General features: G+C 46.3%; 2 protein-coding genes across 2 annotated transcripts; both read right to left on the bottom strand.

The window, feature by feature from the left end:
- Positions 1-33,405: 33,405 nt before the first annotated feature.
- TEDC1 (tubulin epsilon and delta complex 1) lies at positions 33,406-100,542 on the bottom strand. The gene is made up of 8 exons (XM_057372816.1): positions 100,336-100,542; positions 99,381-99,459; positions 93,921-94,123; positions 82,166-82,336; positions 76,518-76,616; positions 56,990-57,076; positions 53,783-53,995; positions 33,406-34,219 (listed from the first exon to the last, which is right to left on the bottom strand). Exons 1-8 carry the CDS (start codon positions 100,540-100,542, stop codon positions 33,863-33,865), a joined length of 1,416 nt encoding a protein of 471 aa, XP_057228799.1. The 3' UTR covers positions 33,406-33,862.
- A 7,526-nt stretch (positions 100,543-108,068) lies between these two features.
- Positions 108,069-111,907, bottom strand: CRIP1 (cysteine rich protein 1). The gene is made up of 5 exons (XM_057372814.1): positions 111,804-111,907; positions 109,073-109,167; positions 108,904-108,961; positions 108,732-108,779; positions 108,069-108,414 (listed from the first exon to the last, which is right to left on the bottom strand). The coding sequence occupies exons 1-4, from the start codon at positions 111,841-111,843 to the stop codon at positions 108,739-108,741; spliced, it is 234 nt and encodes a 77-aa protein (XP_057228797.1). The 5' UTR covers positions 111,844-111,907; the 3' UTR covers positions 108,069-108,414; positions 108,732-108,738.
- Between the last annotated feature and the right edge of the window lie 6 nt (positions 111,908-111,913).

The raw sequence follows: 111,913 nt of genomic DNA, 5'->3' as shown, positions 1-111,913 counted from the left end.
AACAAACCCAGCTGAGCCTGGTTTTGGGGCTGCCATGGGTCTGGAGGGTGTTTTTGGAGCAAAGTTTTCCTTCCAGGTCCAGTTGGAGCAGTCCCACACTCTGCAGGTACCTGACTGGATCCCCAGCATGAAGAAGGGGCTGATGCAGCCCCATGCTACAATCTCCTSTAAAACGCCACCTTCTCTCCCTATGTTTCATGCATAATTCAGAGGTTCCTCTAAAAATAAAGTTCCTCAGGCAGCTTTTGAAGCCTGAGTAATTTGCCTGSCTGCTCACGGGAGAGGTGAAGAGCTCTGCTCTCCCTCGGGGCCRCTCATGGAGGTCTGGCCGAGGTCCCAGCCGCGCTCGCTGCGGGTGCAGCTCTGGGAGCACAAACCTGCCTTGCACAGGGTGAGATCAAAGCCTCTGCCCTGTSAGGGCATCACTGGCCTCTGCCTTTCTCTTCCTGCAGGGACAGCTCACAAAAARCATCCACTGGTCTTGGTTTATTTTTTATTTTCTCCCTGGTTGTGCTGTGTCASTGGTGACCTGCGGTGACAGCAGCGCCGTGGGGCTTTCAGGGGACCGTGTCACGCAGAGCAGGAACAGCAGAGGTTGTTTGTTAACAAGACAGCAGCCACGAGGTGACTGCACTGGGCTGTCACCTGTTGGCTCACACACACACACAGAGGACTGTGCAAGGCAGGATGCAGGACATGTGCCCATGGGAATGTGTTTTCACTATGCTACATCACCCCCAACATGAGGTTTAATAGCCCGAGATCAGATTTGATAAAAAAGGAAAATCTTGGCCTTCCTCCAGTGCYTCTGCCTCCTCTGAGATATGCTGATGTTGTTCTGCTTGACTGAACCCAGGTATGCACCTAGATCCTGCTGTGCAAACTGTGCTCATCTTTATTCATATTTAGAGACCCTCAGTACAACATTTAAAAGACTACAAAGGGCAGAGCTGGAAGACTCTTCCTTCTTCTTTTGTTTTTTTAGTTTGCTGGCAACCCACAGGTTATTGCTGGAAACTCTTTTCTGATCAATGGACTGATTAAGACCTTCCTTATGCTGTCAATTATGCCAATTAGGTTTCCCTCTGCCTAGGAAAGGATCCCTGCCAGTTTTCCTGCAAATCTGCAGCGAGGGCGGGCGTTTCCGTGGGTGGGAGTGGCAGGCGGGCAGCAGAGTGGATCCCAGCTCTTCCTGTGCTTAATGGCCTTGGTAGCAAATCCCAGGAAAAGCAGAGCATGATCAAAGCAGCCCAAAAACTCTGCTGTTCAGCCCTGGCTCTTTGCWGGGCTCTCTGARGCTCACTYGYGCTCCCTGAGCAGCCAAGAATRGRTGGATCACTCAGGAATAAGAAAATGATGGGCAGCAGGCAAGAAGCCCTTTGCATTTTCTGCTGGTCTGTTAGAGTAATTTCCTGATTTCCCAAAATAGCAAGCAAAAGAAACAATCCTTTTTCCCTGGTATGACAATAATAAACGGGTCTGGAGTGTCTCTGTGCTCTGCTTGGGTAGAGTTGCAATCCTGAGAACCTCTGAATAAAACACTGCTTGTGCCACCATGGTGCCAGGGGCCAGCCCGGGAGTCTGTGCTGGTGAGGGAGCTAAGACCAGGACAAATCCCTGCATTTTGGACCTTTTTATTCCTTTCCACTTGGTGGGCACTGAAGCAGTGAGCCYCAGCATCACAGGGGTGATGATAAGTGAGTGAGTGATAAGTTAGTGATATCTGAGTGATAAGTGAGTGACAATCAAGTGATAAATAAGTGATAAGCATCCCCCTGTCTTTGAAAAGTTCCCAAGCAGCTGGGGACTGGCTCTTAATTTAAAATATTATTTCCAGACTGTGGCTGTTTGTGCAGGACTTCTCCTTTTGATACTTTTGAAGCTGACCTCATCTGGTTTTTCCTGTTTTGCTCTGATCTAAGCTCCCTGGGAGCCAGCAGGGTGAGCCTGGGTCTCGCTGGAGGTCAGGGGTCTCCTTGCTCAGCCYGAGCAGCCCCACAGCTGTGATTTCAGGGAACCTGGGAAGCGCCTGAGATCCATCTCACTGGACAGGAAATCAATATCTTGTTTTAAGATACTTTTCTATTGCTGTTGATTGCTTTATATTATATTAAGAGCCCTTCAGGGCTCTTTCTTGGAACCAGTGCTCTTTAATTTCTTTATCAATGACAGAGGCAGTGAGGCGAGGGCACCTCAGTGAGTTTGCAGATGACACGAAGCCAAGCAGCACATGACTCGACAAAAGGAAGGGATSCCACCCAGGGGGACCTGGACAAGCTGGACAGGAGGGACAMGAGGCACTGAGGGGTGGGAGAGGGTTCAGCAATGGGTGACAGAGCTGGGGAAGGGTCTGGAGCACAAATCTGAGGAGGAGAGACTCAGGAATTGTTTAGCTTGGAGAAAAAAGACTTGGGGAGACCTTATCACTCTCTACAAATTCCTGAAGGGAGGTTGTAGTCAGGTGAGGGTAGGGCTCTCCTCCCAGGTGATAAATGACAGGACAAAAGGAAATGGCCTCTAAGTTGYACAAGAGGAAATTTAGACTGGATACCACCAAAACTTTCTCCACTGAAAGCATTGTCAWGCATTGGAAACAAGCTGCCTAGGGAAACAGGAATTCTCCCTCATCCCCCCAACTTTCTCTGCTAACAAAAATGATGCTTCTTGCTCTGCAGCTATTGGTTCCAGCATGGAAAACATGTGTAATTGAATTGGAGACAGCTGCTTGGGATTAGCAGAGAGCCCAAAGAGTTACTGCGAGATAGCCACAGCTGTGTGCACTTGACTGTGCTCCTAATCACGGGAAGGCAGCACCTTCATCACTGTCAYTGGCTCGGCCACGGAAGGAAAGATCAGATAGCAGAGCTCTAACACAGGAAAAGGAAGGAGGTAGAGGGTGGAGATGTGCCAATTCAGCTGGGCCATCTGGCAGATGAAGATATTGAAGAAATATCCCCAGGTCCTTGGATGGTGCCAGGGTGGCCAGCGCTCCGAGTTTCTCCTTTCCTGGTGGTAGAAAGCACAAACCTTGTTGTGTTCCAGCATGGATTGAAGGGGCTAAAAAGCAGAGAAGTTCCCAGCCTTTCCCAGGCCAGATAAGGAGGCAAACCCCTTGGCTGTAGAGTAAAGAGCCAAAAGCTGCTGTGCTTGGAGTGCTGGGACATGAGGCAGATGGGTTTTTTTTTCCTTTTTAATCTAAGCCGAGCAGGCACCTGAAGGGGAAGGCAGAGCTCCAGTGCCTTGTTCAGATACCGAGGGCTGTGCAGGCAGGAAGGCTGTGGGACCCTTGAGGACWCTTTTATCTCAGGAACAGCAGGATTTACCTTTTGCTGCATCTTTCCCTGTAATTACTGAGCGCTGCTGGTTCTGTGAGAGTCCCTCCCCAGGCAGCAGGGAGGGCAGAGCTCCCTGAACGGATGGGCAGAGAGGGTTAAATGTGAGAGGGAAAAGAGCCAGGGCAGGCTCAGATCTCCACAGCCCATCAGCCCCCCACAGCCAGGGGCAAAAGGCAAATTGTGGCTCTCACCAGCTCGGGGYTGAATCTCTGCTCTCCTCTGGTGAGGCACAGCATGGGCCAGCCCAGCGCCTGACACTGGTTCATGTTTTGTTTCCTGTGAAAGAGGCCAGCTGAGAATCACACTGTGGAATAGGTGTAGAACAGAGAATTTTGGGGTCCCTGACAGCTCCTCCCGTGCCTGTGAGAGGGGCTGAGTGAGAAGAAAATTTGTGCAAGCCCAGCTCCCTGCAGAACGTTTCCGGCAGGGCTGACGAGGAGCTCTCCCTTTGGCTCGGAGGCTCCTCGGGGCCCCTTTGGAGATGCAGACAAAGACATTCCCTGTCTCTGAGAGCATCTCCCTGCTCCAGTGGGAACGTGCAGAGCATCAGAAGAGCCTGTCCCTGCTGTCACACACCTCTGCTGTGCTGTCCCTGCAGGAGCCAGGACGTTCTCCCCATCCCTGTGCCCCTCAGCCCTGGACTGTGCACTGACCCGGGGCTGGGCTGGCCATGTCCCACTGTGTCACACCCAGCTGGCTGGCAACTAAACAGGAATATTTGGCCACTGTTCCTCTGGGAACAGGATCTTCCTCGCCAGGGCACTTGTTGCCTGCACAGGAATTTGTGTTTGAGCTGGCACGGCTGTCAGGGACGGAGAGGCTCCGGATGCTGCGGCATTCCCGCGTCTGTCCCTTTGCAGCACTCCATAAATTCAGGCTGGGAATATTTGTTGTAACAGCGTGACCCATTTAGYACGGGGGAATGTCTCCTGCTGAAGTGACAGGTTTAACATTTCCCTTTAACCGGTACAGATTGTGCCACYCCTGGGTAATGTGTGAACAAATCACGTTGTTAGCGCTGCGCCATAAACCACTTTTATCTCGGGCCGGGAGAAGCCACAGAGACCTTGCTGACACCACCACGGCTTTGAAATCTTGGGGGCAGACCTGAAACCTGCTGATATTGGCTGCCCAGCACTGTGCTGTAGAAGCCTTGAGCTRTGGTRGYTCCAGTTCCTGCTGGAAGACCCCCTGGATAAAGCTGTGTGCTCTGCACCAAGGCAGTGTCTGGATCATTTTTAACCATTTACATCCCTGYACAGCTGGCCACTGGCTGTGACCCAAATCAGGCAGGTTGGTGACCCAGGTGACTCTGTCCCTGCCAGGGCCCACCACGGGCATTCTGTGAGCCCTGTCCCTGCAGAGCCTGGAGCTCCTTGRTTTGGCTCTGCTCTGGGATGCTCAGGGCTGTTYTCATCCCRGGAAGGATTTAGCTGGTGTCTCTGCCTARAAGTACAGACGCTGCTTCCAGSTCTGCTGCCTGCATGATTTTTTCCCTCATTGAGTAAAAGAGAGGAGGGACTGGGTGCACAGTAATGATTTTCCTCTCCTCACATTTGGCTGCTCATGGGTACTGGCTCAAATGCAAGGAAGCACATCAATAAGGAGCAGCAGTGGCAGACAGGCTCCCAGGAAAGCCTTTCATCTCCAAACCAGGCCTGGCTGCAAGGCTGCAAGGCTCAGACAAAGACAAAACCCCAGGAAAAGGAGCAGCCTGAGAAAGCTGGAATACACTGGAGTGAGCCCAGTGGAAGGCTTTGAGGTGGGCTGAGCACAGGTGAGGAGAGGCCAAAAGCACCAGCAGGTTTGGGGGATGTAACTGCTGGCTCAAGATACAAAATGGGAGGGTTCTTGAGGGAACAGATGAATACAGCACGAAGAAATTGAGAGCAAAGCTTCCCAAGGAGCAGACCCAAAGGAAACGCAGAGCTTTCCATCATCCCCACATGTCTGTGCTCCCTTCCTCCCGCCCCTCCTGTGCTGGCAGAGCACCTCACAGGTGGTGTTGYTTCTACGCCTCCGTTCCTTTTCTCCTGGTGCAATCTCTCCCTCTTTAAAGAGCACTCCCAGCAGCCACCAGGTGGGTTGGTGAGTTATGGCTGCCTTGTGGAGCTGCCAGCTGGAGTCACGATGAACTTTACTTGTGCCATAAATCTCATGCCCGACCCCTCTCTCAACCACGGCTTGGCTACAACTCCTCTATCGCAAAAAAAAAAGTTGAAGGGTAGAGGCAGCACTTTGTCCTGCTCAGGAACAAGAAGCTCCCAGCTGGTTCTTGGGTGACCACTGGTTAGCCCTGACCCCCTCTTAGATGCTTATCCCTCTAAAAATATCCCACTCATGATTCAGCAGGGCATTGATCACGCAGACTTTTATTAATGATTGAGGACTGTGCTGATCAGCCAGGTAGCAAATACAGTGTAATTCTTCTAAAGTGCTGTGCAGTTGTGGATGAAGACACTGTCAGGGCGCAGAGGAATTATGAGTGCTCGTGAGGAGTTTAATGCTGTGCACAAATGGACTGGTGAGATCCTTGGATGAATAAAGAGGGAAAGGCTAACGAGAGATATGGGCTGGTGCTGGCACTTACTGATTTGCCTACACGTCTAAAAGCGCATGGAGGAGAACTGGGAGAGCTCGAGGAAGGGTCATCTCTAAAAGCCACTTTAAGAGAGAAACGTAATGGTTGCAGCTCATTTAGTTTGTCCAGAAGATTGAGATGGTTTGAAGACAGTTTTGTAAAAATCCGTGTGAGGAGATTATACTTCCAAGTCTATTTATTTAAAGGCTTGTTTACACACAGGGCTTTTAAAGCAGGCTAAGCCATAAAAAAGATTAAGGACAGGATGCCCTAATGTTTTTTTTATGCAGGGAGTGTAATTGACCCTCAGATGTTCCACCACAACTCCAATCAAGCTGTTTCATCGTGTGGCATTTCAAAGACAGATTTTGATGACTCTTCAAAGAGCCRGGGTGTAGCTGGAACAAACTGTCCRGAACAAGCAAATGATGCTCTGGGATGGTCAGAGCAGTGTCCCCTGTTGGGGTAGCTGCCTTTCCATGGAAGGGGATGGATGGGAATTGTCCCCACAGCCGGCCAAGGAGGGTGTTCATTGCACAGCAATGTTCAATTGTTCATTGAACACAGGGTGTTCATTGCACAGCAGCCTCCAGTGAGTGTTGGGGGCGAGGGCAGGCGGTGTCTGGTGGCACAGGAGAGGCACAAATGCAGGACACCCGCCCTGTCACCTGCACGCTGAGCCCTCCAAGGACACTGGGCAGAGCACAGGCTCTGCTCCTCTCYCCCATCTCCTCCCGTTCCCTTTATTTTTCCCTGCCTTGTTGCCRGGTAACTCTGTTTGCCCAGCATGGAAGGACTCTGTTTTCAGAAGAGTTTCAAAACCAAAGCCTTTCTTCTTCAAACATAAGAAATGATTAATCAGAAACTTTGCTTGGTTTTTAGGTTTAGGGTTTTTTTATGCAACTASAGGCAGCAGGAAAGAAAAACAAAACCGAAGAAGGAGTAAGCTTAAAAACTTTTAAGTACAAACATGAACAGATCTGTTTGATACTTTTGGCTAAGCTCATCCTTAAACTGAATCTGACTTTGAGGTTTCAAGGCTGTCATAGGTGTGGTAGCACTTGAGACAAGCAGAGAGTGAGCACTTGATGTGGCTTAAAAGGGGAGAGTCCTTCCCCTGACTCAGCGGGGCTCTTTGCCCCTTTTTCAGATCGTGGTCTTATTTTTCAGACCATGGGCTCGTTTTTCAGACCATGGTCTGGTTTTTCCCTCAAGCACAGCACTCTCCTGCTGCTCCTCCTGCATCATTTGCAAACTCCCAGAGGTTTCTCTGTGTTAAGAATCAAGTCCTCCACAAAGCCAGGGGAAGCTTCAATTTCTCTTTTCTTTCACGGCACAGAGGCGGTTCGTGGCTCTCTCTGCAGGCTTTAAAACAGCTTGAAAAATGTCCATCAGACCGCCCAGTGCTTTCTGAGAGAACAGGTCACCAGTCTGCAGGGATGGATTTGGGGTTCTCAGCCTCGCACTCCAGGGACCGGGCTTCCCCTGGCAGATTTCTCTTTCCCCAGCGCGGATCAGATTAAACTGTTATCTCCATCTAAAATGCAATGGATTTCTCTTCTGCCTGCCACAGCCCACGTCAGAAGCAGATATTATATCACAGCGCAGYCTGTGAAACGCTAATCAGACACCTAACGGGAAATGTTTAGAATAATGAGCTGAAAAAAACTGTGAAACGCATTCCCTGTGGCAAAGGGGAAGCTGCGGGGAAGATGTTTTGCTGTGGTCCAGGAAAGTGTTCTGCATTTCTCAAAAAGAGAGATGTGAAGCAGCCCTAAGCCTGCCTTCTGAATATAACTAAATCAGGTAAAATGGGCACGACAGGATTTTTCAGAAGGCAATGGGTCAGTGCCCAGCTTTTATTGGGGTGCATAAATGAGAGCTTTAGCGAAGAGTTCATCAATAACAGCGAAGAATTCAGAAGCTGCAGGGACGCAGCTCTGCACCTTAACCCAGAGAAGCATCTCAGTGTCCAAGTGGCCGCCCCGAGCTTTGGGGCACATCCTCCTCCTCTTCCTCCTCTTYTGCCTCTGCTCGTTCCGCCTTGGAGCAGGAGCTGCCGCGGTGCCGGGATGCAGAGCACGTCAAAGAGGGATGCAGCCGCCTTGATCTGGTGCAAACTGGTGAGAAATGCATAATGCATGGCTTTAGGCACCGCTGCCTTTTYCCCAGGACATTTTCAAACCTCTCTCCTGCTGTCTGGGACCTTGGCTCGGCTCAGGCATGGCTGGATGTGCCGGHTCCCAGCAGCTGCGGGTGTTTTCCTTGATGTTCGGAGGAGTCCTTGCTTTTTCCCACCCACATGCTGCTCGGGCTTCGTCTGCTGCCTCCAAGGCCGAGCAGAGCAGGATTGCGCTCAGAAAATGTGTGTGATTTATTGCACCTCCCCGCAGGGAGGGAAGCGCCAGCGGGGAGCGTGATTGACATCAGCGTACACAACTCACAAAATCCTTTCATCTTGGTGCTGGCAYCAGCAGCTCTCTGGTCCCAAATTCTTCTCTCCATGGGATGACTTCTCCTGWGTATGAAGTCCATGCCTGGAGTGCAACCGGCTCCACCAAATAAATGGCTAAAACTTGAGTAAAATGAGAGGCAACCTTTTTTTGTCAATGCTTAACACTTCAGAGTGCTGGGTTTGATCCCTGCCGGTGGGAGAACAACAGGGGTCAGGTGAGCATTCCCCCTCCATCCTCCATCCCCTCCTGGTCAGACAGGGGTTTAAATGTCTCCTTCCCTTGGGATTTGCTCCTTTGAGCCTCTGCCCTGGCTTTTTGCTGCTGCACAGCCACGCTTATTAGTTCCTGGAAATACAGAGCATTATTTCCATTGCAATTCATTAGAGTCACTGAGACGCAAACTCAGGAGGAAGGGAACAAGAGGATGCTGCAGGTAAAGGTTTTCAGCAGGCAGAGGAGAAAAGGAAAGAAAATCAAACCCTTGCCATCTAATAGCACAGAAAAGCCTATTGTAAGGTAGYGCTGTTGAGGAGCCACGCCAGCCTGAAGAGCCATTTTCAAGGACACTGCTGGGAGGCAATCCYGGAGCAAAGAAATTGCGTGGAGGAGCAGGAGAGAGGGGCAGGACAAGCAGGGCACAGCAGTGGGTGCCAGGAGGACAAGAGCTAATTGGGTTTAGCCACCACTCTCRTGGGATGTGCTGCCCTTTGCACCCCCTTGGAGAGGGGTAGAGAGGGAATATCGAAAATCTGAATATAAAAAAATCAATGTCTCTGCTGGTATTTGGAGAATTACTGCCAGCACTGCGGGACAAAATGGAGCAAAATATGGCAAGAGGTGAAGGTCGCTGTGGCAGCCTCAGGGTGYCCACCTGGGACCCAGGAGCAGCATCCCACCTCAGCAGCATCRTTTTTATCATTGCATGGATGCCTGCTGGAGCAGCAGGAGCAGTCCTTGTGCGGGAGGAGGAGGCACTTCACTGGCACTCCGTTAAAATCAAACCGAAACCAGCCTGTGGGTGGCTGCTTGAATGCTTGCCAGCAGGAAAGAAGGTGGAAAAAATAAAATTATTGCTTTGCAAATGACCTTTTTCTCTAGGGTTTATCCAGGCTCTTAGTGTTATTCTTGATGAGCCAAAAAAAAAAAAAGAAAATGAAAGGAAAAATTCTTTAATTTAAACATGATTGGAAAAAAAAATATAACGGCAGTGTAAATGTCCAACACAATTAATTTTGCAAAGGCAGAAGGCAAATGGTCCCTCTGCAGTCCCTGTAAAAACTCCAAAAATGGAGAGACACCTGAATGAGGGAATCCCAGGAACAGATTGAGCCTATTTTGGCGTGCTTTGCCAGTGAGTCATGTCTGTGAGAGAGAGAAAAGCTGCTTGGGACATCATGGGAGCCTTGTAGCTGTGCATTTCCAGCAGACACAGGCTGTGCCATGCTGCCCATCCCACTGGGGGCCAGAGGAGCATTTCCATGCTCCAAATTCATATTTTCCACGGGGTCCAGCCAGGCAGGACAAGGGCTGAAGTGTGCTGATTGCTTTGTGCCAACAGATTTATGCAGCAAGAAAACACGGGGGGTTTGCTCAATAACGAGCAAAAAAAAAAAAAAAAAAAAAAAAAAAAAAAAAAAAAAAAAAAAAAAAAAAAAAAAAAAAGCTATGAATTTAAAATAATTCATGATTGAAGCACTGAGGTCCTTGTGCCAGGCTGGGTGTTCAGGCAGGTACAGCTGTGACAGGCAGGCTCCCCTGCTACCTGAGCAGCAGCACAGGCCAGGGATGAGGAGTGTCCTGAGGGAGGGATGTGTTTGTGTGCTGAAGAGTCACAGATAATGGATGGAGGAGAGTGGGATGGGAGCGTGGAAACTGCTSCAGCCACCAAGAATACCTCTGCAGAGCTGTGGCCAGGTCCTGGAAGGGTTGGGTTAGAGGATGGGGATGCAAATGCTGAGGTTTTCATGGAGCTGCGTGGCAACCAAGCAGCTTGAGGGATGTGCAAGCAGAACAAGTTCTCATCCTTCCCTTGCCAAGGAGAGCCGTGGGGAGAAATGACCATGGGTGCAGAGCCAGGGAGAAGGGAGAGGGAAGGAGCCAGCAAGTGTCACCAATATTCCCCAAAATCTACAGCTGGGCTCAGTAGGAAGGTGTGACTGTAACTGGAAGTGGAGCAGGAAATGTGGTGAGGATGGAGATGGCAATGGAGTAAGGTCCCATGCACAGGTGGCTGTCAGCGTGTGTCAGTGACATAATCTTCAGTGTCTCTGTGGTCTGAGCACCCCTGGGTTCCAGGAGCCTGGACAGGAGGCTCATACCCAAGGAAAAGCAGGTGGGGTGAGCTCTGTGTGCCTGTGCCACAAAGCACATCAGGGTCAGGGCTGCGAGGCAGCGATCGCCAGTGCCTGCAGCATCCCGGGCTTGGGGCTCCTGATGGAGGCAGCAATCCTGGACACATCTCCTGGAAGGGCGAGGGGAGCGGGAATGGCAGCCAGAGCCTGCCATGGCAACGGGGCCGCTGCTGCGGAGTGATGAATGAACCCGAGCCCCGCGGGAGGAGCTGCTCTGCCTCGGAGAGGATGAGCCTTGCACGGGGCTSTGACGGGCCAGACCCAGCACCAGAGAGAGAAATGGCAGCAGAGAGGGTCCTGCCCGTGTCAGCACCTCACCCAGAGACCCTGCCAAAGGCAGCAGGGCTGAGAGGATTGGAAAGCCCTGGGGGCTATGCAGCCCGGGCTCACAGGGCTGCCAGGGAGGGTGGGCAAGCCCAGGCTGTGGGCAGGGTGATGGTTGGCACAGCCTGCACACCCAAAATTCCCCAGGATGATGCTTCCCCGGGTTTTGTGTTTGGCAGGACAGATGGCCCCACAAACACAGCCAAAACYCATTTATCCTGAGAGCTGAGCTCAGACCCTCTGCAGACAGCCCAGCCTGCAGATAACATCTCCAGCCCTGTGAAGGGCCAAGGCTGATTTACACGCTTCCTTATAAATTTAGCAACTCAGAGTCAACAAGAGCAACCAGGCTCAAACCATGAACACAGACATGAGGATGACAGGTCTCTCCTCCCTCCACAGAAGCAGAAGCCTCTTGTGGCTGCAATGTTGCCTGAAATGAGATTTTTTTCTGCCGTTGAAGGGATTTGCATTTGGGTTCCCACATGGGGAACCAGCTCAGGGCTCCCCAGTGCTGCCCCTCGGGGAGCTGGCAGGGAGGGGTTTCCAACACGAGCAGCACCCGGAGGATGCCCTATGAGGGCTCAGAGGTGCTCTCTGCCAAATACCAGGGCCCTGGAGTTAAGAACACACCAAATAATTCATAGGGAGGAMTGAATTATTAAACAGCTTCTCATTATTGCCATCCTAATTACAGACCSTTAATTCCATACCTAGAAGGTGCTGTGGAATTCTTGCTGAATCATATCTTGCTGGTCCCAGATTCGAGGGTTTCAACGTGTCTGTGGAGCTGCAAGGTAAAAGCAAAGCTGGGTGAGCCAGSGCAGGAACCTCAGGGGCAATTTCACCATCCCCTCTGCAGCAAAATAAATAATTTAGAAAATCCCTTTCCCCCAAACCCCGGACAATTTTCAGCATCTCGAACCACCTCGCTGCATGCAATGGCAATAAATTGTAACAGAATGAGGAATTTGGATACCAGAGGACACGGATCTGTTTGTGGGAAGCCGAACTTTGTCCAAAGTGCCTTGTGGTGCCCGGGTGATCCCGGGAGGAGCCAGGCTGCCCGCGATGCTTCACCCGCCGCGGGCAGCTGCGTGTTCCAGGGGTGCCCACACTCCGGGACCTCTCCCGTGGTCAACTCTGCACTTTGGCAGCTTCCCCAGCATCTCCCAGGAGCGCTGATGGGCTCCACGTGGGTCCGAGAGGAGAAAGGATCATTCGGGGGAAATGGCACTTTTGCCTGATTTGTGCGACTTTCCCCTCGCTTTTACGGCAGCCCATAAAATGGATGGTCCGTGTGAAAGGACGCGGGCAGGTGATCGCAGCTCGGCTGAGCTCAGCCCCGCGTYCCGGAGCTGCCTGGGGAGGCTCCAGCCATCGGCTCCATCTGGGCCGTGTCACCGCTGCGTTTTTCACCAGCAATCCTGAGCTATCTGGGGACTTTCCGGGAAAAGTGCCTGGGCGGGGGGGAAACGCTCCTTTCTCCTCGGGAGCGCAGGAGACAGCCACAACTCTATTTTCAGGCGAGGTTTCCAAGGCACTTGTTTACCAGCACTGCCAAGGGAAGCTGTTATCACACTGGCACGGCTGACAGCTCTGTCTGCAGCTGACTTTCCAGGGGAAGAACCTCACAAGCGCCGGAGGCAGCGTGGGAGGGACGCGGCAGCTGCATGCACTCGAAACCCCGAATCAATCAGTTCCTGAGCCAAGGGACAGTGCCCCCTGAAAGGAATGGGGGAGATGTCTTTGCTAACAAGCTGTGGGGTCTGCTGGGAGATAAGGCCAGATACCGATAGGTGAGARGAGCAATGGGAGGAAACATAAATTMCAGAGGAATTCCACCCATTCACACAGATTGTTACTCACCCGAGGCAGTGCTAAATCGCTGGACTGAGAGAAAAAGAACGGAGACACGAAGAATAAGAAGGGGTCGGGATGCACATTAGATGGGGGTCTGTATTTGGGGAGTATGTACCTCTCAAATACCTCAGTCAATAGGGGAAGAGAGAGGCAAATGTGGCCGGGAAATTGGGATAAAAAGGAAGCTGCAACCTCTATCAATTCGGGAGACCCCCACAGAAATGTCCCATGGCCACTCCCTTTATTCGAATAAGGTTACAGGACTCCTCTGTCTCCTTTTTGCACATAAACCTCTGCTGTTTGTGGATTAATTTTGCTAACACCTCCTTGTCCCTGCTGGGGTGAAACCTGTCCCTGCTGGCTGATGCCAGAGGGTCGGGGGGTCCCTTTGGGGTGCTGCCTGCTCTGGGAGCTGGCTCATCCCCAGACATCAGCAGGGACAGTGTCGGGGGGTGGCAGTGCCATGATGATCCCTGCCGAGCATCCCCCTCCGAGCCTGTCACATCAGCTGGGTCCAAACCTGATGTCCTGGCCGTGCTGTGATGTGCAGGGTCTCTGGAGCAGCTCTCCTGGAGGCTGTGCCGCTCTCTCTGCTGTGTTTCTCTCAGCCAGTCATTAGCTAATTACCTGGGAAGCCAATTGGGCTTGCCCGGATCCATTTATTCACTGCACAGCCATGCTGTGCTGGTTTCTCCCGGGCCCACAAGCTGTGCAGAGCTTCTCCAGGCACTGATAACAAGGGCTCAGGATCTGTGTCAGGAAGCACTGAGCTGCCCTGGTGGAGCAGGAAGCAGCACCCACCCTCCTTGTGCCCTTTTTGCAGGGTGGAATCTGTGCAGGGGTCTCATCCTGCCCCAGCTGCTGCTGTTTCTGCCAGGACCCCCATCCTGCACACCCTGAATGCTGCTGCCACATCAATTCACGCTCGGGAGCTGGCATGGGGCACCCATCCCTCTTCTGGCCGGGCTCTCCATCCTGCAGAGTGACCACGGASAGCCAGGGGAGCGAGGGGACACTGCTCCTGCAGACAGGGACACGCACTGCGGGGACACGAGGGACCCCAGTGCACATCTGGGGTGTGAAATCCTACTCAGCCCCGTTTCAGCCTGGTGCAGGAGGCACCCCAGGGAGCACGCTGTGAAGATTCCAGCCTTACGTCAGTCCCCCATCAATTTCCCGGGGTAATGAAGAGGTAATTAAATTTTGCAGTGGAAGGGAAGCTTCTCCAATGGCAGGAGCACATTGTAGCTGCCGAGCTCATCAGGGGAAACGCCGGGCTCCAAATTAAATGCGTTTACTGTTTCATGTACCCTCACTTGCGATCGGTGTAATGAATCTGGAAATTAATTGTTTGCCCATTTAAAACAAGTCCCCTCTTGCACCGCGCCGCGCTCCCCTCCTCCCAGCCGCCCGTAATTTGATATTTCAGWTAGAAAACAAATTGACATTCATTGGAAAATCAATCTTTTCATTGTTTAACTCTCATTTCTCTGGGGAACGTGTGGGAATGGAATTACATCCTCTGCCAGGAGCCCTTCCCGAATGCCTAACGCAGGCTGGGGAGCAGGGAGGTTCCCCCCACCCCGGGAAACACCGGGACCCGCGTCCGTGGCGCTGCCCAAGCAGGAACGCCAGCCAGTWGCCTCGGTAATGAGCCCAATAATGGATTCTGTCATTTATTAGCCGGGATGAAACGGGAAGTGCTTGTTGTGGCGGGGGAGACGGCGACAAAGAGCGTGAAGAGCAGCCTGAAGACGCTCCGCCTTGTATTTATCCGGGCTGGGGAGGGGAAGGGCGAACAAAACGGGTCATTTTGAGTCAGTTCGCGAAAAGATCGGCTCCTTGTCCTCACACACCGCTGCTCCTGCCACCAGGGTCCCCAGGGTGCTTTTGCCTGTCCAGCTGTCCCCTTTGCAGGACAGAGCAGTGCCCATCCATGGCTTCTCTTTTTCCCTCTAAGTGGACGTTCTAAGCATGCCGTGCAGCTGGCCTGGCAGTGATCCCTTTGCTTCCCACGGAGACTCTCGCTGCTGGAATAAACTGCTGTTTTTATGGGTAACATTGGTTGTCTTTTACGCTTACTGCAGGAAAATGAATAGCCACTTTTATGCAAAAAGGTTTTACTGCGATATCAGAAAGTGCTAATGAATACACAGAACCAAATTATATGGGACCCCATGAGTCAAAAGGCCCGGACAGAGATTTACAGCAAAAACCAGTGGCAGGCAAAGATAAAAGCCTGCAACCGAAGCAGGTCATATAATTAATATTGGGGACAATAAATTTGGGAAAAATTGAGCTGTCAGTTCCTTCCACCCGGACTCCCAGCTCCATTTCAAAGCTAAATAACTTGTAATCCCAAGGAGTTAAAGCAGCAGATAGAGCACCAGGGCAAAAGCAGCACCTGCATTTGCAGGGGATGAGGTTTCCTCTCCCAGGGCACTCCAGCAAAGGGGCTTCTGACCACCCAGCAGAGGTGCAGGGTSTCARGGRCACCTGCAGGGAAGCCAAARARGGACTGTCCATCAGGATCTGTTGTTACAGGATGAGGAGGAACGGGTTCAAACTGAACCAGGGGAAATTTAGGTCAAACATATGGAAAAAATTCTTGACTGTGGTGGTGTGAGGAACTGGAAAAGGTTCTCCTGAGAAGCTTTGGGTGTCCCATCCCTGGAAGTGTCCAAGGCCAGGTTGGATGGGGCTCACAGCAGCCTGGCCTAGTGAGAGGTGTCCCTGCYCATGGCAGAGGTGTGGAATGAGATGATTTTTAAGGCCCCTTCCAACYCAAACCATTCTGTGATTCTATTTGGAGGAACTGCCTGGGAGCCACCAGAGCACCCACTGGTATCTCTGGGGAGAACCAGCCCATATTCAGTTCCTCTAACAACCCTGGCAGGCCGGGAGGGAAGATTAAACTCCCTAAAGTGAGATGTTTAAGGTGCAATCCTGCTGCTGTTCCCCACGCCCAGCCTGTCCCTCTCCCCCTTCAGCCCTTTGGCACAGGGAGCAGTGGCAGTGGCGCTGTGACAGACAGCGTGTCACTCTCTGCAGCCCCATAATCACATTGCCTCCCTTCTCTCACATTCTCACTTAGCAACACCATACCAGCATCTTTGTCAGCTGCATATTAGGAACCATTCGTCATAAAAAATTAAGGGCTATGAAAATAAAGTGACCTCTCCGAGGGCTTCAATTACACTGCAAGGTAATTGTGTCTTCCCCGGGCCTCCATCAGGGTGTTTGGGAGTCTTCAGGAACAATTTATGTATTTATTACAGTTTAAGTACCCTTAGCCCTCAGCTCTTTCCAGTAATGAAAATATATAGCGCAAAGCCCAGCAAATACAGACTGAGCCATGTGTGAAATATGATGGCAATGGTTCTCAGCCATCACAGCGTGGAGAGGAGTGRCTGAAACCCCCACCACCCCCACGGGCCTCACAGCTGCCCCCACAACACCTGCACAGGGCACAAAGGGGTGGCAGGACAAGGGGAATCACAGAAATGGGTCAGGGGCTTAAAACCACCAAGCCTGGGAATGGTACCAGGGCAAGGTGAAAAACCTTTCCCAGAAAAAAAAAAAAACAGATTCATTATTGTTCTTGGCACTAGGAATTGGCACAGAAAGGCAGAGCAGGCTTTATTTTATTGCATGTTGTTTGGGGTTTTTCCTGCAAAGCCGTTTTTGTGCACAAACCCCTTTGCAGGGAAGGGCTGCAGAGGCAGGTTCAGCTCCTTGCACACCAAAAGCGGGGCTGGGGCTGGGGCTCTTTCTGCCTGGGGGTTTATCCAAAGCAGAGTCAGGACACAGAGGCTTCACCTCAGCTCTGAGATGGGGTGCAGGTGACCCCTGCTGCAGCCATGCCCTGATGCTGATGTGTCCCCACGTGAGCTGGCGGGTCTGGCCACCACAGCTCCCTCCCTGCCTGGGACACACTCCATGAAAGGAGAAAAGATGCTGTGAAAAACACGGTAATTTAGATCCTCCCCTGCCAATTCCCAGCCTTGAGGCAGGGAAAAGTCATCTGAAGGGACCAGGATTCCTTCTTCCCTCAGCTCTAAGGATCAGGTCTCCCTGGACTGCTCAGCACAGCCAAAATCTGAGCTGGAGGTGCAACAGATAAAAAAAGAGCCTTGTAAGATGCCACTGGAAAAAGAAAGACAATTTTTTTTTTCTTGTCAGAAAGACACAGAGTCCTACACCTCGGGTGAGAAAGAGACGATTTAACAAGAAAAAGATGTCACTAAATCCCCGGGCTATAAATCATTCTTCTTACAGTCTTGCAGCAAAAACATTTAACAGCCGTTCTGTGCAATCCGAGTGCAGGAGCCCGGGTGGGGGATTGCACCTGATCCAGGATAAACGGGCAAAACGGGCCCAGCCACTTGTTTTATAGCTGTAGGAGAATTATACAGCACCTGGGAAATATTTCCTGCTGCTGCTGAGTTGCAGGCTAACGTCATGAAGACGATGCAGCCGGCAGTAGATGTGTCTGGAAGATTCAAGGACTGTGTGCTGGGGGCACCCTGGGAGGAGATGTTTCAATAAAAAGCTTCTGGTCATCCATGCAGGTGCCTTCATCAGGCAATTTACAATTTATTTAATTTTTTTGTGCAAATAAAAAGAAAGAAGAAAAAAATCTGCTGCATTAAAATAGAAAATTTTGCCAACTAATTTGTGCTAACAGCATCCCACCCACAGGGTCTGGATTGTGATGTCGTGGGGAAACCTCCACTTGGGATTTGTGTGAGCAGGGTGAGTGTCAGGGGAATTTCCAAAGGGTTCAGATGGACGTATCCAGATGCAGAAATCATTAAGCCAGATGCAGGAGGATGGTCCATTGCTGCATGGATTTAATTGCTAAAGAAGAGGTAATTGCTTGGGGAGCAGTGCCTGTGATCCGATTACTGTCGGCAGGAGCAGAGGGCAGCCCCAGCCAGCAATAGARCCTCTCGCTGCCTCAAAAACGCTGAGATAAACCTGGGGAAATTACCTGCAAAACCGACTGGGTGGAAAAAAACAATAACTTAATGGCTGTGGATGGAAAGTGAAAGAACTCTTTAAGAAGTGTTGTAGAAACAGTGAAGGGAACAATTTAGCCAGAAGTTTAGCCTGACAGCTGTTAGAAATCAGAAAACAATAGCTGGGAAACAAGAAAGGGAAAGGTGTCTGAAGGAGATGCTCTGAGAAGCGTAGGAAATTGGGGTGAGAAGCAAAGTAATAATAAAATGTTCAGTGTTGGTATAGATGCCAGCGTTCCAAGGAGGAGAATTTAAACAGAGTGAGAAAAGAGACAGYGGATCCTCCTGTGGGCAGGGAAGGCTGGCAGTTTGGAAAAGGCAGGCAGGTGTGATTGAAAGAAGGAGGGCATGCATTTGTACCAGCTGAAGGTGATGGATGCTCYCTCTTCTATTTTCACCAAAGAGGCGCATTTAAAATTGGCTGACCTACCTAGCAGCCTCTCTGGAGCCTGCATCACTGCCCAGGTCACTCCTACCACATCTTCAGGGATGAGCCCATGGAAACAGACACTGAGGGGCTGGGGACACCACCAGGGGTGGATGGCAGGGAGTATTGTGCCCAAGCCATGGTGATGCCACCCTCCCCCTGGCCCTGCTCCCCAGGGCTGATCTCCCATGGTGGTGGGAGAGGCACCGTGTGCCCACCAGTGTCTGTGGACTGGGAGAGGGGGCCAAAAGCAGCTGGGAGCTGCTGGTTCTAATCTTTCCATGAGTTAATAGGTGGGTGTMTTTTGTTTTCCTGAGCTCTGAATGTGCCACAGCAGCGAAGGTGTCATCACTGAGAGSTGGATGTTAACCTCCACACGAGCCTGCTCTCACTGTTTTCATTCCTTCGGTTTTATCGATCCTCTTTCCTTAACTTCTTCTTGCTTCCTCTTTCTTTAAAGACTTAGAAATTAATGGGCAGCTCAAAGGAAGCGCTGCTGGCTGTAATGAAAAAATACAGCAGTTCAGTGCTTTGACTTTCTGGCTGTTCTCCGGGGCCCTGGTTACGTTTGTTTCCATCCGAACACCATTTCCGTGCAGCGGCTCCAAACAATATCGTATTAGCCTTAATTCTGACCCCGCTGCAATTTCTACCAGAAAATTGTTTCGGCTCGGAAATGGGCAGATTTGCTCTTCAGGCCAATGAAAACAAGTCTGCAAGGTTGAAAGGGAGATGTCAAAAGCAGGCACTAAAGATCACTTAAAATGATAACAGTCGCACTCGAAGCAAAAATAATATACAAAGCCTCCATCTAGCAATTTTCATCCCCAGACAGCAAAGTGCTTTACAGCAGAGGTCACTGGCAGCAGCCCTGTTTATAAAGGTGAGCAGAAATATGGTTTTTGCTGTCTTTGCTGTGTTTCTGTGTCCCAAACCAGCTCGTTAACCAGAGCCAAAGGCTTTTTTGCTCCCCTAGGACATGTTAGTGCCCACCTGGCTGAGCAAAGATCTTCCCAGTGACTGCACCACACGGTCTGGCACCGGGGCCAGGCAGAGGTTTGTCCTTCCCYGATGAGCTGAATCCTCCTTTTTTCCTTTTGTCTTCCACTGAACAAAGAGAGTTGGCTTTCATCTGAGAGTGGGCAGTGCAGCTGCTTGGCTTCTTCACCCTGTTGGCTCATCCTCGGGCTGCAGAGGTAGCTGGAGCCTCCAAAACACGTCCTGCATCCCCAGGTCCCCAGCTCTGTGGCCACCAGGCGTTTTCCCCGTGTTTCCGAGCTGCTCCCATTTCAGTGGAGAGGGTTTCCTCGGYGCTGCTGGAGGTGGGTGGATTTCTGCCCGATGACACCCCTGACACCCACCCACTGCCTYTCCTCGTACCTGCTTCCTTCTGCTGCGCCACAAACGCTGCTGAAATAGCTGCAGAGGGGGTTTTATTTAACTCTGAGAGCTGGGCRAGAGGCTGCACCTTTGGCTGGGCTCATGCTGGGCTTCCCCTTTGCCCCTCCTGACCGCTGTGGAAACGCTGGCACCGCGGAGCTCGCTGCTCGGCACGGAAACCATTCCTGCAGGAAGTTTAATTGCAGCCATTAAGGCTCTAATCTAACGGTGGTGCGCCTCTCTAAATGGCGATGCCATCCCTGAAATACAAGCACACAGCCACGCTCCTGCTCACCGCCCCCTCGGCGTGGTGCTCGCAGCTATTTTTAGTGGCCCSGGAGCAGGTAGCTCCACACTCGCTTGGCCAGAAAATAAATTGTTAAGAAAATAAATAAAACACGCACGAGCAAACCTACTTATCCTTGGAAAATATCCTCCCCCAGCTCTCAGTTCTGGTTGGTGAGCGCTGTTTGCAGGAGGATTCTGCTGCTGAGGGCTGAGCCCAACCTGGGGCACAGAGCCCCCACCCCACAGGCTCAGCCCCCTCCCTGTCACCCCACAAAGCACAGGGGATGAGCAGGGCACAGGGAAGAGCCCAGAGGGTCTCTGCTGTCCCTCATCACTGCTGTGTTGTGTCCCCACCCTCCCGCAGCTGTCCTATCACTGTCCCTGTGGTCCCACCAACACGCTCATGGATGCTCCCATCAGTCCTGGAGCTCAGGAGGAGCAAAGGCTCCAAACCTTAACATGAAAATGATTGCAAGGGAGTTAAAAATGACCGGTGTGAGTCACCTGGGGGGCTGGGGAAGGGATGGTGGTGACAGCACAGGCTTATGCACCAGGGGATGCTGATGGTGTAACTGCCCTGCAAGCCCTTCCTCTGCCTCCCTGAACTCCTCATCCAGAAGGAAAAGCCCAGGGGATCCCGGCAGAGCCCTTTGGAGATGTGTGACAGGAATACAGCATTCCCAGCGAGAGGAGAGGCTGTTTCAGACACCCCAACTCCCCAGCCCACCTCAGGACTCCCATCTGGAAAACAGACAGAGCTCTGATTTCTGTCCAGCCACATCTCAACGAGCTGACCTGGGAGAAAACAGATTATTAAAATTTCTAGACAAACACGGACAAAGTGGGATGCCCCCCAAAAGGCTGCTTTAAATAGAGATTCCATTTCATCTGGATGTCTTATTGCAGTAAAATCTTATCTGTAAGTTTCAGGGCTGCCTGGGAAATCTTGCTGCCTCGCCGGGGAAAAGGATATTTAAAAAGGATTAAATCTGACAGTCTTATACTAAAAGTGGATTTTTAAGACATAAGCAAAGACTGGAGATGGAAAGGTTAGTGGGCTGTTGAAAATGCATCTGCATTTAAGCTAATAAAACTTAATTTCTGGTTAGTTATTAACAGACTGAATGTGATGAGCCGTGCTGGGCTCAGGTGCTGTGGCAGGGATGGGGACAGAGGGGAGCCAGAACTCCCTTTTCAGCAGAGTTCCCTCCCACCCCTCAAGCAGGCAGAAAATTCATTATGGGGCAGCAACAGCCGGCTTGTGGGAGCAGGCATTGAGGAAATGCTGGCTGCTGTATTGCAAGGAAAGTTTTGACACAAGTTTTGAGCATGTTTGACACCAAAGAGGCCACATCTCCTTCCAGATGGGCAGTCTCATCACCCCTCCCCTCATCCCACGGGAAAACCCCTCATGGATGAGTGCTTGGCTCACCCTACAGCTATGAAGTAATTCAAATCAATCAAACACATCGTCTCCTTGGCCATTAAGGCTTGCTCCAATTAGCTGCAGCTTTAAAACAGGGCAAGCAGCATATAAATTCTGTTTCACAAAGCTCCCACCCGTATTTCTCCCCAAATGTTGAAATGACATTTCTGCCCACTGAAAATAGGACCTGGGGAAAGGCTCTCTGGATAGTTCATTTGCTGGGAAATAGAACTGGCAGCCCAATCAATCTAACAGCCCGTGACTTTTAAACCTGTCAGGGTAGGCGCTCTGGGATGGGGAAGGCTGGATAAATCCCACAAGTGCTGCTGTCCCGGAGATAGCCAGCCTCCCCCAGTGCCTGGCACTGTGCCCACTGTGCCCCACAACCCCAATTAGCACCAAACCTGCCTGGCACAGGGCAGCCACAGCGAGCTGAGCTGTGCCACAGAGGCACCAATTCTGTCCCACACAGGGCACCCACAGCCAGCACACACAGAGCCCCAAAAAGGCAACACTTTGCTTCCCACTGTCCTTTCCAGCTAAAGATYCCACTGAGCTCCTCGTCCCTCTGCAAATATCAGCACCCCTGGTGAATACCTGRGCATGTGATTGTGGAAGGGCATCCMTGTGGCTCAGCCTCATCCAACGAGCCCACCAAGCCCTGGCCATGGCAGCTCCAGCTCCCCCAAACAAGGGCTCTGTGTCCCAGCTGACACCACGGTGCCTGGCATCACCTAAGGGSTGTGGGCAGAGGAGGGCAGTGATGGCTTTGCAGGCAGCTGGATGTGGCTGTGACCTTACTGGGAACAAGCCATCCCTTCAACTCCCACACAGAAATTACAGGATCAGCCTTGTGGTCTGTTTGGAGCATCAAGTACCTAGTTCCTTGTGTTGTTTTTGTTATTATTATTACTATTTAATATCATCATCATCATCATCTTCTCTACAGGCACAGAAACACCTCAGGTTCTGTTGTGGCAACAGCTCAAATCCTCTCTGACTCCTGCATGGAATCCTTGCCATAAAAAGGGAAACGACCGAGCACCACTCTCCTCAGCTCCCTCTCTGTGCGCCAGACAAATGGCAGCACTTTCCTGCTGCTTTGTTCTCGCTGCCATCTCCTGATYTGCAGATTGAACACACCACACTGCCTCCTCCCAGCCTTGATCCCAAGGCAGGATCAATGGGATTAAACCCCWKCTTTCCTCACAGCTTTTCTTCCGARAGCTGACTCRAATAACACGCRGTGATGTCCCTCAGCATCCCRCCCCAGCAGCCACAAGTGTCCCCTGGCAGCAGCTTCCAGGCTGGAAGTTGTCACAGGAGGACAGGATGGTCCAAACCCCGATGACACAAATGMCATGACAAGTGCCACTGAGAGCCTGGGCAATTCCCTGGGCATTCCTAAATCTGCCAGGAAAGGGAGCAGCTCATTCTGGTGCAGACTGAAAATTCCCATTGCAGCCCACACCACGAACGAGTGAGCCCTCTGTGCTGCCCCTAAGGTTCAGGAAAATTGCATTTCAACCCTGCACTAATGAAGAGCAGCCRTGCATCGCTCACCAGTACTGAGTTCCTTTATAAAAACCTGGTTTTTCTCCTCTCTGATTGCTCCAAACGAAGCAGCTGCAGTCACTTGGGTGCTGTCCTAGCACTTAGGGAAAAGAGCAGAAAAAATGTCCTTACAGAGCTGGCATACTAAAATATGATCCAGGTTAGGCCATAACTCACCTGACCTTGCATTTCCCATCACTTCCAATGACATTTGTCATTAACAAACAGCCTGTCACTTCCCTCTGCTCCCGGGCTGCTGCTGCAGAGCACKGGGTGTCCCTCCTTCAAGCATTCACCCCCGGGAGATGTTCCCTCTGCCATCCTTTTCCCATTCAGCAGCCAGCAAGGGACAAAGGACCAAAGGGACTGGAACCCTTCTGCTTTGAGGTGACCCTGCTGGAAATTTCTGGGCTGTGGCTCAGGGTTGGTGGTTCCCCTGCTCTCCCCATGCCCCAGCTCCCTTGCACACACACACACACACACACACACACACACTCACTCACACCCCTGTCTGCCTCAGGAATCTGCCCATTGCCATGGAAACAGTGGCGACATCAGGCACTGCTAGCGTTATTCCAATGACTAATTGCTCTAGGAACGGTGAGCCAAATTACTGAAACAATTTCCAGGCCCCAGAGAACTGTATTTAACACGGAGGCAGATGCCAAAAAGCCTCCTCACCTGCAGGGAGGCCGGGCAGGGCTGCAGGAGGGCAGCTGGRGACCCTTGCCCAGGCTGGGATGTGTGGCACAGAGGGGCTGTTAGGCCTCCAGCACACTTTCACACTGAATCCTAATTTTCTGTGCTTCTTGAGAGCTGTTTTGTACCTGTCTAAGCTGCCAGGGTGGTGCCTGGGCTCGAGTTCATGGGGCACTCCAGTTTTTCCATCTCACAGGGTTCTGTAGTATCTGCTGTTGCTGACAGCCTGATCCCTGATCAACTCCCAGGATCTCTGCCCAGCCTGCCTGGGCCTTTTTTCTCTCCTATTTTGTTTTTCTSCTTGTGGGACCTCCACAAGTTCTCTGGGCAGCMTGTTCCAGYGCCTCTCCATCACCACAGTGAACAATTTCTACCCAACATCTAATCTAACTGTTCTCTCTTTCAATCTGAAGCCATTCCCTGTCTTTTTTATAATCCCCTTTCAGGCACTGGGAAGCTGCTGTAAGGCTGAACAACCTCTAGTGAAGGGAGATATCCTAAAGCACAGCAGTGTCTGGGYTGGGGGATGCTGTCTATCCCATCAGTGCATCCCTTCAGAGAATCCATCACACTTCAGAACAAAGCCAAACTCCGGGAAAAAGGTGCTTTTCCTCAAGAGCTCAGGGGCTCGGCTGTTCAATTATTTTGCTATGAAATAAAGAACATAAAAAGTAAGAGAGACAACTCCCAGGACAGGGCAATGAAGCTCCTGCTCTGAGCAGACAGCTGTGGGTGCAGGCTGATGGCCTGTGGGCTGCTTTTTTTCTAAAGCTGATGGATCCTTGAGCCATCTGATGAAAAAAAAATAAAAAACCACCAAAAAACCAACAGGCCAGCTCTACATGTTGATTAATTTAAATATTTTAAATCCCTTCCTTAAGGATATGTGATAGCTTATTGCATCAGCAATTTATAACTCCCGGCTCCCTGCAGCATCCCAACTGTTTATGGCTCTGCGTTATTTACTGCCTGACTCTGAAATAAGAAAAACATTATGAAAATTCGGAAAGGAGTTATTCGGCCGCCCCAGACGTGTGATGCTCCGTGCCCGGGCTCTGTCTCTGCCTGCRGCTGCATCCCCCTCCAGCCCTCCGGGATGCCGGAGCAGGCGCTGGCAGAGCATCCTCCCCACAGTCAGTGCCAGGCACCGATTTCAGCCCTCGGGAGCGTTAATTAATCACATCGGGGGCAGCGCCAGGGCTGAGCCGTTTGTCCCCGTGCTGAGCCCCCGGCGACATCGGGGACAGGGCAGGTGCCGCCACCGCGCTCGGCAATCATCGCAGCCCGTCCTCGCAGGGCTCCAGGGCCACATTTAGCACGGCAGCCCCGCTCAGAGATCCCCATCCATCACGAAATGTCAGGCCCTCCTACGGTGATAAGTTGAGAACAGACCGGCTTTTTTTTTTTTTTTTTCACCGACAGACAAAAAATAGTGGTTCTTTTTTTTTGCCTATTTTTTTTTTTCCCTTCTAGGCACAAACGCGCACTTTTCCGCGCTGGACAGACCCCGTGGGCTTTCCAGCTTTCCCCGTGGGCTTTCCAGCTTTCCCCGTGGGCTCCGGGCGGCCACGGCATCAGCTCTTGTCCGCTAATAGTCTCATTTAGGGCCGTACCCCGCAGCGCCCATTAACACACATGAGAGACTGCCCGGAGGTGAGAGCTTCACTAATCAAATGTGCTATTAAGATCCTAATCCATTCCATTAGCCCATTTCATTTGACACTCAGTGAGGCTCGGAGATGCTCTGTGGAACGGGGCTGAAGGCGCGCGGCCTGTCCTGTGGAAAAATAATCCTTTTTATTGGACCCATAATTCCCTTTTATCTCGTATTAGTTTGTTTCTCACGCTGAAGGGCGCCAGGGATGTGCAGCTCCGGCAGAGATGCCAGGGATTTTCCCTTCATGTGTGAACGAACCACACCGAATGTAAGGCTGGGAGGGAGCAGGGCAGCAGCWATATCCAAAAATAAAAGAGGTAAAAAAACCCTGAAAACCAGGCTACCTGATGATTTAATTACATATTACCAGACTGTATTTTGGAGATGTTATCTGGATGACCCTCTATGGAATATTTTGGAGATTGAAGTGATTAAAAAGTTCAGGTGCATCTGAAATAATTTCATACGGATTGTTCAGGATCTGCACAGATCCCACATTGTGTGACTCCGCCYGGGAGCTCCACCCCACCCCGGGGATTCTATGAGAGTTATCAGATAAAGCAGGGCTACGTTATCAAATAATTCCTAAAGAGAGGTACTTCCCACACAGAAACGCGCTTGGAAGTGMATTAAAACTTCATACAATTAAAGAAATATTTTATGAAATAATAACTCAGTGAATACAATATTCATCTAGAGGAGAAGGCTGCGGCAGTTCTTCAGAAAATGCCTACATCTCACTGAAATGTTCCCATCGAGCAAAACCAAAATGTTCCAACTGCAGAATGAACAAACTCCTACCTGAACGCAGCCCTCTGCCTGGGCTTCCAAGGGTTTTTTGGGAGCAGCCCCATATGCCAGCAAGCCTTCCAAAGCCATGCACTGCCACCAAAACCTCCCTGAGCTTGCCCCAGATTGCTCCCTGGCAGGAGAGAGGGATGCAGGTGCCATCCAGGCTGGGTGGCAGCTTCTCCTGGATGGCCCGGGCTGGCAGGGCATGAAGCAGGTAAATGCAGCCCTGGAGCACCCTGAAACAGGGACAGGGCTGTCCCCACAGCCAGAGGTGSCAGTGGAAGGGATGAGTGGCAGTCGGAGCATCTCTTACAGCAGGACTCTGAGAGGGACWCAGGTCCTTTTGATAAATTATTAGCATACAGAGTCCCTGCAGCCAAAACAGCAAAATCCCCGTTCCTTGCTCTRTTCTAACCCACTTCTTTCAAGACAATTTCTGAGCAATTGGTGGGGGGAAAAAGTACTTAAAAAAGCATCTTTACTCTTAGAAATTCAATGCCRTCTGCTCCCTCGGCATTGCCCGGGGCATTCACCTCCCCCTGCGCAGCCAGAGGATGGCAGGGATTTGGCTCCCACCTGTGCCCACCCCCGGGCTGCCACAGGCACTGCCGTGCTCTGCAGGGTCCCTGGCAGAAAAACAGAGCTCCAAGCCTGCTGTCACATTCCTGAGCTTGGGAAAATGGTGTTGAGAGAGAGGGAAAATGCTCAGCACTGCTGGTGCTGCCAGGGGCTCCGGTGCTGCTGTTGGCAGTGGAGCCAGGGCCAAGTGCAGGTCTGGTCAGGGCTGTGAGAGCGCAGGATGTAGGCAGCAATGCTGAGCTGCAGCTGGAACACGGGATAAGGGCCCTACAAGATCCTCACTGCATGTTCAGCMCTGCCTGCATTCAACACTCACAGCTGGACTCTGCCAGGGCAGCACCGGCAAACTCCTGCCCCCAGTTCCCTCTTGAAGTGGATGGGACAGAGTTGGTTTTTTTAAAAAGCACCATCATCTCCAAGCAAAATGAAAGCCAGGAGAGTGAGAAATGCCTGCTGAGCAGCGAAACCATAAATTGCTCCCACCCCATCCACCACGGCACGAGTTCRTGTTCGTCCTGTGCCATCCCCGTGCTCAGCCCTGGAGGTGCAGACCCCGAGCGTGTCAATGAAAAGCTCTCCCTGACTTAGCAATATGAATTACAGCATGATATAAAGGCCTATTAGAGGCTGATTTCTAGAACAAATGCTACCCCCGTGGCTAATCAGCAGAATATTTCCTTCATTGAGAGACAAAATTAATATTGCTGTTTGGCAGATGCAATGATGCCGAGCAAATAACATGCAATTGAGCTTCGTTGTTATGACACCTTTGGTTGCTGGCCTTGGCCTCGAGAGGGTAGCAGTGGAAATGGGAGAATACAAATGGAAATCTGTAAGAGACAGAAATAAATGCATGCCCTGAAACTGCAGGGAAGCAGGGATTAATGGGGGACATCAGCACRCATGGCACGGGCTGGGCACGCTGCCCTGTCCCCTGTGGTGGCACCCAGCAGGCGAGGGGGCAGGCACTAAGCCTTGGCCAGGACATCTGTCCCAGCCCTCAGGCAGCTTGGACCCCTGACTGTGGGCTTTAGAGCATATTTTCATTTTTAAAAGGTATTTGTGAAGAGAGAAGACGTTGYGTCAACACCATGAAAGCCAGCATTAATCAAGGGCGATAGAGCGGTCTCCTTGCCAGTAGTTAGCATTAAAAAACACATATTAGCATTTTTAATATTAATCAGTATAAACAAGAAAGATACCTCCATAAAAATTAATTAGAAAGCTCCTTTACTTAGAGGACACTAATGAATTAATATCACAGATCAGGGCTGTGAAGTATCCGTACAAAGCAAACCTCCTGAGGCTGGGGATTCRCCCACACCTCACAGCACAAGCCAAGGCTCAAAGCAGGGGCTCATCCTGCTCCAGGGGTCACAGAGAACCTTGTGCCAGCCACAGGATGAACTGTGCTTCAGAGCTCATCACCAGCCTGAGGATTCTTCCCTGCTGAGCCCTGGCAGGAGGGGTTTTTTTATGGCATTAATGGTGTAACCTGGATAAGCCAGGTCATTCCAGGGCCTGGTGCTGTCGACGGATGGGGCTGAGCCAGGGCAAGGGGCAGTGATTCCTGTGCTTACAGCAGACACACAGGCTCTTACCTGCCTCTCATCCCTCCCTKCCCAGGAGGCCACAGCAGCAGGAGATCAGGGCTCYGGGGGACACACCAGCTCCCACACTGTGTCCTACAGCCAGTCTGGTTCAATGGATTCATGGAACAAATACTCCAAGAAAACCTCTGCCCCCTTTGCCTTTCCACAGCCAAACTCCTGCCCTGTGTCCTCCTTGGACCCAGCTATCAGCACAGCCCTGTCACTCACAGCCCRGGAAAGCTGCAAGTTCCATGTGCAAGACAAGAAGCTGGTAGGATTAAGCAAAATCCTCTACTTGCCCCCCACCAAGTGCTGGAGATTTTGCCAGCTGAGCAGCTGGACTGGCAGAAAATACCAGCTTTTTCCCTTGGATTTGTATTTGTAACACAAAGGGTGTTTGGGGGCTCCTGCAAGACGAGCCCCAGGGCCGGCACAGCCCTGCTCATCCCCTACACCCCACTCCCTGCTGGCACTCCCTCCTGCTCCACTGAGCCTTTCCTCAGCATCCTCAGCTCTCCTCCCTCCAGAGCAGCTGTGGGCTTCTGCCAGGCAAAGGAGGCATCTTGTGAAACAACCAGGCTGATTTAATAAGGTCAGATGGGAGAAGAAGAGCATTAGCAGGGGCTGAGAGCCTGCTTTGACTCTACCCCAGCAAATCCCTCGTTTGCTTGTCTCTGATGCAGGCAGCCACGCTCCAATATTTCTTAGCTGTATTTCATGCTAAATTAAAGCCAAAGCCACCGAGAGAGCTCAGATCCTTCCCGACCCCACTGCCCCCCAGGCTGGCTGGTGGAGGGGCCTGCCTGTCCCCCTCTTCATGCTGACCCTCTCAGTGCCCAGGGGACCACAGGGGTGGCTTTSCCCAGCTGCTTGCATTCCCTTTGTTCAGGTTCAGTGTCTAGGTGCACCTCCATGATGGGTGTTTCTGGGTGGGTAAAAGGCTCTCCAGCCCTTCAGAAGGAAACAAACCAGCAGCCCTGGATGCAGACCCTAAGACTCACGCTGGGAAATAAGGTGGCACAGTTGAACTGAAGGCACCTGCCAGTGACAGCTCCTTGGCTTAGTGGGACACAGCCCCCTCATGGCTGGGGGTGATGGTGTGGCTGGCAGAGCCTTTTGTGYRCACAATCCCATAGAGACAGAAGCTRGGGCTGGGACAGACACCCCCAGCCCRGGCCAGGAGCTGGCATGTGAGACTGGAAGATCACACAAGGCTGCACCTTTGTCTTCCATGCCTCCCATTGCAGAGAAGAGGAACAAAACACTTCAGGGACAGGAACAGGGATCTGGCCATGGCCTGACAGATGGGACATAGGGTGGGTGTGGACGGGCTGGAGGACAAGACTCCTCCCAGCCTGGAGGTGAGACACTGGCCACGAGGGCTTGGGCTGTGAGCTGAGGAGGAAAAGTATTGTCAGACTGCTCCATGTGAGCCGCTGGCTCCAGGAGGTGAAGCAGGAGGGTGAAAGAGCAAAGGCTTTCACTGGGAGAGGCTGAGGGTCAGAGGAGAGAGAGCTGAACCATCAGGCATGTGCTAACTCCCACACACTCACACCAACTGCTAGCAGCTCATCCTCCAGCAGGAGCTGGTGGAGGAATCCCCCAGGGATCCCCAAACACTCCASGCTGGAAATCACTACTCGCAGCAGCTCTTATTTTTAAACATAGGTTGCAGCCCTTATTTACCAGCAGGCGCAATGCTGTCGGGAGCGGGGACTGCGGATGCCACRCTTGCCTTTCGCAGAGTGAACCTCCTGTTTTGACTGCAAGCTAAACGATGCTCAGTTATTTGGGGAGGAGTATTTCCAGCTACACAGTGTGAGCCAGAGTTACCAGCCAATTAAGTATTTATGGCCAACTCCATTTTCCTAGCAAGATGCTGGGAAAGCCAGCACCAGTTACATCAGAGCCATGGGTTAAACCGTGCTCTTCCACCTGCACCTCCTCGCTGGCCTGMCAGAGCCTGCACACACTCAAGTCCTGTAAAAGCTTCTTTTAGGGTTGTGCTTGAAAACAATCCATCAGCAGACAGTGTGGTTTAAACAGTGCAGCAGTAACTCAGCCTGCCTTCAGTGAAGCGTCAGCAGAGCATGAAGCAAAAGGCCAGGTGCTCCCAGCCTGACAAGGAGGGTTAGCTGTGATGGCAGCTCCATGTGGACAGGCTGTGCTGTCAGCTGTCACCAGGTGAAATCTGGGACAGCTCTTCCCTGCCTGGCCCTCACCAGGTGTGTCTGACAACCACAGGCACAACTGTGACAAGTACTGATTCAACCCTGCTTTCTTGCTTTTCCAGCGTGGGCCTGGAATATGTTCCTCTCTTTCCTAACTTCACTTAGATCCAAACCCAAACTACACCCTTCACGATGTACCAAGGAAAACTGCTTCAAAGAAAAAAAGCAGCAATGAAACCAAACCCTGCTGTCTACCCCAGATGTTTGGCAGAATCACCACCRGCCTTCCCTCACCCCTTGAGTTTAACCACAATGTGAGACTCACTGAGTTTCCCCAGCTGATACCCACCCGCTCTTCTCTGGTCAACTCCATCAACAGTTTCAGGGCAGATTCCTGCTCTCACAAGGAAATGTACAACCAGCATGGTGGTATGGAAACGAACAACCCCCTTAGCAGCTTGTGCCTTTGCTTTCAGCCTGTAGTAGGTTGTTTACAACACTCTCCAATTCCTGTGAAGTAATGCTTAACATTTACCGAGCATGCAGGAGCCTGTGGATGGCATGAACCGCTTGAGTCACCCTCCTCCTGTCACAGCATCTGCCACAGARCAACAGTCACTTGGATGCTTGGTCACACATCTCCCAGGGCAGCCATTCCCCCTTCTGCAGCATCCTGGGCTGCTGACACAGGGCCAGGTCCTGGTGACTGAGGGTCACTGCAGCCTTGAAAACTGCTGGGCTCTGACGAGGGTGAGAGAAGTCAGCCAAAGCAAGGAAAGGAAAATATTTTAAATGCCATGGTAACAGTGTGAGGTGACAAACGTCTATTTGCTCCTAGGTTATGTCACATGAAGTGTGACTGTGGTCACTCAGGGCACTTTCCTGCCCTGCAGCTGGTGTTAATCCAGGGATATTTTCTTAGGCTTTTAAGTGGTGTTTATCATTCATCATCTCCCAGCAGTGATGGAGAGACAGCTGATGGCTCGCCAAGCTCACGAGGACTGTAAAGCTGTATTCCAGATGCATTGATATGCCTCAGAAGTTGTGACAGCTCAGCCCCTCTGTGTCCAGCTGCTGGGGAAGAACTGTGATTTTTAAAAGCTCCAAAATTCAGTGTGGGAGAGCACCAAGAGCATCTTCTGCTTTGTGCACTCCATGTTGGTGCTGAGAAGAGCGGCAAAGGAAAGAGGAGGCTGCAAGTACTGTTTGTAAAACCACTGCCAGCTCAGAACACACCGCTGACCTTCAGCAGGGACCACAGAGTAGCTGCTCTGGTTTAAGCTAATTGATCCCTGAAACAAAAAGCAGTGCAAAATCAGTGCCAGAAAATCCAAAATGTGCTCTTAGCACAAGGTGTCTGCAGCGTGTGGTGCCAGCACAGTCACAGGTGGGAAGGTGAACTTCTCAGCTGCCTCAGCTGCCCCTGTCGATGGACATTCCAGGACAAGCAGCTCCAGCTCCATGTCCAGCCCACCGGCTCTCCTGACAGCTCCCGTGTGGCCACTGCGGCACAGTGGCTTGTGCCGTGCAGTTGTCTGCGAGTCACTTGTGTACATCACACACATGACACAGAGGCACCGAGCACTGCCACTCTTGACATCCCACCAGAGAAAAAAAACACTTCTGCAGGGTCAAGCAGGGGCAAGGTGCTGCCAGTGGCAGTCTCTGCTGAAGGGGCCCTTGGCTGAGCTCTGGAGCACYGGGCACTAAGTGCGTGTGGTGACAAAGGGCTGATCCCAGGAAATAACTCATCCCCTAAGTGACTCCTGTCAGTTTAAGTGCACAGCAGGACAACACATCCTGGCATCCTGCATTAAGCCAGCCCTGACAAGCCACAGCAAGGCATAAGCTAGACCTGCACTTGACCCCAAGAGCTCTCGTCATGCGCAGGAATATTTGCCCACTCTTCTCTGCTGAATATCCCAGGAGAAGAAAAGATCTTTTGAGGGCAGTATTTTAAACCTATATGTGATGCAGAATGAAAATTTCCTTGTATAAAAGCTAAAGGAGGATATAAAATGCTCAAAGAGAGAGAGACTGGTGCTGCCACTTTGTTAGTTCTGGGATATATTGCTTGGCTCCCATTCATGAATAATTTTCTGTGAAACCTGTGTCTGAGTAAGTCCCCTTGTGCTTTAAATGTCAGCAGCTCTGGAGCCAACACCTGGCTTGAAACAGGTACCCCGCACCTACAAGATGGTTTGGAAAGCAGAGCAGTGTGGATTGGCTTTTGAAAGCCATGGAGATTCTTCCAGGAGCAGCAGCCTGGGGCCACCTGCCCCAGACATGGATCTCACCAGTCCACAGGGGTTTTCTGTTCCAGGAATGMGTGTCACTCCCAGTGCCAGCTGCCAGCAGGCACTCTGAGTGTGACTGACAGCCTTGGACAACACACACAAACACTCTGCTCCCAGGGGCTCTCCCCAAGATGGAGGAAATCCCACTGCTCCCAGCAATTCACAAATGAAAAGCAGACCGGTTTCTTCAAATATTATTTATTCCTGAAAGTGTACAGCCAGAATATAAAAATATTCCTTGGTGAAAACAAACCAGAAAAGGGTAGGAAATGAAGGTCAAAGGAAAAGCATTTCAATGTTCCAAGGGAAGAAGCCTCCTGAGACAGAGCTTGGAGACTCCTCAAGTTTGGAAGTTAAGGTCAGATTTCTGTATCACAGAACCTTCCTAGAGCAGGTCCAAAAGTTCACTCTCTCATTGTGACTCATAACCTGATGGAATGGGTTTCTAGTTTGCTCTCTTTGAGAACCCAATTACTTCAAGTGCATCACACCAGTAAATGAAATCAGTGCAGTGCTTTATTTATTATTAGGCATTTGTTTTTCTTTATTGTGACTACATTATAGCTGCCACAAATACTCCAWGCAGCTGAATTAAAACAACACACTTTCTTGAATATTTCCAATCTCTCTAAGCCTTGGCATTTTTCATGTTCTCCAATACTTGGATTTTTCTGACTAATGAACTCTTCCAATTGCTGGAAAATATTGAATGCAATTAGTACTTCAATGCACAGCCTCAATGTACGCCGTGCCTAGCAGCTGAGCACTGTAAAAGAGCCCAGTGCTTGGCAGAAGAACTAGAAATCCAGAAGATAAAAGGGAGATTTATGCACACTCCCACCAAGGCCTAATGCAGAATTTAATTGGCAAGGTTAGCAATAAAGGGGCTGCAGAGAGAGYCACCGAGGTTATGGCCCCAGCATAACTCACAAAGCAGGGACAAGTTATGATTGCCAGGCTAAAAAATGAGAAATTCATTTGGTTCCTCACCTCACACTCCCCCAGCTAGGCTGCACAATGTGATCAAGCCACTCTTTTCCTTTGCTCCTCTCAGTGCAGTTTTATCTYTTCAAGGGGAGATACAAATCACTCCCTCCAAGCCTTGTGCAATTTCATCCAGCCTCTGGCRGCACTCCTCCCGCAGCTGCTCCAGCTCTCTCTGCAGGCTGGCCTCTCTCATCTGCAGCTCTCTGATCACCTCRGTAGCACTGACAGCTGAAACAGCCTCCTTGGATCCACACTGACCAAAGCCCATTTTGGTGGCGGGATGTTTGTTTCTCAGCACCAACCTGCACGAACCGTGCATTGCATTTTTCTTTGGAGCATGAAAGCATGTCAGATCTCGCAGTTTTTGTTCAACACTTTCCTGTATCTTTCTAGCAGTGGCAGAGAACCCCTCTTTCTGTAGTTCTTCTCTTGCTGTCACCTGTGGAGAAAAAGAACAGGAGGGGAGGAGTGGAGTACATTTCTGTGAGACAAATCCTCCCCCCAGGAAACAACAAACACAAAACGTCATGTTTGGACTAGGACGTACCAAAGAGAAGAGCCAACTGTGAGTGTAAACTAAAGCGTGTGGCAGTGAAAACTGAATGAAGCTAACATGTGCCTTCTGTCAGGCTGCAGCCTCAGGAACCAGAAAGCTGCCTGGAGCTTCAGTCAGCCCCTCCAGTGATGACTTACACACAARGCATGCTTCTCTCTTACTGGGGAGGGGGTGCTTTGGCTTCAGAGACCCAGCAGAGCGACCTTCATCCCTGCCGTGCTTTAAGCCCCCYGGTTGTCATAACAGATTAATTGCCTCCTGAATAAGAGCATTATTTCAGTTTGCAAATGCTTTCTGCACTTGGCAATGCCAAAAAGTATGGGTGACAACTGTAAGCCAGCAATGCCTTAATTCTCAATATGGGGTAACAATTAGGGAAAGGAAAATCATGGAGCAGAGACAAAGAAGTGGAGGCCAAGACYGAAATGAGTACCAGGCAGCACACTTTCACTGAAGAGAGACCCCAATAAAATAAAAGCTTTTCTTGTGACAGCATCACAGTCTGGATGATAAAAGCAATTGTATATACTGGGATTTCTCCAAAGCATTTGATTTAATGTTCTCTAACAATTTGATTTGAAGAACTTGCAAGATGGTAATTGCCTTGCCAGTTTTACTAGTGGATTAAATATGGATTCAGTGACTCATCTCAAAATGCACTTGTCAGTGGGGAAACATCTGTAAAAGAGGCACCCTGCTAAGGCCTTCAGGGAAATGGTTTTTTGGCCCAATGGGATTTTCTGTTCTGCTATGGCAAAAAGCTGCCAAATCAACTCAGTCAAAAAAGCAGCAAAGTTTCCAACAAGCAGTGCTGCCCCTGCAACCTGCACAAATCYCAGAGCTCTCCTGAGACTTGTGAGCAGTTCTGGAGTTCATGCCTCAGAAAAACACAGGGAAACAGACAGTAGGATTCACAGGCAGGTCACCCAGTGACCCACAGCCCAGAAAACAAACCTCAGAATATGAAATATGGAGAGCTTAAAATACTTCATGAAGATAGATAATTTGTTTTAGTTCCTAAAAGGAAGTGAAAAAAAAAAGTGGTAAAGATCAGACTTTGCTGACAAAGCCATAAGAAGATCAAATGGATGAAAATTYGAGCTAAGATATTCAGCTTCAGAGTAAGACATTGTTTCCTACTGTGAGGATAATGAACCATGAAATGCTTCACTGCAGCTCCAGGGATGAATCCTTTGGCCAAAGCTCAGCTCAGGTCAAGCGCAGTGCTAATGATACCCCTTCCAGCCTTGAAATTGCTCAGCAACCCCTCCCTTTCCTGCCCGTGGGTGAAGCTGAACAACTCCTCGGGGCTTTAAATCTGCAGATCTGCATTAAGATATCGGTACCTCACACATCAGAGCTTTGACAAGTTCCCTGTAAAGTCAGGGATATTTTGGCAGCTCTCTGAAGCACCAGAGATCAGGCAGAGCTCAAAGCAGCACCAGCTGCAAGGACAAGAGTCCTGAGGTAGCAAAGCACCTGCAGCATTTCCCACTGTCAAGCTACAGCTGCTCAGGGTCACACCAGCTGCTGTCTGTGAGACAAAAGGATTTTTCCCCCTGGATTAGTGGGGAAGGTTTTATTAGTGAAACAAGTTCAGAAGGATATAATATACAGGGGATCAGTCTACATTCCCTCACAGTGAAACGCTGCAGGTGCAAGGGCTGCAGTCACAGCTAAATTTTCCCACTGACACCAATTTCACCAGGGCTTCACTCACTCATCCCACATCTTCCTTCAGAATATCTTCATGAGTTTTGCAGCCAAGTAATTAATCCTCTCCATAGTCTTCTGATGAGTTATTCTCACCCCTCAGCCTCCGCTTAAAGAAGATTAAGAAAATCAATCAAATCAGAAAAGGAGTAAATTTCTCTGAATTTTTACTAACACATTAAAGGCTTTATCAATGCAGAACCATCTGTTAAAGGAGACCTCTGTTGATTAAGGCATTTGAACAGAGAATTGAAGCTGAGAGAAGTCTGTCTTTGTCCTTGTCCAAGAACCAGGGGTCCCTCTTTATCATAATCCCCAAGGAATCCCAGGGACATSTCTTGCTGTTGGCTGCAAGAATAACTGAGGTGCAATTCTCTAACACCACTTTAGAAAGAACAAAACTGGAAAAAATAAATTCAATGTTATCTGGTTTCCCCACAGCCAATGAATAAATGGAAAATGATGTTTGCACAAAGTGGATTTAACACTGGAATCCAGGATGGGAAAAATTTCCCGTTAGTTACAAACAACAACATCACTCAGCAAACAGAGCCCACAAAATGTTATTTATTTTTCACATTAAACTCGAGCAGAAACATAGTAGGGCTGTATAAAAGCATTCTTAATGAAACATAGGTTTTCATACTCTCCACCAGTCAAAACTGGAGAATTTTATTATCCATTAAGCAAGGCACATGATGGAGGAGCAGCATGCTCCTCTCAGCACTAAGTGCATTGAGCTCTAACTCACAGCAGTAGTAGGGACAGGAATTACTATAGGGAAGCAGGAGCAGCTGTAAGGACAACAGCCTTACAGTCAGGAAAACAGAAGAGTAACAAACCTAAATTAAAGTACCACAAGGGTATTGCTGTCTTCTATAAGAGGACCAGCATTTCCTGGGATAACATTTAATAAACYTAAGAGGGGAAATGAAAAAAAATAWCAATATTAAATAAGAGAACAAGTTCAGCAAAGGACTTTTTATCTCCTTTTATCAGYACAATCTGGAACTGGAAAGCTGACTCCAGTTCTGTTCTTGGAAGGCTCTGCAAACGTATGTATGGCCACAAATAGTCTTGTTGCAGTTTATAGATTTCAACTGCTAAAAATCTCCAAGGGTTACCTTCAAGCAATATCCTTTACTCTTCACATCCTGAATGCTTGTGAAAATACTCAATAATCTCCTCCTGTATGGTTAATTGATGCTCTTTAACAGCTTGCTGTCTCCCATTAGTCAGCACACAACGATTATTCTACTCTGCAAAACAATCTCAATAGACCACTTTGTATTAAACAAACATATTGCAAAAGATTAGGAGCTTCAGCATTTTGTGCCTGCCCGTTTCTATCCCACAGCTCTGCCTTTCAGCCTCAATCTACCAGCTGGAATTTGAATTCCCAATTAGGTGTGTAGSGCTGTCTGAAAACTGCTGCACATCCTCTCCAAATAAATACAACAGCATGATAATAATCTTTTCCACTTGTTCAGAACCATCCTCATCCCAAAGGGACCTGATGCACTTTGGGAAAATCCACTCCAAACACAGAGGGAATCAGCTGATGAAGAATCAGCATCTTCAAACTGACAAGTATCCTGCCCTGCAGTGGGTTGGGGTCTCCCTTCCTGCTCTTTATCTCACCACGTCACCGACTGTTCTTTGGGACAGGACTGTGGCCAAACAGACCTGAGTGCACCCAAATGTTTTCTTTAGATAGTTTCAGCTTCAAAAGGTATTAGGAACTAAAAGCTAATGGGAAAACCGTAGTAACTTTCATGTTCTAAGAAGAAGCCAATAAAACAGTGGAGTTGGAGGGAGCAGTACTGCACCTCGGATCAGACTGAAAAGGGACCAAAGTGGCAGCCAGCCTGCACTGCCCTCCCCAAACCTGGCACGGTGCAGAGTGGGCACGGATACTGCTGGAATATCCACAGGCAGGAATATGCAAAGRAATAAGCACTACAATAAAACAGATCTCTTCAACATTGGCTGGAGGATGGGCAGAGACAGGTGGCCTCYAGTCCCTGGCATGGTGGAATCAAGCCAGCAGGACATTCGTGGAAAGGATTTACCCTCTCCCTGGACATCACTGGGATGCTGTGTTTATAAAACCATTCAGGCTGGCATCTGATTGAGGAAAATGGCCAAGCCAAAACAAAAAAAACGGATGGGCTCAGTGCAGAGTTGGAAAGGGGAACATCCAAAGGGAAGCACATCCAAAAACCAGGCTGAGCAGGCAGCTTGGCTAATCCACTGTGGTGGATTAACTTCTGCACCAACACACAGAAGAGGCTTCAAGCCTGCAAASACCTGCACACACCATTAACTTCCCCAGCACCTCCTCAGCCCAGCCTCCTCTGAAATGTCTTCAACCAAAGACAGCTGTCCGAATGAAAAGGGCAGCCAGGATTATCCCAGCTATTTTCAGCCCTGGGAATCCTCTGACTTTGAGTAAATTTCATAACAATGAGTTCAGTGGCAAATCATGGCAAAGGTAAGTGTTGCATAGTTTGAGTAAGCTGCCTTCCAGTTTCTTTGCACGTTCCCCAGTTTTGAGGGCAGAACAGCATTACCCAGATTCACCTCCCCTGGATGTGTGACAATTTGCCATGTGGACAGACCCAGTCTTTCCCATCTTGTGAWGCTCTGCTTCCACCACCTGCTTAGATGCCTTACACATTCAGCTCACCTGATCCCTCCTCAAAGAAGAGACCTTCCAGCCCCTCAGCTCCCTCACATTTGCCTGCACCTTTCTGGTAATGAGCTTCCCTGAGCTCTGTGTTTCATTCCATAGGGCTTGGAAATATGTCAGAGAGGCTGGTCTTGCATTTTTAATAACTCAATAATAAAAAGTGCAGTAAAAAWTATGCACAAATTGGTTCTTCTTCTGCTATAAAGCAAGCTGAATGTAAACTTATCCTGAGAGAATGTTACCAACACGCAAGACATCCCAAAGAGATGCTAAGAGATCYAGATAACCGCATCATGTTACTTAAATCATTTCCAGTAATGGCCTAGCAAAAGTGACAATCTCCCAAATGCTGGAAGTCAACATTTCAGCTTGTTAAAACTTCACATGGCAACCTGAAAGCCTCAGAGAGCAAATGAATGCTCTGCCTTGCAGTTGCATCCTTGAAGGAAGCCGCTAACTAGAGATGGAGGTTTAAAAAGCAGCAGCAAGGAAAGGTCCAAACACTTATTCCCAGGAAGAGGAGGGGGAATCATAGGAGCATTTCCATTTTATGATTGCATTGTTGCCAGCTTCCAAGAAGGAACAGCAAACCAAATGGTTGGAGTTTCTTTTGATGTGGATGATAAAGACCAGAATTGTGTCATTGCTTTTAAATCAAAATCTCTTCGTATTATTCTAGGAGCTTTGCAGAAACAAATGGAACAGTACTGTTCAGAAAAACACACTACCCAAACCTAGAAATGGCACATTTTCTGTCCCCAGTCCTATCTGTCCATTCCTCTCCTCATATTTCTCTTTTGAACAGRGAGAGATCCCATATGCATAGAGGGTGAAATACAAATTATCCTTGCCAAGCTGTACAGATACTACAAACTGTGATGACTGCCTTTGCCAGAAACACAATGAGCCTGGGAGCCTCCTTTGTGCTCCCAGACACAAGGAACAAACAGAAAAAAAATCTCAGATCTTGTCTTTTGGGGCTGGGGAGTGAAAGGAAATTAGGAAATATAAACAGACACAATATCCAAGCCACCAAGTCATGCTCCTTTGCCATCAGGGCATCATAACCCAACCCATTTCATAAACTCTGAAAACACCCAACAGCATTTGACTTGCAGAATTTTGTACTCCTAAAGGGTGCTCATTTCCGACTTTTATTTTAAAGCTGTCACCCCTAAGAAAGCCCCTGTACCTGGGGAGTTGAAAAGGATGAAGTGAAATATTACATGCTTGGAAATACAGGATTAATGCAAGGTCAGACTGCAGGAATAGAAGAGACCTGCCAGGCCAGTCAGTGCACTCACCACCTTGGCTCCAAAGAGCTCTCCAGCACATCACAACATTTCAACCATGGGTTCACCAGCCTGGAGGAGCTGCCCAGAGCTCTCCATGTAAACTGAGCAGACCMTGATTCAACAGACAAGCATCAATTTTAGATAAAGATTTAGAAGAAAAAAATAAAAGCGGGATAAGCACAGAGATATTGGCACCACTCAGAGGCTTTGGGCATGGATGCTGTGCAGAAATCCTGACAGCTGGGCACYGGAAACCAGGAATGGCAAATTAACACTGGTTTAGAGCTTTCAGTTTCCAGAGTGGAATCCAAATCAGTCCAGGGGCTGAACCTTGCAAGCACTTGTCCTTCATCAGTACAAACACTTTATAAAGGATCATTATTTATACCTTGTATTCCTTACAGTTTAGTGGTTTTTCCACCACCACCCCCAAGAAATGCCTTGCAGAGCTGCAATCCCACCTGACAGTCTATCTGGGATACAGAAAACAGGATAAAGAAGGATTTGCAGTCTACCTTTAACAAAGTCCTCCTTTTCGGCACCAGAAAAAGAGCACCAAGTACAAAAGAAAAGAGTAAAAGSAAATAATGAGCAAGACTATCAATAAYATAGTGGAGGAGGAGCAGAAGAGAGAAGAGAAGAAATACCTGTAAATATTACAAAAAAGSAGAATACAACCAATACAGTCACAGGGATCCCACATACCCACCTACAACCCCTTTGTGTTCCTATRGAAGGATTTCCTCACTGTACAACCTGCATTCTGTACCTTGCTGCACACAGAGCAGCRCTGAAAAACAGCACACAAGAAGATGCCCAAGCAGAGTTTGTCTCAAACATGRTCAGAGATAGCAGGAACTGAACATGCAAGCACTGTTTCTCCTTGTACAGAAGAGAAATCAATAACCCAAGAGGTCTGTGTGACCCCAAAGACATTACCAAAAAAAAAAAAGCATTTTTTTTCACACATAAGTAGGGTGAGGGCTTTACCCTTCTTTACCAATAAACAATAATTTGGCTGGGGCACCAGTTTCTTATAACAGAAATGTTTGCCCTTTTTTTTTTTTAAACAGTGATGGTTAAGGGTATGACAAATGCTTTCCTCCCCTGGCTGTAGACAGTGACCCATTCAGCCTCAGAGGAGCAGAGAAAGGCACTATTTCAAGGGATGCTGTGAATGCATAATTGATAGAGAATTCAATCCTGCAGCTCCTACTGATGGGAAAAATTATAGAGCAGGGGGGTCAGGACCCTGCAGAGCCCATGAAGTTCAAACATTTGCCGAGAAGGAAAATCAGGCCCCCAACCTTCAGAAAACAATCTAAAGGCATTTGCTGCTTATATACAAAAGCCCACAAGTTAAAGCAAAAGCAATATCTGAAATCAGCTGTTCTGGAAACACTACAGCACTGAGTAAGCAGGTGTTTTACTCTAAAAAATACCTTCCCCTAATTTCAAATTCATGYCTTATAGTAACTTGTCCAAATGTAATTTCAAGCCTCTAAGAAAGTTACAGAGTTAGTACTGCAGCTCTATAAACCTTGTCTCATTGAATCAAGCTTCTCTGCTGCCAGCTTTCAAGGGTTTTAATTTTCTGCTGCAATTTCTACGCATTCAAGACTAACCAGTTTAAAACGCTAGAAACCATCACKTTCTATTTTAATAGCTGAAGACTTCCCACACTGTCCTGCCTAAATGAGGTTCCTTTTTTCTCGTGAGATCCTTGATTGTACACAAAAAGACTTGAAACAGCCCATTTAATGCCAGTGCTCATGCATTTGTGGATTAAAGTCATATAAACTGTTTGAATAGTCTAATCTATCACAAAGCACAGGCTACAGTCTCTCACCTGGTAATTTCTGCAATGTTCTGCTACATTTCAGTAAACTACAGGGTCTCTTCTAGAAACATGTAGTTTTGGGTTTCTAAACACAGTCTCCAGCAGATCAAAATACTACCCTATCACTGCACTACCTCAGCAGTGAAATACAGTCATGGTTAAAAACACACCCCTGTTCAGCAAGTTCCACCTCAGCCMCTGGGTCTGCTTTTACCACCTTTCACCTAAAGCCTAATACACTCAAAATCCCACTTCTGCCAAGGAATTTGCAGAACATGGTCCAGCTATGAGCTTTGCCTTAGTTAAATTACAATTTTCTCACTTCTCCAAAAGCCAGACCAAATGAATTCCTTTATTACGCTTCCCTTAACCCTTTCCAACCTTTCAACCCCTTCCCAGCTGTAATGGTAGTGTAAGTGGTTCCAACACATTTCATTAAACTCTGAATTGTGATGTATATGTTATCTGTCATTCAATGGCCAGTGGCAGATAGCAACACTTAGTTGCTAATAACCCTACACCTTTTCCATGACCCATTACCCTCTACTTCCTAAGGCCATAAAATGGAAAGGTTTGCATATATCCAAAAAACCTAACTGACTTGAGGTACATGAATTAGTACTTCTTATTAAACCCACCCCCCAGAAACAGTAAGAAATTTAAATAATTTCTTTTGGTTTAACAGTGACTGCAGCAGCTAAAGCAAAATTTCACCTTAACATAGTGTCTTATTTGGAACACTCATTATTAGTTCAGAATGAGGAAAAATCTGAGGACTTTGGAAATGGTGGTGAACAAATGAAAGGGGTGATCCCAAAGTAATATTAATGGGGGCATCATTTGTACCATAAACTATGAAGATATTTTAGAAGGGCTGTAAAGCTGAGMTACAGCAACTGACAGAAGATGTAATTATACAAGCAGCTGCATTCCAAATTTTGCCGGGATCTGCAATTTCCTGCAATTAGAGAGGAATGTATGCATCTCCAATCTTATGCATTTTAAAGYAAGACATCCACTTTCAGAATGCTGGCTCCTGGTGCACCTATTGTCATTCCAAAACAACCTGAYAGGGAAGCCAGGGAGAAGCTGGTTACCTATCTTATCTAGGAATAGCTCTTATAACTAAAAATATAGTTTTAATACTCAGACACCCATCTGAGAAGAGCTGCCACAGCCTGGCAGGGCACTGCTGCTCCCTGCTTCAATTAAACATCAGATACCACAAAGCACTTCCCAAACCTTCAGCTCAACACCCACAGTGTTCTCCCATGGAAAGATGGTGAGGAAGTACAGGAATGGAAAGTCAGATGCTAATTAAACCATTTGACTCAGATAATTTCATAACAAGCAGTGACCTGATCTTGTTGGGATGGATAATGTATTTCTGCTGGGTTTGTTTGGTTTGTTTTGGGAGCTTTTGGCTTTGGTTTTTCTTTAAGATAATCCAATGGGTCTGTACTTAAGACTTATGTCTCTACATTTGTTGATGGGAGTCAGAAAAGTCAATTTAGCTTAAGATAAAGGAAAAGAATATAGGATTAAGAAGAGAGGAGAGAACAACGTTAATATTTTACAGTGTCTTTACCAGAAAAATACWAATACCCCTCCAACTATCAGTACAAAAGCACATAACTGATAAAAGCATTGCCTGTGTGCTGAGCCTACAAATAACTGTGACACAAGCAACGGGAAATGAATCCTCAGACCTGAGAGCAGCTGAACTCTGTGAGAGCAGCACAGGGAGCAGCCCATGTGCCAGAGCTGCTCAGGGTCAGGGATGCACCCAGCTCTCCTCCAACCATGGAGCTGCCCTGGATCCACCCCTGAAGAAATGCAAAGAGGCAGCTCCTCCAAGGATAGCTTGGATGGATCCCTAAARGACACACCTGGCTGTGTGTTCAGTCTAAGCTGAAAGCCTCATGAGATACATCACTCCTCTAGAGAGTTAGAAAAAGTATCCTGGCTCAGGGGAGACCTAATCCTCTCTACAACCACCTGAAAGAAAGTTGTAGCCAGGTGGGGATCAGCCTCTTCTCCCAGGTAACAAGCAATAAGATAAGAGGAAACAGCCCCAAGCTGTGCCAAGGGAGGTCTAGGTTGGATATMAGGAAAAATGTCTTCATAGAAGGGGTTGTCAAACACTGGAACAGGTGCTCAGGGAAGTGGCTGAGTCACCATGCCCAAGGGATTTAAAAGACAGGTCGATGTGGCACTAAGTGACATCGTTTAATGGTGGATGTGGCAATGTGACTCAATGATCTTAGCAAGTTTGTCCAATCTAAGTGATTCTATGATTCCATGATCCCGCTCTGTAATATTTTCTGTACTCTCTGTTTCTGATCTTATGGCCTATGTAATTTGCTTCCCAGTGGTTAACTTTGAGGAGAACAACTGAACTCAAAGAAAAAAACAAATAGGAATCAAAAATGTAATTATACCCCTGCAGCAACTCTGCAGATCTGGACAAGGMCAGATCTTAAAATAATAAATGGCCTTCAAATAAATTTCTGCATCACCTCTGTTCACCTGAAGAAGATGCCAGCACAAAAAGAGCAGACATGAAACTTCAGCAAGAGCATCCAAGCTGGCCAGAATCCCTGTGCTCTGGAGCCAGGAGCTCATCTAAACCTCTTCAGCTCCTTCCCAAGAAAATATGCAAGCCTGCCACTCGGGACARTCTCTGCTCTGAGGAAGCAGGACAGCTCCAAGCAGGATCATCAAACTTGAGGACTCTTTATCAGCAACTGCAAGGAGACACAGTCCAGACTTGTGAAAGCCCCMTATGCCACACAATCCTGAATGCACACCACGGGAAATAAGAGAAAATCCCCTATTTTCTTCTCCAAATTAGAAATGTTCAGCATTTTACAGTAATTAAAAATGTTCCATTCTACCATTCCAGCCTTTTATAATGCATTTCTTTTTAACTACAGTTTTATCTCCAGACTTTCCCAAATCCTTGAATTCAATTAGAAGATCACACAATTTAAAGTAGGAATAGGCACATACTGAAACTATATGATAGGAAAACCAGAATGTGTCASTGTAAGTAATTTAGACACTTGCAAAAAGGCTGTGGTGCTACTCTGAAAAAGACCCTGACAACTACAAATTGCAAAGGAAGGCAACAGACAAGTATTGCTTTGGATAATAAATTGCTCACTTACTTTTCAATTTGTTCTACCAAACTTTTATCTTGGGCAGTGGAGACAAACACTGATGATAGATCATCTCAGATCTAAGTGGCCTGCAGAGGCTTGGAGGGTCCCACTTTGTTTTTAGAAGGCTTTTATCACTGYGAAACATGAAAGTAGCCACTTGAGAAAAGAGTGCTGCTTGTGCCTCGCACTTCCCTATATTATCCTGCTTCAATAAAATGGGACATGAAATTGAAATTCAAGCAATGGGGTCCTTGTACAGACAGCCAACAAAAGGAATGTTGATACAAACTACTCCTAAAATACAGAAATGAGAGGCAGGTCTTACTACCTAGTCATACAAAATTTTCAGAAAAGGGTTTTTCTAATCCAAGAATTACAAATAAAAACAAAACAAAACAAAACAAAACAAAAAAAAAGCAACCCATGACTTTCAGGGAGTTTCTTCACCCCGAACTTTTTGGTTTTCAGTTAGAAAATACTCTCTTGTCCCTTCCAGGGGCTTCGCATGATCACTGCAGAACGTTCCTCAGTACCCAGCCCTGCAGCTCTTCTCCCTGCTTTTGTGGAAGTCAGGAGCAGCACATCCAGAGCAGTAAAGGTCATTCCAGCAACACAGCCTATCCACAACTATGGCACGAAGAAAATTAACTTTTAACTCCCAGGTGGAGGTTTTCTACAGAAAACATTTTCAGAGTTTCAGTGCAGGCATTTTCTAAAGCCACTACTCTTCAAATGCATTTAGTGGGTCTATTATCTCACAATCTGAGAGTRAGTAGCTGCTGTGGGTGGATGTGAAGCTGCTTGAATGATCCCTGTGACTCTAACAACTGTTAAAGGCCAGGCCCTACAGCCAGCCTGCAAAGGGGGACAATCAAACAGCTCTTAAGGCTCAGAAAGAGCCAGTAAAAYGAAGAAAAATTGTGAGTTCCGAGCTCAGAAAGGTACTAAGGCTTTATTTAGATGCATTTCTGGCTGGAGAGAAGATATGTGACAACACTAAATTACAGATTTACTTTTATGTCATCTCTTCTACAAGCACAAGGGACAAAGACAGAAACAAGGTGGATACTTTTTTCTCTTATGATCAAGCACCCTTKATTTCAGGCAGACAACTCAGAGAGAACAAGGCCAAGGTCTCAAGAAAAAAGGAAACAAAGCTTAAGCTTTGAATGCATGAATGCAAAGAGTGCTTTTAAAAGCACCTCTGTCACAAAAAAAAAAAATACCCAAGCACTGCTGCAAAGCATTCAGCGACCCCACCTCCTGCTGGCAGACGGGGAACCCATCCCCACAGTCTGCCCAGAGCTGCAAACCAAGCCAGGTACCTCCTGGAAGTTATTGCCCCCAAAACCCACTGTGAAAGGTTCAGTAAAACACACTAATAGAATTTCAGGTAGAGCTATCTAAAGCACAGCCTCTGGCTGTGGTGTTTAACAAGGCTTCTGTCAGCCAGAATTAGCTCTGACCCCAAGGTGCTGCCCTTGTGGAGGACAGCRGTGTTGGAGTGGCTCACCACTTGCAGGACAGCCTCAAAATCCAGCAATCTCGTGGTTGCTGATACCTCAAATCCCACCCATCAGCCTCCAGGCTTTGCAAAAGAGAAAGGTGATGCTGGGACCTGTGCTTCCATATCTTGTGCATCTGAGCCCTGCAGACATTCCCAGTCCTCATCCTTGTTTTATTGTGTGCTTTAACTGTGAGAACCTAAGTGCTACACTTATTTCTTAAAAATGCACTAAAACATTTACAGTGGCTACAAAACACATTCTCTCATTGCAATGGGGTTTTTTTACACTTCATCGTTAAATAAAGCTCATCTAAAATTTATTGGAGTATAATTCTCCAGCTGCATTTATTACATGTTTCATTGCCTTGGTCAGTATCCAACATTTTCATAAATAATGCAAGTAAAATATTAACACTGGTTATTTATTATACTTCAACTGATCCTGTCACCTGAGCAAACATTCTTCATTTTGGCAAAGGAAGGGAAAGCAGCCTCTTCTGGGAAATAAGAAAAACTTTAACCCACGCTTACTTCAATCCCCAGAGTTCTGCACACAAAACAGGAGACAGCACTCAAGTTTTTAATGCTCCTCTCCTCCCTGAGGAGCTGCAGTCTTTCAGCATACATAAGCCCCATGAAAAATGTCAGGCTAGGTAATTTATTTTCAGTTGCAGTCTTTGTGTGTGTTTGAAATCAGTTTGCTGATTTAGCCACTGGTACACAGAGTGCCTCTGTGTCTCACACAGCTCGGCACTCATTCAGCAATCTGCACAGCAAGTTGCATCTGCAAACGAAGAATAAATACTTATCTTTCCAACCCTTTGTATGCTGCAAGCTTCACACTGACTATTCAAGTCTGGCCAGCCTACACAGAGTTCTCAGAAGCAAGCAAGGGTCTTTCAAAAAAATTTCCCAACTCTGCTTATGTGCAGTAACTTTGCACATGCAGGCCAGCCCCAAACCAGGGTAACTGGGGACTTCAGGTCTAAACCAGATTTTAGATCTTGCTGTCAAAAGGAGAACTAGATGCATAGGCATGATTCCTTTTCTCCTTCCATCACAAGAGAGCACACTGCCTTCCATGAACAATCACTTGGATCTCTGCAGGCACTTAGCAGAAACAAGCAGCCTCGGATCTCCTGCTAGGAATATTGATGAGTGACAAATAAACCAGTGCAAGAAAATACAAGAGCAAAGWGTGAATATAAAGATCAGGACTTACTTCCTACCATTTACAGCAGATTCATGTTTTCTAATAGCCTAAATCTGCTAGAGCCATGGCAATTCCACCAGCAGCAAATTTAATCCTACATTKAACTAAATAATAACTGCACATAAGAGCCAGTAGACTTGTCCCTCCTTGCCATCATCCTGTCCATGTCCTCCACTGCTCCCTTTGATGGATGTTTTGGTTGATCTCTGTGGGTTTCCTCCTCCTACCCAGGCATCTGGGCCCAGCCAACCATGCACTTCCAAAAGCTGCTCTTGTGGTCTTGCTAGTTCTTCAATTTCTTTTCGCATGAGGAGCTCCACTGACAGCTGCTCAGYGCTCCAGATGGAGGTTTGCAAATACAAAGTGGAACACAGAAGCGTTCTGGGACCAGGAAAGGGAATATGCTGACTGAGGAAATACACCAGCACTGAACCATTCCCTACMACTCCTCCACTTCCTCCACCCCAGACAGCATGGGTAATTAACTGCTCGCTACACTAACATCTTCATATTAGCAAAAAGCCCAGAGAACTAGAATAAACAGCAGCAACAGCAAAGAAGAAATGGGAACAGTGTGCTCACAAAAAAAAAAAACAAAAACAAACCAACAAAGAAAAAAGCTGGTTTTGACAGTCTCACAGAGTTCTTCAGTGAGAGCTCAGCTGTCTCTCTGCCACAAATCCCTGGTTTAAGGCAGCAGAAACACAACCCAGCCCTGCACCGGTGCAGGGAGGTTCTCAGCCCACCAGGAACCAGTCCAGCCCCACCAGTGCTCCTCACCATTCCCATGGTGCAGAAAGCAACAAGACTTTCTATTTCTCTAGCAGTGGCTACTAGTGACCCACAGCTCCTCAGCCCCTTTCCAATCATGATGAGGCATACAGAAAAACTTTGGAAGTGCATTTATCTAAGTAAGTAGGTAAAATTCAACTGAATCTTTGTAAGAAAAACAAAAAAACCCCAACCCYATCCCCAAGGATGGAGGACTACATCCCAACATCTGCATCTGGAACTGCTTCCCTATTCCAAATATTGAAGCCTTAAATCAAAATAAATCAAAAACCATCTAGTCTCTTATAAATGTAAGAACCTTAGAAGAAAGGTGTCTTTTAAAACTCTACAAGGTCTCTACCATTGTGCTGTGATGAGCTGGCAGTGGCAAAATGTTTAAGTGAACCACAGAACTCCTGGGAAGGAGTGAAACAGTCTCTGTGTCTCAGTCCCCACCATCTACACCTGATTGGGTGCCCAAGGCCATTCCTGCCACCTCTGCACCCTCTCCTGTGTCCAGAAAGAGAAAACAAAACAACCCTGTCCCATACAGCCCCTCCCCAACACACTGAATTCAAAGGGCATCTTTTCTGATATGGGGACTGCATCCAGCATCCTCCCATCCCTATCCACGAGAAAGGGCAAGGGTTTGGTAAGGTTAGGGATTACTGAATGGAGGGAAGGAGATGGATTAGGAGAAAAATACAGAAACAGAGACAAAAYGTAGGTTACAGTGCTCTTCCACTGTGATTAAGGAGGTCTGGTAAGGGTCAGGGATTACAGTCTCRCCTGGGTACTCAGACACACCACCAGTCAAGCACGCAAGCACAGCCACCAGTATTTCTGGGGAAAATTCCAGGAGAGAGCATGTTGTGGCTCAGAGTAATGGCTCTAAGCCTTTCTGGTCTGTGCCTCAGAGATGTATGCATGAGCAAGCTCCATCCCATCCTATTGCCATTTCAAAGGAGTCTGCCTTGCTTTGAAATGCAGGAGAACACAGAGGGTCCCAGGATACAATATCCCAAGTTTCAACAAAAGCTCCGAATGGTACAAGCATTTACACGATGGAAAGTGAAACAATTACCATTTGGAGTCAAATATTCTGCATGCCAGCCTGTGGATGCCAAATGTTTTAACATAGACTAAAAACAGATCCTCCCCCCTAGCAGAGGAGCAGGTAACAAAATATTCAGAAAGGAAAAAGCAAACAAACAAGTTCTCTTCTGGGATTAGGGGATTTCATCTTTTACAGTTAAGTTTGCTTCTGAGAGGAGAAATGTTCTTAAAGCTTAACCATTTCCCTCCCCTTTTTGATCATTTACACATCCCCAAAATGTCACCAAAGCAATGATTATTTGCCCAGTACTGCACAGAAAAGAGCAAAGCAAACAGAAAGCAAGCCCCATATTCAGATCACACCTCTGTCATGTGCCTTTTCTCCTCCAAGACACTRCTACCTGGAGATGGGTATAGTTCAAATGTCCTATTAATCAGGGTTTCACAAATCACCCAAATCCCATGGCAACATTCAAATGTCTTCTAGCGAATATCCCTGAAAGGTGAAATGATTTCAGGGTCATTCCAAGCACATAACCAGAACAGCTGGGGGTAGGCAGAAACAAACAAAAGAAAATAAGGAAATGAAATATGAAACAAAAGAAAATAGGCAAAATATGGTTCTTAATTTTAAGAGACTTAAGATTGATAGTTTTAACTACCAGAACTACAGTGTGCAGATGATTAAACTTGCAACAAATAGATTCATTGCCCCYGAAAGCACATCCTGAATCATAAGTAGTTATGTTTAGTGGTGCAAACCAGGCATYGTGGCACAGAAATGACTTTAACACATCTGAAATACCTCTACACGGTCCAAAATAAATCAATGAATCAACTGCAGACTTTCCTAAATGAAAGATACTTCAACAGGTTTTCAAGCCCAACCCACAGTCTTAGAGCAGGTCCAGTAATTTCCTCTAGGTTCACCCATCATGAAAACCAAGGAACATCAGAAGAATGGCAAAAAATGCTTCCTCCTGCTCCATTAATATTCCTATTCTCTTCTCATTCTCTCCTCATGCAAGAAGCCCAGTAAGTTTCCTTKGAAAGAAACCCTTTCACAACTTGGGTCATCACTGCATCCCCTCCCTGCTCCTTTCCAGCACAAACACCTTTTTTTTTTAATTTATGAATGGGACTAGCACTGCACATAGCGTTCCAGAAACAGATGGGAATATTTTAAGATTTGCTTTTCTCTGCTTCCCTAACACTTTTAGAATCCAGTTTACTATTTCTGACCACTGACCTTTCCACAGAGCTCATTCACATGCCATGACAATCCGAAGAAACACATGTAAAATTATGATGCTCCCTTCAGATGTGTGATCTTGTATTTATCTCCACGCAGTTTTATCTGACGTTTTACCACTTTATTACTCAGCACAAGGACCCTCAATAATCCTTTGCTGGTGTCCTTCACGTGCTTTTAGGGATTTAATATCCCCTCTCCAYGTGGGCACCTGGCCTGGGCAGCTCCCAGGGGCCAGAAGGCTCCTCCAGTGACCACCTCCACAAACCCATCCCAGCTGCCTCCTCCAGGCTTCCAGCTCTGCTGTTTGCTCAAGGGGAAGAGGGAAGATGGTCACGTGGGCAGTTTATTTTTGCTGAGAATCTTTTCAGGTTCTTCATCAAATACCATTTGCAAATGCAATGAAGCAGCATCAATCCAGCCGCCCCTGCCCACACGCTCACTGGTCCCTTCAGAGAGCTCCAAWGGATTTCAGAGCCATGATTCCTCTSTGCAGGAACTCTGCTGTCTCTTCCCCAGGATATCAYGTTTCATCGTGTGCCCTCAATTCTGCTGTTCAGAACAGTTTCTACCCAGTTGCCTGGCACAGACATCAGGCCTACTGGCAACAACAGACACAAACACTGTGCGGATTATCGGGTTCTTTGTGGAGTACAAGGTAGTGGACAGAAGAGCTGTAATAAACTGTGCTGTCCCTCAGCTGGGCATGCCTGTAAGAGCCAAGATAATTTCCAGATGTCTCGGTATTGCAAGATACAAYGTTAGCGATAACGACTTCAGCTACYGCTGTACTTTCTCTTTGTTTGATTAAAAAAATAATATAGAAGGAAAGATTTGATAAGCTTATTTCTCCAGGGAAAAGAAGGGGTCGGGAACATACAATTGATAGAGGAGCCTGCATTCAGCAAGCATCCTGGCTGTGGGAAAAAAAGACAGACCACAGGAAGAAAGCATCACGTAAGCAGCAACACTATGCAAAGCTTGGTATAAAGAGGATTGATGGAGAGTCATCTGACCCCAAGCATTCCAAAAAATGCTGTCATGTAGCATTACAAAACAATTCTGTTTCAGGGCATATGTAGAAGAGAAGGCATTTGTGGTAAACCAGCCTTTTAACAACACACTTAAGATGCACTCCATTTATCATAGTCACAAACTCGTATGACGTCCAGAGAATCTCGGAAACACTGGAACATGACCAACCATTATTCAAATCCAATCAATGCATCTATTTCAGGGAAGAAATCATCAGTTAAATATTTTTGGACCTAATCCCCAAATTTAAGTATTAAAAAAAGATCAGTGTGATATTATATAATACCTAACATCATATTTAACATATGCATATATATTGTTACAAGTAAGAGAAGTCAGAGCATGTCTTGCTTTAGAAATCACGCACTGGAAATTTTATTTTTAGAATTCAAGGTCTCAGCTGTCCCACAACAGTCATGTCCATTTTGCCCCAGAAAYAACCAAATCTGATGATTCTAGAGATCTGCCAAGTCCAGTACCCTATCACTGACAGTGATCGACAGTAAGTGCCTGGAGAAGACTCTAAGACAAATGTGAATTCATGGATATACTTCCTCAGAATATTCCCCCAGCCTGCAATGATTTGTTSTCCCACTAACTCAAAAGGTTGTAATTTGTTTCTGCATATTTTATAGCCTTTGATGGATTTCAACCTCCAAGAATACGTACAAGAGATTTCAAATCCATGTACACTGCTTATATCCACAGTGCCCTGTGGGAAGCAGTTTTGTACTCTGTGTGAAGCAGCAGCTCCTCTTACCTTCCCTATCCAACTGATCCTAATTAGTTCCTTATGCTTAAGGTGGAAGAGAGCAATTAGCTCTCCACACACTTTTTCCATGCCAGACGCCTTTTGAACTCTTGGGCAAATACTTCTGGATCTGACAAGCTGCCATTTTCCATTTTGTCAGCTGACCTATAATCCTATCTAACACTCCAATCTCAAACCACACATTCCCCTCCATCCCAAAAAGAAAAAAGTCAAACACCCTGGGCACAAAAACCTTCTCCTGAGTTAACACAGACACAAAGCAGTGATATAGCAATTTTGGTACTGCTCTGTCTGTCCCAACTGCTTTTTTTCACATTTTCTCCATCCACATGTATCCTAGATTCTCTGGTATCCTCTCCACTTGATGCCTGAAAAGAATCACTGTTTTTTCATGCCTGCATCTTCATTGCTCTCCTTGTGCCAACACATTGATACTCAGATTCACCTTCTACATCTACATTAAMATCTCCTTTATTTATGGCCCACCACCCGTTCCGGGTACTTCCCAGTGTCTCCCCATCCTTATACAGCAAATACCATGCACATTTCCTTCATATCACCTGCTTTCCTCCACAGCCAGCCTCCCACAGGCAGTCTGTTCTTCCATCAAATCTTATGCTCAGTCTCTTCCCTCACTTCACAGGTTTCAAATTCCTCTTATTCCTTCCCCCATCAGACATTTCAAAGACTCCTAATTCAATGAAAGATGACAAGCTCTGGCCTCTTTGCCTGTAAATACTTTTCTTTATTTTCTCACTGTAACCATTAATGCTGCTTTCAGCCTGCTGCATCCATCCCCTCTGGGGGCTGCCACGATTTCCTCCCCTTCTCTTTCTCTTCTCTCCTCTGCACTGCCTATCCTTTGAAGCCCTCCCTTCCAAAGAACACTTATTTTGTTTCAGCACACTGCCTCTCCGGGACAGATGCCTACTTTGTGTTTGAAAGAGCACTTGGCATGCTGTGGGCATAAACAGACAAGGAACTGCAGATCTGACACCGTGACTGCAGCAAGGTTGACACAGAGCAGCCACAGGGAGGCTGCCCTAGGATGGGCCATAGAGACAGASCTGAAAAATGCAGGATCCTAAAAATCTCTAGTGGTCGTGAGCTAGAGAACTGAACACCCCAAAGCTTACCTTCTCCCACCATGCAGCCTTTCGCTGAATGATCAGCTGATGCAGCTGGTCTTGGAGAGCCATTAGATCTCTGGATAATCTGTCCATTTGCCCAGTCAGGTTCTCAGCCCAGGGGCAGCAGGAGGTCACCTCTGGCAGCCTTCTTTTCTCTACACGAGCATCCTGGGACTTGCACATATTTCCCTCTTCAGCCATATCATCCAACACGGTTTCCTAAAAAAACACAATAAAAGTTACTTTTCAGCAGGAGCTAAAATGGCTCCCCCCATTCTCCTGGTAATTCATAGCTAGGAATTCACTGCTGCAATCTCAGTATACAGTTGCTCCACAATTTCAGAGATATTTTAGGAGAGAACCCCCTCAGTTCACTATAACATATTTCCAAGTTAACAGAAAACTTATGTTGCTAACCTAGCTTATTTTAGAAAGCACTGCACAGTCAGCTACTCTCCACTGCACTAAAGCACAAAGTAGCACTCATGAGATGGAAGTGATCAGCACTGCAGCAGCTCTAGATACGCACTTCCTTTCAAATTCTGAGGCTGGATGCACTTCTATGGCTTTTTGTAACAAAGGGATGAGCAGGAAAGAGGTACATGCTTACACTGTTCAGGAGAGCCCCACCTGCTCTAACACCCACAGGATCACTTGTGCCCAGGGAAAATTCCACAAGTTGAGCAACATAAAGAAATCCCTGCTCCAGACTGGGCAGGAGCTGGCAGCTCWGCTTGACCATGACCATCTAGCTGGTTTGATAATTAATTGTGCAATTGCCTTCTGAGATAGCAACTGTTATTTCAAACGCTCAAGGAAAAAAAAAAAAACAAAACGATACAAAAGCATTTAAACAAAACATTCAGAGTCCATCTATACACTCTGGTGCACACATTGTGCAGAAACACAGTTTTCAACCCAGAGTAGCACAGCATAGCTAAAGGACCCAGAGTATTAAATATTTATTTCCATACTGTTATCAAGAAGACATTCACTAGGAGAGGTCATAATCGCTTTTAAGGACATAATTTGCATTCAAAATTATCTTTAGCAATTGAAGAAGTAATTTAAGAACACTGGCAGGAAATTCAGCAGTTGAGCAGCGTGGTCTGTACTCGGGCAAGGAAAAACCAAGTGGATAATTACTGGCACAGCAGCAACACTGCTGGATGAGACGTCAGAGAGGCAGAAGTCACCAATGTCACACTGTTAAAAGTCAAGCACCATGTCACAAAGTATAAACACGAGTCTCAGTGATAGAAGAGTGCTGACTGTAATGCTGACATACAGGTGAGGCACTTGAAGTTAAACACAGACAAAGGGGAGGGAAAGTCCCTGAAGAGAGCAGCAACAAACATCAAAAGCTCGAATGAATGGCCTGCAAGGAGACATAAAGACATCAAAACTTCTGCTTAGCCTAGAAACAGGGACTGGGAAGGCAGTGACATGCAAACAGCCTTCACTTATATAAAAGATTGCTATAAAGAGGATGGGAATTTTTTTTTTTCTCCTCTTTTTCTCTTATCTCAGAAGGTAGGTTAAAAACTCTGGCTTAATTCACAGCGAAAGACTCTCAGGCTCATGCAAGAAAAAGCTTCATAAGACAGCTAAGAATGGCATAGGGCACTGGCAAACCTCCTTTCTAGGCAAGCATTGGCAGTGGGAATTGGCACAAAGCAGCACCGAGGGCAGCAGCTCCTGCTGACCCATGGTCTAGTTCATGAGAATGCAGACATGGTGGGGACATTGACAGGATAACAAACTGCATGGAAATAAAGCAAAGGACTTGGGGTTTGAGCATTCTTCTGTTCATGCCTTATTCTGAAATCCATTAGGTGACAGAATTGTAAAGTAACATTAAAATTTGGACAATGTTCTCAGGCACATGGTATGATTCTTTGGGCTGTCTTGTGCAGGGCCAGGAGATGGGCTCAATGATCCTCATGGATCCCTTCCAACTCAGGATGTTCTGTAATTACCAAAGTCATTCCAGTTCCTGCAGTGATGTCACGGTCTCTCATGTTCCTGCCCACCACCAGCAGSAAGAGCTGGCAGCAGCTATGCAAGAACCATCCCATCCATTGCAAGGCAAAACGTAAGTTTGGTAGAAAGAGGAAATTACTGTATTTCCAAAGCACATCTCATTCCCATACATCCTACTGCATCCAGAAACAATCACCATCATCAGTGAAACAAAAGAAAAAGGTAAATTCAACAATAGTTTAAAAAGATGTGCTGGTCAGTTGGGTTTGTTCAAGTATTTATTTAGGACTGAACTCTGGAAAGCAGGATAACACTCCCCACCTCTTCAACATGCCAAAGACAAGTGTTTTGGTGGATACACARAAATAATTGCAGTTATATTTTGCCTGTTGGGAGCCAGGCCCATGCTAGTATTGATGCTTTCCAAAAAATCTTAAGATAGTAAACATATAAAGCAAAAACCATTAGAGAACTAACGGCAATTGGAAGCACCCTTCAAGACAGGTGAGGTAATTTCACACTGCCCTTTGCCTTGCTTTTAATGTAGAAGAAGGCAAATGGGCAATTAGCAGCCAGCTCACTGATTCTCAAAATATTGTAAGCTCATACAGCTAATGTGGTGTGCTAAAGAATTATTTCAGCAACAGTGAATGGGCAAAAATCGTAGAGAGAAGTGAGATGGATGGCATCGTTTGCACTCACTTGAGAAATCCTAAGATGCACAGAGAAGGGCTTATTGATTTTCTTATGATCATTCAACACAGTTCAAGGGGAAATCAGCAATGTCAACACGCTATTTGGCTGGGAAAAAATGAAGTTGTTTTCAATATCAGCTGCCTGCAAATTTAGTTGTTCTCAAGACTGCAATAAAGCTTAGAGGCCCTCTTCTGAAAAGCCATTTAATTTTACAAAAAATGTGCAACTGCTAGGTTTAAAAACTATTAAAAAGATGAAGATCAGACCTTTTCATTTGTGTTAACTATATGAAATTCTGCCATTCTGCCCTGCAATTCCTCAACTTGGCTGGGTGAATCCTGCTGAAGAAAAGAAGAACGAAAGACAACTATGAAAACATTCCTCACTTCACCAAAGGCTTTTTTTCCCTTTTTCTCAAGTGCTGTTGAACAGTTGGTTTGTAACATTTAATTTTGTGGGAGTTAAAGGGCTTTGGAAGTAGTCAACTATGTTAAAGTCATGAAAGCACCCTTCAAAATCAGTTTGATTCATTACCATCCACTGCCAGTAAACTGGTTCCAGTTGCTTCCACTCCAGAAAGGCTTCCAGCTGCATGGTTTCAGACTCCAGGAGCTGGAATAGCTGCAAAGGAGACAAAGGAAAAKAAATCAGGAAACCCTGATCACTTGAGAACTAAATTAAATGTGTATCTGAAGTACAAAAAGATGTGAGTGGTACACGGGACAACACTGGGTGGCTGCACAAGAACATTGTGAAAACAGCTGGGGAAACATGATGTGAAACTCTTTTCCCAGCATCACTGACTTATCYCTCACCCCAAATGTACAAACTTCATCAGCTTTTCCACACACAAATGTGAGTTTCCATATTGATTTGAGGGATCAAAGAGACATAGATCTGATATACATGCTCAAGTGAACGACCATTTTCAAATCTCCTATGTTTCTCTGAAAGTAGTTTTCCHCCATCTATCCCTCCACTCTGAAATAGCATGGAAGAACTCACTCTAAAATGTTTTTTATAAACTAAATAAACTTTATCAACTTCTTATAAACGAAAATGTATTTTATAAACTGTCTGATCTGCTGCATGAGGAATCCCTCCCTTTGCCTGAGAGTGCTCAAAGGAGAGATGTTGCATTATAGCTACACAAATCTTTTTTTTTTTCCACAAATTTATACATGACACACATGTATGCACACACATATATGAAGAAGACATTCCAAGACTAAATATTTACAAATCAGTTTTTAAAAAAAGTTCTTGTACAGAGTAAGATGAACAAATTCGATACAAATCAGAGCTTACCAGCTTTAATAATTTTGGTTCTGAACATATATGTGAAATGAATAATTTTAACACCAATCTGACAGCAAAGGTAATTTTTCAATATGACTATAAAGAGTGTAGGGCCTTGAGGAAAACGCTAAGAGCTAGACCAGTACCAGCTAAATCTACCTTATASAGACAACTATCTTCTGCTAGCTTTGTTTGCTTTAGTTACTTAGTACATAACATAATTTAAGTAACTGCAAAACATCAGTTGACTTTGCAATTTTATTATGCAGATACAACTTGAAGATAGAGGAACCAAAGAAAGGAAACCACTTTACAAGAGTAACTGCTGGAAATTAGAAGCAGTTTGCTCTAAAATACTGCTGGATCCAGGATACAATTATTACACATTTGCTCGCACAACAGACACTTGGCATTACACTTAATGACTCTGCTAGTTTCAAACTCAGCTGGGATATAAAAGGTGGAAGAATGGGTTTCTGGCTCATTTTTTCTTTTCCTTTTCATAGGTACATCTAGAGCACAAATGGCTTACATTATGGAATACGAGGCTTGCAATAAAACCCAGCCAAAAAGTTGATTAAATATTCAGGCAACAGCGAAGTTCCTTGACTTTAAAGTAGCTTTGTAATGTGGTCACAAGCAGAGTGAGATTGCAGTATGAACATGTCTTATTACACTAAAGAGGGCTGAAGATTGGGATGGGGAGTTTTTCATTCTGAGCCTTCAAAAAAGAAGGCTATGATCTTAATAAAAACACAGTCATCATCTTTATTCTCACCAGAATGTTGGAAGCGCCATATGCCACTTGCTTTCACAGCACAACTGAAAGGATATGGTTCTGAAACTTCACCAAACCTCTAAAGGATCTTATGGGGTTAACTGACCTTAACAACAACCAAAGCTTCCTGAGCAGTCTCCTAATCTCAAACCCTCTGGGATCTTTTGCATTTGGGGAGTTTTGTGACCTTTATTTTTTTGAAAGTACTTCATTAGTTATACAAAACTTGAACAGCTTGTGTGAAAGCATTCCTCTGACTCACCTGCTTACAGCATCCTCCCTTTCACTAAGGTATTAACACCTCAGAAATATCAGGCCAGCAACTGTGTGCTAGATTGCTTCAGCCATCAATCAGTAATGGGATGATGACACCCATCACAAGAAGAGTTTCCAGCCTGGCTGGATACCCCATGGCAGCCTCAGGCAAGCCTGCAATAGCCAACATTTGAGTTTCTACCCTGAGGGACTTCAGGCACTGCTGCTGAATGCCAATATCCTCTGTCACCCTTTGCATTGGCCTTGCCAGGCTTTGATGTTATTGCAGCATGGAGAATAAAGCAGAACACAATAAAAAGCAATGTACTACAAACATCCTTGAGATACCTTAGCAAAAAACATACAAACAAATAAACGTTCAAGGCTGGGAAGGGATAATGGATTGTACGTCCACATGCCTTGAATGTGGTCAYGAGGACAGTCTCCACATGACCCTGGGGTGACAGGTTTTCATTCAGATATGCCTATACTTGGGAATGAACATCTCTTGTCAGGCAGCTTCCTTCCCCCAGCCTCATCCCTTGCACAAGCTTCTTATGAGCCCTTCTTGTTCTTTAACAAACTCTGTTTTCTCTGACTTTGAGGTCACAATGATACGTGTTTTCTTAGGTCACTCATCACAATCACACCAGAGCTGGTACTAAAGAAAAAAAATTGTACCTCTGCATTTCCCCCCAACACAGTACCTTTTCTTACTCATTTAGTACCAACAACAGTTCACATATATGYCATGAGCAGTTTCACTTCTGCTACTCCATGAACCTCTAAAAATGTAAAACAAATTCCCAACCTGTAACTAAAGCTGCCTGCCCATTTTCAGTGAACTAAGGACYCAGATACTGTCATGCCTCCTAACGAAATTTTAAGACTGAAGTCTGTAGAAGAGCATCAATTTTGTCTCATGAACAAAACGAAGCAGCAAGTCAAAAAAGCGCCTCATATGGGTATCTAAGTGATGCTTAAGGATAATGCCTGAAAATTGTGTTTCCCTCTATACAAAATTAAGACAACAAAATCCATTTCCTTCGTTCTTCTGGAGGAAGTTATTGCTGTAAAATATTTACAYTGAGAGAAGAAGTAATGACAAATTCAAATTGCTAATCTCTGCRGAGAGGCAATTCCATAATGAACTGCTTTGCAGTAACCACTTCTTTAAGCCGTTGTAAGGAAACCACCCCTGGTGCAAGCAACAGCTTTGCTATAGAGAATAAACTGTGCCTCACTGAGCTGCCTCAGAGCAGCTGCCAGGAAACCTCAGTGCGATGCAGAAAAATGCCAGCTCTGTCAAGAGCATGCCTCACTTCCTCTGGCACATGGCTGTGACCTCCAAAGCCAAGCCTCCAGCATCCAAYGCAGATCACTGACCTCAGGAAACTGTGAGAGCTTCAGCTGAGGTGACACGATGACCTAGGTGGTTTTGGATACCTCCCCAGAGACAGTCAAAAGCCATCTGGACACAGCCCTGAGCAATGTGCATTCCCTTCCTTGGGCAGGGAATTTGGACCAGGCGGCCTCCAGTGGCCCCATCCAACCCTACCCACTCTGTGACACTCAACAAGAGGCCAAAGTTGAATCTTCCTTGGTATCCACAAGTCTAACTCGTGTGTTGTTTAAACATATTTGTAATTACTTTTTCTGTTGAGATATTAATCTCTTTCATATTATTTACCACCGTATTACAAAAATCATTAGTGCCTGTAGACTGTTACAGAAATCAATATTTAATAAATTTGCAGCATAATGCACCCTTTTCAAAGGCTCAGTTCCAGAGAGCTCCCCACAACAAGTATTTAATCTCCGATGCCCACAGCTCATAATTCAACTACCGTAGCACTGGCAAAAGTATTTTTAATCAAAAATTGCTCTGCCTAAATGTTCAGAAAATCATTTTATTGTTAGACAGACAAAAAATGATCTTTCAGCAATAAATTCTGTTTCTTGGCTCAGAGACAAAACACTGCTAATTCATCACCATTCATATATGTCTGCAGACAGAAAACTTGCATTGGACTCCAGAGCCCTGTAAACCTCACTCCAAATGCCAACAGCYCTGGAAAATTACTCAGGGCTTGGGATAGGGTTGGCTTAGTAGGAAAGCTGATATGGGGGAATTATCAAGACTATTCAATAATTGTATTTGTTTAATAGGAAATGGCTTTATTCAGTGTGCATTCGGGTAATCTGAATTCTAGTTCAGAATATCTAACAACCACAGGAGGAAGCAACATGGAGAAGTTCATTCCAAAAAAAAATGCAAAGAAAAGGGGTAAATATCCATGAAAGTTACACAGTTTGTTACCAGAAATAAACTGTAACTGGGATTAAGGTTTTAGAGACCTAACCAAGCATCAGATGAAACAAATAAAATTCAATACATCTTCTCCTCTATCAATACAAAAGTCCCTTGACTGAAAAAACATGTAAATACTGACAAATGAGAGCCTCTCAGCAGGCAGGCTGTTAGATGGAAGAAATTTCATTTTAAATGGTAACACAGCCTAAATTGCACTTTGGAAGGACAAAATTTTGAGACCCCCTTCACCAAAGAAAAACAGAGAAAATCTCAGTACCACAAACATCTCAGGCTGGGACAAACAAACAACACTGTAGGTGGACACACTCGGTACTTCAAGTTTCAGTTCCACATTTTGATTTTTCCAGAAGGAAAGCCAGTTTAAGACATTGCCACATATCCCTTGAGGGCTAAAACAAAAATAAATAYGTCTGAAAACTAGAGAGTCACGCTGAAATAAAAGCAGCTGAAGAGCAAAAAGCTACAGAACAAAAAGCAGCCTCTAGCCACAAGGCAAATAAAGACCTACTCTGATTTCTCTGCCTGTGAAGTATCACTGAGAGCCAAGACAGAGCAGGAGAAACACTTCAGTCCATCACGAGGCAGTGGATCTGAAAGGCTCTTGGAGGACAGAAGTGGATGAGAATTTCTTCCAGCACCAGATATGGACCCCATATGGACCTTGACCAACACCCCAGMAGGGATAGGAAAAGACCTCTGGCTCTAGAAACAGGTATTTCTGTGTCTGCTGAGCATCATTCTTTTGGAACTGTAATTCCAAAATTATAACTGGGGTTTTTTTGTGCTGTAAGGGAAAAAAGGACTTGGATCTCTCACAGAAGACACAATATATAAAATACAAAACACAGAAGCTTTGGGTGCAGGAGTATAATTCCAGATGCTTGGATATGTGTAAAATCTCCAACACCTAAACAAAAATAAGTKACTTTTTCACCCCCCAACACCAGTTTTATGTCACCACAGCCCAAACTCCAATTGAGCTATCTCAGTTTTACACTGCTGAGAGCAGGAAATCAAACCACTAGTTAAAAACTTAAATGACAAAGATCATCATTATAAAACATAATTGCTATTTGTGGAGGGATTCAGAAAACAGCTGTTTAAAATGCAACTGAAAGAAAATGAAGTTTAAAACAAACAGAATGAGGCATTTGGCAGAYAAAAAAATGTCTTAGAGCTTTCACATTGATAGGCAATGAGCTGGGTTGTATTAATGACATTCAGTTGCAGAGGAATGGGTCAATGAATGGATGTTTGGCATTTTCCCTATGGAATCGGCATGTAGTAAAACATGGAAAAAGTATCAGGAAAAAGAAGACTGAAGTTTTGTACTTCAACAGCCAAGATCAATATAGGTAACAATGAAAAAGGTACACATTTTCTTCCCTTAAGCTACCAATGATTTTGGGTACCTAACCTGGCCTACCTGAAGAGGCAAATTTTCAGGCAGTACCAAATACTTTTAGCTCACTTAAAGCACATCCAGTAGATACCAAACATCACAATTTACTTTGGAGAAATCTCAGCTAGAGGATTTCAAAGAAAAGCATCAAATTGTATCACAGTACTGCCTGACAGCTGTTATTATTGTACTGCCAACCAAAACCCCCGTGCAGCTGATGTCAAAAAAAAGACCATTATTCTTCTGCTTTTATTCAGACTGTTTCTATACACAGAACAAAGCAATATCCATACTCCTTATTTTTCCCTTTTCTCCCCTCCCATATACTCACCCATTTCCCTATATTTCTAACAGGCCACAGAGACATACATAGAAATCAACAAGAACAAGCAGTTTCTAAYGGAACCGTTCGGAATTCAGAATTGACACCACACCTCTGAACAGCTCCAATATCCCAGGTCCCGTGCATTTCCACACGGGGTGTTACTACACCAAGAAATCCTGGTTCCAGGAGGAGCATTCCTGTGTGTGCATGGGTCTTGTTTTCCATATGCACCTGTTCCATGTGTTCCTGACCTTCCCACAAGCACCTGCCACCTCTCTGCCACCTTCTCTRCCTACAGACCTGGAAGGGCCAGGGGGTCCTTACCCCAGGATTGTATGAGCAGGGACATCCAGATGTCCCCAGTGTGTTTCAAGGGACAGKACAGAGCTGCCCAGCTTCACCTGCACTCCCAGGACATTCCAGATGGACATTATGGTGATGTCCATGTCCATCATGGTGAGGATTGGCTTGTACACCATCCATAGCAACACAAACCCAACCTCTGAGCATCAGCAAATACCAGWGTTAGATAAAACTGAGCTCTTGCCCAAAGACACAAAAAGAAACAAAGATTAACGGTCTCTGCCATCTGAGACCCAACAGCACGCAGAATTATCACAGATGTTCATCTTTGTTAAGGAATTAATTTTAAAATTTATTCAACATGTGGATTAGTCTAAGCTTGCCAAYTTGATATGAGTACAGTTTCTCCTAGTCTAGCTCTTTGACAAGCCATCATAGACTATTTGTACATGCAGGTATTTTTTTCACACATTTTAAAATGTGTTACTGCCTAGAGAAACTACTAATTTAAAGTCTGCTATAGTTTCTCATGTCAATTAATTTCTCTTGCTAGTCTCTTTCACACTCCTTTAAATTAAGYAACAAACATTTAAAAAGCACCACAAATCCAAAATCTTGCAAAACATGAGTAACAGCTGATTTTATAACTCTATTTCCTTGGCTATTTAAAAAAACAAAAACACCTGCCATTGGAGCTGAGTTAACCTTATGGGCCAATTGCACACCAAGTTTAATTTTACAAGGCTATAAAAACACCTCTGCCAGTCTCCTCACAGTCTGAGTTGCATTGTCACATCCAGAAAATGAGCACAGTTCAGTTCAGCTTTCCAGCAACAGTTCAGTTGTGGCCAAAGCCATTGMAATATACAAATTTAACTTCAGTCTGCTTCTTTAACTAGCATGAGAATGAAGTGGTCGTGTCCTGCTTGACTTTCTGGATGGGTTAAGTATGTTTTTGATGTAGAGGTGGATGCAGGACAACCTTCTGGATGAGTTAAATACATTTTTGATGCAGAGGCRGATGCAGGACAACACGAAGTCCCAGTTAGGGGTCACAAGATCATCATATTTCTAAGGCACTTCAGGATCAGCCTTCATCGAGAGCTGTACTTTGGCTCAGGAAAAGAGTGAGAAGCCTGGGGTCCCTTTTCTGTCAGAAGCTGATAACTCAATTCTCTTTGGCATGAAATAACAACAGAGAAGACTCCACAAGCAGCTCTGCCCTTTCTAGTGGCTACTGTTAGCTTCAAGGCACAATTTAAGAGATGAGTCAGGAGTTTTAAAGCTCCTCACCCAAACTCTTTTTCATTTAATTTGCTCCTTCAGGGTTCAATACCCCTGTTAAGATCCACAAGGCTGCACCAACAAGACCCTTTCTGACTCCATCACCAAAACCTATCAGCAAGTAAGCCACTCTCACTCTGAGGTCTCCTCTGACAAAAAGTTAAAGAGGCAGCACAGCATGACCAKGGGATTTTTATGTGGATAGAAGACACACCTCTCATCACACCAGCCTCAGCTGGTAAGTGGCAGTTCTATTTTCAGCTTACAGGCACCAGATATGATGCTGGTAAAACCTCTTGCATAGAAGTGTRTGGGATCACAGTGCGTCCTTGTCCTCCCTGTGCTGACCCAAAGCATCACCTGAGCCGGACAGCTTGCTCCCCACACTGGGTTGGCTAGCACTTCCACCAAAGAAAAAAAAGAAAAATCAAATGCCAGCTGATGACAAAATACCTCAGCCTTGTCTCTCCAGCTGATTAATTCCAACTGCATTGTCTCAGGTGGAATTATATTATAGTATATCACTGTCATTGTCACTGTCACAGCATTCAAATTATGTTAAGAATGGCATAAAACAAGCAAAAGCACAAAAGCAGCAGTGAAGCTGAGAATCATTCTATCAGTTCTGCCACTGGCAATGACAACCAAGAGTTCATATCAGTGCAGCATATATGGACTGTGTTCCGGAGACACCTTTCTTTTGGTGTAGGAGTTTAACATATTGCTGCTACATAGTCCAACAATTTATGGAGCCCATGATAAACCACTGCATCATTTTTCAAGGTCCAAGAACTCTATAAGCTTGGTCAGTAAAATGTACTAAGCAATAACTCATCCCCAAAAAAATGGCGATGGCAACTACAGAACTGCAGCTCTATTAACTCCCTTTTTTTTTGTATGGATAAGTTTAGCTGAAAGCAATATTAGTGACAAATTGCAGCCTGGGGAAATTTTCAGATCAAGGTAATAATGCTATGAGGTAGAATGATTTGCTTTAGCGTTGCTATATAATGCTGCCAGTTCCCTCCAACTGGACACTAACTGCAGCCAGAGGCCACCTTGCTTAAAAAAATACCTAAAGAAATATTTTAGCACTAAACCTGTCTGGAGTAATAAAAAAAACAGAGCATCCTTCCCAAGAAGGGGCAGTGGGAAAGTGAAATTAGGTAGAAAGTTCAACAACTGAATGATTCATGGCTGGTGACAAGCTGTGTGCCTGTGAGCTGAAGGAGCTGGTCTYGTGCTAACATGGAAAGGAACCTCTGAAGGGCTTTGAATCCAAATTTCTGCTCAAAGCAAGGTACTCAGGGCTCTGCCCAGCAAGTCCTGAACACAAACAACACAGATGGCACCCCTCCTCCAGGATCTGGTTCCAGAGCTTGATCAATTCATGGCAATTTTTCCCTGTTTTACCTGGCCAGAATTTCTCATGTTCCAGCTTGTGCCTGCTGCCCCTTCTCCTGTCCCATCTCTGAGAAGGGCTCGGTCCATGCTCTATCTCAGGAACCTTTCTGGGCTTGCTGCTGGTATGTCACTGTCCTGTGCTGGGTCAAGGACACAGAGCAGTCTCACCAGCACTGGGCAGAGGGGCAGGAACCCTCCCTTTGCCCTCACAGCATTCCAGCTCACAGTGCCTGGGATGCAGCCAGCCTTTGTTCCCTGGGCACACTGCTGACTCCTGGGACCTTCCTGCCCACCTGAGACCCCAGATACTGTTAAAGACTACTGGACCAAGAGCTGATCACAGAGGGACACCAATGAAAGCCAATTTGAGCTCAGTGACCCAAACAATTTTCCACTCAAGCCACCACCCACTCATCCAGCCCACCCTTAACCAACCTGGCTTTAAGGATGTCAGAATTTTCTTYAGTGAAACACAAACACAGGCACATTCTCTGTGCCTACCTGCCTTTCTCAGAGCTCTTTAATTACATGTCTCTGCCTCCTCCTGGGATGGGACACTCCACACTGCTTTGAAAGAGAACCAGCAGCAGGATCTGAGGGAACTGCAGAGGTGGAAAGTGCTTGTCCCAGAACAGGTGGAACTGAACCAGCTGGGAACAGCAGGCATCAGAGRAGCAGAAACCATCTGATGCCACAGCCAGTTGCAGGGAAGGAGAATTGTTTTGATCATATTTGCCTTTTGAGATTTAAAGCATTTTAGCTCCTGCAGAGGCTTCTTTCTTTCTACAGCATGAGGAAGAGTCATTTATATATTTCCAGCCTCTCCAACCTCCCTAAATTAACTCTCCCACAGGTATCCTTTCTCCTGTCATCAATCCTCAGCTTCCACTCTGACCTCTGTCTGCCTCCTGGCTCTTCTAGTGCTTGCCCATCTTCCAGACATGATCTGGAAGCCAAACCCCACTGCTCCTGGAGGGTGAGTAAAACCTCCAGCAGCAGCACAACAGGGATGAACAGGGAAGTTAGGAGAAAAATTCCTCACCCAACACAACTGGTCCATTGCCTGCTCCAAGAGGAGACCATATAAAGTATTCATAGGCAAGTCATATTAAACTTTTTTCCAGCCTTCCCTTCTAAAATTGACTTGACTCTGCTTTGGAAAGTCCAATATAGATTATTGCGCACAATTTGACTGCTCTTGCTTCCACAAGAGCACAGCAGGCCAGAGATTTCCACTTTCTTAAGAAGGATCAGGAACTTGGCTACAAGCAGATACTGTCTAAAAGCAGCTTTGAAGCCATTTGACCTCTGTAATTCTTCCTGATTTTACACAGATGACAAGGGTTGAATCTGTTCTGCCTCATTTTTGCAAATGAGTACCCAGATCCACTGTTTCCAAGAGGTTTTAATAACTCCTACAGCAAGCCATGTTTTATATGATAAATGTCAGGAAATGAACTGAAAACCATTTGCCTACAGCATTTCGGAAGGAATATGACATGGCAGCCTACCCTCTCCTCCTGCAAAGTGAATCATTAAATAAAGGCAGGAATAACATTCTTTGTTCCTGCCATGTAGCACAGGGTGGGCAGCACATGCTGTCACTGACAGCTCCTTTGCTTTCTTAGCACTTACTCTTGCCTTGTGAGGAAATGTGAGAAAGAAAAATGATATCTGAATTGCCCAGAGTTTCTCCRATTTCTGTTTTAAATTGCTTTCTCAGTAGTCGCTCTCCTACTCTACAGGAAATACATAACAACCACCAGATCACCCTTTTTGTAAGACAGCATCCAGTGTTGCCCCAGTAGGAGAAAGGAGGGAAAGGAGGGGTTCCCATTTACACAGCCAGAAGGAACAAAACACACCAGAGCTTTTTCCARTTCCAACAAACTCCAATGTACCAAGCATCAAAGCAACAGGGCCTTCTCCCAGGAAAACAACAATGAGTAATAAGTATTCTGAATTTTAAAGGTAGTCAAGGCAGTCCCACTAAGAAGACCACAACACTTAAATGTATTGTATTGAATATCCCCACACACTGGAAAATGTGGATTTCCAGCAAGATTCATCCTCCCTGGAGGCTCTGAAACTGCCTATCCCAGCACCACAGCAGTCACTCTGCTCCTGAAATTACACCACCAAAACATCAAAATAAATGCAGCTAGAAAGGAACCATAAACCTTTCAACCAACATAACCCACAGAGATTTAAAGCCAGTTCTTGTTCTGTAATTCAGCTTAGCAATGCCAGGGCACCAAGGAGTCTCTGAGAGGGTCAGAAAGTCAGCTCAGAAAAGGATTACCAAAACAATCCTGACCCTGCTCATCATAGAGCAGCATCAAGGGTATATTTCATTTTAGYCTGCAGGTGACCTTCATATTAAACCCATCCTTACAACCTCTATTCCTTCTGTGAACAGCCACCACCACAATTCRAGTACTCTGGATCATTCAGCTCCCTCAAGCTTTCTCGTGTGAGCCTCCAGGCCTCCTGCATTTAGGTGCTGGGGCCCCATTTATAATGCAAYACATCATCAGATCTGCTCTCCTCTGCAATATTAATGCAACTCCCATGTTATTTCTCAACAACCTGACTACCATGCATGTAAAATGTCTAAAGTAACTGTGGTTGGAAGAGCAACACAAAGCATTAAGTCATTTAACAGGGGGGAAAAAAGCCTTGCCTTTCACTGGCAGCGCTGTTCAGAGCACATGGCAGTAAGCGTGTTTTACACCTCTAATGCACAACCCAGCAGGATAAATGCTAAAGTTGGAAACTGAAGCATTTAAAGTTAAAAAGTGCCAGAATCCAAGCTGCCTGAACAACACTGACTTGACCCTCCCATGTGTGTAAGGTCTAGAATTATGCAACCAGAATGTTTCCCTTCATAATCTCTCCCACCAAGGGCACAGATTGGCTGGTGCTCACTCCACATGCTATTCCTTTTCCCTTTAAATGGTCTATTATTCTGTTTGTTCTTCAGAGGGAAGCCATAGCCTTATTTGTCACACATCATTCAAATTCCATTCTAAAGGCAGAATTTTTATCTTGAAGATAAACAAGTTATCTTCCCTAATGACCCATGTGAGACAAGATAATAGCATTGCTGTCGTGCTGCAAATGGGAAATGAAAACAAGGGGATGTAAGTAAAATGCTTCCATTGCTTTTGGATGCCTTAACTGAGACTTCCAAGACACGATTTTCAGGAAATTTAAAAGTTACTGTAAAGCACTTTATTTTCACATCTAGCCAGCATAACTCAACAATTTGCAGGGATGGTTCAGGTGGTTGTCACCGAGTTCCTGTGGCAGCACAGCCATGGGACAGTGCTGAGCAGCTCCAGTGGGACAAGCCAGGCAGCAGGGCCAGCGTGCAGTAGCTCACACCACTCTGCTGGCTGCAAAGACCTACTACAGCTGGGGCTAAATTCAGCATCACTGGGTGGTGCTGCCTGCACTGCTCAAAGTCCTGAGGGGCTCTGTGCAGAGCTCTCATCAAGTTCAGCAGYAGCTGGGAACACTCAGCATTCCCAGAAATCAGATCTTTGAGTGTCACACAAAAACAAAGTGAACACCCCATGCACAGCCCACTGTGGAAAATCCAGGTTAAGTAACTTATCATAGTTAACTTGAGAACACAAAGGCAAATATGTCTGGCAGCATTCCAGGACAAAGGATAACTCTCTTCCTTCCTCTTCCTTCCTCTTCCAATGATTTTCTCACCCTTCTCCACCTTCATTAACCACTTTCTTCATCACAAACCACTTTCTGATCCACAAACAAGGCACCCTGCTCCCTGAATGACACAATGGTTCCTAATAAACATCCCTCACACTGCAACATTGTGCTCCCCTTTAGACTATTGATAACTTTGATGTTTTTAGAAAGATACTTTTGAAAATTCCTCCTGCACCATCAGGAGATTGTCGACTTAGACCATTGGAGGGGGATTACTTTCCTGAAATCCTCAGATTCCCACAAGGAGCAAGACAGTGACTCAAGTCTTTAGACAGATGCTTCCCCATTCACAGATCCCTGTCCTAATTTTCCTCTCCAACCTTGATCTTCCTGTCCATATTTAGTCCCTTGTGCCTCAATCAGTTTCTTTTCACGCATATAATCTGAATTCTTTCACATCAGAGCTACCTTGTTTCCCCCATGTCCTCATTCAGGCCTCTTGTCCATGGGTCTCTCCAATCTCTCCTGATTTCACCAAACAAGAGCCAGAGCAAAAAGGTTCTTCACTATCCATCCTATCCCTTTCCAGATTCCTGCTTCAGCTCCCAGTCTGCAGCTCCTAACACACTCCATATTCCCTTGTTCTTCAATGAATAACATTGGAGTAGTTTAATAAAAGCAAGTTAAAGACAGGAAGAGAGGAAAACACTTTAAAAGGGCAAAGCATTTTCTATTTTTATTCCAAGTGCTGTGGTGAGCATAATTATGCAAATTCAAAAAGCTTGTCATAATTGACCTTTTCAAAACATGTGTGTCCATGGGCCTAACATACAATTCTTTGGTGAACCTTGAAATTTATTAAAGGTCAGCAGCTCTAGAACTTAATTTCATTTCATCATTAAAAAATCTACTTAACATGCATGCAGCCATCACCAATCATCAAGGAAAAACAAACTTGCTTAAAAACAGGTAAAAATCTTGATGCATTGTGCTAGCAAAACCTGTACCTTTAAAATGTTGTAAAAGAAATTTTTTTTTAAAAAAAGTTCTTTATAACATAAACTAACAGAACCTATCAGTTTAATTGTTATTCTGGAAATTTAACAATGCCAAAATCTAAAGAATCTGATCATCTGAAGTCCTGGAAGCAGCTCTGGTAAATGGTCAACAGTCACTACTGCTTCGAACTAAGTTAATTCCAGCAGTCTGTAGAGTAAGTCTGAAATCTCATTGTGTTCAGATTCTCCAGGGCTTGGCTGTCTCTTCTGTGCTATTGCTCCAAGAACTGTCACAGCTCTTAGTGCTCCTTTGGGGAAGACTGTTCTCCACCTTTACAGTCTCGTTTGCAGAAACTCATTTTMTCCCTACTTTGAAAACTGGTGCTTTCTATGAAGAGCTCACACAGACCCTGGCACAACTCCTGGTAAAATGAAACTCCATAAAGATTTCTGTGACATCAGGAGTGGCCAAGGAGGGATTTTGGACAGAACATGCCCAAAAAGAAAACYAAAACAGGAAAACCTCACCCTTTCTCAAACACAAGCCCCAATGGAGTTACTCTTATGCTGTATTAGTTTTTTGCAGGATCTACTTGACAAATTTCAAGCTTTTTTTTTTCTTCCAGGGAAGTTAAATACTGTGACAAATAAGCAAAGCTGCCCTTAATTAGAACAGTAGTTACAACACAAAATACTGATCCTGTTCCATGACAGAAATGACAGAACTGTGGCTTTTACCAAGGGAATGAAACAATAAACATATAAAAAGCAGAGGGCCAGATCAAACAGAATTAGTTGCCAGAGCACCACAGAAGATTAGGATTCTGTCAATTTAATACAACGAAGGCAGTTTGTCCTTGAAGCTCAGGATCATTTTTTCACTAAATAACAAATCTTTTTTTCTGGAATTTACATGCAGTACAAGCCTTCACTTCCTGACTTAAATCTTCTACCCAGCAGCACCACAGACTACAGGATGAATGCCATTTTTTTCCATTGGAATCTACACTGTGAGAAGTGTGTTGCTTCAACTGCTTTTTGTACAACAGATGGAAAGACATCATAAAATATCAGATAGCTCCCTAASAGGCTCTTTGAAATTCAAATAAGGTTACATATCCTTCACCTCACCATACAAGACCACAAAAGGGTTGATTACAAAAATACTAGCACAGGTCTGTGTCAAATCAATAATGTGACATGGTGTCAGGCTTATCAGAGGGGTTTAGCTGTTTATTTTCATTTAGCGCCTGCCTGCAGCGTCTGTCAGCACCGGGAACATTCCAGGAAGTCCCAAACAACCAACACAAGGACACCAAATATAGCCTGGGACACAGCAGCTGGTACTATCCTGCCACAGTTATTCCATTTTCATCCTCGAGAGGGTGAACAACCTGGGATCCATTTCTGGAGCTCATTCAGTGGCACAGTAATTATTCAGCAGGCAAATAAYGTGTATTAGCTGACAGACCTCACTTTTGCAGCTCTGCCCCCACACACATTCCAGGAGGTGRTGCTGTCCCTTGGATGCACTGAAATCACTGGCTTCTCTTTGCAGATAAAAACTTCAGCAGATCGGTAGCACTTCATGCAAGCCCACACGTGCATGCACAGGACACCAACTGAAGCCTCAAATTTAATGCAAAGTAAGAGGTAAATGCACATTTGAYGTTTCTGAAAATTCCAAGTCTATCAGCTCCAAACGCTTCCAATCTGAATGCACTTGTTCTGGAAAGAACAGCAGCTCTTTAGTGCTTTGCATGAATTCAAACCACAGGCTATTACTCACAGAGAATAAACCTGTTATGTCACCCATCTGTAACAGCCATCTGGGACAGATGTTTTAAATGAAAACTGCCATAAGATTTAGGGTTCACTATCAACTTACCTCACACCTTGATCATTTGTCCCTTGAATGACACAATAAGAAATTATGGATCCCACCTGACTGAAGGAAGCAATATGGATACTTTACATTGGTGTCCTTCCCTGATAAATGAACAGTCCAGAAAGCAGATCAGTGCTATGCCTGTACCATTCYATACCATCCCACCCAATCCCTGCTGCTTGGAGAGCTAAAGCTCACTTGAATTTTTTATGGGCATGGAATTGACCATATATTATGTATGCAAAGTCYGACAGACTATTTGTTTGCTCCTATTTACTTGCTACCAAGAACCTTAGTTCCTTAAGCCATATAAATCACCTTTAAAATGTGTTAATGATCAACAAACACAAASGTTTTTCATAAATTTATGAAACAAAATTATTAGCTATTCACATCCAAGTTCTATAAATTTCATTGCATGTCCATCTGGCAGACAGCTGCATTATTTATTTGCTGTCACACTCAGTAAATTGATTTACTGGCATTTAAAGGTGTCATCTTTACTCATTACAATTTCAATGATCACTCCAGCACTGCCAGCATTGCACCAATGACCTGAGTTTCAACTTTTAATCTCTGCTAAGATTGAATTCCACATACAAAGCAGTATATGAAGAGACAGAAGAAACTGAAGGACTTGGGYGCTTTGATTTAAAGTTCATTGATCTCTATATTGTAACAATTTGATGAGAAAGTTAATTTAATGACTCAAGTGCAGCATACACTTTTTTGAGCCCAAGGTAAACTTCAGAACTGGCAACACTGCTGTATAGAATTAAGATAAGTAGACCTGATAGATGAGAAAGAGGAATGAGGCTGCATCCTTGGAAAAGATTACTGCCCTGAAAAGTTTGGGGCAGATGCTGCTTACCCTCAGCCACATCTCTTCTGCATGCTGTCCCAGGTATGTTTCCTAACTATTTCAGCTGCWGTGCCAAGGACCACAACTCCATTTCTGCCCTGAAGATATTTCAGGCTGGCAAACAACAGCAGCCCCCCACTTCACCTCAGCTGATGAGGGGAACCACTTAAAAATAGAGCAGTACCCATCAGCTTGGAAAATRCATCAAAACACAAGACACTCAAGATGCTCTAGACCATGTTCTAGCCCACTCTAAGTGATAAGTGCAAGAGACTTTTACAGAAAAGACACAATGACCCCCACCAAGCTCCCTGCAGCTGTCCCCAGTTTGTGTGCYCAAGCATGGCCTCAAGCAAACAGCTCCAGAACCATCCCCACTGACTGAGGCAYTTCTGCACTTCCACTGGAAACTGAATTCCAGCTGAAATAACACCACCTCCCCTTCCCTGACACCCCCAGGCAGCACAGGAACTAAACAGAGAAGTAACCTGCAACTCACGGCCACACACATATATATAACCACAGCCAAACCACAGGAAAAGTTGGAATTTTGATCATGCCTCACTAGAGAAAAACATAATTAAAACCATTAGGTTTGGAAAACTTCCAGCCCTATGAATCTGACAAAGACATTTATGATGATAGAATAATAATAATGTCCAGTAAAATCCCTGTACATAAAAGCACTAAAAGTGTTTTACAGTCAAAAATCCAAGGAAAGAACATTTTAAATAAGTTAATGTGCATCTTCTACAGAAAAGGAGCAGTGTGACTTTTACATTTCACAAAGTGAAGCTTGACTTCACAGCTATCTGTATCCTATCACACTTTCGCTGTCAGACTAAACATCTCTTGTTTTGCTGCAAGTAGAGCAACTTATCTCACAGGGTATTTTTGATGAGAATGAACTCGAGCCTTAAACAAGAAGAGCCCAAGTCCTTTCTGTGATAGCGAATTTCTGACATTTTGATCCACTTTGCATTGCTATGCTTTGAAGGATGCCYGAGATGAGAAGGAATTCAGAACACCATCCACCAAGGGTGGTGCATTACAGTAAAGCATATTGACATGCTTGCTCTTTTTATTGATCCACACAGCGGGTTCTTACTTGAGGTAACATTAAGAGAAATGTCTCATTTACTTGAAAAGGAAAAAATAGTTTCACAGTTTTTGGAGAAAGCATTTGGCAGAGTGCTGCCATCTGCACCAATATTTGAAAACCAAGCTATTCAAATATGCATAATTTACTTAATCTTAGCAAGATATCTGAAAATRAAAGGCCTTTTATTGCGTTTTCCAAAGCAGCATCACTTTGCATATTGAATATTAGATCCATCTGGAGAAGTGACACTCAAAACAAYAATGTCTTTTCAAGTCCATACCACCTTGTTGTATCAGGCTCTTCATACATACTGAACATTTGACTTCCAGAAGCTGCTTTTGAGAAATAAGGGTAAGGGGAGACAAAATCTACAAAGAATGTTCAAGTGGTGGCCATAAAAATTATAAGGATCTCAAAAACATGTRTACTCAAATGTTGTGATGATTTCCTGCAATTTCTCCTGTTTATTTTAGAATCAGGCACAAGGGAGCAGCTTAGAGCTCCTTTCTTATATAGGCTGAGARCTTTAAGAGGTTAAGAATTTCACAGCTGATTATACTGACAAATAACTCCAGTTCTGGATCAGTCCAAGCAGTAAGCGACGTAAGAAAAGAATTTCCAACACACATGCACTGGAGCTGGAGCCTGTTTGGGATTGCACCTATCAGAGCCAAGAAACTGGAGACAGACTGTAGCCACTCATAGTTTATTTAAAGAAAACATCTTCTGTCACCCTGCCTCTCAGTCATCACCCTAGTTTTGTTTCATGTATTTGCTACTGAAGCATGGGAAAGATGGAATGAAGACTTCATTGATTTTAGTTAAACAACACAGCTGCCCACTGATCCTTCTTGACTACAGCACTCTAYCTAACCACAATGCTTTGCACTACGAAAAGGTTCTTTCCATTTTTTGCTGAGTCTCCCCTGAACAGAACATCTGGAGCAGGCATCCAGGAAAGGGAGCAGAATGCAAGAAAAAGCTCCTGGAATGATTCATTAACAAAGCAGCCAAAGCCAAAAACCAACGGTATCATTAAGCTTTATTGTAAGAGATCAGTGACATACTCAGGGTAAGGCTTCGAGAAAAAGGTAGCTGCAAAGTCCTTCTGCACAGCCTGGAAATTTCTAATTCCAGCCTGCCAGACCTTTACAGACATTTGCTAAGATCTGGAAGTCTATAGAGTTCAGAGCAATGTGCTGCTGTGTGTTCTGAGCTGCTGAGCAAGCCACAGGAGGGGGACGGWGAAGCAAAAGTAAAAAGGAAATCTCAAGCTGACTTAATGCCATTTACTCCAGAAAAACAATAATTTTACAGGMAAATGTTCTAAACAGGTGAATCTTACCAAGAGGCTGGTTCATCCAAGAAATRCTCGGCTATAAAAGATTAATGTGCACTTTACTTTAGGGGCTTAGAACACAAAACTATCCTCCCACCTTCAAATCTACTTTCCCCAATTTCTTTGTGTGCAATATTTACAATGCCCACTTTCCTTCTTAAGCAAGCAGCAGAAAGAGTATCATCTTTGAGCAAACACGTCTGGACAGACTGCAGAAACTTGTCAAATATTGATTTTGTTAGGGACRAGCTTGAAATTTCCATCTTGTTTCCATTTCATACAGAATCAACTTTTAGAAACTAATTTTTTAAAACAAATGCATTATACTGTATTTAAAAAAGTGAATTAAACTACTTCAAATAATGAACTGAAACATCTATGATAACTGAGTAATTGAGAGCAGTAGGAATTTATCCTTCCAGATAAAACATTACACTGGGAAAAATSGTGTTGTCCTAAGAGGTTCTGTCTTGCTCAGGCAAGGCCACAGGCAGACACTGTGCCTSGCTGGCCCAGGATACAACAGCAAGTCAGCCAACTTATCTAGAGTGTTTTATTCCACAAGCCTTTTCAGTCAGGTCTCTTCCCACTCCTTGTCTATCAGGTTTTATAAAACTTAGCTTAATATACCTTTGGGTTTGTGTTCTATAAAACCAGATTTGGTGAATACAAATAAGGGAAGAAACTCAAAATTCAATATATAAGCCCATATTTCTGTTGGAAACTAAGTTAAAAAACGTTATAAGGAATGCAGTCTTCACAGTGTTTGTGTAAAGCATACTGAGCATCCCAAAATTAGAGAAGCATTACCTGCTTGTAGTTCTCTGGTTGTCTAACGAGATCTGTTTCTGTGACAGAAAAATGTCCAAGGATCTTGTCCATGTGAGAGCCACTTGTGAATAAGTGGATCTGGAATAGATTAATTTTAAAGATATTTGTCAGTGCAAGGACCAGATTATTAACAACATCATTAACTACTATCCAACAGCTGTGTGGATTGGAATGGTGATGTGAACCAGGCTACAAACTCATTCCCAGTGGACATGTACAAATGTAGCTACTACCAGCAGCACCACAGCTCTTTTTAAAATAGCCAGAATGGAAAGGATGAGCATGCACCACAATCGTCTCACAAAACAGTCCCTCTGGTAGTGTTACCAGAACCACATGCAGGAATTGGAGCCACTGCTGCAGTAAAACAGTAAAACTGAAATATTTCCTTTTTTTATCCTGTCCTAAAGTCCTTTTCCTCACAATATGCATGCTCTTGTGCATAACATGAAAGAAGAAATCACTTAGACTGCAGAAGTCTTACCAGAGCTAAAGTATACTCTCAGAATTATTTTTATTTCTTCCTTTAAAGTAGAAAATGCTACCTAGTTACAGTAAGATTTTCTTTTGCTGCTCTACACTGTTGGCTTTTGCTTACCAAGACCTTGTCCCAGCTGCACTGGTGATAGTATCATCAATTACTTGATGAAGAAGCTTCCCAAGTTAGTCAAGGGAACAATAAAAACCAATTCCTCCTATTCAGAGCTGATCCCTTTGTTACTGTAATAACTGCAGCTGCCAAACAAGATAGCAGTGCACATTTGTCAGACAATCACTCATATTTCATTAATATTTCTGCCAGAAGACAGAGAATGTTTCCTGCTTTTCTTCCTTTATTCTAATGCGAGCTTTATCACACACTTGGGTATTGACAACTATTTTAAAGTTGACAGGCACTGGGTAATTATCAACCCTTCCATGAAACTTCAGAATATTTTAGCGTTCCTTTCCCAAAACTCACTGCTGGTGACAACCATCTGTCACATGTGCAGAGCTATGCGGGTTTAAAAATAAAAGAGCACCTCCCCACACAATGTTCTTCCTTTCCACTTGCCACTCCTCTCCCTGCTGCATTCTTGCGTAACTCTGGCTGCCAAAACTTTGGGACCCCAGCACCAGCAGTGAATTTCAGCCCTTTTTCCAAAGGATGTGGCAGCAGCATCCCCGGCTAAAGCCCAAAACAAATACACTAAAGCTGTAACAACCGAGGAGTAAGGTGTTCCCCTGGGACCAGACTAGATGGATACTGGAATAATCCAGTATTTGTATTTTTGCTATCTCTTCCTGATAACCAGGACACACTGAAGATAAAATGATGCTTACAGAGGGAAACAGCACAGGGGTAAAAGCAGCAGGTGAGAGGCAGAACATGCAGAGCTGTTGCATCTTGGTACTGGAACAGTCCAAGGTGGAGACAGGTCTGATTTAACCTTTCATCAACCTTTGCAACAGCACAGGGACAGCCCCCCACACTTAGCACAACTTCTGGGAGCTTCCAGTACCAATTCCTAAACGCCCTTGAGCTCAGACAAGCTGCTCTCCCTGCAGGGTGTCTAATTCACCTACGAGAAGATGAAAAGGAGGCTTGCTCATAGTTCACACACATTTGCATGAGAGGGAAAAAATTCTACCGCATTAAASAATGTGTTTCTGAGATCTAATGGCAAATTCACCTTAGGAAAAAAAGCAAAGATTTTCAAACAGAACAGACAGAAAATATATAAATAAACAACATAGCAATTCCCAGAGCAACATGGTAGATTTTTCATGTCAAGATACAGATGCATCTAACAATTGCAGTTTAGCTCACTCATAAATTACTGACAATGAGGTAATTACCCAGCACCAGTCCCTGCCCTCTATTATTCCGAGATCAAGACTTTGTCCTTGTCCCTTTACTCATACTACATCAGATATATAGATACAACCCATCCAATCCACTGCACTACATCTTATTTTATATTGTTTATCTTAGAGGCAGTACCAGAAACCATTCCATCACAGGTGGTAATTCCCAATGCTGCTCCTCGTTCTCACTGACAGAAAACAACTCCTGCCCTTCATTTCCAAGCATATTACAACCATTATTGTTGCTTTACCATCATCTGATAAGTCCAATTATGTTAAACTCTTCTTCTGTCATCAAGAATTCCATTTAATATCATTTTATTCTTACTAACCCATACACACAGCCCATAATCGGTTATTCACCTGCTTAAAAAAAAATTATCTCTGAACCTGATCTAACTCTCCACTACTTCGGGATGGAAAATAGCTGAAAATAACCCCAGGAAGCCCATCAGTTTTGCAGAAACTCACCTGTTCCACTGTTTTTTACAACATGTTGATTGTGGCACAGTGCATTTAACAGAGTCCCCAGAAAATGCCAGTTTTTATCTATAGAGGTTCCTACCTGTTTTGCTGATTCTATGCAAGGCTTCTCGCTTCCATTTCTTAAGGTAAAGTGGTAACTCAAAGACTAAATAAAAACAACTGTTCTCTCCTATGAATTCAAGAGCGATCAAAACCTGGGCAGACAGATACTCTTCTGGCACTTGACAGAAAGAGGAAGAAAGAGAATAGAAGGAACCAACAGATGTGCCTTAACACAGTAATTTATTCTCCACGTTTCCATATATTTGAAGGCATTTCAAGTAAATATGTACCACAGAGAATTTCGAGGGAATTCTAATGTTATTACTACATTATACTCTCAAAGAGAGCCAACCTGTCCACGTTGAGAAGCCATTATAATGTTATTCAACAGCTCATAGCCTCAGGCTGCAAAATTCCTCAGAAACAGAGAGGTTAAGATTTCCCTCAGGAAGTCTTCCTCCTACTGCAGGACACGTGTGCTTCTGTAAGCTTCAACATGCCTTCTGGGAGGTGAAGTCACTGAAAAGAACAGCTAGCAAAGAGAACAGCCAGGCAGGCCACTTAATAAGCAATTCCCAGCACAGAACCAGCTGTAGCTCCAGGGAGGCTTCCCTCTCTTGGGTACTGCAGAACTTCATCCCATCAACCTTAGGTGGCTGSAGGCAGGACTGAGTAGTTACAGAGCCCAGCAATATCCATAGGAAAAAATACAGAGTGGAAGAGCAGTCATCTTCTGAGTGAGAACATATTTTCCAACTATGTTGTGCTTTTCTCAGAAAGGCCCAAAAAGAGAAAATGGTATTTTAGAGCCCGTGTGAGTCAGAGAATGAAATCTATGGAAGTGTCGCCACTAGTTGGCAAAAATTATAGCTCCTGATCAGCAGTAAATAAGATTGTTCCTCAGCTGAGACACATAACCTGGTAAGTTATTAAACAGAGCGAGTAAAAGCCGTAATTATCATTTTGTAGAGAAAGCCCTCTGTAAATCTGCCAGCATAATTAAAAAACATAACACTCATTAGCCTTTTGCATACTGTGTTTGTGGTTTATTAGAGAAAAGCAGCAGCTCATACAGAGGTCATACTGGGTCAGTTCAGTCTTCTAACAAATAGAATAGTTTAAAAATTTCAAAATTAATRCAGCAGTAAAAGCAATTTCTCTAGACAGAGTCAGGAAATATCAATTATTGTTTATACAGCTGTTCAATTGTGTAAGTATATTCTATTTTCTGTTACCATAAATGCTAACATTAATGTGGCACTGTAATGAAGTCCTTCCAAAGTCACATTTACCTTTCTATTCTTCTGCTTTGMATTCAGACTAAAGTATAAACCAGAGCACTGCACTTCATTACAGCTCTGAACAGAACTCCCACAGCTGCACACATAATACCAGTGTGGGTTCACAAATGRAGGAGTTGGGCTTGTTTCCATCCTCCTTTGTGTACCTTCATGGTGGCAGCCCCGACTGTGGGAATCATCATCACCAGCATCACCTTTGCTTTCAGTTTAGTGCAGTGATGACTGCTGAAGAAGGCAGTAATGGCAGCTTTGGGAAGCTAGATGAACAGAGAAACATTCTCCCTCCTGCTTACTCCTCCAGAGTGTGGAAATTGTGGCTCAGGGAACCTGCAGCATAACTAACCTGTCTCTTACATTTGTCTAACATCCTAACTTTAGCAAGCATTATGCCTTAGGCAGCCACAGAGGGGAAAAAAAGTCCAAGTTTATTTCAAAGTACAACTTCCACAGGAGGGTCATCGTCTCTCATCTCCCCTGTCAACAAATTTAGCAAGTTGCCCCAATCAGCACATCTCTTCATTACTTCATTGCCTCTTTTGGGCCATTGAGAGTATCTGTTTGTACTCCAGCTCCCAGRTTTGACCTGCTCTTAATTCTTCCTTGGCCTCATTAACTGCAAGCTGAGGCACTGGAGCTGCCTAMTGATTTGTTACTGTCAAGTCCCACATAAATCAGAGCACAGATGATGAGTTATGGAGGCATTTGCCTCACCTACTAGAAAAACCAGCATACCTTGAAGAGAGGTGGTTTATCAGGGGAGAAGATGCCAATCATTTCATTTGAGATTCACCTCTCCCAATCCCATCACAGTCTGTAATCACACTGCAAAAAGCCAAGAACTGCACCTGCACTCAGAGGGAATTGCCACCTTTGTTCCCAGATCAGGGAAGCACATCAGCAGCGGTCAATGAGAAGCAAAAGGTTGTTTTAGATGCTGCACACACAGCACCTGATCCTTCTTCCCCAGGGCTGTCAATCAGACATCTTCCCTAGCAATCAGTTCACAGAAAGAACAGAATGTAACCTCATTATAGTTTTTAGCACTGCTCTGTCAGACATAGGATTAAAACCAAGAAGGCACCTTCATTCAAAGGTAAAGACAACTTTTTGAGGTGTACTTTGGGAAGAAATTTCTCCCAACCATTTTTAGTCTCAAAAAAGGGTGAAAACTTCTGTGAAGTTTTTGAGTACAGTATTAGCTAGCTCCATTTAAGGTATCCAAAGAGATATAAATGGAGAAAGGGSACCTAGGGAAAACAATACTTAGTAACTTTTAGGACTATCTTTGGAACTATTTTTTTAAATTTATCTTTGCAGTCACCATCACTGTCAGCTTTGGGACTGAAGGCTGGTTCCATCCTAAACAGACATAATGCTCCCAGATGTCTCTGAGTTGACAGGCATCTAAACATTCAWAAATGAAACAGAACTGGAGTCTTAGCAGTGTAGAGGCTGTTACTGAGTCCTGATTTAAAAGCAGGGAGATTTTGGGTTCTGCTGAGCTATCCTCTAGTACTTTGGAAAGATACTGTGCATTTTATTTTGCTCTTACTTTCAATATTTATGCTCAACATTTTGAATKCACATTTCCAGTGAACTTATAGTTCTGCATCACTACTTCCTGTCTGGGGAACCAGAMTGCTCTATCTTGTTTCTACCAGGCATTTTCTGAGAAAAACGGCAGCAGCCRATGGTTGCAGAAGTGACAAATGTGCCAACCTGCAAAAGAGACTTTTATACAATTACAACCTTACAAACACTGTACATACTACATTTTCTCAYGGTTCTGCCACGCTGGAGAAAGTTGGAGGCACTTATATTCAGAGTAATTCACTCTTATCTACAGGAAAATGCAGAACTAGCAAACAAGAATAATTTGTACATTTAGCTCTAGCTGACAAGGCTTTTAAATAATAAACTATGTCATAGTGAGTTAGAAGAATCATTTACCTTGTGCAAAAGTTTGCATTGCTCTTGGTGCTGAGCGTGCAAACTCCTCCACTGGAACCTCAGCCTCCCATCCAAACACTGCAGGTAWCGAACATCCACTCTGTCTTCCAGCCCACCTTCGGGTGCTGCTTCAGCTGTACCTTCCTGGCTGCTAGGCAGATTATCTTCACACTGAAAGCAGTAAATAATGCCAACCTGATTTTAATTAGTTTCAACATTTTTCAAGTAATTCAGTAGCAAACATATGATATAYAGGCCAAAGAGGAAGAAAATCGCCTCAAAATGAAGTAAATTCCACCAGTACAGAGAAATTAGAATACAGGATGGGGAACAGTCTAAACAAGTAGAGAAGTGTGGAATAAATATCAGCTTCTCAGCTGTGATGTTGTGAGCTGTCTCCTCTCCCATCTTTCATTTTCTGTACCCAGGAAGACACAGTGTTCCTGAGACAGCAAGCATGCTCTTTACCCAGATGGGAAAATCATATTTTGACTAGATTTTAATATGTCAAAGAACATAAAAACAGATTTAGCTCCTGCAGCGTCTTCCTGAGACCCTATTTTGTAAATCAGTAACTTATATAGGGACAAAATTGTGGGGCTGTGCTTACCCAGCTATTTTATTTTCTCCTTCCAACATTCTCATCTGGCAGGATAGAGGAAAAGAAAAAATCATGCAGCTGGCAATGGCCAGGACTCCATAGAGGCACTCCCAGCTACAATAGTATCATCTGTTTTGCTTGTTTTGCCTTTTTCTGGAGTAATTTGGAAGGAAGAAGGGAGAAGCAAAGAGTTTCCATTTGTTAATCTYGTCCCACTTTTGCTCTGCTGCAGATGAAAAACCAACAACAACCGACACCTTCATCTTCTGGATGAAATTTCTGCAGCACATTTCTGTCGTATCTCTTTGCCAAGGAATATAGGGAATTCCACCTCCCCCRGCCCCTGGCACAAAGAGATCATTCACATGTACAAACAGATCTCTCCATTTTCAGCTAAGACTTCTGCAGATTGCAAATTAAAAGGGGAAGAAGACATGGGTAGTTTATGGTARTAATACTGATGCCAGTATTACCACTTAAAGTAAGGCTTTCCGTTTCATGCAGTCTATAGAAATTCCATGCAATAAACACAACCCATCATTCCATACGTTTTTACCATTACATGTTACTTCTACATAAGAAGTAGAAATAACACAGAACTACAAAGATCTGCTTATTCAGAATGGATGTTTGCCATTCTGAAAGGAAGTGTCTCCCAGTCTTAGACTCTCAAGACATTTCTTTAAAGTGGAAATTTTAAAAGCCTACTTGAAACATGACTGTTTTCAAGAAAACACTTAGGCAGATATTTGGACCCATAGACCTTGATGGTATTTAAACATATGTGCTTCCCTGCTTCACAGACTTCCACGTTCAATAAAATCTTAAAAAGATCCAGTTGGCAGGCAAAATTTGAGTGTAGTTCAATTTGGATCTTAAACTAACAAYGCAAACTGTAAAATGAAGAGAGTTYATTCTTGCCTTAAATGCAGGTTTCAACAGAAGTGTGTCTACAACCATGATCAAATAACCCCCTAACACTTGTTTTAACCTAAATATCACCAGTTGACAGGGCCTTTGTTACAATGAGTTCTCCTATTATTTATAAGCACAAAAATGCTGTTCTGGTCACAGAACAAAATGTATCAGCATTACAGGTTTGTTCCCTTTTGCTCTGTGGYTCAGATAAACACATACTATAAATCACAGAGGTGCAGGGCTGGTAAAGGGCTTCTCCTTTTAAAGGCACAGATTCATCTTTAGCAGGGAAAAAAAAAGAAAAAAAGAAAAAAGACAGTATCTCCTTTGTGCCAACTGCAATGTCCCTATTTTTCCTCTGCTCCTTCATCTTCAGGCTCTTGAACCAAGGCACTGTGTCCTAGGACACTGCAGTTTGAGCTAAGTACCTCCACAGTTCACTATTTTGCCCGAAATAGGATGTTTTCTGGACTATGAGACCATACAGATATGATCACCACRCTGTCCATTGGAATGATAAGCCAAGCAGTTGGATATTAGTCACTACAGCAGTGACACAAAACGTGTGTAAAGAGCATTAAAACACCTCACATAAGCAGCCAAAAAGCCACAAGGCCAAAGACAGACTTGGGAATCCCAGATTAAAATCTGCATTGTCCATAATTTACAGTTCTACTCCAACTTCCCTGGTTAGAGGTTTYAGAACAGCACAAATACTGCTCTCCTGGGGATTTATTTCAGGAAGGAATGGCATTAGACTGGATTGCTTTGGCAGTACAGTGACAAACACCATGCAGAGCTAATTTTATTGTAGCAACCTGCCTTATTAATATTAAAATAAGGAAGCCAGCCAATGCATTTTTAACAGGACCTCTCCATTATTTATTTCACAAACTGMACAAAAAATTTACTTTTGCTATGAAATACTTAGCCCGGCATAAAGTAAACAAGGTAAAAAAAAAAGGTCTTGCATATTATACTGTGACCTCAATTTCCAGTCCCATCTTTACAATCTAAGACTATTTACTGCTCTCCCAGTGGGTGAAAAATCMCTAAAATACCTGCCCAAGCTACAGGCTTTGCTTCAAATATCACTGTGAATTTATCTTATCTATGCAGCAATGCAGGTGCACACCTACATTATGCTGAGATATAGAAGTGCATATTTTTTAGTCCAGTTCATAAAGAGAGCAGCCAAGGCAACTACCCAGAGACCTCAACAGCCTTCCTGCACTTGGAATGCTCCATGCCAGCTCTGGAAGAGATCATTCCATAGCCACTTACCAGAGGASTGTTTTGCCTGCAAACTGTTTGCTGCAATTAATGTTTCTCTTTGATTCCGTTTCAGAAAAGGGATGTGCTTGGATCAGTGACAGGAATGGTGCCACAGGCTTGCAGTACAAAAGCCACATGAACAAAAATCAATGCCCTCATCACCATGCTGAGTTTTTTCCCCATTACTGGTGATACCTGAGCTGGCTTTGTCAAACTGGGAGATGTGGACCTGACAGAGCAGCCATGATTTCTGTCACTTAAGATTAATTAAGCAGAAGACAGAACGAAGCCCCTCATTTCCACTCTCACCATAACTCACCCCAAAGGAGCCTTCTATCCTAAAAGCTCCAAGCACTGCTGTTAGAAAATTTCCCTATCCACTTATTGGCARGACTCACAAAAGCAAGCACAAGTCTGATCAAAGTGACAAGCATATATTTACACGAGCTCTCACCAAGCCAGTTTCTGAACCATCACCCTGCCCACACTTCAGCAGAACCAGCTCTCCTGTGGTAAAAGATCCAGAAAAAAATAAACAGCCAAGCCCCATAACAAATACACATTCCAGGACACTGCCCATCACCATCCCAACCAAGGTAGCTCACAAACTACAAAAGCTACGCCAGGCTCATAAATACACCTCTGGTTTAGTCAGAGCTAAACACAGTTTATATCCCAAAAGCATATATTGAACAATTTTTGCAAGGCAGCCTAGAATTCAGTCTTTAACATGTGAGTTTTGCCCTAAACAATCCATTCCAAGCTATTTCAATCAAATGATAAAAAAAGGTTCCAGATCATTCCCAAAAAGTGTGAATGGACTTATGGTTAGACAATGCAGCAAGTGCATTAAAAAAACCCCAACACTGCCAAGTCCTCCTGGCAGAACTGTTCTGAGCAGACAAGTCAGAGTCATGAAATACAGTGAACTGAAAAAAAGCCATCAGATATAAAAGAACTCAGAGGAAAAATATAAGGGGTGGGAGAAAGGAGGGTGTGCAAAAAGACATGGTGATGTACCAATTTTCAGTCACATTCCATACATCTGAGGAAACRACTTGCATGCAACGTGCTTGGAGAGAATTAAAGATTAAGAAGTTTCAACTTCAACAGCAGAAATGAAGCTGTTCTTTTTGGTTTGAAATACAAAGCAGTCCCATGTTATCAGAAATCAGAGAGCAGGTGTACTAACAATGGATGGAGATAAATTAAACAAGTACTTCATCACATAAATACTTTATCAAAGAGCAACACAGGCATCAGTGTGTTTGCAGACGTGAGAAGAGAGCATTTTTTTTTTCACTGCTTGCTTCATTTGAGGATTTTAGTGAATTTTGGTGATCTTTTGGTGACTTTTCACATTAGTGAAATCTGGTATGGAGTTGATCTTGTTCTGTTCATACATCTTGAATTGCACAAACTCCAAAAACTGATTTAATACAAAATTCCTTGCAGATCTGGCAATATGCCATAAGCAGGACTGCAGAGGAAATCGAAATCTTCTGCTGTGCAACTTCATCTAGACTTCCTCTACCGTTCCTACTGATATAGGAATCTTTAACGCTTATAAATTYTTACCTTAATAAATGTACTGTGCCCTGTAGAGGCAATGGAAAAGGCCTGTGCTGCCTGCACTGCTGTAAAACAAAGCAATGGCAGGGCTGGCTCCCCCAGAGATSCTCTTTTCTGACTATGAGCTGCCACCTGTCGGTCCAGGACARACCCCAGCCACCTCCAGCTCATCCCCAGCGAGCTGCAGCTTTCCCAGGCATCTTCCAAATCCCTCCAAGCACCAGCTCTCTGCTCCCACATCTGGACAACCAGCAAATAATTTGCAGCTCACACTACCCATGGAGAAACAAGCCTGCTGGAACATGGATAAGACGTTTAACCCATGGATACATGCATTAGGTGAACTCCCTGACGCTAATCCTTGGGCAGAGCAAAACAAAGCAACTGCCAGCTAAAACTTCCAATGCACATTCCCAGCCCAGTCCTCACMTGCACTGGAGTTATTCTGAGTCTAGACAGAAAATATTTACTCAGTTACCACTCAGATCTTAGCCACACTAACCACACAGCCTGGTATCACCAAGGTGGGTAGGAGAATATTGAGATCCTCCCTGCAGGGCTCAGGAAAGGCAAAGCAATCACATCAATTGAGCCAATAAAGTGCTTCTGCAGTTTTTACTGAGCGCTCATTCTGAACCGCTCATAATTCAGACAATGGTTTTGATGTGACACAACATATGTTAACTTCTGTAATTACACATCTTTAAACAGAGCATAATTTATAAAAAAAAATATTAAACACCAAAAGCCAGAAATAACAGTATCAGACATGCTTTCTTAATTAATACAGCCATATATCTATCTGCAGGAGGGGAAAATGTGAAAAGGAACAATCTGAACAGATGAGTGCAAAAGGGACAGCACTATTTTCATTAATAGCACTATAAACAACACTAATTGGATTTCCTCCTAGACATGGCAGGATCCAGATTAGATTTATGCAGGGAAAGATAGATGGTGTAAAAACCCACTCCCACATGGTGCACACACCAATTAAATCTCCAGACATTTGCATAGAAGACTAAGTTTTTCCACAAACCTAAGTGCTCACCACATCAAAGTTATGCTCATATTGTATTCAGCAATTAAAATAAAGAAGTGATGTCCTGTGTTTCCGCAAGGCCTTTTAGCTTTTAAATTTCAATGCCTTTTGTAAAAATTGCTACTCACAAAAGCGCTCCCAAGAGCTTACTCTTGGCAAAGAGTGAAAAAGAGAAGGTGCTGAGGGAAGACAGAAAATGTGAACACAGCTCTTACCCATGCCTGCCTTGTTCAAACAAGCCTATCTGGCAGTAGCCAGAGGCCTGAGGCACTAGAGCAAGTCAGTCCTTTATCCCATCCCTCCTCACTCATTTGGGAGGTTATTTAAGAGCTCTGCAATACAGCAAAAGCACTACACCTTTAAAAGCACTCAGCAGAGCTCCCTAATTTTTGCAGCTGCAAGGTTCTAGAAGAACATTAAAATCCCAATGCTCACTGCATTAGATATTCAGACAAAACATGGAAATTAAATATACTGAGACCAACACGTGACAGGGTAAACCTTAACTCGAGGTGCAGTGTGTTCTGCAGGGCTCATGAAATRCAATACACAGATAATGCCTTGCACTGCTTCTCCTCTGCCTGCAGCTACAGTTCCCCTTGCCCACATCCATTTGCTCCACTGAGGCAAGCAGGGAGAGACCCTGGAGGGAGAAAGATGCRGCTATGGCAGACCTGGAGATAGAGGAAAACCAAAAGCAGAGGATGTTCACATAGATAATCAGAATATACCAAAGGTACTGGCTGCTCCCCGTCACTGGAGGGCAGGAGAGGCACTGAAACATCTTAAAATACCAGTTTGCCCAAGTGCCAAGGAAGCAGTTTCCGATGCTGGATTTCAGCAGAACACCAGTATGACCATGCTAAACCTTCCTACCAGCACACCAGTCCTTGTCATCTTCTCCTCACACAGCTCAAGCAACTTCAATGCCTGTTGCTGAATCCCATCCAGAACACATCAGMTGTAATGTCAAGTTCAAGAAATTTTGCATTTATTTGAAGTGCAGACATTACCAGAGACACAGCACATTCAATAAATTATAAGCCTTTCTGATCAGTTCAGACTTGTCTTTTATAGTATTTTACTTTTGACATGCTGTCAAAAAAAACACTTCTTAATTGTGCATTCACTGTGTCAAGAAAAGATAAATGTTGGTAACTACACATCCTCCAGTGCAGCACAGGAGGAAAGTTCCACGACAAGTTCAAAGTATGCTACAACAGACTTGTCAGCCACACTGCAGTGAGGGAAATTCTGCAGGAGAAACTTCGGGGAACCTGCGCCCTCTGTTCAGGTTTCACAGATGGCTTTTTAAAAAAAAAGTGTTCCTTAGCAGCTACTGAATCCAGCAGAAGAAGGGCAAAAACATAAACGGTGAGAGTCACTAGGAAGACAGGAGGACAAARAGAATAGAAGTGTAAGCTCAGGGAATAAGGGAGGGAAATCAAAAAATGAAAGCTGACAGACTAATAYAGCCCATAAAGATCTGGAAAGTAATTACGCCTCTGAGTCAGAATCAATAAGGTTAATAAAATTCCCTCCTCTATCCTCACTGGAATAGATGAGGACATGGAAAAAAAATGCAGAAAACTTATTTTCACTGAAACTAGTGCCAAAGGTTTCCTGGTTTTCTGCTGGGGGGGACATCAAGCTTGGCTGCTACGTTAACACTTTCCTCTAATAACATGGTTTATGGAACAGCAGTGACTGTCAAGTATTCTGTAAAAGAAAGGCATTTCAACAACAAGATTAGACCAAGCATAAGCCTTACACTGTACTGGAAATAGCCAGTGAGCCAAACTAGACCGTGACAAACAGAAGATTAATCAAATTGCAAAGCCAAGAGTCAGAAGGCATTTTTAGCTTCATTTTTGCCCACCAGAAGTAATTAAACTGAGATGACTTTGGCATGCTGGAGACACATGCATGAATTCAAAGTACAAGAGACATAATAGCTCTATTTGTTGATTAGTATAAATTCACAAAAGGGGAGGGGCATCCAATTTCACTCAGAGGGCCAGAAGCAGACAGAGGGAATTAGTGGAAACAAGAACCAGTGTTTGTACAACATCTCCTGATGATCATGAGGGATATAACATCACTACATCCATTTAAAAAGCTCAACAGCCTCGACACATAATTAAATTACAGGGCACACAGATTAATTTCAGCTGTAGAAATAAAAGCAGCACAGGCAGCATTCCTCCCTGGAAACAGAAAGAATACAAGCTCACAGAGTACTGCTATGACCAGCCCTAACCATCACAGATTTGGAGAAAGCTGGAATGGTATCACCAAAATCTAAAAAGCAAGGTAAATACAAATTAGTCAAACACTCAATGTGCTAAAAAGGCAAGTTTATATCAATTATCTGCTTGTCAGAGAGAATGGGAACTCCCCAGGTGTGCCTTACAAGCTCAGTGAAGGAGAGGGTTTCACCAACAGGTTTTCAGCTGTGTCTGGTAGACTAGGATTTGTTACGTGTCAATAGGAAACAATGAATGGCACTTGAGAATAATCTGCCTGTACATGATCACCAAAGCAACAGAAGAGTGGAGACAGACATCACAACAGTGCACATCTGAGATGGAAATCCACAAGAGGTGTCAAAAGCCTTTGAAAACCGTGTCCATCAATTACTGGCCCCGTGCTTTAAAGCAATTAACAGGCGAGAATTCCCAAGCAGACACTTCAGCAAATCGATGTGAACTTCCAATTCAGATTGTACTTAAGTCTTTATAGATCTAACAGAGTTAGTGATTACTTCTTCTAAAGAGTTGGCCCATGCAAGGTTTGAACTTTCACTTACTGCCTCTGGAGTCACCAACCTGCTGACAGATGAGCACAGTAAATTCAGAGAGTGAACTTGCACTATTGCAGCCCAGCTCTGGAGTTTGTCATGCATCATCGATCCTCTCCTTCTCCTGCTCTTCCTGCACAGCAACACAGTTTGCTCCTTTAACTGTCTCCCCTGCCAGTTTATAAACTCCACATGCTGGAGAGAGCTGTGGGTGGAAGGCTGGAGCAGCATCCTTCAGTCCTGCCCACCAGGTCAACCTGCCACAGGCACCAGGATCCTGCTCAGGAGAGACTGCCCTTCCAAGAAACACCAGCTGGAGGCCAAGTGTCTGCTTGGGATGAGGTGCCCTGAAGGAATTTCTGACCTAACACAAAAAAGCAGTCAACCCATAGAACCACCCCAGGGTACTAAGAATGCCTGTCCTTACCAACAACTACCTCACCAGGAGCTTTTATTACATTAGCCACACTAAGCACTACCTCTTACCACCTTTCATCATTTTTGAGTTTATAATTTCAGGAATGACTTAGCTTTTGATTCTGAAGATGTAAGTGCATGSAAAAGTAAGCCTGTGGAAGCTTTTCCCAGGTCAGGATCTAAAGATTAAGAATTCCATGCARAGTTYGAGCTCCTTGTCCATCATGTGTCAYGAATACCCTTGTACCTCTAAAAATCCTTCAGAGCTGATGGAAGTGTTCAATTTGCAGGGAAAGAAAACTGTGTTGCTAAGGAACTGCAAAGGAAAAAAAGGCCAGAGTGTGGTAATCTGAAATGAAATTAATTAATTTAATTGGCCCTTGATATGTTGGGTATTTGGCACATTATCAGCAATTTAGCAGGCTTTAGGCTTTGTTTCAAACTTAGGCTGAAAGAATGGTCAGAACATGATTGCACACTTAATTTAGGGATTAGCTCCATTCTCTCTTCTCACACAACAGAACCCGGTTCATTTTTGCAGATTTCAGAAAAAAATTTAAAAGCAAACCACATAGATATCCGTTTAAACTATAGTTATGACKACAGTTATTGAGACTCCTTTTCTTTTAAATGAAGACAAAGGGTAAGGATTCTCTCCAAATTTATTCTCATTGGTAGACCAACAGATGTACTTTTGCAGCAAGTCCTGGCTTTCATGCTTTGCTCAGAGATCTCAGCCATGCACAGAACCAAATACCATTTCACGGATTTTTGTTTTGCAACGTTTTCACTTCAGGAAAATATTTTCAATTGTTTATAATCATTAAAGATTCCATACAGTGGAAGATTTTTCAAGTTCTCAACTGAGAATTTAACTTCAGTTATTTCAAAGAGCATTTAGTTTTCTTCCTTTTTTTTGAGACAGATACTTCTCTAGTGAAGTTTTTTTTCCTCTTCTTTTACCCTTCTCCTTCAATTTACTTAAATAGAAGAGAGTTATGACTGCAGAGACTATCTCTGATGTATTTACACCAGATTTGTTACCCATCTTCCAACCTAAGCTGTAGTATCATAAATGCCTGGTATTTATTAACATTCTCAGAGTCAAAACTCCAGCACCTCAATTGTTCAAGTTGTACTTTAACTTACAAGATGTCAGGTAGCAAAGTGACAACCTCACCTTCCCCCTCTCTCACTAAGATTTTGGGGCTGCATTGCAGAACAGTTTGGCTGATGAACTGGCTTTGCCACAYAGTTATCTCACAAAGTAACAACAGRCATCAAATWACAGTATCTAACAACAAAATKRTAACACTGTTATGTAACAAACAACAGGCTTTCATGCCTGGTTTAAAAGGAGCTGATTTATTGACCAAGCTGAGGTGTGTGAGCAATCTCCTCCTCACCCACCATTATCTCCTTGCATCCTTGCCAGTGCATTCCTTGATCTTCATTTGGTTGGCTCTTAAGGGTTGAATTTATTGGTTTTGCCATGCCTAGTTGATCAAATAAAAGATAAGAACTCTCCCTCAAAATTCCATTTGTTTTAACTTTCTTGTGATGGAGAATCACAAAACCCACTAGTTTTTCTTTAACTACAGTCTTTTTTATTCCTTGTAAATATCTAWTTTTATTGCTAGTTGAACACCATACAAGAAATATTTCCATTAACACAATGAGCTTTAGATACACAACCTAACTCCAGCTTCTAGTCCACAATTCAGACTCTTAAGCCTTTCTAAATACTGTTTTGGGCAGTTATTGAATAAAAACATTTAATATGCATTTCCATGTTTTTTGAGAAACACAAGTACAGCAGGTGAGAACTGCAGTGAAAGACACATCAATATGTGTGGCTATAAGAGATAGCATTGTATTACCATAGTTCTTTCATTCCTTTTTGGGAAATGCAAAACTGAAAGCCTTCAGAGAAAATAACACAGGTGCTGCCCCACTTCCTGAATTCATATCACATTTCACTCGTCACTTTTTGTAACAGAAATTAAGGACACAAAAAAAACCTTCTATGACAGATGAAATACAAGAAAAAGGTAGAAGTTTAAAGTAAAAAGTTTTCCAGCAGTATGCTTTTTCTGAAATCTCAAGGCACCCTTCACACAAGTGGATGGCACTGCCACTCACAGCTCAGCCTCTAGTGCTCCCTCTTCTGAGCAGCAAATAATTGTAGTGTACCAAGAGTGGTTCCTGTCCTCAAAATACTGCTTATAATGTTGTTATAAAGAGGATTCTTTCCTTTGAACTGTTTTCCATTTGTACAAGTGTTTTCCTTCTGAAGATTCTGTTTTTATAGTGCAGCTTTCCAAAGTTTCACTTTCCTACTCTGCTGTCCCCTAAAAAGCTCTTGAAAACCAGGCAGCCTACAGCCTAGGAAAAAGCATGTATGAGTTCACAAAAGGCTAYGAGGCCTTAGACATCACCAGATTATCAGCAGGAAGAGTTTCTGACCTACAATGTCCTCTGCCAAAACACTACTCTGTGAACCTGTCACTTYGTACCAGTCTGACCAGTAATTAGTGTCTGACTAGATGATGGTTACTTCAGAACAGACTTTCTATGTATTAACAGCTTTTATTGATGGATAAAASAGCATATTCCACTGTGCTCTCAAAGAGGTTACAAGGTCATTAGTTACCCCGAGAGCAGTAGCTGTCATTTGAGACCTTGTTGATTGCAAAAAGTATTATTTGCCTTACCCTTCCTTGCTCTTCCAGTGCCAACAGAGCCAGCATTCACTGCTAACCTGTTTCCCTGCCTTGCAGAACCACTCAGGGTAGTCTGGGAGCTCAAAACTCAGAAGCAGACAGATTGAAGACATTCACTTACTTGAACTCCTCCACAAGGGTCTCACCTACACTGGAAATACGAATCAGRGAATTCAGGCAGGGGTGGGAGTTTRAWAAAGAACMYAGATGACCTGCACACAGARAGCTTAGAGAAGGGAAAGAAAACAGATTCCAGATGCTGGCCCCTGTAAGCCATTTCTAAATGGCTGAAGTCATTCATTTTTCAAGGTACCAAGGTAGCACCCATCACACCCTGGTGATAACAGCTGCTGACACAGAATGTTACCAATGGACAGGGTGAGGTGGAAGGACACAGCCATGCTCACCGTGCACACAGAGGCTTCATCCCCAGTCTTTACTCTGTTCCGAACCAGCAGCTGCTCCAGGAGGCTGAGTCTGTGCAGCAGCCAGGAAAATGCCAGCAGCAGCTCCCGACTTCCTGCGGAGCCATCGGCCGGGAGCTGATGGAGCTCTGGCCTGTCATAGCCGTGGTACCACAGCGCTGACTTCACAAACCTAATTTGGGTCTCTGAAAAGAACAAAACAATTGAGAATAACACACTGCACGCAATGCATTTRTCCATTCAGTTCCAGAAATTGCTGCCTCCTCTGAGAGTAATGTTTTTAATCCAGCCTCAGGAAGACAGCAGGGACTTAGTCTTTATCAACAACTAGTGCAGGACAGGAGGCAGAGGGTAAAAGCCTTTTTTATGTTGCCCCATTCCGATTACAGGAACTACTGCTCAGGGAAAAGAAGAAATTCAAAGTTGAGATCAAGACCAGTAATGGTCTCCTGGAAAGTTAACAAAGGTAACAACAGTAACTAGCCTTCCCCTCTAGAACAGGGTTCCAATTCACCTATTCATTTTTTATGAGTCACCAAGCATGCTATGAATTAGTAAACACTCTGAATCACTTTACTCCTGAACTAAACTGGAATTTAGAGATAGGAGTTTCACAGCCTGCTGCAAATCTCTGAGCACCAGTGAGCAGAGATAATGCAGCCCAGCACATAGGCTATTAAATTCTTGGGAATGCTCTGATCCATATTCCTTCACACCAGCAAATGTTACCTGACAGGTACAAGACATGCACTGCAGGACTGTAAAACACTGAGGAAACACAGAGAAAGTTGTTATTATTTAAAAAGATTCTGCCCAGTAAGCCTTGGCTCTGTACTAAGTCAAACATAGAATAAAGAACGTAATTAGGGGGACAATGAAAACAACACACACTGGCTAAGAACCAATAGTTGTAAAAGGAAGACCTGATCAAAAAGTTTCTGGAGTTCTCCAAAGGCAAAAAAAGAAACAAATGATTAAGGAAAATTCAACCAATGCAAGACATTTAGACAGCCCAGTGGGATTCAGCTCRCACAAAGAAACCAAGGCACTGCAGTGGAGGGAGAGGAAAAGCCCTTGAATCAATGACAAGTGCCCAGCAGACGAGAACCAGAGGGCAGGAACAAATAGTGGTTTCACATGAGGGCTCTGTGCTAAACAGCTGCTGTTCAAACAACTCAAAATGACACTTGGACAATGTGACAGTGACAGAAAACTTGGTGCTGATGTGATATTAGCAGTAAAGAATGCAGGCAGATCATGAAGGACTGCAAAACCTTGAGCCCAAGCTTTAAAATGACAGATAAAAGTATTTTTAGAAAAAAAAATGAAAAATTATGTGCACAAAGAAAGAAATGTTCCTAACTTTACTRACATAAGAATGGGCCTGGAACTGATCAGTGGACGCAGGAACACAATCTTAGATGATAAGGTTTTTAATGACACTATCACAATTGGCTCTGACAGGCATCCAAAAGCAAACTCAATGTGAGAAACCTAGAAAGGACAGTAAACAGGACACAAATACCCACCATGACCCTCATTTCTTCACTCCCATAAAGGCTACAGAAGATCTGGAAAGAAATAAAGAGAAAGCACAAGTACAATCACAAGTACAGAACAGCCGCAGTGTAAGAACTGGTGAAGTAGGCCAAGATGATCAAGAATGGATATGACAAAACTCTTCAAAATCATGAGTGCTGTGCAATGGATGAAGAGTGGATAATTTGTTTGCACAACATTCAGTACAAGAACTGTGAGCCATAAAAGTTAGCAAGCATGTGAGTCAAAACAGGATAAAAGAAATGCTCTTCACACACGTAACAAAGTTCTGAAATTTCTCACTGTGGGACACTATGGACTCTTAAGAATCATAAAGGCTCAAGGAGGAACTGGAYTGACAGAACAGGAGATCATGTAAACTCACGAAACACAAATACATCCTCCCTGGATTGGGAAGTCTGAGATGTAAATTAGTAGAGGCTGAAAGAATATTCCCTCACCCTGTGAAAGCATCATTCTAGATTTGCTCTTTCCCCTGGGCATTCACTTTGACAGCTGTCACAGCTGGATGGAGCTAGAGCAATCTACAATTTGATGCAGTTTAGGCATTCTTAGAAAGAAAAAGACCKAAATCATTCAATTTGCTCTTTCCACAGAACCTGTAATGAAATGAGCAGCTCCCCTTCCCCACGTTAGGGTGGCAGAAATGCCTATGGCTTCCTAAAAATCCTGCAGTAGATAAGCACTCCAATCCCTCAAGCACAAGAGGAGCACAGAGATATCACAGATTTTATTTTGATCCCTCTTGAACATTCTTACATGAGCAMGGTTTTCATGTTGTCCTTTCCTTTTTTGTGTGCATTTGTCAAGAAAGGAACTGCTATAACAGGTAAAGGCAGAAACACTCCAAAAGGAAKGATGATCAGTACATGCTTTCCTCCTTTTTCAAAGCAAACAAGCATCACATGCTGCCATCTGCAGTTCAAGGAGCTCCTCAAAAAATCACATATCAAAGTGGAGGAAAGGAGAGCAAGTTCTTTCTTGGTGTCTTTTCTCTTTTATCACCATTTCCCTGCTCTGATATATCACTCACATTAGACCCACTAAGGCAATTCACCAACTGAATTTCTGTGTTATTCTGGTGCTTTATCTCCCCTTATTTCATGTCTTGCTCTGCAACACACTGCCCTCACAGGAGAGGGTGCAATTGGTGTGTCAGGCAGGAATTGGGAGTGCCCAAAGCATGGATCTGGACACAGGGCACTAAGAGCTYTCCCATGACTTAGAGAAGTCACTTAGCTTTCCTCATCTCTACTAAAAGGCAACAGTGATAAATGGCAGTAAAGGTTATTTAAGTACCCGGGACCAAGATGGATTCCTCTGTAACACATAACCAAGAGAGAGGAAAAAACATCACTCAGATAGCAGATAACACCAGACACTCAGATGCTTCTTTAACATCTTCTTATGGCATTTCATTAGGATTAGGCAATTTATASACAAAGATCCACAAAGGCCTTCCAATTAATCCCCTTCTCCACAGGCATTATTTATRAAAGTATATTCAGCAAGTAAGACCACCAAGCTGGGGATGAACCTCAGGGTTCAGCTCACTTAAAACTACATTCAAGCTGTGCTCTTCCACTATGAGACCTGACATATTTTCAGTGGTTTACAAGATGATATTCAAATAAGGGCTATGAATTAGCCTGGCAGGCTAAAATGGAAAGGAACTATAAAACAAGTGTAAGATACATTACCTCATGCACTCAGGCAAGAAACACCTGCACAGGTAGTGGTATTATGGGAAACTACTGCTTCAGGATAACATTTTCTGCTACATTTGTCAAACAAACAAAAATAYATTGCAGCTCCAGACCTCTCTCCTGTACTATAAAAACTGAACAGCAATTCCAGAAAAGAAATGTTTTCTCCAACTATCCAAATGCATATTGCACTGCTACCTGGTGTGGCTGTCAGGTTGTTAACCATGTTCATCAGCCTCTGTGAAGAACGAGCAGCATGAAACCATTAATCATGATCTCATCTCCAAGGTTATGCCTGGAGTACCATCACACATCTTGCTCTCACTCTCCACTGTCCAGAGACCCACTGCTGTGATATGTCTAAGAGGCTGGAGTTTACAAAGTAATTTTACACCAAAGTTTACAGTGCTTTTCACTGTGTGAAGAAAAAGTTCTCCCAAAACAAGAAACTAAGAGCCAGTTGCAGAATTCTGTAACCACTGACTGGCAGGTTTCAGCAGAATTCCTGAACCACCCAAAGATCAATGTTTCCTTTGGAAAAATAAAGGACACAAGACCACTGGAGAATGGCTTCTCTTTTCCAGAAAGCTGTCTCTATGCAGACAGTAACTCCTATACCAAAGGAGTCTTCACAGACTTCCTCTGGGATCTGGCAACTGCTGCTGTCCCTGTTTTAACTGAGGTAATTAAGAGGTTGTGCAAAAAGAGCAAAGAAAAGGAAGGCTTGATCTGTGGACTAATGCACTAGACTTGGATTAGAGGAATCTGTTTCAATTCTCTATTGTACAACAGTATCCTGTACAAACCTGAGAAAGTTATTTAATGCCTATGCCCAAGGCTTATTTCATTTGCATTAAATACACAAGAGACCAGAGCTGGGGCAGAGAAGAAAAGCAGCAAAATATTGATTGTGTTCAGAGCAGACAACTCATTCACTTGCCAAGCAAAAGTAATTAGTGTCATTCGAAAAACACTACAGCTCTCCAGCCTGAATTTCAGCTTTAATCACCAAGCTGGGACTAAAGAGGTTTCTTAGAAATCAGCCAAGCAGTTCTGAGCAGAACCACACATTGCTACCTCACAATACACCAGGGGAGGCTGTGCTTGCTCTCCCAGGAATTCTGTCCCCAAATGCTACAGGCAATTAGTATGGGAGCAGCCAGGATCCAATAAGGTTGCACATGTGCAGGGCCACATCCACAATGCTGCAGGAGACAGTCAATAAATAGACTTGCCATGCAGAGCAGAYTGCGGATGAGTGGAAAAATAAAAACAGTCAAATGAAAAATAGCAGTCTTGTGAGTAACAGGACTTCCTGCTGTGCTACCAGAAGAACTATGCTGGTTTTGCTCTGCATTCCACAGTGCTTAACCTTTTTWAATTCCATTTACAGAGCCACCAGAGTCCCAGCTATTTGAAACAGTGTTGTTTAGGGTGTTTTGCTCTCAAAGGCAAAAGTGAATTTCTGGTTTTGGTCTAAGAAGACCTTGATTCATCACAATACAATTTTCATACAATGAAAAGGCCCTAGACAGACATGTTTCAAGAGAGAGGACAGGGAGCAGCGTTCTATTTGGAATAACATATATTTAATAAGGAAATAGTCTTCTGGTATTGTGAGAAGGCAACCTGCATTCAGCTCCTCTCTGGAGGAGTGGCCCTAAAGACATTCACAGTCCCCCTAAAATAATCAAACACACTCTAGTTCTTGTTTTGTCTAGAACTTCAATTCAAAACACTGCCTTTATGGTTCACATGTTGCAATTCATGGCTCTGATACAGGACTGGATGGAAAAGCACCAACAGAATCATGTGTGGAATGGGAAAAGAAGGAATCAAAGAAAAAGCAAATCTACTTCGGTAACCATCTCTGCAGATACTGAGAATGCATAACATCACTGCAGTGATTTACCTGCAATAAAACACCAAAGGGAGGCAAGAGCCTGTGGAACATCCCAGTTTCCAGGACAGAGCAAGTCAAAGAGGAGCAAACCAGCCTCACACTACATTTACTYATCACTGCAGCTGATGCCCAGTACRTTGGTGGCACTGGTTGTCAGGTGTTGAAAACAGAGCACTCATGACAGGCAGCAAGGAGCCAAAGGTGCTACAAMACCAGTCCCAGTCTTTCCCTARGGTARRTGGAAATCACAGTCAGCCAGACTGAGCAGGTTACCTATGGCATCAGACTCTGTCCACCTGCCTCCATGGATCTGTTTCAGAAGCACATACAGCAGCCTCCAGAAATCCAGGCTCTGCAAAAGAGAGAGGTGGAGGGGSGATCAGCAGGCAAAATATTTGTTTAGCCTTAATTAGGCAATTAAGCCCATAACAGAATATCACACATGGAGCAGCATGGATCTGCATCCAGCCAACACCATCTGATCAGGCAGGTTCATGTATAACCTGTCTCATGAACACAGAACCTACAGAAAGGTGCACTCAGAAACAAAAGGGCTAATGCTGGCTGTASAGCAAGACCCAGCACGTGTAGAGGAGCACAGCTCCCAAAATCTGCTCTGRTACAACCCCACATGGCACAACTCACCCGTAGTCAAACAACTGAACACACTGGTAAGATCTGGCCACSATAGTGTCAGAAACTCACAAACGAGAGGCAGCACAAAATGAGCTGGAACTGGGAATCATTTCTTGGCCRCACAAGGGCAGCATGCTGACAAACTCAAATAGTGATTCTTACAGCTGGAATTTCAGGCAACACTCRTAAAATCCTTAAAATAGCTGAGGAAGGGAGGTACCCTGCGTGCCAGCTGGAGGACTCGGAGGCAAAGCAGCGAGACCCAAGCTGGGGTACAGCAAAGGGCAATAAACCTCAGGTGACACTGAAAAGGCGTTGCAGACCAGGATGAAACACCAAGCCTTTAGTTAAAACCACGGTAAGATAAACCGCTTCCCAGAGCAGCGGGAGTGCTGAGTTCCCTAACAGGTGTCAGCTGGGACCACATCAAAGTGGGACCACGCCAAAGGTGCCTATCCCCAGGCTCAATCCCCCTCGCATTGTCACCCAGACCCTGTCCCCGGGCCCAGCCCCACTCGGGTGTCCCTGTGCCCCGCCGCACGACACGGCGGAGGAGCGGGCGGGGTGTCGGGGTGGAGCTGCCGGCGCTCACCGCCTGCGGCCGGTCGAACCTGGCGCGGCGCAGGGTGTCGGGGGCGGGCCGGGCGCGGGGCGGCAGGGCCCTGCACAGCGCCCCGACGGCGGCGGGCAGCGCCCGGCCCTGCTCCCGGCCCTGCTCCCGGCCCTGCTCCCGGCCCTGCTCCCGGCCCTGCTCCCGGCCCCGCTGCTGCCGGGGCTGCTCCCGCTGCCGGCCCCGCATCTTCCCGCCGCTAGCGCCCTCAGCCGGAGCGCCCTTCCGCCCCGCCCGCCCGCTGCCGCGCCCCCTGGCGGCCGGGAGGACACACTGCGGGCACGCCGGTGCTGTCCCCGCCTGACTCCCGGATCCCCCTGGATCCCCCCGGATCCCCCCGGATCCCCCTGGATCTCCCGGACCGCGGATGGTCCCGTGATTTATTCCGCCTGCGGGCATAGTTGGGGACAGAGAACACTCCTGGCCTCCCCTGGGCACTGACTCGCAAATGAGAGGGACGCGCCACACATGTCACCTCCCACTGGTCACACGTGTCCTGAGCCATGGACGCCCCTCCTGCCCCGGCAAAAAATACACGGGCAAGCCCTGCAAACCTCCCTCTTCATTCCTKGTGGACAGAGCTGTTGCAAAACCGTGCTTCGGCTCTTCCAAAAACACAGCTCTTCTGCAGTCAGAACAGCTCCTCGGATCATGGGTTTGGCAGCATCAGGTATGAGGATATTCCTGCCTGCCTATTGCTCAGTGGGGTTTGATGCGGCCAGCTCAGATCTCCAGGCACACAACCCCTTAACGAAACAATCCCAGGGATTAATCCTTGGGGGAATATCGGGGAGAAAGGGATCAGCTGTTTGGGAGCAGCCTGAGATCCTGAGAGAAGTCCACCCATGGCCAGGATTTACAGAACCAAAACCTGGCACAGGGATGGATTCCTGCTGTGGATTTGCAGAGGGAGCACAACTGGTCTGTGCCAGGGACAGGGGTCTGCTCTGCCAGCGCTGCGGGGATCCTGTCTGTGCCAGGACATGAGATCTGCTGGAAACCCCCACTGATGGTTCCTTGGCCAGTTCCCCAGTTCACGGCCCATTTCATGTGCTCACTATGGATCTAGTGTGATGCCTTCACTTTTTTTTTTCACCAGTATCTGAACAACATGAAACAACATGTGAAATTCCTTCCCGCTACASAGCAGCCTCTTGCAGCCAAATGGCTGCTTGCAATGAGGAGAGAAATCACAGTGGTCCAAAGAGACCTCCAGCCAACGTGAACTGCGTTTGCACTTTTTCCCTCTGGTTGCTCCCCTCCTGCCTCCCACCCCYGTGCTGGGGATCACAGCCCTTTCCAACGCTGAGCGCTGCTCCAGAGCTCTCCCATTCCTGTGGATCCTGGCTGCTGCTCCAGCCAGCCCTGAAAGGACCCCTGGGTGTGAGTTATCCAGGCTTAAGGATTTTTTAAATATCTTCTCTAGCAGCTGTTGTCTCATATCCTCCTTTCCTAATGGCCTGGAAAGCATTTTCCTTATCCCTCATCCAGTTCTAGCTCAGCAATCTGTATCCACCTCTTTGCTCTGCTYCCTAACAGGTTTGGCATCACCCCATGGTTCCTTGCCTTGGTTTCCARCAGCCCATAAAGTCCTTTTTTTATTGCAGAGGGCCTTATCGAATCTGGACACCCCTCTGCTGTCTTTGGCACCCTTCTTGCCTTTCYGTACCTTGCTGCTATCGGGCGCTGTCTGGTCCCTCCATGACACATGGCTTGTCTGTTTTCCCATCCCTGCTGCAGTCTCTGTTCAGGAGGACCTTCAGCTGGAGCCAATTTCCTGTGTTTTCTTGACCACTCCATAAACCCCGCTCAAAGCGATCCCTGTCCCCACACACATTCCTCTGTCTAGGCTTTTCCTCCGCGGGGCAGCTGCCGAGACAGGGGCTCTTCTGCATCACCCAGTGCACGCACAGGGAGGGGTTCTGCCCGTCATCCTCCCCTGCTCTCCTGTCCCCCAGCCACCACACCAACCCAGGCCAGCCAATGTCACCACTCAGCACAGCAGCAGCAGCTGGGATCCGCTGAGAGCCACCTCTCCATCCCTCCTGGCCATTGTCCCCGGTTCCCTGCCATGGCTCCCCCGGCACGCAGCCCCGTGGGCGCAGCTGACACGGRACGCCTGGCGCTGTGAGGGCTGRCACACAGCCACGGGCGAGCCRGAMKCCATGCTGGCCATCCCAGCCCGTCYGGCGCGGCTTCTCAGGCCCGGMGTGYRAGGCCCCACTTATCTGCAGWGCCGGCTGCCTGGGCGGCTTTCCCAGGGTGGAGAAGCCCATGGGAAGGCCATGGTTTCCTGCTGCAGAGATGGACGGGCTGTGTGCTGTGGACAGATGAAAGAGGTGATGCTGTGACAGCCCCCGGAGTGCTGTCCCAGCAGCAGAGCACAGACCACCCTCACGTCCCCTATCCCAAGCGCCAGCCCCATGAGGACTGGCAGATGGAAACGAGCAATGGCTGGCTGACATCAGCACACATCCCTGGTGTCATGGTGGAGATTGGAAGCCTCCGGGGCCCTGTCTGTGGAAGGGGAAGCAGGGCAGAACTGTTTCATTTGGGGCGAGTATGGCAGCAGGGGCCGCAATGGGAAGGGAAAGTCCAGGCACTTACTGAGGGGCCAGGGATGCTTTTCCCGGGAGAGGCCACTGGACTTTGCCCTCTCTGCATTCCCGGGCTCCCGTGGTTCCACACGGCCACACAGCCACCCGCTTTCAGCACCGTGTGTCAGCTGCGGTCATTTCCGCGCCGGGTGACTCAGTGGGGCCAAGGGCGCCTGTTTGCACCCGTGCCATGGCAACTCGCCACCACACAGGGCCTGCTGGGCACGCAGGGCTGCCAGAGATGATGACGGCAGCCCTGTCCCATTGCCTCATGCCGATTGTATGCGATAGCAGCCATCCCTGCCCGCTCCGGCAGCAGCGCGGCTTCCTGATGTCACCTCGGCCCCGCTCTGCCAAGGGGAAGGTGTGAGCTCTCCTCCTAGAAAAACAGCTCCTTTGGTCTTTGGGGTTTTGTTTTTTTTCTTAATGCTTTTATCCCCGTGAAGGCGCGGGCGGGAGCCAGCCTGTCTCATGGCCAGGCCCCCAGGCCAGGCATCAGTGCTTCCCACGCTCCACTGCCAGCTCGGGTGGCCCGAGTTCCTCGCTCCTCTCCTTCCCCTGTCCTTCCCCTCTCCTTCCCCTGTCCTTCTCCTCTCCTTCCCCCCATGTGCTATCTGCTGAGCAGCCATCAGAGCAGAGCACAGCTTCCCTCCCTGCCTGCTCGATGGAGGCCTTGGCTGGCCGGAGCGTTTCATGTGCTGAGCAGATCAGGCAGGCCGCATCACTTTCTGTTGCAAACATTTCCAGATCCAAACATTTCCAGCTCTTTCCCCATGCTCTCCCAGCCCTTTTATGCACTCTCACCCTTCCCTCACTGGGACATCAGGTTAGCCAGAGTGGGAAAAGGCAGGACCTGGCAGCACAGCCATGATGCTGGCAGAAGGGAGCCGAACAAGCACAGGGCTGTGAACACAGATTGCTGCATAGATGGGCTGCAGCAGCTCTGTAATGACTCCATGAACGTGCAGGTTTTCCTGCACACAGGCAGTCCGTCTGCAGCAGGCCTGTGTGTGGGCTGTGGGCGCAAAATTGAAGGTCAGCTCCCAGCATGTGGATGTTTGAGAGAGGCGTTGGTGTTTCAGGCCCTCTGATGCAGGGCTTTCAGTATGATGAGTAGGGAAGGATCAGAAAAGACATCTGAGATCTCAGCAGCTCTGTTCTCAGGAGTCTCACCCTTTTAACTGTAATAGCCAAGCTGACGTTCCTCTGCACAGACGGAAGGAAACTCCCTCTGACCTCTTCCCCCAGGACCTTTAATACAAAGCTCACCARAAGAAGACAGAAGCTTCAGTGGGAAGTCCTTGAACCCTTCCCTCTTGGAAACTCTCCCTGTTTCATTGGAAATAAGAGGTGTGAAAATAAACCCAGCCTGAGTGTCTGATGTCAAGTTTTCTGCTTGCGCTCCTTGCTTGGGAAAGCCACCCAGGACGTGGCAAACATCCCCTGGGCTTTCTGCACCCAGCTCCTCCCCAGCCCTGCATCACCAGCAGCAGGAATGGGGTGAGGGTAGAACAGCCTCCTCTCCTTGCTCCCTCAGTTTCCAGTACCCCAGTTCATGGTCCTGTTCATTTCTCATTATGCCCCTGGTTGTCACACCCAGAGTCCCTCTGCCTTCAGTATCATCAGTGTTTTATGGAGATGTTGTTCCCCATCAGGAACAATCTTTGTCCCCACTTTCCTCACCTCTGCAGAGCTGTTTCCGTGGGGTTCCCCAGCCCGCTGTTTTGCAGAGCTGGGACGGGAAGTCCCGTCTCACCACAYGATTGTGCAGAGCTTCTGCTGCCTGACTTCAGCTGCATGCTCCCTCTTGCCACGCTGTCTGGATAAGCAGGCAGATTTCTGAGGTGTTAGGAGATGGGCAGACACTCTTTTGACCTAAAATATAGCAGAGCTCTGTGGGCTTAACACGAATCAGCCTTAGAAATACCCAAAGCAGTGTGCACTGGATACCACCCAGSCACAGGCTGCCTTCAACCCCGTGAGCCCTGCACAGCAAAAAGCAGGAACACCCTGCAGCCACAGCCCCAGTGCCACTCTCCCCCAGCCCTKCCTTCACCCTAGCTGTCCCTGAAGGGACAAAGCTTTATTTAGAAAAACACATTGCAGGGCAACAAACCGCTGCCACCCCACAGCAGGTGCCCTGACCACATCCGTGCTGAGGCAGAGCCTGCGTGGATGAGGCACAAAACCACCTCGGGGGAAATGCCAATCGGGTCACATCAATGTCCCCATCAGTGCTGGCAGGAGAGCGTGAGTGGCCCAGTTGGTGCCCYAGTGAGGTGGCACTGAACCAGGCACCCAACATGTGTTAGTGCAGATGTGACCTGAGGCCTGCAGCCATACTGGCAGGACAGAGCTCTGTCCAGGGGCCGAGCCTGCTGCTTTCCCTAAGGATGACCCTAAGGAGGGCCCTGCTGTAAGGCTTCCAGCCTGAACCATCCCCCTTGCCAGCTGCAGGCACAGGGACACATCTGTGCCCTGCTTCAGATTATGGTCTGTCAATCTGAGCTGAGAGAAGGACACAGGGTTAGATGACCCAAACTGGCCCCTCCTGCCTGCACTGTCTGATCCAGCTCCCTTTCTGCCCCTTCTCCTTTTCTGTGCAGRAAGTCACAAAGCCAGGATGGGGAGCAGCAGCAGTTAAGTTTCTAACCCCCATCCTGTTTCCTGTCCTTGCCAAAACCTCTTTTGCTTCCCTAGCCTGGGCGTTGGGGCTCGCCCACACCCAGCTGCCAGAGGAACTGGTGATGTTTGTTTTTTTGTCACAGTGATGAAGTGTTTATAGCAACTATCACTCCACAACCCACGGACTGATCTCAACCCAAGCTTATGAAATAATGGCAGAGAAAGCACAGCCCCTTCCTCCAGGGTCACCAACGGTGGCGTTTCAGGTCATCAGAGCAGGGAAGCATTGTGCTGGGCATAACCATACTTTAACACCCAACAACTTTCGTTGTTCCAGACAGGCAGAAATCTGGGAWTTGCCCTGAGCATCCTGCTCTCCCTGCTGCAGGAGCAGCACAGCCAGGGCATCACCACGCTGGGAGGGAAGGGACTGTCCCTGCCTGTCCCAATCTCCCACCGAGGCTCAGAACCGAGCGCATCACAGATGAGAGGCACTGAAAGCCACACTGCTGCCTGCCTGCCCATGCAGCCCCTCTCCAGGCTGCAGAGATTTACTGCTCAAATGGAGAAAAGGTTGTGTCTGCTGACAGCCCCCCTCCCTGGCGCGCCGGCCGCTGCCGAGCCTCGCTGAGCGTCCAGGGGAGGCCTGGCTCGGGTGTGGATTTCCTATCCAAATGAGATACAGCTGTTTCTGCTTCCTCTCCAAAGACCAAGGCAAGTTATAAAAAAATCGATTTATCATATATTTTCTTTGACCAAGGCTCCTTGCGGATGTGACCTGTGCCTGAACTGCCCAACCTCAGCATCAAGGCAGGATCAGGCAGAGAGTGTGGCTTGTACAAGCACGGCTCTGRGAGAGGAATATCCCAACAGCAAGTCCTGGGGCTAAAAGCCATCTCAGTGGGAACTCYTACTGTGGGGCAAGCCGAAAACAGGGCATTAAGAAGGAGATTTTGGGAATCAATACCCAAGGGCATCTCCCCAGACCATGGCTGCGGGTCTCCTAATTTTTAACATGCACAYACTCTGTGCAGCACAGAGTGAGGCTTAGCTGCAGCTGCACAGACCTGGCACAGCTCAGTTCCTACATCCCTCCACACACCCAGGGCTGGGAGAGATGTCCCCAGCCACCACAAATACGCTGCAAATCCAGGGCCAGGGACCAAAAGGAATGGCAGCCCTTGGCAGCACAGAGCAAACAGCAGCACACTGCCTCCCACCCCAGCTGCAGCCACTGCCCATGGAAAGGGCTGGCTTTTGAAGGGCTGGATCACCCCAGCCTCTCCCTTGTTTTTCCATATCTCTCACTGGCTCCTATCTCATCCCTGCTGGCCTGGCCCCTTGCACTTGGAATAAGCTGCTTCTGAAATATTTAAGTGCAGAGCCCTGCTGGGAAGTACCCTGAACCCAACTCACTGGTCCTTTTCCCAGCTGGACACACTTATGCAAATCCAGAGGACGACAAGGCTTGTGTTTGCCATTACTTTGAAAGCTTGAGGGAAAACACTATCTCACTGGCACGCTCAAAGCTGCCGAGATTGKATCACTAGTTTGCTTTGAAGCTCCGTTGGCAGGGGAAAGCCGTGTCCCAGTGCCCCAGAGGTGGGCAGGGTGCCAGCGGACCGGGTGTGGATGGCCAGGAGCCACGGGTCCATGGRTGCTGGCCCCCCCGGGAGGCTGCTGGCAAGGACAGCAGCGGGAGCAGGAGGTCCCTACGAGCCCTGGCTGGCTGGGAAGGCTGGTGACAGCCGAGCAGCAATAGCAGGGGTTTGCCTTTGACACAGACGCCTGTGTTTGTTGTGCTGTCAGGGTGGGAGGTGAGGCAGTGCCTCATAGCACCAAGCAAGTTTTAATTGGAAGTTTTAAGATGCTTATCAGATCAGGCTGCTTCTGACACCAAGGATTTTGACACTGGACATGTATCTCTGACCCCTGAGGGCTTTGGCCAAGTCCCAGGAAGGCTGACGTGACAGTAAAATGCAGAGCAGTCTCTAAGGGAATGCATGCATAAACTGTAGACAAAAATATCCCAGTGGGTGATGAGATATCGCTGAATATGCAAATGGGGTGTTTTAGATTAGGGAGAGACATGGTTAAGAAACCMTTTTAGAAACACCCCTCAAGCTGACATCTTTGACATCTGCCAGTGTTGTTCTTCCAGCAGGGCAAAACCGTTGAAACACAAAAGAGCAAAGCTCTTGTGAGCCAGCTCTTGCTTTCTAGCACCACACCTCTGCTTTCCCTGCCGAGGGGAGCTGCCTCTGCCTCGGCAGCAACCTCCTGCTTCACTCAGCCTTTTCGTGTGGCTGCTCAGAGCAAAAGCAGCAAATACCAGGTTATCCTGATGTGGCTGTAACCCCCTCCCAGCTGAGGACACATGGGGCCATCACACAGCGTGGAGCTCAGTCCAAAGGCCACCTCGAGCAAGTGACGAGTGCTTCACAAGCGATTCCTGCAGGAGCCCCGTTAYAGAGAGCACAGCTGCTACAGGAGGGAAGCATCTTTTCATTTATTAAAGACTGAGAATACAACTGTGGGCCCRGCCACAAAAGCTGGATACCCGAAGCAGAGCTGGGTTTTGGCTGGAAGGGCGCGGTCTCCTCTCCAGGCAGCCTTCAGCAATACCAGCCAAATTTCCTACCCGGCGGGGCAAGCCAACGTCCCCAGCCTGGCAGCGCTCCATCTGGAGCAGAGCATCTCTCCACACCAGCCCAGCCTTGGTTACTTATTGCTTTGAACGTGCTAGTCTAGTACAGGGTGAATTAAAAACGAAAATGCTTGTCTGTTGCGGTGTGTTTGTGCTGTCTTCAGGCTGTGGTGGGAACCCTGGACATCAGACCTGGAGAGGGATGGGAGAGAGGAGCAGGTGAAATCAGGCTGGGCTGGGAGCAGAGATATCCCAGGGACAGCAGCGCTCCAGGACAGATCCTGTCCTTGCCAACTGGCCCCAAAGCAAAAGCCTTTGGCATCTGCTGCCAGAGCTCAGCGGGTGCTGACAGTCAGCTGGGGCTGGTGGAGGGGAGCAGCTGGCATCTGGCTCCTGAGCCCCGGAGAGACAACGTGCCAGGCCTGCTTTCCCTGCTGGCCCGAGGGAGGACAGCCCCAGCCAGCCCACGGAGCCAGAGACAGGAGAGGAGCTCCGCAGGAAGGACCAACCTGAGGTTTATTTGAACGTGTGGCTCTCAGCTCCTCCCCGGCCGAACCCTGGAAGAGATGGAGCGGGGTCAGCATTGCCGTGGGAGGGTGAGCACACCAAGGGCTGCMACTTGCCCAGAGATGGGGGCCCCAAACCCTGAAACTCCCTCCACAACCCAGCCACAGCTCCTACCTTTGGGCCCAAACAAGGCAGCGTAGCAGGGGTGGTTGCAGTAGGGTTTGCCATCGTGCTGCAGGGACAGAGAGAGAGAACATCAGCCCCAACCACCCCTCAGCTCCACTTCTGCCCACCCCAGCYCTCAGCTGCAGGGGACAGGGACCTCCTGGGCAGCAAACCTCACCTCTGCATGGCCTCCAGACGTCAGGGTCTTGTTACACTTCTCACATCTCAGGCAGGGCCGATGCCAGTCCTTCCCCAGAGAAGTTACCTTCTCGGCTGCCATGGAAAGGAGGTGCGTTAGTTGAGGCACTGAACGGGCACAAGTTAGTTTAGGCAGATTGTTTTCTTTGCCATCAACTCTAGGGAGAGCATTTTTGGGCATCTATCTGTCCAGGGTACAGGGCATTGTGTTCAAACCCCCTGTGCTCACAGCGTACACACAATGCCATACACATCCAGGAATATGGATCTGAAACAGCAGTGCCACGCCCAGAGTGAACATCACTGCATCCTTGAGGATGGACTGATTTCTACACAATCTTCCAAAGATCTGAGGACCTCCCTCCTTCCAGCATCAGCCTGCAAGGGGATTCATTTCTCCCCAGTGAGCTGGAGCCCAAGAAATCACTAGAGCTGGCAGGCACCAGGGAGATGCTGGCAAGGACTGGMGAGGCAAAGCCATCGCCACACCCTGCCAACACAAACCAGTCCCCKCCAGCCACAGCTCCAACCCTGCTGGCACCATGGCAAAGCAGAGCTGGGCTGGAGCTTGGCTGGGGTTCAGGCRGCCACGGGAGGGACARCATCTTGGAGCCAGGGCATGTTTAYGGAGAGAGGGGGAACGCAGGGTGGCTTTTAATTGCAGCGCAGCGGGGGAGGAGGGTATTTTCTGCAGACATGTGTGCTCCTCGTATTGGCAACCGAGCTCCTGGAATTTGTTAAGTGATTAAACAGAGCTGTCCACAGGAATTGTGTCAGAGCCAGGTCTGAGCACTGTCCCCATGCCTGCAAATGGAACCAGTGTGGGCAGTGCGTGCCCTGGGGGGCCCTTGGCAGCCTGAAGCACCTCTYCTTTGGAGTGCAAATGTGCCCACACCGGCCTTTGCAGAGAGCAAGCTGGTGGCTGCAGAGGTKGGAGCGGGGGCAGTGCCCAAATGTCACAAGGCRGCCCTGCTGCCATTCCCTGGTGGCACAAAGAGCCTCCTGTGCCCACAGCCTGGCAAGGGCCAATGTCCTCCCCCTGGGCACCCCTAGGAGCCCAAGCCTGGCCCGTGGTAGGGCACTCCTATCACAGCGTTTCTGGAAGGAGCGCAGCCTCCCCACCTCTTGCACGCTCATTTGCACCAACACTTGGGCAGGAGCCCTGACCAGGCTCTCTGCAGAACTCAACCACAAAGGCAAAACTCCTGCAAACTCATCCCTAGTCCTCTCAGCATCACCTCCTCCTCACCCTGCTCTCTACAGACAGGATCTGGCCCAAAGCAGCCTGAGACACACCCAAGCAGGACTGCCCTGGAGCAAGGCTTGCTCTGCCTCTTCTGCCAGCGCTTTGGATAATCTGCAGGCACAGAAATCAGGCATCAAGCTTGCTCCTCCAACAGCTTCTGAACCCTCCTCAGCCTCTGTATCAACATTTCGTAATAAGTGCAAGCGTGGTAAGTGCAAGGTCAAACCCCTCCTTGGTCAAACGGTCCCGTCCCAGCTCCGCCACAGCCGCGCCTGCGGGCACGGCAAACCCAGCTCACCCGACCAGAGCTGATATGGAACCAAAGGACAGGCAGACACTGACACCAGCACGTGATGGTATCGAGCCACACGAGTAAATGAGACACCCCAGCACCCTGAGTGGCAGGAGGGAGTCACAAACTGTGCCAAAATCCCCATCTCAAAGCCTGGTGGAAAAGTGGTGAGGTCAAGGCAAAGCAACATTCCCCAACTGCAGGAACCACAACTCCACGCCAGCCCCAGCCCAGGGTGGGCATCGCTAACCAACACAGAGAGCAGCTCCTGTGTTTGAGCCTCCAGCTCCGTGGCAGAGCACAAATAATTGGGGCACACACACCAGCAGAGCAGAAATAAAGCAGAGAGAGAAGTTACTGATGGAACCTGGGTTCCAGCCCCGTCATCTCCAGTAAATTAGAAAGCAGGGAATGAGTATAAGGCGCTCCCAGCAAAACACCCTGAGTTCAGCTACACCAGGGAAGTGGAGGTCTGGCAGAGAAACCTGCCCATTCCAGCAGCTGCTGGTAGAGAAGCTCAAACCCCACAAAAACTCTCAGACAGGATGGCAGGACCATGGCAGCAGAAGGAGCAGGAGCTTTGAGGCCCCAGTCTGAAGACATGTGCAGCAGACAGCAGCCCAACAAGGCTCACACCCAGCCCGCAACAGTGGCTTAAAAATAACACCCCAGAGGTGTCATCCTGGTGTGCTAAACTACACAACAACGTGTGGGCGACCCACGGACCCAGGAACCTGCCCAAGGGCAGGATTTGCCATTGGGAAAGGGGTGTGCTTTCACACCTGCCCGAGCTTTCAGAGCAGCGGGCTGCGCCAGCTGGGCCTTTGGGCTCCGGACYGGCTCAGGGCTGCGGGCTGTGCTGGGAAGGAAGTGGGCTGAGCTCCTGTGCTGCGCTGGGAGCACCCAGTGCTGCCCGCGCTCTGCAGCCAGGCACCTCCTTGGGGGATGGATCTATAGGATCACCCACCTGGGACACCCCGGGGCGCTACCCCGGGACCCCACAGGGTGAGCAACTTTGGGACACCCCAAGAATCTGCAGAGATGGGGTGCGCARTACAGGGGCAACCCAGAAGCCAGGGTGCCCGGGGGACCCGCAGCCCGGCGAGGGGCAGCATCGGTGCCCGACAGGTGCCCCGCAGTGGGGGCAGCTGGGGAGAAGCGGGCAGTCCTTACCGAAGTAGACCTCCTTCTGGCAGCGGGGACACTTGGGCATGGTTTCGGCTCGGCTGGGCTCGGGACGCGGCTCWCACCGGCTGTGGGATGCTCCACGCCGGCCCCGCCGA

The sequence above is a fragment of the Malurus melanocephalus genome, unplaced genomic scaffold (assembly GCF_030028575.1).
Source record: "Malurus melanocephalus ecotype Western Australia unplaced genomic scaffold, MMel_1.1 scaffold_178, whole genome shotgun sequence".
Taxonomy (NCBI): domain Eukaryota; kingdom Metazoa; phylum Chordata; class Aves; order Passeriformes; family Maluridae; genus Malurus; species Malurus melanocephalus.
The sequence above is the reverse complement of the archived record's forward strand: the minus strand, read 5'-3'. Positions and strand labels throughout refer to the sequence as shown.

What these genes read in the sequence shown, in the direction of transcription:
- CRIP1 (XM_057372814.1), bottom strand. Translation starts at nt 111,843, where the DNA reads ATGCCCAAGTGTCCCCGCTGCCAGAAGGAGGTCTACTTCG. An exon ending in CCAGAAGGAGGTCTACTTCG is followed by an intron (nt 109,168 to 111,803) that starts GTAAGGACTGCC and finishes TTTCCATGGCAG; the next exon opens with CCGAGAAGGTAACTTCTCTG. An exon ending in TGCCTTGTTTGGGCCCAAAG is followed by an intron (nt 108,780 to 108,903) that starts GTAGGAGCTGTG and finishes CATCTCTTCCAG; the next exon opens with GGTTCGGCCGGGGAGGAGCT.